General features: G+C 40.3%; 2 protein-coding genes and 1 non-coding gene across 3 annotated transcripts; 1 reads left to right on the top strand and 2 right to left on the bottom strand.

Annotated features, from left to right (window-relative positions):
- Window positions 1-18,253: 18,253 nt before the first annotated feature.
- Window positions 18,254-18,324, bottom strand: TRNAG-GCC (transfer RNA glycine (anticodon GCC)). The gene has a single exon. It is a non-coding gene; the product is annotated as a tRNA-Gly (tRNA).
- A 1,367-nt stretch (window positions 18,325-19,691) lies between these two features.
- Window positions 19,692-118,520, bottom strand: CD96 (CD96 molecule). Its single transcript, XM_052642309.1, has 14 exons — window positions 118,460-118,520; window positions 116,158-116,514; window positions 102,354-102,478; window positions 90,619-90,826; window positions 86,891-86,946; window positions 74,852-74,942; window positions 72,223-72,411; window positions 64,957-65,049; window positions 36,748-36,825; window positions 36,154-36,225; window positions 25,832-25,894; window positions 24,991-25,080; window positions 21,720-21,831; window positions 19,692-19,800 (listed from the first exon to the last, which is right to left on the bottom strand). The coding sequence occupies exons 1-14, from the start codon at window positions 118,518-118,520 to the stop codon at window positions 19,692-19,694; spliced, it is 1,704 nt and encodes a 567-aa protein (XP_052498269.1).
- ZBED2 (zinc finger BED-type containing 2) lies at window positions 79,688-80,341 on the top strand. The gene has a single exon (XM_052642318.1). It carries the CDS (start codon window positions 79,688-79,690, stop codon window positions 80,339-80,341), a length of 654 nt encoding a protein of 217 aa, XP_052498278.1.
- Window positions 118,521-132,682: the final 14,162 nt, after the last annotated feature.

Here is a 132,682-nt window from a genome sequence, read left to right as displayed (position 1 = left end):
GCGCTCCGATTGGCCCGCGCCCTCACGGGCTGCCCCTCCGAGCGGCGCCCGCCCCTCTGCTGCCAGCTCCGACCTCCACCTTCTGTTACTCCCGCCTTCCTGCGCTTATAGCCGCTGCAGAGACTGCGGGCAGGGGAACACGCACGCTTGGACGAGTCAGGGCTTGGATCGGACAGGTCTTTCCTCTGGCCTTTCACACAGTCAGCACAGAGGTTAAACGCAACCACGCGTTGCCCTCCTTCTTTCCCTTACACACACACACACACACACACACACACACACGCACAATGACAATTACACAGGGAATATATAACATTTCCAATAAACCACACAGGCAGCAGAAATATGAGAGATAAAGAGGCTAAGAGCACTATATCACATCTGAATGACAGTATCAAGGATGGTTTGTATTTGAACCATTACCTAATTAAGATTCAGGTACACACTACTTGGAGAAGGCAATGGCACCCCACTCCAGTACTCTTGCCTGGAAAATCCCATGGACGGAGGAGCCTGGTGGGCTGCAGTCCATGGGGTCGCTAAGAGTCGGACACGACTAAGCGACTTCCCTTTCACTTTTCACTTTCATGTATTGGAGAAGGAAATGGCAACCCACTCCAGTGTTCTTGCCTGGAGAATCCCAGGGACGGGGGAGCCTTCTATGGGTTCGCACAGAGTCGGACACGACTGAAGCGACTTAACAGCGGCAACACACTACTTATTCCCATTTTGCAGAAATGGAAATGATACTTTACATTTGCATTGCCTGTTGTTTGGAATCTTCTTCCAAATGTTTTGTCCCATTTGCTCTTCACAGTATCCCTAAAAGTCAGGCAGGGTTGGTGGTAGGTTGGTGATAAGACCCCCCCTTTTCATATTCGAAATGAAAAGTCCTGGAGCCTTCTGGGAACAGTTCATGTGGCTGCCCTATTTGGAAATCCCATTTTGGAATAAGACCCTTGAGCCCAGAGGCTTGTGGGCATAGAAACCCATTTTTGTGCTTTTTTCAATATTCCGTACACTCTCAAATGGTCCTTTTCCACGGTGTAAACTATAGGGCCTCTGTAATGATGAGAACTTTGTACATCGAACACCCTGGCAAATAGGCAAATGGAGAAAAACAACCAGACCTTGATGGTGGGACCCTGGAGGGTGTCAGGCCAGGCAGCTCCCCATTGACTCTGGAGGGCTTACGGGAAAAGGAAACAGCAACTTCTGCCAAAAGCAGACAGTAGGCTCCTGTACAAACAGACCTCTGGGTGAGCTGACACTTAATCACCTAGTGGCCCCACCTCTTCATCTCCAAGGTAACTACACAGCAGCAAAGCAACTTTTCTGTACACTTAACTCTTGCTGTATGGTGCCCCCTTTTGACATTTCATTAAATTTCCTCTTCTAGCCTATTAATGTTCGTTTAAACCTGCTTTTCAGCTTTTTGAGCTGTGTAATAAGACCAAAAGTTTTGTTTCCTGAAGGAGTGAGTGAAAAGTGAAAGCAAAAGTCGCTCAGACGGTCCGACTCTTTGCAACCCCATGGACTGTGTAATCCATGGAATTCTCCAGGCTTGAATACTGGAGTGGGTAGCCTTTCCCTTCTCCAGGGGATCTTCCCAACCCAGGGGTGGAACCCAGGTCTCCTGCATCGCAGGCAGATTCTTTACCAGCTGAGCCACAAGGAAGACTTGGTTAGTAAAAAGAAAGTCTACGCTATTTATCATACAGCTTCTGATTTTTAGAGAGCACTTCAGTGTAAGTGCTGTACATGTTGAGAATGACTGTCACCTAGCAGTTTTAGTCAATGAAATGCTCCCTCACCCCCACCCCATATTCTTGAAGGAGTATCCCAAGATTTACTTTTGAAATGTCACCTTTTCTGGGCTTCCTTAAACGTACAATTTAGAAAAAAAAAAAAGAGAAAACCTCAAAGGAAAGCTGCTTAAAGAAAACAGAAAGTGTTCTTTCAGCTTTACCTGGAATGTTAATTTCAATGACTTTTCCCCCTTATTTTTGAGCTCTTAATGGAAAGAAGGAGCAGAATAAAAACACATTAAACCTTAAACTGAGAGAGATCACTGTGAGAGAACAAGAGAAGTGGAACCACTTCAGAATGAGACGTTTTGCACCTCTGGCAGTTTTCAGTCAAAACTACTTAGACTGTGTAAGAAAACATTCAGAAGAAGATAGCATGCTCTCCATATATTCTTGAGTCAGTGCTGGAAGAAATTTTGCAGGTGAAGACACAGCCTCTAGTATAGTACTTGGCATGTAGCAGGTGTTCTAGAAACGTTTGTTAGAAGGAAGGTGATGCTCAGTAAACATGCCCTGCTGGGTTCCAGGCAGTACCTTAGAGCAGTGCTTTTCAACCTTTAATGTGCAAATCAGCCATACTCTGATTGAGTTGGTCTGAGACAGGCCTGAGATTCTTTGTTTCTAACCAGATTCGAGCTGCTTCTGCTGCTACTGGTTCAGACCATGCTTTGCGTAATAGGGCGTTAGGAAATAAGCTCATTTGCTAGGTGGGAATATGCACTGCATTTTCACTCTCTTTTCTGAGGTTTTATAACATTTTAATATCACTTTTATAATGAAAAAATAAACTTACATTAAAAATCCCAGCTAAGAATTTCTAAGTATTAGAGAATAATTTTTCTGTCATACTGTCTTGGAAACCAAATTACAAGCGGACTTTTTATACTATGCCACATTAGCTTTGGAAAAACTAATTTTAAAATATAGATTAATACCTAGAGTATGAATGGTTAACATTTTGTTACATACTGTATTATGAAAAAAATTAAGCAGAGAGGAGACTAAATTAATAGGAGGATTGAAGTTTAAAGCAAGTCCATTTTAATTGACAGTTACAACCAAGGGAGTGTTGATCCTGTGCAAATCATTTTGATAGGTGCTAGGAATGGAGGGAAAGTTAAAAGCTGGCATATGATGAACGTCAGATAATATATAATCCAGGAGAAAAGAGAGTCAAATATATGAATTTCAAAATGTAATGTGAGGCTGAATGAGGGGTGATAATAATAGAAGTGCATGTGGAGGACAATTACATTTTGATGGGGGAAGGGCCAAGAGATACATTAAAGAGGAGGTGGCCTTTCAAGCCAGGTCTGGAATTCCAAGAAGAGTTTCTGCAAGTGGAAAATGGGTGGAGGGCTTTGGTGCATGAAACAGATTGTATAGCTGAGAAAACATAAGCAAAGCTATGACAATGAATGCGAGATGTGAGAAACAGATAACACGTGAGGGATACATGGAGAATAGAACTCATTTATTCTCATTGGACCATCACAAGAGCTCAATGAGTTAAATACTCTTCCTAGCCCCATGTGACAAAGGACACTGAAGCTTAGAGGCTACATAACTCTGCCCTAGAGCTCCTAGCTAGTGGCAGAACTGTGACCCCAGTCTCCTGATCATTGTGCCAATGGCTTCTCATCATATGTTACCTATTATTATTGCAAACCTGGTAAAGGATGTTTAAGACCACAGTACATTAAAGAGTTTGGACTTCCTTTTTCACAGATAAAAGGGGCCATTGCAAGTTTTTGAGAAGGGGAGAAAAATGATCCATACTGTATATAGAAGATAACGCCAGCATAATGAAGAATTGTTAGAGAAATACAGTCATTTGGGTAAGTTATTGAAATCAGTTATCTAGGCAGGAAAAAAGTGAGAAAGCATGCAGAAACTCTGGTGCACAGAGCACCTTTGAAACTATGGTGCTTGCTTCTTGGTTCTCACTTCTTATCTCCAAGGACCTATAACTCAAGGCCCACAGTAGACAGCCTGACTTCCTCTGGGATTATTTTCATCACTTGAAATTCTCATCAAAATGTTCATCAATTAATCAAACCTGTCTCTGTAAATATGTCTACAACTTTTATTTTCTTTTCTGGAATTGTTTTTCTCCATTACTTGATTAAGGACCCTACTGAATTCCTGAAGAGGTGACTGCAGGCTTTGTCCTGTCTTGGAGGCTACATTATTTTGGAAATGTTAAAGATGGTTCATTTTCTTTGGAATCATTTCAGAAGTGAACACTGATGGTCCCAGAGCAAACGGCTTGTCATTTGGATATGTCTGGTTGGCAGGGCAAGATGGCCTGGGTTTTGCTTGACTGAAGGCACCTTAAGAGCTTCCGAGGAAACACGTCAACTTAATGATGCTGAGGCTGGGGCTGTTTCCGGCCCCCACATCCAAGATCCTGTGCTACCTTCTCTCCCAGGCTGTGTGCTTAATGGGAAAGAAACAGCCCGAAGAGCATTACAACCAGGCGCGTGTTTGTTCCAGGGACATGGTCTGGAGGTGAGAGTTTGTACGATGCTTTGAGTTCCACAGTGATGCCCCATTCATGACTTTTTTCCTGGCTGGAGGATGTAGTGAGGGTGGGGAATTGAAATGATGAGCCAGATAAATGAAAGATGAAATGGAGTATAAGCCTGCTTTAAGCCTCATATCAGCAGTTCATCTCTAGTCATTCTCAGCCTCATTTCCCCAATACAGGCTCCCAAAACAATGTGATAAGGATCAGAATAGAATGAAGAAATATCCCCAATATGGGCAGTGCTGGGGACACGATGACAGCAGCAACAATTACCTTCAGGAAGAGTGACATCATTGTAGCAGCTCGGGACATTCAGGAGCCTCCGTGGAAAGAGACGTCACCAAGCACACTGCCTTGTGGACATGTGTGATACACCTCAGACATTCCTGACATGAGGAATGAGTCAGGAGCGGGGGTCAGTCATTTTGTTGATCTGGGCTAGAGCCAGAGACCTCGTGGTTGTGACCCAGACCCTGATCATACCCAGGTGAGTGTCTTTAAGAACCTGAGTAAGGAGCAGCAGCAGCTTAAACAGGAATTGTCCATATATGGCTCCACTTTGTGCCTACCTGGTATTTGTGGTCAACAACCAGGATTCTGTAACAAGACAAGAGTGAGTGTATGTAGCAGTACCAGCCCTGAGATTTTTTCCTCCGGATGTGAAAGCTTGGTGATCGGGAAGAGCCTCTGAGCCTGTCTTTTTTTAAAAAGATAATTTTACTTATGTATTTATGTAGGCTGTGCTGAATCGTTCCTGCGTGAGCTCTCTCTAGTTCTCCGGCTGTGGGGAGTGAGGGTTACTCTCTAGCGCAGTGCCTGGGCTTCCCATTGCCGTGGCTTCTCTTGCTGCGGAGCGTAGGCTCTAGGACGTGTGGGCTCCGCAGCTGAGGCACACAACATGGGTTTAGTTGCTTCGTGACACGTGGGATCTTCCAGGATCAGGGTTCGAACCCGTGTCTCCTGCGTTGGCTGGCAGATTCTTCACCACTATGCCACCAGGGAAGTCTGCATCTTTGCCTTTTTTTATTTATTAGACATCAACTGTTTCTGATATGTTTAAAGATTTCCTTTAACAACACATGTTTGCTATAATACTTTTGAGAGAAGCTAAATAACAAATGATGATTGTAAAATTAGTGTAATGTCCATTTATTCCTTCTAGCACACCATATTCCTGCAGCCTCTTCCATTCTCCCTTCCCACCCACCCCTTTCACTAAAAAAAAATGTAACTGAGGGAAGCTCCACATCTTTATCTTTCCAGTTAGTTAGCTTGTTTTTGCTTAGCCAAGTCAATGCTCTTTTGTTAGCTAGTTAACTATAAAGTGCCTGATTTAATATGTTATGGAGCCACCTTCTGGTAATAAAGGCACACTTCATGCGTATAGTAAGTTCCCTTTCAGTTACCCTAAAAAAATGTCTCCACATCACCAGCACCAACAGAACAGCTGGGAACTTATGTAAATACAGACTCATGGTTCACACTCCAACCCTACTGAATCAGATCCCCTAGGGGTGGCATCTGTTTTTCTGTCTTTATAAAAAGCTCCCCGGGGGATATTTATGTCTTACATGCTTTAGATCAACACTTTGGCATATCAATCCATTTCTTAAAAAAAAAAAAAAAGTTAGGATATCTATGTTGTGTATAAGTTTAAGCGATTAGAGAAAAATATTTCAGTTTAACTGGCAGGAAAACCATCCGCTGTCTCTACTCACCCCACCCCAAGGTTCTTGGAATTATGCAAGTGACATCAGTTGTTAGCATGTGTGTGTATGCTGGTAGGCATCTTCATCGTCACTTGACCTTCCATCACAACTAGTATGACCTCTGTACATTTGTTATTCATTTAGCAAATAATGACCTGATTCCACATTTTGATTTGGTGACATCATTTGGAAATACCACGTTGCCACATCACCGGAGTAGTAAACAACGTGTTGTTTGACAGCAGATATTATCACTCCCTCCCAATCTTATTATTAAAATTATAAGTTTACAAAAACAACTTCAACCAACACAGATAAACCTTTTTTAAAACAAAGTAAATAAAATAATGAATCATTAGTATTTTCCCCTTATCCACTCTCTCAATATTAGGTTATAGTCAAAACTCTTAGTATGTTTCTTGGCTTTTTGAAGATTTGGTTTCAGAGAATTCTGATTTGCGGAAATCTCTGCAGCTAACCTCCCACCTCAGCCACGTCTTGAGGCACCCTTCCTAAACTGTGCCCACAGCTGCTTCTTCCTTTTAGTAGCAAAAATAGAGAAAGTAAAATTTACCTAGCACATTTTTCTGTTTCGTGTGTGCGTGCTAAGTCACTTCAGTCGTGTCCGACTCTTTGTGACCCTTGGACTGTAGCCAACCAGGCTCCTCTGTTCATGGGATTTTCCAGGCAAGACTACTGGAGTGGGTTGCCGTGTGCCCTCTTCCAGGGGAATCTTCCCGACCCAGGGACTGAATCCAAGGCTCTTATGTCTCCTGCATTGGCAGGGGGATTATTTATCACTAGCACCACCTGGGTAATCCCTTTCTGTTTCAGCAAAGTATAAATAAGAATGTTCTAGAAGTCAGAGTTAGGCATAATAATGAAGTAGGGAGGAAATGAGTCCCTAAGACTGGAAGCATCCAAGCCAAGTTTGTTAACAATAAGACAGGAAGGTGGTGAAACCTTCGATGGAAGATTGAACTACGTGAGCTTTATGCTCCTTCCAACCAACCATATTCTGTTTTTTCCCTTCTCTGAATATAAGGCTGTATCTTTACACACTGAAGCCATTTATCCCTCCCCTCTTTATTACACTGTTTTACTCAAATCTTTGACTTCTTTTGCTGGACCTGAGACTACTGGAACATCTTTTCTAGAAATATGAAACCAGTGTTCTAAAATCACGCTGCTACCAGGGTAAACTTGAGTTGTGATTTGGGGAGTGGTTTTATAATAAAGCCTTTATATTAGGTATACACTCTAGCCTCTGCTCAAGGCCAAAACTCAAAATTTTCTCTACTCCTTCTCCATATTCAGCACCCAGGATGAAATGCTCTGACCAGTCCTAGAAAGCCAGTCCTAGAAAATCCTTAGTGAAGTTCTCAGCATGAGGAGTATGAATGGCCAGGATGGGAGTCATCTCTAGTGTTTCCAGCACCTCCATCCTGGTGGGACTGGTGTGTGTGTGTGGTCCGAGGGCAGAACGCCTCAACTCTCCCACCAGAGGCGCCCTAACCCTAGAGAAGGGTATATTCTTACTGCCAGAGCCCCTAGGCAATCATTCATCCTTTCAATTCATTCTTTCAATTTACATAAGTAGATATTTGTCCAAGGAAGACATACAGATGGCCAATAAGCACATGAAAAGGTGCTCAACGTGGCTAATTACTAGGGAAATGCAAAATAAAACCACAATGAGGAACCACCATACACTGCTCAGACTGGCCATCATTAAAAAAATCTACAAATAACAAATGCTAGAGAGGATGTAGAGGAAAGGGAGCCCTCCTATACTGTTAGCGGGAGTGTAAATTTGTGTAGCCACTATGGAAAACAGCATGGAGATGCCTCAAAAAACTGAAAATGGAGCTGCCATGTGATCCAGCAATCCCACTCCTGGGCCTGTATTCAAAGAAAACCATAATTTGAAAATACACATGCTTCCTGGTGTTCACTGCTGCACAATTTTCAGTAACCAAGACATGAAGCAACCTAAATGTCACTAACAGATAAATAGATAAATAAGATACGGTGTGTGTGTGTGTATATATATACACAATGGAATGTGACTCAGCTATATAAAGGAATGAAATAATGCCGTGTTCAGCAGCATGAATGGACCTAGAGATTATCATACTAAGTCAGAAGGACAAATACATGATATCACTTATATGTGGCATCTGAAATATGAAACAGATGAACTTATTTATAAGACAGAAACAGATCACAGACATAAAGAACAGACTTGCAGTTGCCAAGGGGAGCGGGGGTGGTAGAGGCATGGATTGGGAGTTTAGGTTCAGCGGATATAAACTATTACAGATAGAATGGATAAACAACAGGGTCCCACTGCATAGCACAGGGAGATATATTCAAATCCTGTATTTAAACCATAATGGAAAAGAACATGAAAAAGACTATGTATATGTGTGTGTGTGTGTGTATAACTGAATAACTTTGTTATATACCCCAAACTAAGACAATATTGTAAATCTACTATATTTGAATAAAAAACAAATTTTGTTGTCCATCTATTACACTTGAATAGAACTGATGATCTAGTTTCTCCGGTGACTTTGAATCCCCCCGGGCACACATCCGTATCAACCGGGCATTCATGACCCCTAACGTGAGAGTCTCAGGTCTGAGGGAAAGGCATCGAGAATCTTGTTAGACATAGCAAAGATTCTTGGTTTCCTCATGCTCTGATCCAGTTCAGCAAGGTAGAAGAAAGTGCGTGGATTTTCCGACAAAACTGGAAATAGTATCCATCCGCCCAAACCCTGGGCAACAGGGAGCAACAGCAAGTTGAGAATCAATGACATAGGCCGAATTTCTCTGGCCATTAGAAACAGGACTATCTCCTTAAAGTAAGAGATGACCAGAAATTCCTACCTAAGACTTAACTCTTTGCTCTTGATCAGGAAAAAGCTTCACTCGCAGAATTCCCATGACTATTCTTTGACCTGCTGAGATCTGTTCAGACCATGGATCCTCACCTGGCTAATTGGTGCTCTTGGTTTTTTTCTTCTTCTTCCAGCTTTACTGAGATAATTGACATATAACATTGTGTAAGTTTAAGATGTACAGATGATACATATGGAAAATGTTCACTACAATAAGGTTAATACATCCCTTGCCTCACATAATTACTTTTTGTTGTTGTTGTTATGGTGAGAACATTTAACATCACTTTCTTTTAGCAACTTTCAAACATGAAATTGCTATATAGTACTACATAAACTGGACTTCCCAGGTAGCGCTGGTGATAGAGAATCCTCCTGCCAATGCAGGAGATGTAGACAGAAGGGTTCGATCTTTGGGTTGGGAAGATCCCCCGGAGGAGGGCGTGGCAACCCTCTCCAGTGTCCTTGCCTGGAGAATCCCATGGACAGAGGAGCCTGGTGGGCTACTGTCCATGGGATCGCAGAGTCAGACATGACTGAAATGACTTAGCACGCACTGATAGTCACCCTGCTGTACTTTAGATTCTCTAGAACTTACACCTCTTGTAGCTGGAAGTTTGTGCCCTTTGACAAATGTCTCCTCATCCACGCCCCTCCCCTCCCCCTGTATACTTATTTTTGTGTCTGTCTACTTATTTTTGTTTTCACTGGTTCCCTGGATCTGGCTTTTTCTCTGCACCTGTGGATGATCTGACTGATTACACCAAAGAGAAACTTTAAAACTGACCCAGAAACCTGTTCAATCTAAAGCATCAGCCAAACTACCCAGATTGAGGCTCTGTTCTCCTCTAATCTGACAATAAGAACGTTTGAAGAATGTATTTCTCAAGTGGATGGTGTGAGACACGGAGTAAAAAAAAAACCCATAAATCTCAGCCCACCAGATTGAGTGAGAGGCTGTCACTTGTTTTAGCTTAGTTCTCTGTTCGGCTAACATTTTTCTCTCTCCTTTTCTCTTATTTGCCACCTCCTGTCACGTACTCATACCATATGTAATTGAGCACTAACTTGTCCCAGACCTTGCCCTCGCTCTGGGGTTGCTGAGCTGTGCAAAGTAACCTCACACTCCTGAGGACATTCCAGTCTAACAGAGGCGTTCACAGCCTGCATTTCCTTGACTGTGAGTTTCCATTTGAACATGCCACCAAAGCAGCACAACAGACTAGAAAGTTTGGTCTTGGTGAGATAGAGTATCTTTAAGTATTTATTGACTAAACATACAATGATCCAGCTGTTTACTAAAAATTTGGAGACGTGAATAAAGTTTGGTAGTAGAAGAAGGGGAAGTGACTGCTGGGTCTTCTGCTTGGGGAGCCTCCAGTAGGAAGGCTGAACCAGAGCCTGCATCATCCCTCACTGCCTTGTGTGCGGCATCTTGCCACAGGAACTGCTTTGACTTTGAACTGTTCCCATGATTTCTGCTGAGGTGTCAACAGAAAACACTGCTCAAGGGTTTGAGTAGGAACCAAAGTTTCTGTCTTCAGTTGAATTCTTCAAGGTGAATTTGGGAGAGATAGCTTAGTCTCCTTTGATATAAAGTGGTTTAATGGTGAGAGGAAAAGTTTACCCTGGAGTTCTAGGGAAATCAAAGAATTCTATTCATTTCCATAAGAAAGAAAAATTGATTGAAGTTTTGGTGGGTCCCAGCCAGTGCCTAAGGCAGAGTAAGCAAGCCCAGAAATGCAGCAAAAACACTGAATTTGCAGGATGAATCCTCATTGATATTTGCCTGAACTTTGAGATTAAGCAACACTTAGGAATAGAGAAAGAAAACTCCCTCGAATAAACAGATCTTTGCATCTCATCATACTGTCTAAGGGTTGCCATGTTTGAAAAAATAGGCTGGTTTTGAGTCAAATTAAGCATTATTTATGTGTGCTAAGTCACTTCAGTCATGTCTGATTATTTAATAGGGTCTTACTTAAGCACTTTTTTCTTAAAACTTTATATTTGGAAATATATTCAAACTTCAAAAATGTTTGCAAAAATAGAAAAAGTAAAAAAAAAAAAAATCCCCACATATCCCCTTTACCTCGATTCATCTATTGTTGACATTATTATCATCTGCTTTTCTCTATCTCTGCATGTATATGTACATATGCATGCGTGTATCTATGGATATATGCATACATATGCACGTACCCACTTGGGAGTAAGTTATATATACTTTATGGCAGTTTACCCAAATACTTCAGTGTGTATTTCCTGAGAATAGGAATATTCTCTTACATAACCAGAGTAGAGTTATTGATACTTTTATCCAGTCTTCTGCCCATATTCCAGTTTTGTCAGCTGGTCTGGCAACTGTCAGCTCTGATTTGCCAGATTTCCTTTGTAGCTTTAACCCCTCCAGAAAAGGATCCAGGCTAAGTTGTGTGTGCATGCTCAGTTGCTCAGTCGTGTCCAACTCTTTGCGACCCTATGGACTGTAGCCCTCCAGGCTCCTCTGTCCATGGGATTCTCCAGGCAAGAATACTGGAGTGGGTTTCCATTCCCTTCTCCAGGGGATCTTTATCCTCCGTCCCTTATGCCTCCTGCATTGGCAGGCGGGTTCTTTACCACTAGCGCCACCTGGCGGCGATGAATTGCCATGTTTTTTAAGCTTCTGGTTTATTTTTAAAGCCCCCTTTTGGCCTTTAGACGTTTCTCAATTTCTGTCTGATGTTGCTTTGTGACTGGATTCAGCTTATTCATTCTCTGCCTTAATGCTGCAAACGGAATAGTGTGTCCCCGCCAGGGTATGAAATCTGAAGGAGCAGATGTCCATTTGTCCAGCAGATGTCCATTTTTTTTCCCTCACTGAAGTTAGTTTTGGTCACTAGTCAAATTGTTTAATTTCTCCACTACATAATTACTGTTTCTTTTTCCTCTCTTGTAACTAATAAGCATACTTCAGGGAGACCATTTTGAGACCATGCAAATACCTTGATTGTCACGAAAATATCCTCATTATTTAGTATTTGTCAATGAATCTAGCCTGATTTGATCTTTACTATAATGCTTACAAAATAATGACTTTCCAACTCCAGCACTCTGTATTTACCAATCGGTTCTCAGCATTCTACTGTAGGCAAATGCTCTCTCTTTCCCCTTCCTCCCTCCCTCCCTCCCTTCCTCCTATCTCTCTAGATCTCTCTCTTCCTATGTATCTGCAATAAGGATTTATGAATTCTTAACTTTTTTCAGTGGCTTCTAATTCATTAGTATACTTACTTATATTGGCATTCAAATTGTCCTAGATTGAACAAGTAGGAGACTTCAAGCTGACTCCTGCATCCTTCTAACGTACCCTCCAACATTTCTTTGGAATGTGTTATTTTCTGACATAAGACATTCCAACCATACATTACATCTATTTTGCCCTTATGCAAACATTTCTCTGAAAGTTCTGATTCCTTTCAGCATGAAATTACAGTGAACAAGATCTGAGTGGCAGATGTGCTACTAGAATACCTTTGCTTCTTGGTTCGTTCAGAAGACAAATGTGGGAAAGACAGGCATGCATAGCTACTTACAACACATGCACAGTCAAAATTACCACAACCAATAGGGCCAACTGGATATCATAATATTAATATACAAATTGTATACATAAACATTTATACAGACACATTTCCCCCTTATTTTTCCTTCTTTCTTACACAAAGGTAGCATATTATATACTCTTTGCTTTTTTCCCTTAATGATGTCTCTTGGAAATCACTTCATATTAGTCAACAGAGATTTTCTTTCTTGATTTTACAGCTGTACAGTTTGCATTTTTTTGGTATTTACTATCGCTTATCCTATCAATCTCCTGTTTGGACATTTAGGTAGTTTTTTAGAACTTGGCAATGACAAGTAACGCTGTCAAGAATAATCTTGTGTATATATAGTTTGATATTGTTGGAAGTTGAGCTTCAGGATAAATTCTTAAAGAGAAACTGCTAAGTCTAAGATAAATTAATATGTAGTTTGGTTTGATATCATCAATTCCTGTCCACAGTGGTTGTTCCATTTTGCTTTCCCTTCAGCAGCACAGGAGAGTGCCTGTTCCCCCACTGCCTTGACAACAGAGCATGTTGTCAACTTCTCAAATTCTTGGCAAGTGAAGGGGAAGAAATAACGCCTCAATGAAGTTTTAATTTGCATTTCTTTTAATATGAATGAATTTGAAATTTTTTTTAAAAGTGTTATTTTCATATCTTTTTTTGTGACTCATTGGTGTCATATGTTTGACCCATTTTTTCCCACAGAAATTTTCAGCTTTATTATCCTCACTATTTGTAAGTTCTTTATCATTTTGCAAATTATCATTGTTTATTTGTGATAAATGTTGTGGATATTTTCACCCAGTTTATCATTTGCCTTTTCACTCCCCTTTATTCTCTGCAAACTGTTTTTCTTTAAGCAGTCAAATTTATCGATTTTCTTCTTATTGCATGTGGAAATATATATATATTCATATACAAACATAGTTGCAGTAGTATGTATATAACAGTGATATAGGACATGTGTATATGTATATATACTATAGAATATGTATATATATTTAAATATATAGTAATTTATACTATAACTATATATATTAGTATATATACAAGTATATATACTACAGTATATGTGTGTATATATTTAACTATATAGTAATATATATTATTACTGTATTATTACTATATTTAACTATATAGTAACATTATACATTATATACATTATAACAATAGTCTATATGTGTATAATATAAATATAGATATAGTTGCATATAAATGGATAGATACAGATATGCACAGATATATTATGTATATATGGAGTTAGGAAAACATCTCATTTTCTCAAGAGTTTTAATTAGAAATAGTTGTTGAATTTTGCCAAAGACTTTTAAAGTATCTATGGAAGTTAATCCTACATCTTGCCTCCTAAGCCTTATTTATATGGTAAATTAAGAGATTTTCTATTAGTGAGCCCTCCTTGCATTCCTGGTATAATCCTTAGGTAAGGTTTCAAGTCCCATCTCTATGTCTCAGATGTCAAGGTCTGTACTGAAGTGCCTCTGTCAACACTGTCTTCTCTGAAGCCTTTAAAAAATACTTTTCACACTCTGTCCCCGAAATAATATGCTCTTCTTTATTCTTTTCTCTTCTTTGTATATACTTTTATTTTCAGACTTATCACACTATACTGTATTTATTTGTTTAGAATCTGTTTCTCCCACTAAACTCTACATTCACTGAACCACTGGAGTGGTTCTTAAGGAATTTTTTATATCAGTTACTTGAGTGTGAAATCTCCAGACCCTAAACTGGCCATCCAAAGGAGTTACTCAGGAGTGGTACTTGTCACACTTTTCCATTAACTGGCCACAGAAATAATGTCCTGTTTATAGTTATGTGATGTTCAGATCTGTTAGGCATCAAAGTATGTTCTTTTGAATCAGTACAACAGCTTTATGTATAAGAAAAACCCAATTCAACCCAATGACTTATAAGAGTGGAATTATGCTGATCCCAAACCAGTAATACAAAAATGGTTCTACCATAGATAAAACTCTCAAATTCTCATTTCTCTTCCTATTCAGTATTAACATATATTTATGTCTTCAAGACAGAAAGTACAGAACAGAGAAATTAACTTTAAAAAAAAAAATAGATTTTATGTTTTAGAGAACTCTTAAGTTCATAGCAAAATTTGAGGGAAAAATACACACTTCTCATCTTACCCCTGCCGCTCACTATCACAGTCTTCCCCCGTTATCAACATCCTACATCAGAGCAGTATATTTGTTACAATCAATGAACCTATACAGACATATAATTAGAACCCTAAGTCCAAACTTTAAGTTTCACTCTTGATGTACCTTCCGTGGGTTTTGACCAATATATTAGAACAAGAATCCACCGGTTTCATATGGTTTCACATGCCTAAGAGGTGTTAACTCTTTACACGGTTGACTGGTCCACCATCAAATTTCCCTTCACAACTCATATGCCTGTTGTTTCGTCCACTTCACTCTGCCTTCCCAACGCCTCTGAGTATTTTCTGGTGATAGGTGAATGGCTTTAACGCTACGATCAGTTTTGTTTGGTGGTATGACTTTTTTGGACCGTAAATGGGAGTCATCTGACAGAACTCTGGGCAGACCCATTCCGGGTATTTACCAAGGGCAGCTAGATGAGGCCCGACCTGTGTTCTCTTCTTGCTGTTGTCACCTTAGGTTTGTTACTCTTCCCCTTTATTTCCCTCAGTGTTGCTCCTTATAACCACAATCCCACAGAGCCTTTGAGCTAACGTGAGGGATCTGAGTGAGCAAACCAACAAAGAATGTAACCGAGGCTGCTGCTGTTGTTCAGTCGCTCAGTCGTGTCTGACTCTTTGCAGCCCGCATGGACTGCAGCATGCCAGGCTTCCACGGGGTCCCAAGGAGTCAGACATGACTGAGCAACTGAACGACCACAGCTTCGCTTCTTGCCCTTTTGGCTAAGATCAAGTGGTGGCTCAGACGGAAAGCATCTGTCTACAATGTGGGAGACCTGGGTTTGATCCCTGGGTCGGGAAGTTCCCTGGAGAAGGAAACGGCAACCCACTCCAGTACTCTCACCTAGAAAATCCCATGGATGGAGGAGCCTGGTGTCCATGGGGTTGCAAAGAGTTGGACACGACTGAGCGACTTCACTTTTCACTTTTCTTTTTCTTGGTTACAGTCTTTGTCAGTTTGCTAATTCAGGTTAGGAGAGTGTAAAGATACTGGTTGGGGAGAAAAATTTAGATTCTATTGTTCTCATTCCTTTGTTAATTTGCACCAAGCCCTAGACCCATCAGAGAAGCACTAGACAGGGGTTAAGAGTAATTTTGAAAGTGTTCCCCGGTCCTGACCTAAAGTCATGTTCCTTTCTGTCTAGTTGTCATCTTCCTGGCCGTAGCATTCAGCCTTGTTAGCAATCAGAGAAGTCAGAAAAAAAAAAGTTGAGAAATGAAGTGTTCTGTTCCCATCATTTTACCGTGTGGTTTTGGCTGGAACCTCAGCTCATTTCTGCCAGTTAATGTCTTTTTTTCCCATCGTGGTAACTTCTACTCACCATTTTAGATGTCTCTGCTGGACACTCAAGTTTCAGCTGGTGGACACAGCCATGGCTGCTGTCATCGAAAACTCAGGCTATGTCTGCCAACTCTCAAAGAACAAAGTTTCAGTGTTTCTGCAGATTCAACCTTCAAGTTCAAGCCCCAATCATTCTCCTAAATCAGAGTGCCGAGAGGGCTGCCTTCAAGAGCCTCTGCCCCTGCTCAGAGCCTCTGAAACAAGGTCCTTTCCATGATCTCCAGCCTTGGTTAGTTTCTTTAAACTTCTTTCCAGCTTCTGATCTTGATTACTTTCTTTTCTCTTTTCATCTCCTAGTCATTTCTTTCTTTCTTTCTTTTCTTTTTTTTTTTGTACACTTTTCTGGCCATCTTACCCCAGGGGCCAATTATTTCTACTTTCTTTCTTCTCTGTCAACAACTTTCAGAATATACTACCTGGGCATTAGAAAAAAATCATTATTTACTTAAGTGCACAGAAAATAGCTCTTGTCTATAGTAAAAAGAGATACCAAAGAAATTAAATATCATGATGTAACGGAGTCTCATCACATTCTGGACTGGAATTCAGAGAGCTGGCTCATCATTTTGGCTCTATCACTTTCAATTATGTGACCTTGGGAAGTTGATTTCATATACTCTGTAACTCTTTGTTTATAGTATGACGTCTAATGCCCTACATGATCATATATTTTATGATTTTAAAGATCTACACTGCAAAGTTAACTTGGTCAAGCCAACCATATGTTCATTAGCTAAAACAAAACTTATGCTGAATCAAGGAAAATGATTATTTTGACTGAATTAAGTTTCACTATATCTCTCACTCCAGCACTTGAGTAAGACTTAAAATATGCCTACTTCTGGACTTATGTGTATAGATTAACTTTTGCTATAATAATGATGTGTAACCATCACACTCTTTAATAATGCACATTTGAGTTAGGTTGGACATTGGTTGATCTCAACTGGGCTTGGTTTGAGTGTTTATGCTCTAATCTGTGAATCTCTTATCTTCTTGGAGCTAACAGCCTACCCTGAAAAATGTTCCTTTTATGATTCTGGCAGAGAACAAGACAGTGAGTCCAACCATACAAGCACCTTTCAAGTCTTGGGTTAGTCGGTCCATGATATTCCATTGTCCAAAGCAAGTCATATGGCCAAGCCCAAGGTCAAGATGTGCTCATGATGCAGGTGAGCAAAGAAATGAATATTTCTGAACAACAGTGTTATCTAACACACCATGCTTTGGGAATGAGTGATTAAAAGGCTTATGTATGGCTTCTTCTTAGTGAAAATTAACTCAATAATGAAGGCATTCAGAAATCGTAGGGATTAGGGTACAAAGTTGCTACTTCTCCAGTGAGACAGAACTAAATCCCCTCGTAGAGAGAGGAGTTGCTGATTTGAGACAGGCTTTTTGAACTTAAAAATTTTAAGGTGCAGGTGAAAGTGTCACTTTAGTCAAATGAGGGAGGTCAAGATCATAACACTGCCCGAAAAGCATCTAGAGTCCTTCTGTTTTGCAGAAAAATTCCTCTAAATCACAGAATGAATATCCCTCCATGGATAAGCAACTGTTCACTCTATTCAAGTTGGAGACGAATTTACAAATGTTGACCAGAACTTATTTATAATAAAACCAGAAGAGAATATTTCAAAGTGATGGCTAAGATAAAAACAGCATAAGACAATTGTTATATGATAGACTGAAAATTACATGACTTATGTTGTGCTGTACAACTGTCTATCCCTTTACCAAAATGATCTAAACATCCAACTCTGCCACTTTTTACCCCAATACTTCTACTACTTGTATTCATGTCTCCTAATTGAATAGTAAAAATAAAACCATAATGACTTTTATACAAATCAATGGTGATTAGGTTGTATTAAAAATAACTACTCATGAAGCAATAGTCATATATGTATATATGAAGTTAGTCTTCTTTCTTGAGAACTAATGAGAAACTGAGGGTAATTAAGCCAGGCAAACATAGTTTATTTCTCCATTTATTGGACTGTATTAGTTATCTATTATTCTGTAATACATTATGTTGTAGTTTAGTTGAAAAGTTATATCTGACTCTTTTGCAAGCCCATAGACTGTAGCCCGCTAGGCTACTCTGTCCATGGGATTTCCCAGGCAAGAATACTGGAGTGAGTTGCCATTTCCTCCTGCAGGGGATCATCCCAACCTAGGGATTGAACCTGGGTCTCCTGCTTGGCAGGCAGATTCTTTACCACTGAGCTACCTGGGAACCCAAACTTATTAAACAATAAGTATTTATTATCTCACAGTGTCTGCAGGTCAGAAATTCAGATGAGGTTTAATTGGGTAGCTCTGACTCTCGTGAGGTCCCCGCCAAAACATCAAGTGAGGTTGCAGTTACCTAAAGACTTGAGTGGGGGCTGGAGGATGGGCTTAATGACCTCGTTCAGTCAAGTCTGGCTGCCTGCTATTTGCTGCAGGTCTACGTTCCCTGATAGGTAGACCTCTTGGTAGGGCTGCTTGAGTGTCCTCAGAGCATGGCAACTGGCTTCTTCCAGAGCAAGTGATCAAGGAGAGATCAAGGCAGAAGCTACAAAGTATTTTATGACCCAACCTTAGAAGGCATACTCTAGTCTTCTTGGTTATACCAGGCCTGCGACTGGTACTCACTCACAAGATAGTACAAGTCTATGACTCTGAGTGTGAATAGCTCCTTAAATTTTATACCCCGACTGTCTTAGCTACCAGATATCTGGTTGTTGGCTGGTTATCCCTATGCTCTTTCCTCATCCTATAGGCAAGAGCCTGGGTTGAGCATGATGGGAGGAAGAGTGAAGGACGATTGGAACTGGTGTGCTTATGCAAGGTATTCTGTTTTCCTCCAGTGAAAATAAACAACTGGATTTCAGTACAGAGATGAATTGTATTTTCCCATTATATGGAACTCTCATTGAAACTTTCACATTTTCATTGTATAATTTTCCTGGGGAATGCAATACACCCCAGGTGCTTTAGTAGCTCAGTAGTGTCTGACTGTGACCCCATGTGACCTGCCAGGCTCCTCTGTGCCTTATCTGGATTTTCCAGGCAAGAATAGTGGAGTTGGTTACCATTCTCTTCTCCAGGGTACTTTCTGACCAAAGGACTGAACCCATGTCTCCTGTGTCTCCTGCATTGGCAGGCGGATTCTTTATCTCTGAGTCACCTGGGAAGCCCTCCCTCAGAGATGAACATAATTTTGGCTAATAGTTTAGAATGCTGGCAGATGCCCCAAAGAGCAGATCTGGTATGGACATAAGTTTAAAACCCTTGTCATCACCTCAGGGAATTAAAAGTGAAAAATAAAACACTACAAGCACTTTTTTTTTTTTTTTTTAATGCAGCAGCCTAATTTTACAAGAAAATCCTTATAGACTGCACCGGGTGACAGCTTCATGTCGCCTCTCAGTCTTATTTAAATTTCTGGCATATGCAGATGAAGGAGGGTGAGCTTTTGGGAAAACAGGTCAAACTTCTGATATCCATTTCAGCTGCAGAAGAGGCTTGGCTAGAGGGCGATTATATTAATAAAGCATGATATCTTCTTTTTCGACAGGATTCTAGCAGAATTTTGTTGTGTGTCAAAGCCTCAGAGGACTAGAGTGTCTCCAGCTCATGACAAGGCAGATCACTTCCAATGGACTCCTGAATGCAAGTGTACTTGATGGGAGGTGGAGGTGGCTTGAAAGGCGGAGGTCTTTCCATTCTAGGAACAAAACATCGCTCATTCAAGGCTAAGAATGTCAGGGGTGATGTATGTATGCATAATATATTTTTAGAAGGAAAAAGAGAAAGTGAAAGAGGCATGCTTCCCTGGCTTTCTCAGTTTTTTTCCCTGGCATAACCTGCTTGCTAATCCTGTTAGTATCATTAATTAATATTTTTGTGATATTTTATAATTTGTAAACCATTTTTATCATAGAGTTATATAATTTGCATTTAGGAATTGAGTATTATTGCCACCATTCCACAGATAAAACTGAGGCTCAGAGGTTTTACGCAACTTGCTTAAGAGGAGCAGACCAGCAAGCCAAGCCTTTTAAACAGAACTTACACTCTCCATGGCAACTGCCTCCTAATAGGGGAAGTGTTTCTCTTATGTGGGTTAAAGCATTCCTCCAGAGAAAAGATTTTCAAATTCTGGGACCAAAGATGGCAGTTTTTCTAAGAGTCGCTTTGCTAACCTGACCCCCAGCCCTCGCCACACACTCATTGTGTGTGAACCAGGGGGAAGGTTGGGGGTGGGACGTGAACTTGCCTGAGTCCCTGAGTTGATGGTGGATGGCACCTGCATCCTTCCTGTTTGTATCAGTGAACACTCTTAGAGTCATCTTCGTATAAAGAAAGTACTGGTCTACGTTTGCACAGTTCACCTCTTTGTCTGAAGTGCATAAGCATAAGGTGAGTGTGGGATTTAGCTGTACAAATGCTCCAGCTCTCTTGCTATCAGGAAAGAGAGGCATATTTGTGGGCAGACTCAAAAATCTCTACCCCTTGTCTATCAATCCACAGTACCTTAATTTCTCCTTAGAGGGAGAGAGAAGGAGAGATACTGAGAAAAACAGAGGCGGGTTGTTTTTCATCTCTATATAACACAGTCATTTGAATATAGAACAACAACAAAAAAATCATTTCAGATTTTCAGATTCCCATTTTCTTATTTTAATATAAAAATCCCCAACACCTATTACCTGGTTTTCTGGTGCTTTAGTGGTGACAATATATATCAAAAGGTGGATAGCATTCTAAGAAATTTGCAATTCTGTTTTTTTTTCTGGGGAATTAGGAATTTCTTAAGGTCACATGGTGGCTAAGCTGTAGTACCTGGACAAAAGTCCAGAATTTCTGACTCGTGGTTTGGTGTTTTATTCACTACAAAACATCCCCTACACGTGGCTATAGAGTCTTCAAGGATACACTAAGTAAAAGGCAGGCCACACAGTCAATATTATCTGAGACAGCAGTAGTAAGATGTGGAGGATCAACTTTATGTATTCTGAAGATCTCCTCTAAGCATGCCCTGAACCAGGCTGATCAAAAAGAGCCAAGTCAGAAAAGTGAGCCTTTACCTTCGCCGCCATTTCAGACTTCTCAGTGGAGGGAGGAAAGTTCTGGAAACCATTTCAATAAGACAAAAAGACTGCTTTCTTTTCCCCGTGGGGAGAAAGGATAAGGGTAGTAAAAGCCCATTTTGCTGAAAAGCAGCTGGAAATTTCTTAAAATTACCTTTCTTACTCAATTTCACACTTCAGTATCTAGGCTCACCTGGGCCCAGGCAGTTCAGAGATGCATGAAAATGAAAAGAATAATGAAGGTTAAAAAGAAAAATCAGTTTCAGTTTTGAGGTGATGTGAGCCACCATTCTCATTTCATGCCTACTGATATTCCATCCAGTGAGTGCTCCAGCCTGAACAGGTAGAGGGGCACCAAGTCAGAAGTTGTGCGTCTCATTCCAACTGTGTGGTACTGGGGAAGCTGGGCAGCCTCTCTGAGCGTCTCTAAGCCTCATTTCCTCAGTTACATAGGAGAGAAACACTACTATCTAGGAATGATATTTAAAGCGTTGAGTGAATATTTTCTGCTGAAAAAAGTAACTGCTCCTGCATGTCTCAGTACTGTACTCACATTTCTTTTTGGTACTGATACCATTTTCTCACTCCAAGACCAAACAATACGAGACAGGAGAAGAGCAAAGCTGCCACAACCACCGGCCAGGACATTCCATCTTTGGGCTTACCTGAAAAGGGCATAAAGAGAGATGAACTTTGATGCCAAATTTGGCAAATGGGAAGCAGGATGAATTGGGTTAGTTTGCTGACCTGCAACATGCATTTCCAAGGGCTGAGGGGTGTTCACAGTCGTGCTCTGGGATCATTTCTATGGCTGGTTCTCATATTGTTTTTGCATTTATACAATTGCATTTCTTTTTTTTTTACGTGAATACCTTTCTTATTAGAATGTTCCAGACCTAATCTTTTCTTTTCTTTCTCTTTCTCAAGGCCCTGGACAATTCCTGGCACAGGGTGGCCAATAAAATGCGATTTATAAGGGGAGAGGAGTTTGGGGGAGAGTGGACACCTGTGTGGTATGGCTGAATGTATGGCTGAATCCCTTTGCCGTCCACCTGAAACTATCACATTGTTAATTGGCTACATGCTGATATAAAATAAAAAATTTAAAAAAAATGAACACATAAAGCTGATAATCTGTAAATTTGTTTTCCAAATTCATTCCAGTAAAGTAAAAGTTTTATGTGTGAAATACTGGTGTATCTTTAAATTCTTTTTCTTTAAGGAGTCATTAAAATGCTTTATGAAATACTAGTGTGTTAGGAGGAGGAAGAAAAAGTAAAAGGCATTATAACATTCTAAAGGTCTGAAAGTACAAAGCTGAGAAGGCCAGAGGCAATATAAATACAATATTTTGGACTGTCTTACTTTTTGTGTAACATGAAGGAAAAATTAAGTAAATGAACCCTCTTAGGAAATAAGATTGTCTGGTTCTGCCTGGCAGAAAATAAAAGGGAATGCTTATAATTGTATAGTTACTTAATTTTTTCCTTTAAAAAGTGTTTTATGCTCATGTTAAAAATTCAAACGGTACAGAAACATAAACTACAATGAAAAGGAAGTATCCTTACTTCTTCAAATGCCAGCTACCCACACTAGAGGTTATAACTTTTAATAGTCAATTATGTTAACTATTTAATAGTTAATTCCCATCAGAAATTTTTAATGCAAAAAAGCAAATATAGGTGCCGTGAATATACATCCTTTCATATTACAAATGGGGGCACACTGTACATACTGCTCTGTTCTTGGCTTCTTTCTCTTAAAAAAATCTTGGAATATTTTTCACAGACGTGCATAGAAGTTTACCTCATTTGATTAAATGACTGGATGGTTCCCCAGCGTGTGGATCTACTGTGCTTTATTTAATTGGCCTTAATGTTGGATGGTTACATTGCTTCTAGGCTTTTCTTATTTCTAATAACACTACAGTGAAATTCCTTATACATTATAGATAGATCTTTAGCTCTTCAGATTACAGAAATCTTTTGGGCAAAAGTGCACTTTTGCTTTATTTTTATTATCAATAAAAGAATATTTTCATTATTTTAACTAGATTATAAACCGTGTGTAGACTTTTTAAATTTATTTGATTGCTTCAGATTTATTACACTGCTTTTCATTAAGTGAAGTCTCAAAAAAATAAAACACACACAAGCCCAAAACTCTAGATTTAAAATATTTGTTACCCAATCTTTTTTATATTTAACATAGTTTGGACAGCAGCCAGATGATTCTGTCATAACACTGATCACCAGTGCTGAAGATTTTTCCTCTTACAACAGATAACCAGGGATTGGAGGTCTTCCTGGTGCTCGTGCTACTTTAGTTTTGTCAGGGGGATGCTGACGGTACCCTGGAAGCTCACGCAGTCCTATACTAAGTAACCCTGTGGCTCACTGATGCACAGGGCTAGAGTTCACAGTAGTGCTAGAGTATCATGATCACAAAAGAAACAATTACACAGGAAATCAATTTAGGACTACACACAGTTCTCTTTCAGTGCAGTCAAGACTGACTTACTCTACACTGGCAATATGGTGGACTATAACATTTTACCTCCAGAGTTTTTGAGAAATGAAAGAACAACAGGTTTTAGATAGCTCTCCTATCAGTGCTTACTAATTTTCTCCCAATCAAATATAGAAAATGAGGCCATTGGCTTCAGCAATGTCCTGGTGGAAAAGCAGAGCTCCAATTTGCCCCAATTCCTCAAGTATGTAGTTCCTTTCCTTTTTAAATAATTTTATTTATTTATTGTGGCTGCACTGGGTCTTTGTTGCCGCACAGGCTTTTTTCTCTAGTTGCAAAGAACGTGGGCTCCTCTTCGTTGCGGTGTGCAGGCTTCTCATTGCAGTGGCTTCTCTTGCTGCAGAGCAGACTCAAGGGCTTACAGGCTGCAGTACTTGCAGCACATGGGTGATTCCACTATGGGGAATCAGGAGTTGTGATTCCACTATGGGGAATCAGGAGTTGTGATTCCCCAGCTCTAGAGCACAAGCTCAACTAATTGTGGTTCACAGGCTGTGTTGCTCTGTGGCATGTGAGATATCGGACTAGGAATGGAACCCGTGTCTCCTGCATTGGCAGGTGGATTCTTCCACTGAGCCACCAGGGAAGTTGTAGGTAGTTCTTTAGGGCACCAATAGTTAAAGATGTTGGTAGGATGTCAGTTTGCAGCTCCACTGCCATGCTGTGTGCAGGATGGATGATGCACCAGTGACTGAGGGCTATATGAACTTCAATATGAAATAAATTGAATCCCCAGGTAGAGTTCACCAGTTAAGTGAATATCTTCTGAAGTTAAAGAGTTGATTATGCCTTGAATTTACAATCAAGATCTGCATTGGGAGGGTCGTAACTTTATTGAAAACCTTGACCTCTTATGATAAAAAGCAAGGGTTATATTTAGCATTGACAAACTTTTATTAGTTGAATTATAGGGATAATTTTTGTTCCAACCATCAGACTATACTTTCATAAAGTTGAAATATTTCTCAGTACTTTTCACTTGGCTAATTCCTACTCATTCCAGATTTTATTTTAAATGTATCCCTAGAGAATCCTTTTTAGTTCCCCAATTACAATCAGATCTTTCTGTTAGACTCTGACAACATCTTGCACTATATCATACGATTTGTCACAAATAAATTTAACTGCATGATTATTTATTTACTATGTATCATCTATAATAGATTATACTCTTCAGGAAGCCAGTGTTTTCAATACTCAACAGCTGTCTTAGTGCCTGACAAATGATAGGCATGCAATAAATATTTGTAGAGCAAATAAAACATAAAATTAAAAAAAAATGGTAAATGACTCACCAGTGATATGACTGTGATTATTTTTAGTAGATACATTGGCAGTTGTGGGAACTTCTGAAGATGTTCTGGTTGTGCTGGTGAAAATGGCACCTAGGGATACAGAGGGAATATCTGAACTAATCCTAAGGATCATTTCCATCTGGTCAAAAGGTATAGAATGATGATTGGACTTCATTTGCTATTAGAAAGAGCTCATCTGAATGGCTCAAATGCTCCTAAAATACTAATATTATATGTGAAGTTTGTTAAGGACCAATTTATGCAAGGTTAGTATCCTAGGATAATAGTTACCAAAGCAGTAAAGCTTCCTATGGATTTAAAGAAAAAAAGAGAAACAGTACAGCACACACAGAAGAATAATGTCTGCGAAAGAATCTCCAGGAGGAAATGATTATGGGAAAAGGTCTGAAGCTGGGGTCATGGAGAGAAGAGGTTTATCTCTAGAGCCCCCGGTTATTAGAGGTCTTCCCATTCTAATGTGTCTGATAAGGTTATTAAAAATTCCTGTGCAACATTTGAGTAGACAAATCCATGTCGACAAATCATTCCATTTTACAATGGAAAATTAAAGCTTAAAATGCATTTTAATGGATTTCTTTGGTCCCAAAATGCATCTTGAAATAAAATAGAGGCAAATCCATGACTTTATCTCTGACCAACTTTTCTGAGTGACTGAGAAGAAGTTTGCCTTCATTCATTGTCATTTTCATCTTCACTGTCATTTCCATCAAGACGCACTTTTAAATACCTGAGATTGGCTTTGTATCAGTTCTTTTCCACCTCTTCCCGCATAGAGCAGACTAATACCTTCCCGGACCCTAAGTCTCCTCTAAGTGCTCACCAGGAAGTGTTGAACCTGTGCCTGAGGAGGGCGAACTGTTTGTTTCACTGGGCATCCATGGAGCTGCGAAAGAAAGAAGATATTGGAAAATTTATTGTCTCTTCTTGACCTTCAATTGAGTCTACTTATTATGAAAAACGGGATATTAATGAACATTTCAAGTGATATCATCAAGTGATATATCTGCAGCACACCTCCGAATGTCCCCAAACAAAGTAAGAGCTGAAGATGTGTCTGATGGGGAAGGTTTTGTTTTTTGTTTTAAAATTGGAATATAGTTGCTGTACAACGTTGTTTTATTTTCTGCTGTACAATGAAGTGAATCAGCTATATGTATACATACATTCCCTCCCTCTTGGACCTCCCTCCCACTCCATTCCTCAACCCAACTGTCTAGGTCATCACAGAGCAGCAAGCTGAGCTCTCTGCTCTGTATAGCAGGTTCCCACTAGCTATCTGATTCACACATGGCAGTGAACATACGCTAACCTCAATCTCCCAGTTCACCCCCCCCCCCACCCCCGTGTCCACACATCCATTCCTTATGTCTGGTATCTATTCCTGCCTTGCAAATAGGTTCATCTGTACCATAGGGAAGTTTTATGATTATAGCCATTTAAGGCAGGAAAAAGAAAGGGAAGGAAAACACTAGGAGCAGTTTCTCCAGCCACAGAATATGTGCTATGTCTGTTCCATAGATAAACTAAAAGAATGGGAGAGAAGGAAAGCCTAGGTGTGTTATGGCAGCCTCAGTCAAGAGAAGATGCCAACAGGACTTTGAAGCCCTTGGTGAAACTTGCAAGAGTGAACAAAGTAATTTGTACTTGTGGGTAAGACGACATTCTTGTTTGAGTATGAAAACTGAACCATATCTATAGTGAATTATCAGACTCCTGGGTTACAGTGGAGAAGGCAATGGCACCCCACTCCAGTACTCTTGCCTGGGAAATCCCATGGACGGAGGAGCCTGGAAGGCCACAGTCCATGGGGTCGCTGAGGGTTGGACATGACTGAGCGACTTCACTTTCACTTTTCACTTTTCACTTTCATGCATTAGAGAAGGAAATGGCAACCCACTCCTGTGTTCTTGCCTGGAGAATCCCAGGGATGAAGAAGCCTGGTGGGCTGCCATCTATGGGGTTGCACAGAGTCAGACATGATTGAAGTAACTTAGCAGCAGCAGTGGGTTACAGGCCTTGCTAGCTGCTGGGTGAATCCTTTTGATCCACTCAGAGGCAAACCTTCCCCTTTAAGTGGATGGTAGCAATTCCAGAAACACATATGGCTTCTGAAATAGACCTATCAATTCATTTTATTTAGTTCTCCATCTTTGGCATAAAAGTTCCACTTCTTGGCAGTGTCTACATGTCTGTATTTGATAACATGCCTATAATGTAATATAAAGTAAAATAGCTACAGTAGTATATGGTTATAATCGGTAAACAGATATTATACTCATTTATTTAAAACATTGGCATATGTGATTTTCCCAATTGAATACTTTATTACATGTCAAGACCAAAACAAGTAGACAAAGCCAAAACAAAATAAAACAAACATTAAAAACCCCCTTGGCCTGACCCTTTCTTGATTTCTCGCTAGTTGCCAATGGCAGTTGCTGGTGCAGACAAAAGCACGTCACCAGGCCTTTCAGTAGGGCTGTAAGTCAGTGCTTTCTGGGGACTGCTCCCAGGACAGTCTGCCATAGCTACTCCGCTTGGGATTTCCCCCAAGGTTACGCTATTTTGTATATAGCTATTTTGAATTTGTTTAGGTCAGGGAGCTGCTCTTGTCTTCAGTACAGTTCTATGACCCTGTGCATGTGATCTTGACTACTTTTTGTTCTAGACAAAATGCTAAGATCTATAGATGACAATGGACTGGGTACTTTTAAATACTGAGTTTTAATGTTTAAGACATTAAGCTAGGAGTTTATTGACAATGAGCAAAAATCAACTAAAAAGAAACTGGAACCAAGCCTGGGTTTAGGTAAAATTATGAAGAAGGCAGTTTGTTCTGAATAACCTTAGAATTTATTTTTTGTTTGTTGTTGTTCAATATGGAATCTCCTTTACTTCCTCCTTTTAGGGCTTGATGCCTCTATTTCTTCCTTTCTTTAACTTTTTGCTGCATGGTATGTGGGATCTTAGTTCCCTGATAAGGGAATGAACCCACACCCCTGCATTGGAAGTGCAGAGTTTTAACCATTGGACCAGCAAGGAAGTCCCAATGCCTCTATTTCTTTTCTCTTCAAAATCTGCTATCAAGAAAGGATATGATAAATTCAATTATGCTAAGATACAAATGGTTTAACAAGTTCTATTACTTTGAGAGAAATGGGTATTTAAGAAAAGATTTTCTATTTTATGTTTATTGTCAGTAAGTCAATATAGAACACTTGTCATGATCAGTGATATCTGGACAACAATAGTTTTTTAAATCAAATACAAAGTGCTAGTCCTCTCTGTAAATTCAATATTGATTTTCTCCAGACAAAAGAACCAAGCATAATACAATTTCAGGAGATGTTAGTATCATCACACGATACATTCAATTTGCAAAAATGGCAATATTTAAAATGATGTAAATTATTTGACCATTTTATAAACCTTCCTTTTGGCCTTCTGAAAACTTTGCAAGTGTAAAATGATCTCAAAAAATGTGCAATCAGATTGAACTACAGTATGTTTAAGTGGGAAAGGGCATGGGTAAACCTATGGCTGATTCATGTTGAAGTTAGGTAGAAACGAATGTAACACTGCAAAGCAATTATCTTTTAATTAAAAATAATAAATAAAAAATTGAGCTATAAAAACTACACTTTGGAAACCTAGGGAGTTATTTTTCTGATTTTGTCTTTGAGATTTTTCAAAATCTGTTAAAAAAAAAAGTGGAAGCTGTTGAAAGAGGTGGAAAAGAGGAGTTTCCAGTTGATAGATTTAACATGTCTGAAAATATACAAGTGATGTAAAGGAAAAACTTCAGGAGCAAGAATATATCATAGTTGAGTCGTTGAGCAAGATGAAGAGATAGCAGCTCTTGTATCAGCTGCTTCCACAGGAGAGAGGTCTTCCTGCAGAAAGCCTGTTTACAGAATCCTCAGTAAGACAGAGCTGGCCATCCCCAGTGATTTATCTTTCACTAAAGAATACTTTTTCCAAAAGCTCAACGAATGTATCGTTTAGACATCCAGTTTTTAGGATGTGTGAAACACTGGCTCCACTCCATCGCCATTCTTAAGTCTCCTCAGCTGTCTCTCTACTGTTGTTTTCTAACTGATTGAAATATTCTGTGTTCTCAAGGTATCATCTTGTTTGTTAAATATATAAGTTAATTCTCCTTTAAGTCCTTTGAGAACATTTTCACCTAAATCTAAGAATGAATGCTACTTTGACGTTTGGATGATAAACATGAGCTTGATGGATAACGTCCTCTCGGACATCACCATTATCAACCAAAAATATGAACATAGGGATACTGTGTTGTTAGAGTTTCTCAAATAAATTCTTATATCCTTCCTTTGGCATAGCATCAGTTTCTTCCACAATTCTTTTAAATTTAGCTTTTGATAAAATAAACATTATTTGACAAGGAGACTACGTTACTTAGCATACCATTCTACCATAAAAGGGTACTTCTCTTCTATAGTAAAAACAAGATCAACTTTGATAGTATTGTCTTTTTCTTTGAGTTGCAATAACATTTTTTGACATTCATCTGTAACCAGCTTACAGTTCTCAATAATATTATGACATGTTAGGCATCTCTCCCTTTGCGGGAAGATCTATTTAGTGTCATATCAAGGCCCAAGATTATCTGGTTTGGCAGACCCTCTTTTGACAACATCACAGATAATTTCTGTTACTCTTCTGGGGTTCTTGAGGCAACGTGAACTTCTCTAAAATTCTGGTGTAATTTTTATATGTACAGACTTTCTATTGGGTAACCAATCTTCCTTAAGACATTCTGAGTTCTGTCCTTACTTTTGTCCTTAGAGCAAAGGCATAGGGTGGCAAGCAATAGCCACAGATGCAAGGCTGTGACATAGAGACCTCATTGATCTTGGTCTTCTGCCCTATCTTTTTCTTCAAGGTACTGGATCAGCATCACCCCTTCCATCAGATGCAACTGGCACCAGCTACTTACTGTCCACTTTTGCCACGATCACTTAATCTATAAATGGGACACTTATGCTCTTCCTGACCACAAAACAAACATGATACTCACAAGCTTGGGAAGTGTGGAGCTTGTGTACTAACAGGGTAGAAATCCATGGAATCCCCATGGTATTTTAACGAAGGAGAGAATTTTAAATCAGAGGAATAAATCTATAATTTGAGGCTGACCTAATGAGGAATTAGGTGACAGAACAGGAGCAGAACAGTGTTTTAGAGAAGAGAAAATGGAAAGAGATGTGACCTGAGGCATGTAAGATTTTAGAATTTGAGGGTAAGAATGGTGAGTTTATTACTCCAGGAGTCAGCATCCTGACCAACATGGAACAGAGGGGCTGAAGAGATCCTGGTGCAGCCTGTGATAGGACCCAGCATTGTTGTAGGTCCTGGCATTGCTGGGTCCCTTCCATTGATCCTCAGCTCCTTAGTTCCAGCTTGTTTATCGCCCTCTGCCTATAAAAAGTTAGAGGGGTTCTCATAAAATTATTACCAGGAGTATGAGGAGAAATAGCCAGGACCAGGGGCAGGATAAGCAGTACACTTGTAAGAGTTAAGAAGAGCTATGGCTGATTAATATTGATGTTTGGCAGAACTAACACAATTCTGTAAAACAATTATCTTTCTATTTACAAATAAATTTAAAATAAAAAAGAGTTAAGAAGAGTATGTAAAATTTGAAGAATAAGGGATGCAAGGTCACAGAATAGAATGAAGACCTCATGTGAGATCAATAAGAGGTATCCTGAGGCTTGTATGTGCATGTGTGTGTGTGCGCACGTGCATAAATAAACTTGATGATTTTGGTAATGGGTAAATTGGAGGGTTTAAGGACCCATGGAGACTCATATCATTTTTCTGCTTGTCTGAGACAGACTGACTGATTTCAGAGTGGCTTCAGGCTCCACTGGGCCAGAGGGATGACTGGAAAATGCAGGGAAAAAAAAAAGTAATGAAGCTTCAGTTTTCTGCTCCATGGCCTGATCACCTGAGTGTCAGGATGAAAATGTGTCCCAGGACATTATTAAGGTCATACACTTTGGGTATTTAGAAGGTCAGTTTTGGTATCCCCATTTCACAGATGGTTACATTAAAATATGCATTCTTCTTCTAGACTGCAGGAACTGGGATTAAGATTCTAATACTCTTCAACTCCAGTCTAGACCTCTTCCAGTTAATAAATAACAAAATAACAACAAAAGAATATATTAAAACATGTATGAGTTTAGTGTAAATGCAATGTGCTCAGAATCTTCTAGTGACATTTAATATATATGAACTATACAAAGTGTATGTGTAAGCAAATATCTCATAGAATGTGTTCACAAAGAACAAGGGCCCTAGAAACACTGCTAGTGGGTTTATTTCACTAGAAATCGATCCATTATCATTCTTTTTCTGCCTCTGAGCATTTCATAAATCAATTGAAATAAACGAAAGAAAAAATTCCCATTACCAATGCCTGCCATGAATCTTGCCAAATGCATCATCTAATATTGGATGTCATATTACAGTCCAATCCAACGAGTAGAAACATGTTTCAAAAACAGTTTGGGAGGGAGCAATCAATATTAACTTGTTGGACCCTAATGTGTTTTTGTGAATGATTATAAATAGAGCAACTCACTGCAGGGAATTTTTTCTTTAAGCTTATAGATGAAAAATGGCAACCGGTTAACAAGATCTTCTTGCATAAGTAAGAAGAGGGTTTTTACTGCCAGGAAAAAATTGTCCGCTGAGTTTTCGAGCCCCTTCCTAGATTTCACAATTTCTAAGGCTATTTTTATGATAAGAATGATAAAGAGATATCTGAGGATAAATGAAGTTTTCAAGTGGGGAAGGACAGAAACTCTGAAGGATTACAATAGTTTATTTCATTACGAAATCTATTAAAAAGAACAAAAATATTCCTGTGTAAATTCCTGTGTAAAGATAGCACTTTCAAGTAAGACCCTTTCAATTTTCTAGTTTCTGGGGCAAAAAGTACCTTGGGTGATCTCTGTACTTTATACTGTTGTGATGCACTGGGTGAAAAGGATTTTAGTATGGGCACAGATGCTATTGTAATAATTTAAATAAAGCAAGTAAGTGAAAAGTTCAAAACCTTCAATTAAGCAGATCATTTCTTCTCACTGTAGTACCTACTGGCTATTGTTTTGTTTGGCTTCATAATATTCATTGAGTTATTTTCTCATCCTATTCCACATTCTCTTATTATTGAACATATTTGTCCTTAACAATTCCCCAACTCATACACAGATTTTGGAATTATATAAATAATATTATAAATTTTACTCCCTCTCCTATCTTTTGTATGTCCATTCAAAAGCAAACATTATCTGAATATTGTCTACATATTTTAAATTTTTGTCAAATATTAAATCTAAATCATATAGTATTTGGTTATATTAATACTTGTTTGAATCCTAAATAGTATCACACTAAGTGAAGTAAGCTAGGCAGAGAAAGACAAACATCATATTATATTACTTACATGTGGAATTAAAAGAATGATACAAATGAACTTATTTACAAAACAGAAATAGACTCACAGACATAGAAGCTTATGGTTACCAAAGGGGAGGACAGGGGAGGGATAAATTAGGAGTCTGTGATTAAAATATACATTACTATATATAAAATAGATAATCAACAAAGGACCTACTGTATAGCAGAGGGAACTATACTCAATATTTTGTAATAACCTATAATGGGAGAGAATGTAAAAAAAGAATATATATTTCAGTTCAGTTCAGTTCATTTCAGTCGCTCAGTCGTGTCTGACTCTTTGCGACCCCATGAATCGCAGCACGCCAGGCCTCCCTGTCCATCACCAACTCCCGGAATTCACTCAGACTCACGTCCATCGAGTCAGTGATGCCATCCAACCATCTCATCCTGTCTTCCCCTTCTCCTCCTGCCCCCAATCCCTCCCAGCATCAGAGTCTTTCCAATGAGTCAACTCTTCGCATGAGGTGGCCAAAGTACGGGAGTTTCAGCTTTAGCATCACTCCTTCCAAAGAAATCCCAGGGCTGATCTCCTTTAGAATGGACTGGTTGGATCTCCTTGCAGTCCAAGGGACTCTCAAGTGTCTTCTGCAACACCACAGTTCAAAAATATATATTTATATATATGTATAACTGAATCACTTTGCTGTACACCTGAAGCTAACACAACATTGTGAATCAACTATATTTCAAAACAAATTGGAAAAAAAACTTTTTAAATTTAAAAAATAAATTTTACTTGAATTTATCATTCCATATATTGTCACTTGGCATTTACTTTTTTGATTCAACATAGTGCTATTAGAATTCATTCATGCTGCCATATGTGACTGACATTCACTCATTTTTCATTGTTTCACAGTATTTTATGATTGTATTACAACTTACTTATCTACACTCCTAACTATAGATTATTTACAGTTTTATTTTTTGTTGTTATTATAAGCAGTGTTCTCCTCCCCAACATTTGTATACAAATCTCCTGGACACATGTAATAATTTATTTTGGGGGGGTATTTATATAGGAGTGGGCTTCCCTGGTGGCTCAGACAGTTAAGAATCTGCCTGCAGTGCAGTGACGCGGGTTCGATCCCTAGGTCAGGAAGATTCCCTGGAGAAGAGAATGGCTACCCACTCTAGGATTCCTGCCTGGAGAATCCCGTGGACACAGGAGCCTGGCGGGCTATGGTACGTGGGGTTGAAACATGACTGAGTGACTACTACTTGAAGTAGAAGTGTTGGATTTTCTGGCATACAACTCTTTAGCTATAAAATATAATCCCTATGTAGTGGAAAGAGATGGTAACAATTAATACTCTCACCAGCAACATATAACAAGTTGTATTGATCTGCATCTTATACAACTCTCAGCAATTTCAGACTTGTTCATTTTTCCAAATTGGTTATGTATAAAATAACTTTCTGACTTTAGTCTTCGCTGGCATGTCCTGATGGTTAAAGAGGCTTAGAATCTCTAAATGGTTTCTGGCTCCATGGATGTTGTCTTCTGTGATGTGCCTATTTGCTCATTTCCTACTGCTTTTTGTCTTTTAAAAAACATTTGTAGACATTCTTTGTATATTCTTGATTTAAAGTTTTGATCCTTTGTCAACTATATATTCCTGATCCTTTTTCAAACATGTGGCAAATATCTTCTCCCAGATTATAGCTTGCCTTTTTAAAAACTTTCTTCAAAGAGTCGTAATGAAAAGAATTTTCTTAATTTAATTTTTCAGTCATTTTTATGTCTAGTGTCTCTTCTTTCCTCTGCCCTTCTGTATCCCAAAGCCAGGAAGGAATTCACCCTGATTTTATTACATGTTTTAATATTTAGCTTTTGGATATAAATATTTTAAGCTATATGGAGTGAAGGGCACTGCCCCTCACTCTTGGTTAATTTTTGTGTAATGTACATGGTGGGGGCTGCATTTTAATGTGTTTTTCTTGTTGAAAAAATCAGCATTCCTGGGTCCACTTGCTGAATGGTGTCTGCACAGTACTCTGGACACCACCCTTGACATACATCAAGGTCACGCTGCCTGGTGATCTCTTTGTGTGCTCTTTCTCCTCTCTTCTGTGTGGTCTCTCTCTTCCTTTTCATTCTTGTATTTGGGTATTACGTCCACAGGCGTCTTGTTATATTATCAACATATTTGTTGAGAGACATATATTACATTCAGTTACAGAGGGTCATGCCTAGACTAATGATGAAAGTATCATGACCTAAAAAAGGTTATGATTAACCTAAATTTGTGAACCTGAGCTTCATCGAGCTCCAGCTCAGTCACTCAGTTGTGTCCGATGCATTGTGATCCCATGGACTATAGCCTGCCAGGCTCCTCTGTCCATTGAATTTTCCAGGCAAGAAGACTGGAGTGGGTTGCTATTTCCTACTCCAGGGGATCTTCCCAACACAGGGGTCAAACCTGTGTCTCTTTCATCTCTTGTATTAGCAGGCAGATTCTTTACCACTGAGCCACCTGGGAAGACTGAAGTCCATAAAAAAGATAAATAAATAATGCCCAAAGAGAAATATTATATCGGTTCCTTTCCCCTCTTTGATTTATTTCCTAAGGACACGTTCCCATCAGTGAGATGACTGAGTCAGTGGGTATAAAAGATGTTTGGAGGTTTTCAGTGTACAATTTAAATGCTTTTTAAAAGGCACATGCACATTTACTCTGTGGCAAAGGGCCCAGGAGCTAAATTCAGAGTCCTGAACCTGTGGTACCCAGGGGCTTCACTTCTCTTTGCTTCAGCCATGTCCTTTGCCACTTAAGACCATACTCATCTTTGTTTTGACCACTAACAAGCAGTGTATTTCCTTTTTAGACCCTGTCAATACTTGCTATGGAGAAGGCAATGGCACCCTACTCCAGTACTCTTGCCTGGAAAATCCCATGGACGAAGGAGCCTGGTAGGCTGCAGTCCATGGGGTCGCTAAGAGTTGGGCACGACTGAGCGACTTTACTTTCACTTTTCACTTTCATGCATTGGAGAAGGAAATGGCAACCCACTCCAGTGTTCTTGCCTGGAGAATCCCAGGGACGGGGGAGCCTGGTGGGCTGCCGTCCATGGGGTCGCACAGAGTCGGACACGACTGAAGCGACTTAGCAGCAGCAGCAGCAATACCTGCTAAAGCAGCATCAACAGACCCTGTTGCTACTTGGTCACATGGCAAGTAACAAACTATTTCTGTACCTCACGCTGAGCTTCCCTTTTTTCCTTTTTCTAGTGATATGCACATTCTAGCGAGTTCTCTCTTCCCCCACATCTACTCATGGTTTGCTTTTTCATCTCCACTTTATTCAGATGTCACTTTCCTCAGGAAGGTCTTCCAAGACCACCCTATTTAGAAGGGCACTGACCCTCACTCTTGGTTCTCGCTGTCCCCCTTCTCTGCTTAGTTTTCTCCATATCACTTTTCATTATTTGTCTGTCTCTTGTCCACCTGATTGTGGAACTTAGACCTGTTTTGCTTATAGGTATCCCCAGCAACCACAACAATGTTTTAAACATGGTCGATGCCTTGTAAATATTTGTTAATGTGATCATAAACAAAGCACACAGTAGTTGTTCAGTATATGTGTTGGATAAATGAGTGAGGCCCGGAGGAATCCAGGAGACTCACATTTCACTTACAGTGTTTGGCATCTTTCCCACTGGAGGTCCAGGAGTAATTGAATCCTTGGGTAGGCACATCGGAATTACTGGCTGAAAGACAAAAATTTCAGAATTCTATTTTCTGATAAAGTTGTAATTTAATTTTACTTTGATGTGCTGAAGTTTTAGTCTGTATGACTTTGGGGAAGTCTGAAATTGAAAATATGCTTCCTGACACAGAGAACACTAGCTGGCTTGTGTTAAGCTAAAGTCTGAAGTTTATGTTTAATGCCCAAAGAAAGCAGATATTTTCTTTTTTTTTTTTCTCTTCTTGTGACCAAGTCAGATCACTGGGAGTACTCTCAAAATTACTTTAATATTACTCTAAAAATCCCACGACAAATGACAGGTACAACAATAAAAAGTCACCAATCCATATTTTTAAGATTATAGTAATTGTCACATCAATATATAGTTGCTGGATTACAATTTGCCACAGAGTAACTCAAAACCAAAATATCAACATAAAATGAAAAATACAGTTTTTCCCCAAACCTCAATAATATTATAGCTGCAATAAAACTTGTGGTTGTATTGTCTCTTTGGAGTCACATGAGGAGTCTTGCTACTCACTTTGAACACTTGGAGGGGTGACGTTTGAAGTTGATGTGCTCACATCTACATGGGCTGTTGATGATGGAGTTCGATAACCTATTTTGAAAACAAAATTTCCAAACTGTCATAGGAATTTTCTTTCATATGTTTAAATGTGCCACTATACTTAACAACGGAGAAGGCAATGGCACCCCACTCCAGTACTCTTGCCTGGAAAATCCCATGGATGGAGGAGCCTGGTGGGCTGTAGTCCATGGGGTCGCTAAGAGTCGGACACGACTGAGTGACTTCACTTTCACGCATTGGAGAAGGAAATGGCGACCCACTCCAGTGTTCTTGCCTGGAGAATCCCAGGGACGGGGGAGCCTGGTGGGCTGCCATCTACGGGGTCGCACAGAGTCGGATACGACTGAAGCGACTTAGCAGCAGCAGCAGCATACTTAACAAAGGTGACATATAGAACATGGAGTATTGGATTTGGAAAGAATCTTAGTGCATACATAGTCTGATGGCTTCATTTTATATATTATAAAACAGAGTCCAAAAGTTCTATGCTTGCGGTTGCACAACCAATCTCAATATTATTTACTTTATATTAACCCAGTTCTCCTTAGTGCAAGTGTATTACATTTACACTTTCAAAATATATTATTTTAGTGTCTACTATATGCAAGATGATTCAACATGCAGTTTGAACAATGAAGACAAGATCTTCACCCTTATGGAATTTATCTTGTAGTGAATTTTCACAATTATATATAATATTTTCACATATGAAATATGGTTTAACATTTACTTTAATTCCTAGCTTTCTAAATCATCTTAATCTTCATAAGCCATAATTTCCCATTTTCCTCCTTCTTCCTTTCCCCTCAAAATGAAAGACTAATTCATATTCATTTGAAAATACCTCTAGAGATAAAGCAAGGTAGATTGAAATACAAAAATACTCAACTATAGCCACTGATTTGGAAAACTCAGCAGTGGCCACAGGACTGGAAAAGGTCAGTTTTCATTTCGGTCCCAAAGAAAGGCAATGCCAAAGAATGCTCAAACTACCACACAATTGCACTTATCTCACATGCTAGTGAAGTAATGCTCAAAATTCTCCAAGCCAGGCTTCAGCAATACATGAACCGTGAACTTTCAGATGTTCAAGCTGGTTTTAGAAAAGGCAGAGGAACCAGAGATCAAATTGCCAACATCCACTGGATCATGGAAAAAGCAAGAGAGTTCCAGAAAAACATCTATGTCTGCTTTATTGACTATGCCAAAGCCTTTGACTCTGTGGATCACAATAAACTGTGGAAAATTCCGAAAGAGATGGGAATACCAGACCATCTAACCTGCCTCTTGAGAAATCTGTATGCAGGCCAGGAAGCAACAGTTAGAACTGGACATGGAACAACAGACTGGTTCCAAATAGGAAAGGAGTACGTCAAGGCTGTATATTGTCACCCTGCTTATTTAACTTATATGCAGAGTACATCATGAGAAACGCTGGACTGGAAGAAACACAAGCTGGAATCCAGATTGCTGGGAGAAATATCAATAACCTCAGATATGCACATGACACCACCCTTATGGCAGAAAGTGAAGAGGAACTAAAAGGCCTCTTGATGAAAGTGAAAGAGGAGAGTGAAAAAGTTGGCTTAAATCTCAACATTCAGAAAACGAAGATCATGGCATCCGGTTCCATCACTCCATGGGAAATGGATGGGGAAATGGTGAAAACAGTGTCAGAATTTATTTTTTGGGGCTCCAAAATCACTGCAGATGGTGACTGCAGCCATGAAATTAAAAGACACTTACTCCTTGGAAGAAAAGTTATGACCAACCTAGGTAGCATATTCAAAAGCAGAGACATTACTTTGCCGACTAATGTCCATCTAGTCAAGGCTATGGTTTTTCCTGTGGTCATGTATGGATGTGAGAGTTGAACTGTGAAGAAGGCTGAGCACCAAAGAATTGATGCTTTTGAACTGTGGTGTTGGAGAAGACTCTTGAGAGTCCCTTAGACTGCAAGGAGATCCAACCAGTCCATTCTGAAGGAGATCAGCCCTGGGATTTCTTTGGAAGGAATGATGCTAAAGCTGAAACTCCAGTACTTTGGCCACCTCATGCGAAGAGTTGACTCATTGGAAAGACTCTGATGCTGGGAGGGATTGGGGGCAGGAGGAGAAGGGGACGACCGAGGATGAGATGGTTGGATGGCATCACTGACTCGATGGACGTGAGTCTGAGTGAACTCTGGGAGATGGTGATGGATAGGGAGGCTGGGCGTGCTGCAATTCTTGGGGTCACAGAGAGTCGGACACGACTGAGCGACTGAACTGAACTCAATAGCCACTGAAACATGTTACGTCTCTTGGGAAGATAAATGTTTAATAGATTTTATTTCTATGTATTTCTCCTTTGCTCCAAACATGTTCATGGTGGCTTACATAAATATGCAAATACAAGAAGATAAAAGCAGTGGATAGAAAGGGAAAGCAAGGGTAGGAAAAATAACATTAGATAAAGAATGTTGAGTGTTGTTAAAACTTAGCTGGGGATATCACATAATGTATTTCTCGATGTAATATCCTCTTAGATATAGACTGCACATTTGGTCAGAATGTTCTAGTAACAATGTTAAGAAATAAACAGCATTTGTTACACCACTGATGAACATTATAAGATAAAAAAGTCAAATTTTAAGAAAATTACCACTATTCTTTTTATTATGATTAGAAAGAATTTTCTCCCCAGTTTCTGTAAAAAGGGTACTGTAAAATGTGCACAATATTCTCAATAATATCTGTACAGTATGGCAGCCAATATATTCTTTCACTCTCAAGCTTTAATTAGTAGTGAATAGCCTGGCAACTTTCCAGGTATCTCAGTTCCTGGAAAGGGCATGCCTTAAATAGAAAACAAGGGTGACTGAATCTCTGAAAGAAATATATATAAGATAAATAAATAAATTGGCATCGTGGCTCATGTGTGTGTGTGTGTGTGTGTGAAGTCACTTCAGTTGTGCCTGACTCTATGCAACCTATGGACTGTAGCCCGCCAGGCTCCTCGGCCTATGGGATTCTCCAAGTAAGAATACTGGAGTGGGTTGCCATATTCTTCTCCAGGGGATCTTCCTGACTCAGGAATTGAACCCGCGTCTCCTAGGTCTCCTACACTGGCAGATGATTTCTTTACCATTAGCACCAGTTGTAGGTCACAGAAGATGATCAACAAGCATCATTTTGCAACACAGCCTACCAATAAACACCAAAGACATACTATACCCCAGCTCCACGAATCAGTCAGACATGTTAGATGCTGCTTCAGATGATGCTATTTGAGGGAAAAAATGTGCAGCCAGCATCAGGATGGGCAGAAAAAGTCTTTTAAAGACAGGACATACACAGTTTCGTTTATTCAACAAATACTTAGCGAGTTCCCACTGTGTACTAGCATTGAGGATAAAGTACAGAAAAAGAGAATTTTTGCCCCTGCCCTCATGGAGTATATAATTTAGTGAGAATAAAGGTCACTGTGGCAGATTACTGGTTGATGACCAAACCCAGTCCTCTTCTTTCTGGCACAGAGAAACTAGACTTCCCAGCCTCCTGTGCAGTTGGATGTGGTGGCCAAGTCCCAGGCAATGGACTGTGAGTAGGAGTGATGGCTGTTGCTTCATGGCTTGTCGTATAAAAACATCCCACACATGGTCCTCCATGATCTTTCTTCATGTGCTATCCAGATGTTATGATGCAGAGTGGTTTCGAAGTCAGCATTACATGTGACAAAGCTGGAAGCCTGGGGTGTCAAATAACTAAGCAGAGCACTCAGCTACTAGCTCGGCCTTATATTGAATCTGTTAGGATAAATACATTTATATCAAGTATAAATGAAGAAATGAAATTTTGGAATTTGTTGTTATTACAGGTGGGTTCCTTTCCCTCATAAAGAGTGCAAACAGAACTGTAGTATAAGACGGGAAGTACTATGGTGGAGAAAAGACACGGTGCTGTGAGATTCCAGAGGAGAAACACATAACCAAGGCACGGGAGCTCAGGGAAGGTTTTCTGGAGGAAGTGACTTAACAACTAGGCTTGAAGAATGACAAGAATTAGGAAGACACATCAGAGAAAGACAGCAATCAAGGAGCAGAACGTTCAGTGTGGAAGACAACTGAAGTCTGGTGAGAATGTTGAAGGCACTCTGTGAGCAGTAAAGAGATAAGCATGAAGTAAGAAGTTACATCTTTAAAATTCCACAGGGGAATACTATCCAGCTGGTCCTTACAAGGTGCTATGCCCCAGGGTAAGTGACAGGTGGCCTGGACTATAGGGTGAAGGCTATAGGGAAGAAAAGAAGTGGGAAGGTTTCAAGTGTGGGGCCAACAGGATTGGTACATAGCTGAATGTAGGAAATAAATAAAAGAGAGAAGTCAGAATAACTCCCAGTTTTCCAGTTTGGGCAGGTGTTTGGATCAGGGTGTCGTTATCTGAGAAAATAAACAGAAAAAATATCCCTGGAAGGCCCAGAGGTACAAAAATGAAATAAAATTTGGACAGATTGATTTTGACTGCATACAAGATATCAACTTCCAGCAGAGGGCTGGTCATATGAGTCTGAATCTTAGGAGTAAAATTAGGTTGCAAATTAATATTTGTGAGACATCAGTATGTAGACAGTAATCAGAGTAACTGAGAGCCCCAAGGAGGATGGGTCCTGGGAGAAGACAGAGCCTAGGATGGAATGATGGGGAAAACTTTCATGTGACATATTGGCAGGAGAAAAGGAGATTGAGAAGGAGGAGCCAGAGAGGCAGCGACAAAGTCAGGGGCTATGTTATTAGAGAGGCCAAGGTGACGGAGGGTTTCCAAAAGCAGGGCCAGTCAGCCCAACTCAGCAAATATTTGTGAGGGAAGGCTGTGTGCCAGATGTTGGGTCAGTGCAGTCAAATGATGCCAAGAAAACAGATTTCCATCTGGCTCTTAACTGCTAGGAAGCCATTGCATTAGACACATCATACTGCATCCAGAGTCTACAAGACAGTTTTGCAAATCATTTGGAGAGTTGTAGCTTAGCTATTAAAAGCATCAATTCCAGAACCAGATACCATGAACTGAAGCCTGCCTTAGTTCAAAGTTAGATGTGTGATCTTGGTAGAATCTATTGACCTTTCTCTCTCTCTCAAATTCCTCACATGTAAAATAACAGTACTTTTCTACAGGGTGAGTGTATAAAGTACTTAGAAGTATGCCTGGCATGAGGTAAGGGCTAAAAAGTAATCTTAGAAGCTATACAACAGCTCGTCTGCAGTTTAGCTCAGGTGTTGAAAACACAAGCACATCGTAACAATAGATGACTTGAATCTCCTGATGCGTTCTACCATTGCTCCCATTTCCCCAGTCCTTCTAGAAGGGGGCTGATGTGAGGTAACCAATCCTTCCTTCCCTAGGCTGGCCCAAGTCAAGAACTACATTCCAAAAGGCTGTACCAGAAAACGGTTACCTGTGCGGGGAGAAGAGAACGGCAGCCTTCTGGGCACTAGTTCTATGATGGAGTAGTCATTTCTCCTGGCAGAGTCACCTGCAACTCTCCTTTCACCTCACTGAGCCCCTAGTGGTTCACATACCTGTGCAGTCATTGTAACTTCTACCTCATTGCCTTCCACCACTCATCAAGTGATGGGAAAAAAACACACCAAAAGACTGCTTACAGGATACATGAAGTATTTGCAGAGTAAGCTCAGATTGTCTCAAACTGAGTATTGGGATCACATTTCTGGATGTATAGGGAATTGAGCGCTGGCATTCACCCACTGGCCCATCCTGACAAGGTTGCTGGGGAGGTCAGTCACTCTTCACTCCCCATGAGCTTTCTGCTGACTGTGCTCCACTGCGCCTTCTAGTGGACTTATTAGGAAGTCTCTGCGTGAAGAGCAGCTATGCGTCTCCTCCACAACTTGTTCAGTCACCTGAGTTGTGTGCGAATCTGTAACCTCGCGGATGGCAGCACGTCAGGCTTTCCTGTCCATCACCAACTTCCAGAGCTTACTCAAAGTCATGTCCATTGACTCGGTGATGCCATCCAACCATCTCATCCTCTGTCGTCCCCTTCTCCTCCTTCCTTTAATTTTTCCCAGCATCAGGGTCTTTTCAAATGAGTCAGCTCTTTGCATCAGGTGGCCAAAGTATTAGAGTTTCAGCTTCAGCATCAGTCCTTCCAATGAATAGTCAGGGTTCATTTCCTTGAGGACTGACTGGTTTGATCTCCTTGCATTCCACGGGACTCGCAAGAGTTTCTCCACCACCACAGTTCAAAAGCATCAATTCTTCAGTACTCAGCTTTCTTTATGGTCCAACTCTCATATCCATACATGACTACTGTAAAGCCATAGCTGTGACTATGCAGAACTTTGTTGGCAAAGTGATGTCTCTACTTTTTAATACGCTGTCTAGGTTTGTCACAGCGTTTCTTCCAAGGAGCAAGCATCTTTTAATTTCATGGCTCCGCAACTGGTTCATTATGATTTTATGAACCTATGGATCAAAGAGTGAATTTGAATTTCTCTCTCATCAAGATGGCTTTATCTTTGTCCCTCTTTGCAGTAATTTCTTCAGTTATCTATTTTTTTAAATTTTGTGTGATTATGTGTTTTCCTTGGTGGCTCAGTGACAAAGAATCTGCCTGCCAATGCAGGAGACCTGGGTTTAGGGAAAAGACACTAGAGAAGGAAATGGCAACCCACTCCAGTATTCTTGCCTGGGAAATCCCATGGGCAGAGGAGCCTGGCGTGCTACAGTCCATAGGGTCACAAAAAGTCAGATGCAACTTAGAAACAGACTTTTTTTTTTTCATAACCATACAAAACAAGGTAAAAAATACAGAGAAGTAAATAACTAGCTATAGGTAATCATTGGATACTGTGGAATACTGAAAGATACGATGTGCTTCTGCTCCTCCTAATTACTATAGGAAGAAAAGGTGAGAGAGGAAATGGGGAGGGGAAAGGAAAAACAAGAAAGACTATCCATGTTTTAGACAATTCTCAGAAGGATGAGAAAAGAATGATCCCTTTACCCTGGGACTCTGTTCCTTGCATGGGAGAATACACGGCTTTCGTTGTCAGTCAGCAGTCTCTTATCTCCCCTCCCCTGGACCAGCATCTTTTATTCATTCATGTATCCACTCTTCCTCCCTCCCTCATTCTCTCGCCCTCGTTCTGAGAGCTGACCTTCACAGTATTCACCAAGTGACTTAGTAAGTGAAGGCCGAAAGAAATGGCTTAAACACTGGTGATACGATCATCCTGTTGGGTAGGTAGAACAGGGAAAAGGAGTCCAAAATGGTGGTGGCTGCAAGACAAGCAAGGGAAAAGCCCAGGAAAATAAAACAAAAAAAGGTCCGAGGACCGGAGTGAGGACCTCAGGTAAAACAAACAACACTCCTGGCTGGCCCAATTTACATAGGACAGGCCCAGGGAGAGATAAACATATAAATAGAGGAGCCAAAGCCAGCTCTCTCTCTCCTGCGCGCTGGGGTGCTTTTCTCCTCGTGTCTTGAGATCGACGTGCCCTCACGCCTCGAAGATGGGTTTTCCTGCTATCTTCTAAATAAAATAGAGCTGTTACACTGAGCTGTAACACTGATTTGTCTAAGAGCTATAACATGGCCCATTTGAGACCTGAGAGCTATAACACGGTCTATCCAAGACCTGAGAGCTGTGACACGCCGAGGGGGTTTTAATGTCCGTCACTCCAAATCTTTGCTGTGACGAGACAAAGAATCGAAAAACACACACTCGCATGCCACCTATGGTGCCGTGACTTGGATATAAACTGGATGAGACAACCTCCCTGTGGAAGAGGCCAAGCACAGCCGGAGCCCAACTCAGCGAAGCTCCCGCGGTAGAGGCGGAACGCGAAGAAAATCCAGCGCAAGGGAAGGCCCATCGTGCGGGAAACCGGGACAGCGGAAAGCCCACGCGGCCCAGTCTCAGATCTCAGAAGACCTCCAGTTAAGGTAAGAGGTCCTCGCTCCTCTGGCTGGAGGGACATGCCTAACGAAATCCTAATCCCTGTACAATCTCTCATTCCTTGTTTCCTCGAACCTCCCGCGAACAGGCGGGCGGCAGGGGGCACAATTGAGGGACTCTGGAGAGCCTACTCCTCAGCATGTCCCAAAGGCGCTGTCTGCTGAGCCCCAGTAGCTGTTACACAAGCCGGTGGGGGTTCTTCTGTCCTTTCTCTTCTGTGCCAAGGATCAGACCAAAGAAATGGTGAGCACCGGTCAGATATTTAGCAAATTTTCCGGCGGGCTATGAAGGGGATTCCTTGGTACATTTTTCCCACTGCCTTTTCCTCCTGTCCTTCAGCTCTTTCCCGGGACTCAAGCCCGGCCAAAACTAATGAAGCTCAGACTCTGAGGTCTCATTACAAAAATCCATTGAGAGTCAAAGAGGTAGACTTGTTAAAATTCAAAAAAAAGCGCTGCACTTTACAAGATACTGGCCATGGAATGCGGCCTGGCTAGGTTTTGTTTTGTTTTTTTTTTTTTTTTTTGGCTAGGTTTTGTGATCAGGGTGAATTCATATGCTAACGAGTGAGAAGATCATCCCAGCTATTGGGGAACCACCCACTCCTTCATCTTTTTCACAGTGCCTTGGAGCTGTCCTGCCACCTCTGGGTGTGTCTGTTGGTTTATAGATTGGGGATTAAGGTTTACTTGAATGTGACTTGTCAGCTTGGACCCAATTGATTTTAATTGGTTTACATTATATCCTTGTGCTATGTCATTCTTTCAAAGGTTGTGCTCTGCCCTCTTCCCTCCTGTTTCATGCTCTTTTCCTGAGCCCCATCCAGACCCACAAGGTTGCCTCTACAATCTTCTGGAGAGACAACCAGAAAATAGCTGGCCTTGGGAGGGAAATACACTATAATATCTAACCCCCTAATCCTACCCAGTACTGGTCACACTGGAGATCTTGGGGATTTCCAACTCCAGTCCGGGGGTCCCAGGAGGTCATCACGCCTTGACCTGCCTAGGGATCTGGTCCTCGAAAGGTTGTCACACCTCAGCCTGCCTGGGGATATGCACACTGACCCGGGGATGCCTGGCTCTCAGATTGTAACAGTACTAGGTAGGATGAGCTTACATCATATCTATTCCCATCCACAGTGGGCAAACTAGCAATGAGTTACAAACCCCTTAATTTTACCCTGTACCCAGCACTGGTCACGCTGGAGACCTTGGGGATGCCCAAACTCCAGTCCGGGGGGTCCCAGGAGGTCATCACGCCTTGACCTGCCTAGGGATCTGGTCCTCGAAAGGTTGTCACACTTCAACCTGCTTGGGGATCCGCCAGTCCCAGGGGTCCCAGGAAGTCGTCAAGCCTCGACCTGCCTGGGGATTCGATCTCTAGGAGGCTGTCACGCTTCAGCCTGCCTGGGGATCTGCACCCTGACCAGGGGACGCCTGGCTCTCAGGTTGCAACAGTTCTGGATAGGATAAGCTTCAAAAAGATTCACCTCTAAGGAAGTCCACCCATAAAAATAAAAAAAATACACTCGCGTGACAATAACAATAGTAATGGCGATGAAGAAAAAGAAGGAGGAAGCAATAATCAGAGAACTTTGTATTTTTTTGTGAGGGCTTCCCTTGTGGCTTAGCTGGTAAAGAATCCACCTGCAATGTGGGAGACCTGGGTTTGATCCCTGGGTTGGGAAGATCCCCTGGAGAAGGGAAAGGCTACCCACTCCAGTATTCTGGCCTGGAGAATTCCATGGACTGCATAGGCCATGGGGTTGCCTATGTCCAACACGACTGAGCGACTTTCACTTCTTTTTCACCACCATCATATAGAAATCTCAGGCTGATAAGCAACTGCCAGCCATCTCTGAAAATACTTCTTACTTACAATGAACAGACATTTTCTGATTGCCCACACTGGGTGCTGGCACTGATTGGTAACATATGATTTAATTCTGGCAGGAGTCACTGGGTATGATAACTGGGAATTTCATTTGTATTAAAACGACTGATTAAATGTTCTTTTCAGGAGGTCAAAAAATAATGTGACATAAATCCTTGCTTACCGCAGATTTACTGCAGGGGAAGAATTCATTCGATTCCATCTAACAAGTGTTTGTGGACCACTGGAAAGGGGAACACTGCCAAGGCATGCATGCTGCCTTGATCCTTGCTTCACTGTGTCTCTTGCCTGGTTTAGACAACAGCTCTATGCGTCCTCTCATGAGCAGGCCTGTAGAGTTTGTTGAAGGCCGAATACATGCCAATACGCTTCTGGGAACAAAAGGATCAATGGCACCTATCACTTTCTTGAAGGGGCCCAAGATCATTTCAGTCTTACTTATCTCCAGCTGAATTTTGTTCTGATCTTGGCCTAAGGATCTGTATCAAATTGCATAGGTTATGGAAAGAGTGACCCCTTTACTCTGGGACTTTGTCTATCGTGCAGAAGTCAGAGCTGAAGCCATCCAGAGATGGCTTTACACAATGGTTCAAGGTTAAGGCCCCTTGGCATTACATGACCCAGCTTCAACAATCTCAGCACTGGTATCTCTTTCTATTCCCTGTCCACGTTCTTTCATTTACTCACCCAGAATTTGGAGCGTCTGTTTTCCAGGCATTTTGCTCAGCACTGGGGGCACAATGATCAGTTTCTCTGGAGTTTAGCTTTACAGAGGATATGGCTATTAACCAGAGACTCACATAAATCGATCCAAATATGAGAACACTGAAGGAGGGAAGGACTAGTCAGAGTCTCAGGAAGGCTGCCCCAGGAATGTAGAGGGAGAATGGATGCAGGGGAAGAGCTGTGGGAGCTTTCAGGCCAAGGACACAGCAAGTGCAAAGACCCTGTGATGGTCTCACATGCAGTGGTTTAGTAATAGCAATGGGTGGTGCCTTTCTGTTCCAGGGCTGGGCCTTTACAAGCCCTCAGTGTTCTCTGTGTCGAACTGAACTGAGTGTTGTTACCATGCACACTCGTGGCCTCAGCATCAGTAGGACAGTGATCAAACTGTGGCACATTGGTGGTGGCCAGCATGGCTTGTTTTTCAGTTGTTTTATTTTAACTCTGTTTCTGAAAGCAATCGCTTTCTAGAGCCTGACCTGGAGATTTTGTAACTTTAAGGGGACATGTGTATCTGACAATCTTTTGACATCAAGTACAGCATTTTAAGACTTGTCTTCATAGTTCTTTCAGTCAAATCTTAATAAAAGATAGGTATTATATAGTCTGGCATGTGAATAAGTCATACTTGCTTTTTGTCTTTTCTGTTTCAAGGTTATGTTTGCTCTCACAACATGGCAAATCCTCTTCAACATTCAATAGCTGGCCTTATACTATGACATACTTTGTAGGTAAGTAATACAGCAAGTATTACCCCATGATAGACAGTTATTTGCTTTGCTTAGATAGCTAGATATTGTTTGCTGGTTGTTTATTTTTTCTTCAGTTTGAATGTTTACTGTTATTTAACCTTGTACATGTCCAGAGATACATAACCATGATCCTTGGTTACTAGGAAAGAAGGGGTTTAGAAGAAAACATGGCTTTATAGAAATATGTCTTGCTATATTAATTCATGAACTGCTATGAGGTTAGATGAGATTTGAAACTTTTTGAAGCCCATTTCTATTAAAACTTAAAATGTTTTTTCACTGAGGTTAAAAATTACCCTTTATGTTAGCACTAGAAATTCAATTAAGTCAGAAGTCATCTCTAGTCAGTTCTGAGTTGAATGGAGGAGACAGATCATGTTCTGTAAGAGCCAATTTGGTTGGCTGTTTGTGACATTAGAAAGCAAAACCCAGCCTCTTAACCTGGACTCTAGCCATCTTCCCAGTGATTGTCCCTCTCACTGCCAGAGAGGGAAGGGCAGGGAAATGCTAGAGGCCTTATGGCGAATTAATTTGGGAAAAGTCTGAAATATTTTCCAAGCAATTTAAATTAATTATTTAACATGGATGACTATGTGCCATATAAAAGACAGGTGAGCAGTTGTGATGTGAGGTAAGTGGAGGATAAAGGATAAAATGGCAATGATCACAACAAAAAGGAATATTGATTTGGTCATTGCTTTCTTCTTCAAGGAATTGAAAAATACAAGTAAAGGTGTTGATTGGAGATTAATTTTGCTTACTGGACTCTTATGGTCACAGTATCCTTCTTGGCCTGGAATGTGTAAGCCTTAGCTTTAGACTTGCTCTTTATGCATTTTCACATTTCATACTCTTAGTAACTATGTGATAATATGACTTCGTTTTTTAATATAAGGAAACAGTATTAGATAAGTGAAATAACTTTCCCTGGGTTACAGAGCTAGTAGGTGGCAGAGATAAGAATTGAATCCAAGCCTGTCTGACACCAAAGATCACATTCATTCCTTTCTGGTGGCTTTGTAGTGCAGAGATCCTTGTTGCAGCTCACGTTGTCAGAACCAGGGCTTAGTCATGGACATGTTTGGTCATGGTCCCTAACACACAACCACCCAGAACGGAAACCTCTGTAGCCTCGGCTTCCCTCCTCTCTCTCATCATCACTTCTTAGTTTCCTGTCATAAGACTACTCCGTTTTCAGGTCCTGACCAGGTCCTTTTCCTTCAGAGAGCCTTCTTCTTCCCTTTCTAAAACCCTTCCTTTGTTAATCACTTTCTCCTTCACACTTTAGAAAATACCCTTAACTCCTCCTTCCCCCCAGTCTTCATTGAGTCACCAATACTTACTGATGACCATGCATTACCATTGTTCTAGGTGATGGAGATTTATCAGAGACAAATCAGACCCAAAAATCCAGTCATGGGATTTACTTTCTTGCGGGGAAAAGCCAGACAAGTAAATTATATAAGATGTGAAAAGACACTCAGGAGAAAAAATAAAACAGGGAAAGAGGACAGGAAGTGAGAGAGGGTACTGCGGTTTGAAATGAGTTGGTCGTGGAAAGCCACATTGAGAAGGTGACATTTGAACAAAGATTGGGAAAAGACGATGTGTAAGCCATGTAGATTTTCAGGGGAAGAATTTCTAGGCAGAGGAAACAGGTGAAAAGACCCTGATGTGGGAGTGACCAGGGCATGATGGGGGGACAGCAAGGAGGCCGAACTTTGTGAAGTAGTGAGTGAGGGGGAAAGCAGAGTAGTGAGAATATAATAAACATGCGACCGTTCAGGCCAGCTTTACAGATATCTGCCTTTTCTCACTGCCCACTTCGCTCCTTCACTCATGAGAACATGATCTTGGTGATCTTCATTGACATCCAAATCTATCTCACACATAATTCTAGATTTTTTTTTTTTTTATTAAAACACACACACACACTTTAGACAAAGACAGGCTGGTTAACTAACCAACCACTCTATTTCCTACCTTGGGTTCCTATCATGTTCCCAAAAGGAGTTATTGTTGTTGTTGTTTAGTTGCTAAGTTCTGTCTGAATTTTTTGCAACCCCACAGGACTGTATAGCCCTCCAGGCTGCACTGTCCATGGGATTTTCCAGGCAAGAAGACTGGAGTGGGTTGCCATTTCCTTCTCCAGGGGATCTTCCAGACCCAGGGATCTAAACCACATCTCCTGCTTGGCAGGTGGATTCTTTATCACTGAGCCACCTGGGAAGCCCTCAAAGAGATTTAAGGGAACTAACAATAAAATGTAACATTTTGATGCTATGAACCAGGTATTTTAATTGTTTTCCATGCAAGTCTCCTCTGTTGCTTTTAGTAACCCACTGAGAAAGGCAAGGCTATGGTTTTCCCAGTGGTCATGTATGCATGTGAGAGTTGGACTGTGAAGAAGGTTGAGTGCTGAAGAATTGATGCTTTTGAACTGTGGTGTTGGAGAAGACTCTTGAGAGTCCCTTGAACTGCGAGGAGATCCAACCAGTCCATTCTGAAAGAGATCAGCCCTGGGATTTCTTTGGAAGGAATGATGCTAAAGCTGAAACTCCAGTACTTCGGCCACCTCATGCGAAGAGTTGACTCATTGGAAAAGACTCTGATGCTGGGAGGGATTAGGGGCAGGAGGAGAAGGGGACGACAGAGGATGAGATGGCTGGATGGCATCACTGACTCGATGGACGTGAGTCTGAGTGAACTCCGGGAGTTGGTAATGGACAGGGAGGCCTGGCATGCTGCGATTCATGGGGTCACAGAGAGTCGGACACGACTGAGCCACTGAACTGAACTGAGAAAGGCACTACCCATGCTAACACTCTTCCTTTTCTTCTTTATCTCTCTTTCTCCATTTTCTTCAAGCATCCTCATCATGGCTATGCTTTTCAGAATTCTGTTTATTACTTGTCAATCCATCACACTGTGGCCAAGACTACAGCTTTCTGTGGACCATCTCAGTAGTAAATCATAACGTCATCATGCTTGCTTCATTTTCACTGAATTTACTGTACTTACTCATTCTTTAATTTTTAAATAAAATTGTATGTACTTAATGTGTACACAGGATGATTTGATATATATATATACATAGTGACATGACTTCTACACTCAGCACATTAATATGTCATTTCTTTTCACAGTTACTTTTGTGTATATGTGATGAGAATGCGTGAAATCTACTCTCAGTAAATTTCCAACATTCATTACAGTATAATTAGCTATACTCATCATGCTATACATTAGATCTCCAGACTTATTAAACCTTCTTAACTCCAACTTTGTACACTTTGACCAGTAATGCCCCATTTTCCCTATCTCTTCACCCCTGGTAACTGCCATTCTACTCTGCTTCCATGCATCTTGACTCTTTTTAGATTTCACATGTAAGTGAGATCATGCAGTCTTTTTGCTTTTTGTGTACGGCTTATGTCACTTAGCATAATGCACACCATGTTCACCCATGTTGCACATCAGGATCTCCTTTTTTTAAGGTCAAACTATATATATATACACACACATACATATACACACACACACACATATATATATATTAATCAATGGGAACCTAGACTGTTTTCATATCTTGGCTATCGTGAATAATGCAGTGAATATGGGGGCACAAATATCTCTTAAAGGTGGCTTATTTCATTTCCTCTCTGTATATACCAAAAAGAGATTCCTGGATCAAATAGTAGTTCTACTTTTAAATTTTTGAGGAACTTCAGAAACCATTTTCCATGTTTTTTTATACTATTTTCAGTTAAAGTCTGTGTGTTCAGTTCAGTTCAGTTCAGTCACTCAGTCGTGTCCGACTCTTTGCGACCCCATGGACTGCAGCACACCGGGCCTCCCTGTCCATCATCAACTCCCAGAGTATACCCAAACTCATAGCCATCGAGTCGGTGATGCCATCCAACCATCTCATCCTGTCGTTCCCTTTTTCTCCTGCCCCTAATCCCTCCCAGCATCAGGGTCTTTTCCAATGAGTCAACTCATCGCATGAGGTGGCCAAAGTATTGGAGTTTCAGCTTCAACATCAGTCCTTCCAATGAACACCCAGGACTGCTTTCTTTTAGGATGGACTGGTTGGATCTCCTTGTAGTCCAAGGGACTCTCAAGAGTCTTCTCCAACACCACAGTTCAAAAGCATTAATTCTTCAGCGCTCAGCTTTCTTCACAGTCCAACTCTCATCCATACATGACCACTGTCTGTGTCTTGAAAAGTGAAAGTGAAGTCACTCAGTCATGTCTGACTCTTTGTGACCCCATAGACTGTAGCCTATCAGGCTCCTCTGTCCATGGGATTTTCCAGGCTATAGTACTGGAGTGGATTGCCATTTCCTTCTTCAGGGGATCTTCCCAACCCAGGGATTGAACCCAGGTCTTCCGCATTATAGACAGACGCTTTACCATCTGAGCCACCAGGGAAGTCTGTGTCTTATACTCCCATTAACAGTGTACAGGGTTCTCTTTTCTCTATATCATTGCCAACACAAAGATACCTTTAATTTTTTGGATAACAGGTAAGAGGTGATATTTCATTGAGGTTTTGATTTTAATTTCTCTAATGATTCGCAACATTGAGCAGCTTTTCATATACTTTTTGGCCATTTGTATATCTCCTTTTGAAAAGTGTCCATTCGGGTCTTTTGTTTATTTTTTACCAGGTTGTTTCTTGTTTTGCTATTGAATTGAAGAAGTTCTTAATATATTTTGGATATTAACCCCTTATCAGATATATGATTTACAAATATTTTCTCCCAACCCATAGATTGCTTTTGCATGTTTTTGTTTCCTTTGCTGTGCAAGAGGTTTTTAGTTTGTTATTTTTCTCTAAGTTTGATGTAGGACACTTGTTTATTTTTGTTTTTGTTGCCTGAACTTTTGGTGTCATATCAAAGAAGTCATAGATGAGGTCAACGGATGTCAAGGAGCTTCTCCCCTAAGTTTTCTTCTAGGATTTTTATAGTTTCAGGTCTTATATTTAAATTTTAATCGATTTTGAGATGATTTTGGTATATGGTATAAGAAAAGGGTCCAATTTAATTCTTTTGCTGGTGAATATCCAGTTTCCTAGGCACCATTTATTGATGAGACTATCCTTATTCAGTGTGTACTCTTGGTACTTCTGTTGAAAATTAGTTTGGGTATATTTCTAGGCTCTCTATTCTGTTCCACTGGCCTACATGTCTGTTTATGCATATACCACACGGCTTTGATTACTGCATCTTTGTAGTATTCGAGAACTCTGTATTCTCAGCAATGAAACAGTTCTGTGTTTCCAACTCTGTTCTTCTTTCTCAAGATTGCTTTGGCTATTTGGTGTCTTTTGTGAATATGAATTTTAGGGTTTTTTTTCTATTTCTTTGAAAAATACTGTTGGAATTTTGATAGAGACTGAATAAATTTTTGAGTCTGTATATTTTGAGTAGTGTGGACAATTTAACAATATTAACTATTCCAATCCATGAACATTAGATGTCTTTTCATGTGCTTGCATATTTCATCAGTGTTTTATAATTATCAGTATACAGATATTTTACTTTCTTACTCAAATTTATTCCTAAGTATTTTGCTCTATTTTGATGCTATTGTGAATAGGACTGTTTTCTTGATTTTTTTGTTGTTGTTGTTGTTGGTGTCACTGAATTTCTTTTAATTTTAATGTATAACGCAGAGCAGAATTTTCAAATGGAACTCTTTGTACCCCTGTTTGAGGAGAGGTCCCAAAGGCTAAGAATGATATTACATGGCAAGTCACCTTCACTTCTAAAGTAGAGCTCTAGACCAGCCGTGAAGGATATGTGAAGTTAGAGCAGAATGGGCTCTGTCAGCCCCGTCATGCACCCCAAGGCCATGTAAGCATATGGAAGCAGTCCTGGTGAGCCTATCTTTGGAGAGAGTTGTCAGGGAGCTGTGAATGAAGTCCCTTTTTATGGAGGAAGGGAAGCAGAATATGCTTCCTTACCTTAGCCAAATGAAGTGTGGGTTCAAGAGACCACTCAGAGTTCTTGAGCTGCGTGTGTTGCTGTGTGGGACAAAGAAGACTGGTGCCAGGCTAAAGAGGCTGCGCTGGGAGCCCATGCTTGGTTGACAGTGCTAAACGGGCATGGAGACGAGAGATACAGCCATACTGGGGAAGACGAGCACTTCCCCCAGACAGAAGCTGAGGTACAGGCTTTCCCAAACAAAACAGGATGCAACACAGAGAAATCTCACCCAAGAAAAATCCTGAGAGGAACAAAAAAGTCCCCAAGTAGAAACTAACTGATTGTGGGGAGGAGGGCAGGCGGTGCTGGGGGCAGGAAGCAGGAGACTGAATTTTTAAATTATGGATACAAATCTGTTCTTGTGACTGAAAGGGATCAGATAATTATTATACAAAAATCACCAAAAAATCCAAGGAAAAATTTACCTAAAATTTCTTTGAGAAGCTAGGCAGAAACTCTACAGTGCTCATTCGAACAGGGAATGATAGGAAAAAAGAAAATTATTTTTTTTGCTAAGCTACTCAGTTTACCTTATTTATTCAACCAAAAACAAAGGTAAAATTTATTTGTAAGTTTAGGCTGCTACTGTCATAGTGATATGGTTCATTAAGCTCAATTGTCCATGACTTTGCCTAATTTTATGTAGACTTAAACCTAAAAATCTGACTTATTTTCTCAAATAGTAATATTTTCACTTGACCTTCCACTCTATTGACATAGCATTTATTGACATAGTTACCCAGTCTCCTTGACAAATGTGTAATTTTATATTCCATCAATTCACCTGCAGCATAAAAATAGAGCTTTTAAACACACAATGGCATTAGCTGGACAATTGAACTTAAAAGAATATAGGTCAGCAAATACATCTAGATACATCTGAGTCAGCCTCATCAACTGCTGATATCAGGATAAGGTGGATACTGAGCCTCAGGTCAACAAAAAGATGTGTGGTGTGAAATCTTAATTTTTACATACAACTGTTTTCCATGGAAGGCAGATAGTTAGGGGGAACATGTGCTCACTGAAGGACTGAAGGCAGTGTGTATTGCTGGATTACTGGTCCAGAAAGAATTTTCCCCCTATGGGGGAAGATGCCAGTAGGCAGGACAGAGCTCATCACACATCATGTGGTGCATTCACAGACACTCAATAATTAGTAAATGAACTGAAGAATTTCCAATAGCTTTTCCCCAGAGGTAGCTCACTCCAAGGGGGAAAACTGAATAAACAAATACCCAAGATAAATCAGTCATCAAGGAGGCTACCCTTGACTTATGTGCAATAGCTATGGAAAGAATTGAGAAATTATTTAATGAACTGTAATGCGTGTCCCAGGTGAATGATGGTAACAAACAGGGAATGTCCAGAATTTCCTAAAATTCAATGGAAAGCATTGAAGTTTTATTTGGATTCGGTACATATCTCTGGGCAATAAGAATTACAGTATAATGATGTCGAGAGGAAAATGGAAAATGAATGGAGGAGGTTTCTCTCCGATTTATTTCCAACTAAGGAAATATTAGCCCCACTTCTGGAGGCTGCATTTCTCCGAAAGCACTGGTCTAGAGAAGGGAAAGATTACTATAGGCATAGCTGTCATATTGACCTTTTCATAGTAACAATACCAACATCATAATAGAAGGGATTTACTCAATGTCCAGTGACATTTATTGAGCACCCATCAGGTACTCTCAGAGGCAGTAAGACTCAGGCTTTCAAGCTAACTGTCTAGGTTCCATCTTGGCTCTTTCACTTTCTGCGCAATTTTGGGTAAGCTAATTAACCTCTTTGTATCTTCATCTGTAAAATGGGGATAATGATAGTACCTATACCATTGCTTTTTGGGGAGGAGTCAGTCAGACAGTAAAGAATCTGTCTGCAATGAAGGAGACCTGGGTTTGATCCCTGGAGGAGGACATAGCAACCCACTCCAGCATCCTTGCCTGGGAAATCCTATCGACAGTGGAGCCTGGCAGGCTACGGTTCATGGCATCACAAAAAAGTTGGATATGATTCAGGGACTAAACAACAACAACAACAAATGAAATAATACAATAACTAGTTTATAATAGTGCCAGGCGCATCAGAGTCACTCAAATATTAACAAACACTATTAAAATTGTTGCTTAGTAGTGCAATACAATCATGGGGGTTGGTCAAAATTGGGGAAAAATTAGTAGAAAAAAGCCTGGAAGACCTTTGTACAATAGTTTTACTAAAAACGTTTAATTCATTCTCCCACATTTAGGCAGACAACCCTGCTGAGACATCTGTCACACACATTACTCTCCATGCATCCATTCTAGTTTAGACCATTATCACTTTCAATCTACATCATTTGGTCTTCTGTTTTACTTACATTTTTCATATACTCAAAAAGCCATAGTGGCTGTTTGTTAATGATCAGATCACAGCCCAGATACATATCCCATTAACCTAAGCTGCCCTGGAGGAGGAAAGTGGAAAGCCACTCCAGTATTCTTGCCTGGAGAATTCCATGGACAGAGGAGGATGGTGGGCTAGATCCATGGGATCGCAAAAGAGTTGGACACGACTTAGCACCTAAGCAACCTAAGTTCATTCCCACCTGGTTCCACCTCACCTGAGTAACTTGCAGCCCCCTCCCCAACAAGAGTTGTCAGCACTCATCCTGCTTGTCTTCCCATGTCCTGTATGCATTTTATGTCTTTGCTCAAGACTATTGTCTGAAGACCTCTCTCATCTTTCTTCCACATGCGTCTGTATTTCTTTCCAGATCCCCTGGGCAACTTTCGTGATTCTACTCTTCCTGCTCCCAGAACTCATTTCTTTTTCTTAATTTTTGGTGCTTGGATACATATGATAAAACTCTCAGACAGCAACAGAGGTGTCCTGATCGTTGAAGCCAGGTACGTCATGGCCACAGAAGGTGTCAGAAGTTGCTATTACAAACAAATCACAGAGGCTTCTCACTGCCTTGCAGTGTCTGTCCGGGATCCTCCTCTCTTAACTTTAGAATCCAATATCCAGACCACAGCTGATCTGATCTGCTTCCATTGTATTTGTGTTAGACTAATCTTATCTGATTCCTGTTTGACCCCATCCATTTCTGACATGCCTTCTCATAAATTAGCAGTTTCATTGCATCCTCCGGGTAATGCTTCCTTCAGTCTGTACCCTTCATGTCTGACTCTCCGCTCACCAAGGATCAGGTGTGCTCACACACAGAGCTGGCCAATGGTTAGAAACAGACTGGATTTAGTATTTCCTGCAAAACTTCTAAGAGTAGAAAGATGCAGACTGTAAGAATTAGCTAAAATTTTAGAGAGGGCTTAATATCAAAAATTAATGCCATCAGATCAAGAGTTGTGCACAAACATAAAAATAGGGGGCAGTGGCAAAAGGTCTATGACCTAGTGGTCAATGAAATGGGAGGCTAAGCAAGTGTTCTGGCTAGACTGTGAGTTCTGTGGAGCTGGGGGCTGCCTGTCTCATTCATTATACCCCAGTTCAGTTCAGTTCAGTCTTTCAGTCGTGTCTGCAACCCCATGGACTGCAGCATGCCAGACTTCTCTGTCCATCACCAACTCCTGGCGCTTACTCAAACTCATGTCCATTGAGTCGGTGATGCCATCCAACCGTCTCATTTTCGGTCATCCCCTTCTCCTCCCACCTTCGATTTTTCCCAGCATCAGGGTCTTTTCAAATGAGTCAGTTCTTTACATCAGGTAGCCAAAGTATTGGAATTTCAGCTTCAGCATCAGTCCTTCCAAAGAATATTCAGGACTGATTTCCTTCAGGATGGACTGGCTGTATCTTCTTGCAGTCCAAGGGACTTTCAAGAGCCTCCTCCAACACCACAGTTCACATCCATACATGACTAATGGAAAAACCATAGCTTTGACTAGATGGACCTTTGTTGAAAAAGTAATGTCTCTGCTTTTGAATATGCTATCTAGATTGGTCATAACTTTCCTTCCAAGGAGTAAGCGTCTTTTAATTTCATGGTGGAAGTCACCATCTGCAGTGATTTTGGAGCCCCCCAAAATAAAGTCTGACACTGTTTCCCCATCTATTTGCAATAAAGTGATGGGACCAGATGCCATGATCTTAGGTTTCTGAATGTTGAGTTTTAAGCCAACTTTTTCACTGTCCTCTTTCACTTTCATCAAGAGGCTCTTTAGTTCTTTGCTTTCTGCCATAAGGGTGGTGTCATCTGCATATCTGATGGATGGGTCATGGTGGAGAGGTCTGACAGAATGTGGTCCACTGGAGAAGGGAATGGCAAACCACTTCAGTATTCTTGCCTTGAGAACCCCATGAACAGTACGAAAAGGCAAAATGATAGGATACTGAAAGAGAAACTCCCCAGGTTGGTAAGTGTCCAATATGCTACTGGAGATCAGTAGAGAAATAACTCCAGAAAGAATGAAGGGATGGAGCCAAAGCAAAAACAATACCCATTTGTGAATTTGACTGGTGATAGAAGCAAGGTCCGATGCTGTAAAGAGCAATATTGCATAGGAACCTGGAATGTTAGGTCCATGAATCAAGGCAAATTGGAAGTGGTCAAACAGGAGATGGTAAGAGTGAATGTCAACATTCTAGGAATCAGTGAACTAAAATGGACTGGAATGCGTGAATTTAACTCAGATGACCATTATATTTACTACTGTGGGCAGGAATCCCTCAGAAGAAATGGAGTAGCCATCATGGTCAACAAAAGAGTCCGAAATGCATAACCTGGATGTAATCTTAAAAACGACAGAATGATCTCTGTTCATTTCCAAGGCAAACCATTCAATATGACGGTAACCCAAGCCTACACCCCAACCAGTAACGCTGAAGAAGCTGAAGTTGAACGGTTCTATGAAGACCTACAAAACCTTTTAGAACTAACACCCAAAAAAGATGTCTTTTTCCAGGGAGCAAGTATCTTTTAATTTCATGGCTACAATCACCATCTGCAGTGATTTTGGAGCCCCCTAAAATGAAGTCTGCCACTGTTTCCACTGTTTCCCCATCTATTTGCCATGAAGTGATGGGACTGGATGCCATGACCTTAGTTTTCTGAATGCTGAATTTTCAGCCAACTTTTTCACTGTCCTCTTTCACTTTCATTAAGAGGCTCTTTAGTTCTTTGCTTTCTGCCATAAGCGTGTCATCTGCATATCTGAGGTTATTGATATTTCTAGCGGCAATCTTGATACCAGCTTGTGCTCATCCAGTCCAGCATTTCTCATGACATACTCTGCATATCAGTTAAATAAGCAGGGTGACAATATACAGCCTTGACATATTCCTTTCCTGATTTGGAACCAGTCTGTTGTTCCATGTCCAGTGCTAACTGTTGCTTCCTGACCTGCATACCGATTTCTCAGGAGTCAGATAAGGTGGTCTGTTTTTCCCATCTCTTTAAGAATTTTCCTCAGTTTTGTGATCCACACAGTCAAAGGCTTTGGCATAGTCAATAAAGCAGAAGTAGATATTTTTCTGGAACTCTCTTGCTTTTTCAGTGATGTTGGCAATTCGATCTCTGGTTCCTCTGCCTTTTCTAAGTCCAGCTGGAACATCTGTATCCCAGCACCTCAAAAATTCCTGGCTCATTGTCAGCACTCAGTGTTTTCTTGTTGAGTGAAGGAAGGTCTTGGATGATTTTCAGTGTCAGAGGTGGCATTTCTGAGGTCTGCTCTCTGAGGCTATGTATGCATGTGCTAAGTTGCTTCAGCCATGTCTGACTCTTTGAGACCCTATGGACGATAGCCCACCTGGCTCCTCCATCCACGGGATTCTCCAGGCATGAAGACTGGAGTGGGTTGCTATTTCCTTCTCCTCCTTCCTCCTCGACCCAGGGATCAAAATCACATCTCTTATGTCTCCTACACTGGCAAGCAGTTTCTTTACCATTAGCAGCTCAGATGGTAAAGAATCTGCCTGCAATGTAGGAGAGCTGAGTTCAGTCTCTGGGTTGGAAAGATCCCCTAGAGAAGGGAATGGCAACCCACTCTAGTATTCTTGTCTGGAAGACCTGGATTTATGCCAGTACTGTCTCATCCTAAATTTGTCTGGGGTCTTCTATGGTTCCACGCAGGCGTGTGCCTATTTTACCACTCAGCTTTTCAGCCTGTTGGGTTTCCCTAGGACAGTACTGAGAAAGCAGCTGGGACTCAGAGAACACGTTAATTCAGGCTGAATTGAGCTGGGCTTTCCTGAATCTTGCCGTTGGCTATGAAGTTCCACTGTTTTCATTACTTTCTACATTTGTTTAAAGAATATAATTTCATTAGGGAGAAAAAGACTATGAATTGGATGTTTGCAGCAAGATCTGTAGCTTAATAATTATGACTGATTATACAGTTCACTAGATCTTAGAATTTGTAATGAAACCACAGCCTTTTGAAGTTGGTTTTCATGACATGTTCCATCCCGTTTCCTTTCTTAAAAGAGGACAAAAGTGAACCTTACCAGCTTCTGAGACAGCCAGTCATCATGTGACTTCATAATCACCCTCTGGGTAGCCAAAATGAAATTTAGATTTTTCAGTTATAATTCAATGTTTATTCTAAGCAAGTTAGTTTCATTTAGATATAAGCATTCATGTTACATCATGTTTTTTTTGACATATAAAAATCACTTATGTTTGAAAATATATCAGACATAACCTTGTTACTGTCTTGACAGAGGTCTAGATTTTGTAAAGTGAGAAATAGCTACTCTTATTACACTTGAGCTACTTGAGTCTGGAAGTAAAACAGGGTTTCTCAGTCTTGGCTCTATTGACATTTTGGACCCTATTAATTCTTTGTCCTGTGTTGTAGCATCATTGGCCTCTACATAAGAGATGGCAGGAGCACCATTCCTTCCCTCACTGGGGCAGCCAAAACTGTCCCCAGATACTGCATGTGTCCCTGGAGCAGGGGCACAGAGAACAAAATCACTCTGGTGAGAACCACTGATTTGAAAGAGTCCTGAGGTCCATTGTGGCGGGACCTTATTTTTAAGGAGATTTTTTTATTTTCCGGGAATTTCCCAACTACATCTCCTTAGTACGATTGTAGATGAGGTAGCATTTTTCTGCTTTAAACAAATATGTTTCTTTGACTGTGCTCTTTCAAATTCTCTAATACTAGAGCTATATTAGATTGTAGACCCCTTAAGGATAAGAAATGTCCTTTTCTTTTCCTTGAAATTCTTCACAGAAGTAAGAATGATATTTGAACTGATGGAACAGTTTAGTAGTGTATGTCACATAGAAAACTGAGCTAGAAGAAATTCACTTATGCCTTCAATTGGCAAACTGTATATACCATGACATATCATCATGATTCTTGTTCTTTTGAAAAAGAGAAAAAGTCACCGGAGAAGAGTATCTGGTACATCAGTTCAGTTCAGTCGCTCAGTCGTGTCCGACTCTTTGCGACCCCATGAATCGCAGCACGCCAGGCCTCCCTGTTCATCACCATCTCCTGGAGTTCACTCAGACTCACGTCCATTGAGTCAGTGATGCCATCCAGCCATCTCATCCTCGGTCGTCCCCTTCTTCTCCTGCCCCCAATCCCTCCCAGCATCAGAGTCTTTCCCAATGAGTCAACTCTTCGCATGAGGTGGCCAAAGTACTGGAGTTTCAGCTTTAGCATCATTTCTTCCAAAGAAATCCCAGTGCCCATTTCCTTCAGAATGGACTGGTTGGATCTCCTTGCAGTTCAAGGGACTCTCAAGAGTCTTCTCCAACACCACAGTTCAAAAGGATCAATTCTTTGGTGCTCAGCTTTCTTTATAGTCCAACTCTCAACATCCATACATGACCACTGGAAAAACCATATCCTTGACTAGACAGACTTTTGTTGGCAAAGTAATATCTCTGCTTTTCAGTATGCTGTCTAGGTCGGTCATAACTTTCCCTCCAAGGAGTAAGCGTCTTTTAATTTCATGGCTGCAATCACCATCTGCAGTGATTTTGGAGCCCAGAAAAATAAAGTCTGACATTGTTTCCACTGTTTCCCGATGTATTTCCCATGAAGTGATGGGACCAGATGCCATGATCTTCATTTTCTGAATGTTGAGCTTTAAGCCAACTTTTTCACTCTCCACTTTCACTTTCATCAAGAGGCTTTTTAGTTCCTCTTCACTTTCTGCCATAAGGGTGGTGTCATCTGCATATCTGAGGTTATTGATATTTCTCCTGGCAATCTTGATTCCAGCTTGTGCTTCTTCCAACCCAGCATTTTTTGTGATGTACTCGGCATATAAGTTAAATAAGCAGGGTGACAATATACAGCCTTCACATACTCCTTTTCCTATTTGGAACCAGTCTGTTGTTCCATGTACCATTCTAGCTGTTGCTTCCTGACCTGCATATAGGTTTCTCAAGAGGCAGGTCAGGTGGTCTGGTATTTCCATCTCTTTCAGAATTTTCCACAGTTTATTGTGATCCACACAGTCAAAGACTTTGGCATAGTCAATGAAGGAGAAATACATACTTAAGGTCAGCTTATTTCATCTCTCTTTGTAACATTTCCTGAATTCATGAACTCATAGACACCCTTCCATACTCCAAGATAAAGCAACCCACTCCAGTATTCTTGCCTGAAAAATTCCATGGACAGAGGAGCCTGGCTGACTATAGTCCTAATGGTCTTAAAGAGTCGGACACAACTGAGTGACCAAGCACGACAACAATGACACGACCTCTCCTTCAGTATTGTAATTCTATAAAACACGGCACTTTCCACCTTACTATTTGGACTTACTATTTTCATATGTGCATGTCATCTCTCTCCAAGCACACAACAATCTTTCTGAAGGCAGAAACAAATTATTATCTCTTTTGATGCCACAGAATCTATTACATGATATCTACATAGTGAAGGAACATTATTCTCATTTATTCTTTTTCATTCACTTATTCAACTAATGTTTTTGCATTCCAATTCTGTGCTAGGCATGTGTGAGGAAGCAAAACAAATATGATCCCTGTCCTCATGAAGTTTTTAGACCAATTGGAAAAAACATGTCATTTAATGTATTGAGAACTAGATTTATATTGAGAAGGATTTGGTGTGAATACTAACTTTGCCACTTATTAGTCATGTGGTCACTTATGCTCTCAGTATCTCAGTATCCCCATCTGGAAAATGGGAATGGGAATGGGGATGCTTACTCCATCTATCTCTCATTATGAGTGTGTGCCTGCTTAGTCACTTCAGTCATGTCTGACTCTTTGCAACCCCATAGACTGTAACCTGCCAGGCTCCTCTGTCTATGGGATCCTCTCATTATAAAAAAGATCAAACCACATTGAGTTTTAGGTGCAAACATTTTCTAAGTGATAAAATGTGGTTGCTTTACTTTGTACACAAATTCTTTGACACTTTTTCCTTCAAGAGGTGGAGCTCAATTCTCTTCCTCAAATATAAGCTGGACAAAGTGACTTGTTTTTAACAGATAGAATATAGCAATAATAATGGTGTACAGTTTTGTAGACTGGGTCATAAGGAGGCAGAGGGGTTTTAACTTGGTGACTCTATTTCTTACATTAGTTGGTCTGGGGGATTACAGCTCCCATAGAGAGAGGCAGCCCTGTAGAGAGGTCCATGTGGTGAGTGGCTGAGACCTGCCGACGTGTCCAAGTTTGGAAGCAGAGCCCTCAGCTTCAGTCAAGCCTTCAGACGTCAGGAGCCCAACAGCCTGACTCCACCCTCATGAAAGAACCTGAGCCACACGCCAGCTAAGCTGCTCCTGTCTCATGTAAAACCACATGAGACAATATATATGTTAAACCTAGTTTATTTTTGTTTCAGTAATTTGTTATACAGCGATGGATAACTAATACATAGAGTACTAGACAGATTTAAGGTATTACTGTTGAATATGCTAATGTTTGTTGAATGAAGAATATCATACTTTACTATGGCTTATTGCTGAATGATGAGTTAGAAGTGGAAGAAAAAGAAGCCTAAAAGAGAGAAAATTACAAAGTCTTAAGAACTAGGTAAAAATAGATGGATGCAAAACTTCTATTGGGTGATTTGCAGGCAGGCATTTCTCACCCTGCCATGCTTCATTCTCTGAGTGCTATCAACCTGTGACAGTGACTGCAGGCTATCTGTCAAAGACTACAGGCTAAATGAATTGTTCATTTGTAGTGACTGCTTTGTTTCATTGCATTTTCAGTTCTTGTTTTGAGCTAAAATTCATAGTTTTAATTAAAGAAGAAATAAAAAGCATACTTCTGCTTTATGTAGAATATACTTTTCTGTGCTAGAGAAAGTCACCTTGGTTCTTTATTAAACATAAAGGCCACAGACATGGAAATTTATTATTTGTTTGCATGAATGCCAGCTTCTGAAAGTCACTGCTATCCCTTTGCCATTGTAACACTGACCCAGCCTGAACTCCATTATTAATAATGCCATTGGAAGGCTGAATTCAAGTCCTCACCCCAGTCAGTTTTGTCAAAATTAATTTGAACCAGAACAGATTTAAATTTAAAACTATCTACCTACCTATGGCCCACAGGATCCCTATTTACAACAATTTCTTAAACACCCCACTGAGAGCACAGTTGTAGAGGAGCACTGTCAATTTATTAACCTCTTTAATAATAAATACAGAATTTAAATTTCTCATTGAATATTTATTGACCCTGGTTTTGCCAGGTCTTAAAGTGAAAGACTTTGGAAGTTGTGCTAATTCTTTTAATCCATGAAAATAGTACTTAATATACTTATTTAAAATCTCCATAGATAAGAATGGGGCAGGAATCATACAAATTTTCTGAAATTTTTTCTTATTAATCTACTTAAAGGATTAATAGTTCATGGGAAGTAAAAGAGTATGAAAACATTCTTACCTGTAGGAGATATGCTGTTGGCTAGAGAAGGTCGTGTGCCAAGGGTAGATTCTGTAGGATTGAGTGGAGAATCTATTGGAGGGTTCACTGAGCCTGGAAGGATGAAACAGACATTGCTAATGAACAAAATACTGTGGCAGGAAGATAAAATATTAACTTAGTTCCCACCAAACCTTTATTCATCTAACAAATTATTATTGATTAAAAGTCATCATAGGGCTAGGCAGTGGAGTAAAATGGTGAAAGGCAAACACATAGGACTGTCTTTAAAGAGCATACAGCCTAGAATATAGGTAGGTAGCCAGGCACTGTGCTGAGTGCTAGAATAACAGAAGTGCGAGATGCCAGGAGAATGCATGGAGGGGCACCAACCAATGTTGAGAGGTTGGGAAAGCTTCCTGGAGAACACCGCATTTAACTAAGGCCTGGTAAAACAATTATAGCGGCAATGTTTTGAGGCATTTGGCAAGTAACCATACAGTTTACAAATCCATAGACCCACAAAAATATTTTTTATCAGTAAGAATACAATGATACAGCCCTCCAAAAGGACATGACATCAATGGACATAAGATCGATGGTATTATTGTGCTCTTACTAAAATTTCTATTTTTTTTCATAAATTTTTTATTTGGCTACAACTTTTTTTCCTCTCTTTCTCTCTCTCATGTGTGTGTGGGGGGGCGGTTTCTGGGATGAAAGAGAAGCTGATATATGTTTTTTCACTTATCATTATACATTCATGTCAGTTCCTTAAAGTTCATTGTTGTACTGTAAAATAATTCTACCAGCAGTTTAAAACAATTTACAAATGTCAGAAGGACCTATTGACTTTAGGACTATGTGGATTAATATAATTAATATTTAGTTATTAAATATAATTATTTAATTATATTTAAATTAATTTTATTTAAATAAAGTTATTTTTATTTAAGACTAGCAGATTTTGTGATTTTTCTATATATAATGGCATTGAGTATAGTATTACACATCTGATGGTCTGAATCAATTATTTGGACATTTAATTAGAAATGATATCATTTTTTCTACTCTTTAAGGAATAAGTATATATAATTTATGTCACTTGATAGCACATAGCACATTGGAAGGAATTTGCTCTTGTAATCTAAAAGCATCTGTGCTTTATTTTCATTGGTAATTTGTTATTGCTATTGACTATAGGTTGTGCTCACAGTTGGCTGTGACTTGCTATCATAAATGACCACTTGCTATTAAGTATTCTGAGGGGTAGTTATATGAAGAGTATGTGAATATGTCAGTAGGGTGACTATCCTCTTCCTCTCATGCTATCAGGAGCAAGTATGAACTCCTCAGTATGACACACAAATCTGATTCTGATCTAATCCCACGTTAAATTTCCATCTTCATTTCCTGATGTTGCCTATTATCTTTTGACAGTGTTAGTCGCTCAGTCATATCTGACTCTTGGCAACTGCATGCACTATAGCCAGCCAGGCTCCTCTGTTCATAGAATTCTCCAGGCAAGAATATTGAAGTAGGTAGTCATTCCCTTCTCCAGGGGATTTTCCTGACCCAGAGATTGAATTTGGGTCTCCTGCATTGCAGGCAAATTCTTTACTGACTGCACCACCAGGGAATCTTTATCTTTTACATCTCTTTAAAATCACACCCTCAATCCAATCCAATTTACCAAACATAATATGTTCTCCGTGACTTCTTGATCTTTGTGTTTGCTGTTTCCTAAGACTTGCCCATTCCAAACTTTCTACTACATGCCTCTCAAACTTGAAGTAGGGTTCTTTGTGATGTGCTCATAGTACTTAATGTTTACCCTAGCAAAGGCCTCATTATTTCATTGCTATGTCTCTCAAGAGAAGTAATTGTTTTGTTTCTCACTGTATTCCTAGTTCCTGGCAAATGTAAGTAGATGAATATATATATATTCCCTCTTAAAAGAAGATCAATTTTAAATATGTATCTGACTGCTGTTGTGTCATAAGCCTCATTTTCCAAACTATTGGGCTGGCCAAAAAGTTTGTTTGGGACCTTACAGAAATAGCAGCCTTAATGAGATGGAACATTGGTATGGAAAAATAATGCACAGGTGTTTTTGTCTGTAGATTGATTAGAATAGAGACTGGCAAACTATGGCTAAGGTGAAATTCCATTCACTGTCTATATTTGCAAATAAAGTTTTATTAAAATACATCCATGCCTATTTGTTTATGTATTGTCTATGGCTGCTCTTGTACTACAATAGCAGAGCTGAATAACCATGATAGAGACCACACGGTCCACAAAACAACATATTTACTATTCGGCAGGTTAAAAACAGAAAATATTCACCAACTGGAACAAAAGCTGTTAATAGGTTATGCTCAATCCTAGGTTTCCGAATTAGGAAAGAAGCATTTAATTTTTATTTGTTGACTATTTCTATTTTAAGGTATTATTTTGCCAGATTTCATCACTAAATATCTTTGTAAGCTGCAGGGTCCTTAGCTTCACAGTGCATTATGATGTTACTGCAAGATTTGCATTTTGAGATGAGCTCTTTGCTCTATGACAAAAATGATGCACAGCTTTGCTGAGGCTGTCAAGAGTTTCTAGTTTCAGACTGGCCTATGAAGTAGAAGTTCTGTCCTGGTGAAAACAAAACTAAGCGGGTATAAAAAGGAGGGGCTAAAACCTAACAAAGAAAATGTATTTCCCAAAATCAAATACAGAATTTAACAGAAACATGTCAGCTAGTTTTCAGACCACTACATTCACCATAATGTTGTAAAGGGCTGGGCTGCTGAACACTTCATCCATTTCTGAGTGTGTCCACTCTGCACAGGCCTAGCACCGCTCTTGGAACCACCCGCATGGGCAGCAGTGGCCATGTGTGTCCCACAAGGGCAGCGGGGTCAATTCTAGAGCTTCCTCAGAGTTTGACTCAGCCATTCGCTGGTTCACTCAGAAAAGAACTGAACCTCAGGGTTTGGGTAGATCCTTGCTTCTCAAAATGTGGTCCATAGTAACTTTTAGGATCTTATTAGAAATGCAGACTCTCAGGCCCCTTCCCAATCCCTCAACTTACTGAATCAAAATCTGCTTTTCAAGAAGATCATTAGGTGATCTGTATGTATAGTAAAGTCCTTTCTTGATATTCTCAACATTCCTGGGATCAGTCACAGGTATGTGGGAAACCATGAAACCAGAGAATTTGGCTGGCGTATGTCACCCTCATATTCACTAGTCCTCTCATCCCGCTATTGAGCCATCCCTTTTGAATCTTCTTCCCACATCCTCAGACACATATGGACACTATCCCTTACACACAGTGAAGCACTCATCAATTCTTAACTCTTGTATCCCAAGGGTCTGGATCTCAGCTGTTACAGTTGGAAATCAATTTAATCAACAAATCTCTGTTGAGGCTGATGATAGCCAGAGTATTGCCCACCCTGGGGAGGTATCTGCACTTAACTTTTGAATTGAGACAATATAAGATAGTCCCTCTACTGCCCCCAAACAAAATAACTCCTTGCATATACCAAAACATTGATTCTGCAGCACTACAATATTAGACATTCTCATAGACTAGGTTGACATGCTAGAATATTTTTAGAAAGAGTCTTTTTTTTTTTTTTAAACTACTGTCGAATCATGACAATTCTTTAGGCCTTAGTATTCAAATAGCTGCCTGACAAGTCACCTTCACTTTGATCCCTTCCCTTTCCTGAGTTTTCTAGAGTAAGAATCACTAAGCAGTTGAATGTCCTGGAAGATAGGGGTAGGTGGGGAAGGAAGCACCTCAGAGGGCTGTTACCTTTTAGCCTTCCAACATTATTACTCTTTTCTGGGAACAAAAGAGAGCAAAATCTCCTCCCCTTCTCTCTCTAAATCTCCTTTCTGTTATATAATGGTCTCAGAATTTCTCTATTTTAGCACTAAGAGACAGATTTATCTCCTGCATTTTCATCTCAATATCTGTCTACTGACTTCCACAAGGCAATGATCCTTGCGCGAGGCATCAGAACTTTGCTCCAGAGTTTGTGAAGCATCCAGCAGTACTATTGCAGGCAGAAAGCATGTTTGCAAGTAAACGTTTAAGAACTTTTAACAAATGGGAAAATATGATATTGCAATGACAGTGCTTTGTGGAGCCTCAACTGTATCTTCTAAATCATTCATGAAGATAGATATCAGAATATGAGCAGAATACAAGCTATAATTTTGGGAAATTGAACTGTTTAAGATTTATTATCTTTAATATTTGATTGTAAAGGATGAAAACTCATTTGACAATTTAAAATTAATCATCTTCTCAGAGCCTAAAATTATACTAGAGCAGGGCTATCCTGTAAAATTGAAATTATGGTATGCTTTGAGTACCAGAATCAGTGCTCTTCCTTATTACCTTAAAAATATTCACTATTTTCTGATATTAAAGTCAAGTACAGTTCAAGAGAATGAGAAGGCAAGCTTGGAAGAAAATATTTGTGAAAGACACATCTGATAAAGAACCATTATCAAAATATTCAAAGAATTCTTAAATATCAACAATAAGAAAACAGATAACCTGATTTAAAAATGGGCAAGAGTTAGACATCTCACCACAGAAAATATACATTTGGCAAATAAGCATATGAAAATGTGCTTCACATCATATATCATCAGAAAATGCAAATTGAAACAATGCTGAATTATTGCTACACCTGTTAGAATGGCTGAAATTTAGAATACTGACAATACAAAATGCTGGCAGGGATGTGGAGCAATAGTAACTCTCCTTCATTGCTGGTTGGTGGGTATGCAAAATGATATAGTCAGTTTCGAAGACAATTTGGTGATTTCTTATATTAAACATACTCTTAGAATACAATCTAGCAATTGTGCCCCTTGGTATTTACTCAAAGGATTTGCAAGCACATGACCCACACAAACTTGCACATGAATGTTTATTGAAGCTTTACTTTTTAAAAATTTTTATTTGAGTATAGTTGATTTATAATGTGTGTTCATTTCAGGTGTATAGTAAAGTGAATGGCCTATATGGGAAAAGAATATAAAGGCTTTATTTTTTATTGCCCAAACTCAGAAGCAAACAAGATGTCCTTCAGTAGATGAATGGATATATAGACTGTGGTGTACTCATTGAAAGGAATACTATTCAGTGCTAAAAAGACACTCTCAAGCCATGAAAAGACATGGAGGAATCCTAAATGCATACTGTTAAGTGAAAGCAGTCTGTATTAGGACAGTGAAGACTTAGGGCTCTATGACACCATAATGATGAGAACATCATTTGTCCAAATCTATAGTATGCACATCACTGAGAGGAAGCCCTAGAGTAAACTAAGGCCTTTGGGCAGTTGTCTTGTGTTGGCGTAGGTTCATCAGTGGTGACAAAGGCACCATTCTGGTGGGTGATGTGGATAACGAGGGAGAAGATGCACATGTGGGGAAGGGGCATATGGGAAATCTCTGTACCTTCCTCTTAATTTTGCTGTGAAGTTAAAACTGCTCTAAAAAAATAGTCTTTAAACAATAACAAAAAGCCAAGAGGCAGTCTTAACATCATAAAATATTTTTGAAATGTGATGCTTCGCTGGTGGCTCAGTGGTGAAGAATCTGCCGGCCAATGCAGATGTGGGTTCAGTCCCCGGGTCAGGAAGATCCCCTGGAGAAGGAAATGGCAGCCCACTCCAGGATTCTTGTCTGGGAAATCCCATTGACAGAGGAGCCTGGTGGGCTATAGTCCATTGGGTTGCAAAGAGTCGGACACGACTGAGTACTAAACAAGAACAACAAAATCTGTCTACGATGATTCAGGATTCTGCCAAAGCTACTGGGAAATCGATGTGAGAACCAGCTACTTTTACCCTCTTCCAAGATTGTAGCGCTAACCTCGTACAGTGTTCTGGAAAGGAGGAGCACTTATTTCCAAGGGAATTAGGTCACGTTGAGTACGAATATTTCATGACCATTCCTGAATAATTAATTCAAAGTTCAGAGTGAGGTGAATGGGCAGGGATGCAGCGACGATGCTACTGTCCTGGTGTCTGAGTGGCACCTCTTTCTGCAGGGTCGGTGGTGGGGGTGGACTTACAGAGCCACATACCCGGTCCAAGGCTCACAGGAACCAACCACTGGCACTGGTGTCAGGGTTGGGAAGCACCCAATATGCAGACTGTAGCCTTGAAACAAAGGGAAATTTTTCCCTCATAAATTATTCTGGTTTTTATAAGTTATATACTATAGCGTCTCTGAAAATAGGAAGGTGGTAAGAGATGTCAGTGATTCTGTGGAGTTGTAATAATGACTTGCAAAATTAAGTTTTATAGGTACTACTTTGTTGTTACATAAGAATAGTTGACAGCTGTCACTTCATACTTCAGTTTTTTATGGGCAATCTGTTTTCACTATATTTGTAGAGACATTTGTTCACATCTCTTTTGTAGTAAATCTTTATTACTTGATCCGGTTCAGAGTAATGTATTCTGGTTAATCAAATGTTGCAATAAGTAGAATGATCCCACATATCAACTTTGAAGTCATAAAAATCCTCTGTATGAGATTTTGTGCTTCAAATATAGGTATACTAAAATCATGATATGGCTTTTCCAGGCTTCTTTGGTGGCAGAGTGGTAAAGAATCTGCCTATCAATGCAGGAGACACAAGGGGCATGGGTTCGATCCCTGGGTTGGGAAGATCCTCTGGAGGAGGAAATGGCAACCTGCTCCAGTATTCTTCCCTGTAAAATTCCGTGGACAGAGGAGCCTGTTGGGCTACAGTCCATGGGGTAGCGAAGAGCGGACAAGACTAAGCAAACACACATACACAACATGGCTTATCCATTCCTAAGTATTAGAATGAAATATGCTATATGTAAATGGATGCTTTTATAGACTCAGAAGTAATTTTAGGATTTTAAAAACTCTCTTGATTATAAATATATTAGTGTTAAATTTCATTATATGGTAGATTAACAAAAATGCTAGTTAATTGAGTCATTATTAATTGAATCTGAACAAAAAGTTCACTGTACTCACCAGAAATTCTTGGAAACAGGAATTAGCTACTTTTTATTTGAAGAAATTCTTTCAGTAGAGTCCCTTTAGTCAAAAAATGTTTGATACTTTGAAATTGAATAATTTTGAATAGTGTAGAGAGAGTTTTCAGAGATTAAAATATCATGGAAATAATCAGTATTCTATTTGTTTTAGTTAGAAATGTTCTGAACTTATGGCAGTCTTGGCCACCCCCTTGTTGACCTCATTAAATAGATAACTCACCCAAGGAAAATGTGATCTTTTCAGATGAGCTATTCCACACTTTGTGTCCAGGGGCCGGAGACAGAGCCATACACCAGATGGTTAGGTTGTCTGAGCGGGCTGGTTTATTATCATATACACTTGTCAAAACAGACTTCAGTTCCCAAAATCCATCTTTGTTTTTTCTTTTTTCGCTAGTGGTATACATTTCTACAAGACAGATAAGAACAAAGTTCGTCACCAACATTTCCCATATGAGCTGTAAAATGATGCCAGGGCATGGCTGGAGACAGTTCAGCTTACAGTGGTGTAGTCTACAGGTGGTCAAACTGAAGCTCTTGTCCATTTCTCTGGCAGGCCTGGAATTAAACTGAACTGTTTTGTTCAAGCTCCTACATGGCATTGATCCATGGTCAAGGTATGGAATATATTGGTTAAAGGTGTTGCTTTATTTATAACCAGGGGTCTAGTGGGTCTGGGGGCAAGTTTCCCCAGCTCATCAGCATTGCTGATAACAGTGAGACTGATGATTTGTCCCTGGCCTGAGTGAGATCCTGGGAGGTCTCTTCTGTGGAGAGTGAGTAGTAGCAAGAATACACCTAAGTGACCAGAAAAATATAAAACAACCTCAGCTGAGACTCCATTTCGGGTCCTCCACTTTGAGGTGCTGCGAATGTGTACATGGGATGGATGGTGGCTCAGATGGTAAAGAAAGTGAAAGTGAAGTTGCTCAGTCGTGTCTGACTCTTTGCAACCCCGTGGACTGTAGCCCACCAGGCTCCTCTGTCCATGGGATTCTCCAGGCAAGAATACTGGAGTGGGTTGCCATTTCCTTCTCCAGGGGGTCTTCCTGACCCAGGGATAGAACCTGGGTCCCCTGCATTGCAGGCAGACGCTTTACCCTCTGAGCCACCGGGGAAGCCCAAATGGTAAAGAATGTGCCTGCAATGCAGGAGACCCGGTTCGGTCCCTAGATTGGAAAGATCCCCTGGAGAAGGGAATGGCCCCATTCCAGTATTCTTGCCTGGAGAATTCCATGGACAGAGGAACCTGGCCAGCAATGGTCCATAGTGTCCCAAAGAGTCGGACATGACCAAGCGACTAACACTTTCACTTCACTTTCACATGTGTACATGGGATTCATACCCTTGCTGCTGCTGCTGCTGCTGCTAAGTCTCTTCAGTCGTGTCCGACTCTGTGCAACCCCATAGACGGCAGCCCACCAGGCTCCCCCGTCCCTGGGATTCTCCAGGCGAAAATACTGGAGTGGGTTGCCATTTCCTTCTCCAATGCATGAAAGTGAAAGTGAAGTTGCTCAGTCGTGTCCGACTCTTAGTGACCCCATGGACTGCAGCCTGCCAGGCTCCTCCACCCATGGGATTTTCCAGGCAAGAGTACTGGAGTGGGGGTGCCATTGCCTTCTCCATCCATATCCTTACTTTAAGGATATTGTTGCTAGACTATCTTTTTCCTGAAATAAGCTGTTACTTATTTATAACAATGTCTGTTATCTATAACGCTGTCATTTGGGGTCCTGTGAGTCTTCTTTAGAAATAGAATCCTGTTTAACTGCCACTGTTGGTACCACCTCCAAGTAGCATACATGGCAGCAGGACATGAATGTAGAACTCTGTCCCTATAGGTCAGAACTTTTGTTTCACAGCTTCTTGACACTGAAGGTTCTAAATGCTAATTCTAAAGTTAGCACTTGCCAAAGTAGTAACTACATGCAGTTGTGTGCTGGTAAAATTCTGGCCACAGTGCCTGGCCTCACAGGTGTAAGGATAATGACCCTTCTAACATCTATGATGAACAAATCTATAATGACCCTTAACAGATATTTGCAGGATTGCATCCTACCATTATTGTGGGAGAATTGTTTTTAAAGTGATCCAGTAACAAAGCCAGTAATTCAACATGAGTCAAATAGATCAATAAAATCATTCATCAACAAAGACTGAAAACTTTATCAATTAAAGATAATGCAGCAAGAAATATGTGACTGCTACTATTGAGCTTTGAGGAAAAATGACTCTGGAGAAAGAAGGCCCATTGTCCCAGGCAGGAGATGGCCCAGATTGTTCTGGCAGTGTCTATCGTGTTTACCATGAAAACATGGCTTTGTACATTCTCACCTGAGCTTGTCTCCATGTATGTCCTGCTCCAGGAACTTTTAATCCTCCCGATGAACATGTTCCTTGTTATGGAGCTAAGTTATTTACATATACTTCCTTCAATCCTCCACCCCACCCTACCCAGATCCTTGCAAGGAAAAATAGAAATCGTTTGTTGATTTAAGGTAGTGATGCTAAGTTAATTGGAACTAAATGACACGATTAATACATGTACATTGAATTAAACTTGCTTGCTCTCATAGAAGACATCTGCATTTATGAACAGTTAAATAATAACAGTACTGTTCATATGTGAGTGGACCAAGTCAACTGTATTTCTTGTATTCTGGGAAATACCTCCCTGCTCCTTGGAGGAGCCAGATGAGGTGTCAGAAAATGGCATTTGGTAGGCAAGATGATGTTTTTCTTGGAATAAGAATTGCTCTTAAATGCCAAGATAGACCTGGGCAGTGGCAACTTCTATTTGTTTTCTTTCTTTCTTTGCCAAACCCACTTCCATTGACTGATTTCCTTACCTTCTCTTTCACCTTGAGGGAAGCTCCTCTGAATAAACCAGGTGAGGTTTGCTGTGGGAAATACTTTCCTCAGTGAGCAGGTAAAAATTCTCTGGGGTTAGAGACAGAATATGGAAAGAATTATTTGCCAATTCAGAAGAAACTGGTGCCCCATACATCTCCACTGGGCCTCAGATGAGGCAAATCGGCACAAAATTACTTTTCCCATTTTTATTATTTTATTTATTTATTTATTGGTGGAACTTCCCGGACCAGGGATTAAAGCTGCACCCCCTGCAGTTAAAGCATAAAGTCTTAACCACTGGACCATCAGGGAAGTCCTTTCCACTTTTAACAAGGCAGTGTTTACCTTTAAGAGGTTGCTTAAAATGTGAACTATAAATAGGCAATCGCCTATAGATAAGTTACAAATTAACAGCTAGAATTCAAGGTCAATTTAAGAAGAATCTAGAACTATACTAATGTTGCAAATCTGGATTCTGAGTTAGGAAAAGGAAGATTACATCTCTATATAGGCAGAATAAAATAGCATAAATGGAAACCAAAGAATAGGAAGAAGTTATAACAGGCAGAGGCCAGGGAAGCATATTCTGTCAGACCAAAAGCTACAAGAGACTCAGGCTTTTGTTCCTCAAATAATGTAAAGTACTGTTTGTAGCAACAACTACAGAAACCATTTAATATAAATATTTCACTTTTGACTTGTAAAGAGTTTACCTAATTAATTGTTTGTCATCTTAACAATGCTATAGGCTAGGTAGGACCCACTTTATCTGCCATTTGACAGATAGGGAAGTCAGGGCACAGAATCACTGAATGGTTACAGGGAGTGGAATGTAGCTGATGGTAAAACTGGTGTTACCTTAATCTCAGTAAAAGGTATTTCCTGGTAAAACACGTTGCATTAAAATAAGAAACAAGTAGAAGAGCAGATAGCTTATGTTACAAAACCAGGGAGCTTAGCAGTTTGGTTAGTTTATTATTATTATTTTTTCTCTCAACACTGTGGTTGTTTTGTGAGATGGTGGTTTCTTCAAGATCCTGGTGAAAATATGCAGTAAGGTATTATCTGATCTTCATTATTTTATCTGAGACAGTAGAGAATTATAATCCTTTTTATAGTTTTGTTTTCTTGTCAAGAGACATGTGTATTTTACATGTGGCCAGCCCTAAAATTTTAATTCTCAGATATTTTTCACAGTTGATGAATATGCTAGTTAATTAGTAAAGAACTGTTACCTATATGTAATGCTTGGTGTGCCAATTCCTCTGCAGACTAGTTATGCCCAAAGACTCTGGTTTTGAGCAGAGCTGAGAAACCAAATCTAAGAATAATACTAAGTCCCATCTTTCTGGTGAGATCCCACCAAGGTGCAAATGAACATCCCTCAGAACATCACTATAAAACCCCCAAGGAAATACTGAGACTTTCAGAGGAGGTTATTTGTTGCATCCAAAATGGTAGATAGCAAACACTATAAAGCCCCAGATTTCCCACTCATTCAGCACTTAATGGGGATGCAGGCACATGGCAGGAATGCAGATCCATGAAATTCTGTCTCTTTCTGTCTTAAAAGCAAATGTAGGTCTCCTGAAATATATTCTTAAGTAAAAGAAAGAGAATTCAGTTTATTTAATCCAATAAAAAGCCAAAGACAGACTTTATCTAGGTGATTTGTGTAGGATCTATAGTGAAAAAAATGTTTTAAAAATGTTAAAAGGTTTGTATTAATGTCAATACCTTTAGCCCCTCTCACGATTCATTTTCTCTATGTTCATCTAATCTACCAAAAGATGATGATATGGTAATATCAGGAATGAAAAGGAGTTCCATTATTTTATAAAGGCAACGGGCTCACTGAAGAAATCTCTTGTTCAGTTCAGTTCAGTCGCTTAGTCTTGTTAACTCAATAAAAATATTAAAAAGATTTAATGCCTATAGATTTTCTAAATTCAGATTTCATGGAATGATTCAGGTTTCAAATATTCTATACCATCTCCAGACAGTGTTCTAAGATTTTGCTTAGGAATATGGTTCTTGTCCTGAAACTCCTCTGGTCTCTAAAATTGAAAAACTTCAGACTAAACTAGTTCAAACTGAAGTCAAACATGTTATGAAATGTCAAGCATATGTGATTTCGCTGAGCAAGCCAAGTTGTATTTCTTTGTTAACTTTCAAAGGATTAAGAAGAAAAACATGTCAGATTAGAAAAAAATGTGAAATAAATATGAACAAGAGTTTATGTACACATGCATACAAACACATGCACACACACACACACACACACACACACACACTCCTTTCTCTGCTGAGGAGTCAAAATCATTCACTCACTCAGTGTGAGTCTGTTTATGAAGTATTCACGAAACAAGCAAATTATTGGTTTCTCCAGCACATTATTCTAAGCACATATGGTATAAGTGAGTAATACCACAAAGAATTCTGTAGAAAGAGCCAAAAAGCATTTGGAGAGTTCTGTGGGAGTGCAGAGAAGGATGAAATCTGGGAACAACTTGGCACAATTATATTTTGTGGACAGGGAAGTGTCAGGCCTGGAACCCACAGGTGGAAAGTAGTGGGAAATTCACAAAAGATGGGCAATGGATTGGTTCATGGACTTGGGTGTGAGTTGGGGATGCTGGATGCAGAGGTTGGAGCAAGATGAGATTGACGAGTCAGGAAAAATGAATCCAAATCTAGCTGTAACACTGATCATTCCTTTATTTCCACAGATGAAATACTAAAATGGTGACCATTTGTAAATGATCCTATATTCAGTTTGGTTAAGTTTGGACAGGACCTTTTCCAAAGGACTTTTCACAGAATCAGTTTGAAAATGTTTAACTTATTAGTCTAGAAAGAAAAATCCTTAAAAAAAGTTCCCCTATTTGTTTACCAACTCTTCATTTCTATTTGGAGTCTCTCCAGGCCCCACACATTTACTTTTCACTTGAAATTTAACTTTTAGTCTCTACATGTTTTCTATTCTACCATTTCTGTATTTTCTTCCTGTAACTCAAGGTTTTTCCTCCCATGGATATCTTTAAAATGTGCTTGTCTCCTCTTAGTAGGTTTTCCTTCTAAAATCTATCTATCTGTAAATTTATATTTTTTGCTTAAGTTGTGATTATCCCTTTATTTCACTTCAGCTGAAAGTAGAAGCCAACAGATTTCAGCTTTCCCAATTCTAGTTACATAATATAATATAAATCAACCCCAAATTTGCTATATTTCTCTAAATTGCGGGAGAAGTGTCCTTTTATTTAATCTTCCCCTTTTGCAAGTTCTCTGACTTTTCTACTGACTTTATTTATAATACCAATAGTTTCCAACCAACAATGGAGACTTCACGGCCTGACAACTGGACAAAATATTTGAAACCACAGGTATCCTCAAGGCATGTGGTTTGCCCATTTTTCACCCTTCCCATGTCTTAAATCTTCTTTGTTTGAGATGAGAGGCCAGATGATCTAGTCTTCTGGAAACAACTAAGACTTGTAGGTGCTTGATTTATTGTTTTACTTCACAACATTTGCCAGGGACAACTTTTTTTGGTGGAAGGAGGAGGAGAAAAAGTCTGCATTTATTGCAGAAAAACCCTACAGGTAGGGTCACACCCATGTAGAAACAAGGCTTCCCTGGAAGTGGGAGGGGACAGGAAGTGGAGGTGCCTTCCTCTTGGTGGCAGCAGGCAGCTAACAACCTTCCAACGTGGTAGGAGCACTCCCTGCATAGGAACCCTCAGAGACCAGTCCCAAGCCTTGCTTGCCGGTAAGTACCCACTTGGGGCTGGATGGTGCTTCCGAATTGCTCAGGGTGGCAAAGCTTGATGGATAAGGTTCTCAATCATTTAAAAAATGATCTAAGAGAGAGCAGTCAGGCTCTTTTTAAAATGTACCATAACTTTCCATGTGTTAGTTTATCCTTAAAATGGGGGTCCCTACACCAAATATCTGGAGGAAGTTGCCATCAGGAAGATTTCATCTACTGTTGGCTTTGCAGGTGATGGTGCTGGGGAAGGCGGAGTGTGGTGAGCTGCTTGCTGAGGTCACCCCGACACAACCAGGCTATGGAGAGGAACTCCCCTGCTTTTTGCTCCAGGTATGCCAGCTCCTCCTGCTGAAAACAGCTAAGCCTGCTCTTTGGAGTTCTTAGAATCCCAGCCCCCAAGGAACCTCTCTAGGGGCAAGCTGACTTTACACTGGGAACTGTATTTCCCAGACCCTGGCAGGCTTTGTAGCTTCTGGACTGACTTCTGCATCTGTTCAGAGGAACAGCAAGTCTCTCCTACATTAGCATCAGTCTCTGTTCGCTTCTACCCACACTGAGGGAGACCCAGTGAGGCCCTCGCTCTGCCATCCTGGACAGCCTGAACCCTGAGGCTGCTCCTCCTCCCTCCAAAGTGCATCACACAGGTCTCCGGGAGCACCGAAGCAGTGAAAGCAGCCAGGAAAAGAATCAAGAGAATACCTGAAATTCTCAGTATTCAAAAACACATGTGGTGCTGGTTGAGGTACTGAACACCGAGCTCACTGGAAAGCTTTGTATTAATAATTGCTTCACCGAGTTATCCTGTCTTCTGGCCCAGCCAAGGAGGGATCAGCACGTATCCGGGTCATGGAGGGAAGGTACAGGAGAGCCTCAAAGGCCATTTTGCTTGGCTCTGACTCATCCTGACTCTCCAGTGAAGCAGAAAGGAGGAAACCTCACACCACCCAGGTGTGGCCAGCCTTTGACCACTATTGCAAATCCCTGAGAGTCGCCCAGTCCCTTCCCAAGTACACTTTTAGCTTTAGAGACTTCTGGCTCAAGGAAAGCTGTAAAGAAGAGACAGGATGAGGCGGGAAGAGGAGGAAGAGGACGGAAACAGGATGAAGGCAAAAGGGCCCTTGGAAGTGAAGGAGGGGGAGGAGATCAGTGAGACGCGAGAACCGGCAGCCCCTTTTGCCGGTGCCACGCCCACCCCGATGCCGCACAACAAGGGGACTCGGTTTTCTGAGGCCTGGGAATATTTCCACTTGGCCCCTGCCCGTGCCGGGCACCACCCCAACCAGTATGCCACCTGCCGGCTGTGTGGCAGGCAGGTGAGCCGGGGCCCTGGGGTTAACGTGGGCACCACAGCCCTATGGAAGCATCTGAAAAGCATGCACAAAGACGAGCTGGAGAAGAGCGGCCACGGTCAAGCTGGGCAGCGTCAGGACCCCAGGCCTCAGGGGTCGCCGCTCCCCACGGGTATTGAGGGCGACTGGGCCAGGCTCCTGGAGCAGGTGGGGTCCCTGGCTTTATGGGCCAGCCAAAGAGAAAAGGAACTTCTGAGGAGGGAGAGGGTGGTGGAATGGCGGGAGCGGGCTGTGGAGAGGCGAGAACGAGCCCTGGAGGAGGTGGAAAGGGCCATCCTGGAGATGAGGCGGAAGGTGAGGGCTGAGAAGGAGGCCTGCCAGAGAGAGAAAGATCAGCCCGGGACAGCTCACCCCTTTCATTTTGTTTAAACGGGGGCTTGGGAGAAATTTATTCTGAAAACACTGACTTTAGACCCATAGCAAAAAAGTTCTTTTAGTTCCAGCTTACATATACAGCAAAGTAGCTTGGTAGGGTTTTTGTTTTTAAGAGAAAGAATAGTATGGGTTAATCTCAGCAGGTCTGAATTGGCCAAATGCTTATCTTATCTTAGGTTCCTTAGAACAGTACTCAACAAAACTTTAAAATATACTAACCACGGGTCTGTGAGTTATTTGGGGGCAGAATGTACCAGCCTGTCAGCCTCAATGAGTGAAAATAATGGGATTTATGCCTAGCACTTGGTTTTGGTGGAGCTGAAGGTTTTGATGGTTGAGATTGGATGGGTGGCTGGAATATGCCTATGTGGCCAGCTCATTCTGGAGACCCCACAATGAGCAGAGCTCAGACTTCCTGGGACAGAGGTGTTTGTACACATTCTGGTGTTGATTTAAGAACTGGATGTAAAGCTGATTCTGTGGGACCCAGCAGTGGAAGAAAGAATAAACGTGGGCCTGAGATCTCCAGACTCTTTCAATGTATATCTTTGTCCCATTATTACAGTCTTATATTAAAACTGTTTTATCAGAATAACCCATCTTAATCCTGTAAGTCTTTCCAGCAATCTAACAGATAAGTGATTAATGGATAATTAGCACAGAGAATTAAAGACTTTCCAACTCACTTGAATTAAACATTAAGAATAGAGCATATAAAAATTTGTTCATAAATATTTTAAAAACGTAATTTGATTTCATATTAAGCTTTGTTAAAGGAGGAGTTTGTGAGGAGGAGGTGAAAGAAACTCAGAAAGAAAAAGAAAAAGGTGGAGAGATGGGCTATATAAGGAGAAAGAACGAAGAGAGGCAGAAAACTGAAAAAGGGACAGAGAAGTAATGTGAAGATGAGAGAGACAGCTCCCCAGAGAAAGTTCACCATGCAAAGGTAAGAGGCCTTGACTGGGAGAATGAAGGACAGAGAACATTGTCTTCACTTCTGAGGTCAGTTTTAATGAGTAAAGTTGCTTTTGTTTTGTATCCACAGAGCACACAGATCACTCATTCATTCAAGCAGTAGGTTTCAGATTATATGCCTCAGATTATTGGCATTACACCTACATGCCAATGCTTTGTTTTCCAATTTTTAAAAAAAACTGTCCATCTTTAAGTGTTCAGAGATGCTTTGAAAAAAAGGAATCCAGCAGTCCATAAGGAGAGGTAAATTCCCTGGGCTGCTGCGAACATGTTTAAAATGTTAACACAGGATTTGAGTAAGATCAGATTGGAAACCACTCTGGCCTTTGTGCTGAAGCTGACTTGTTTTGGATGATTCCTATTAAACCTTATTATCTACATATATTTAAAACTGGGTTGGGAGTGGGAAGGAGGGTACGGTGAGAGATTCAGAAGACGAGTGGAGACTAAGCCAGTATCTCATCTTGTAGACAGCGTGGGTGCTTTCAGTCACTCAGCTCCCTAAAGCAGATAAGATGTTGGTATAATAATGGCATCTTGCCTCATTCGGTCCTTACCTATGTAGTTCTTTTCTACTGCTTGTTCTTAGACTTGTCAGCAGCTCAAACAGCCATATCTTATCTTCCTTGTGAGCTGTTTGTGGAAAAGACACAAGTCCAAACACCAGACTTGTGAAAACCCCACCCTGTATTGTAGTCTTGTAATTCCCTCTTTTTCTAGAAACGTGCCTGATATTAAAGCTTTCACTTCCCATGTGGTTTCCCCCCCAAAAGTGTGTTGCCCCTTTGAGGACTGTCTCCACCTGTGGTGAAAGTTCAGGGCTCACTGCTGCAAATGATGGTGGCGGCTGGTCATCACCTGGCTGGAGATACGGACTCAGGAGCCTTATTATGCCACAAAGAGCTAGGAGGAAAAAGAGGCTGCAATGTCTAAAACACACACACACAAGAATAGAGTTTAAGAAGGCCAAGAAATCCACAGAAACTCAAGTTTTGTAAAATCAAAATTAAATAAACACAAACAAGCAAATTCTGTAAATAGCTAACGGAGCTCACCTGCTAAACTCTGATGTTTGGTTTTAAGATTACAGTGTCTTTTTCCCATGAGTCTTATTATTTAAACCTCTCTTCCTTTTTAAGGCATTTTAATCCCATTTGCTTTTGCTTCCTGTTTCATGTGAAGTAGTTTTTTATTTGTTTTTTAGTTTTTTTGCTAAATTTTATAAAACATGATAGAGAGCGACAAGGAGAGGACCCCATGGAGATGGTCAAGTAAAAGCACAGGCAGCAAAGAGAGACCCATGTGGAAAGAGACATTGTGGAAGACTGCCCTGTTGAGTAGTTTTCCTGTATCTCTCCTGTGTCTTCTTTTGCTGCATTATCAGAGTGGATATAGGGCTGTGGGCTGTGTTGACAGGCTCTTCAGCCCAGTATCTTCTGCTCTAGAGCAAAAATCTGCTACATGGGTAGGGGGTAGGGGTAGGTGTTAAAGTTTAGGCTAAAGACTCCCTTTCTTTCCGTGGAGCTGTGGCAGCAAGGCTGTGCGCCATATTGGGGGCCCTGGCAAAGCCAAGCCCTTGGAAACATCCAAGAACACGACATCCATAGGGGATGTGACAATGTCACTGTCACTCTCTAGCATGTCTAAGCCTGAAAGGCTTCAGTGTTAGACTAATCAGAGGACTTTTCTCTTCTACAGGAAAACTAAATTAACCGTACAGTTCATAACTTTAACTGGTGACACTGGAAGACATAGTTCAAATCCCTGTTGCTCTAACACAAGGCTGCTGGTGTAGTGAATGTGTAGTACCTAGTAAGGCATTCCATAGGTGCATGATAATTTCTAAGAGATGAAGGAATGGGATAGCAAATTACCATTACTGAGCACTTGTGGTTGCCAGATGGTAGATACTTTGCATATGGTTCTCTCACTTGGTCCTTATGTCACCATTGTGAGGTTGGAATCATTGTCCCTGTTCACTGATGAGGAACCTAAGAATCTGAGGTCTAAGGCCTGGAATTAATAGTGATGAAGGAGAATTCAGACCAAGATCTATTAAATTCCACAATCTATATTCTGCCATTTCATTATTTCCCACTGTCTCTGAGAATCAGTCACACAGATTTATAAATATGCACGCAATGAGTGAGTGAATGCGTGAAGTCCCTCAGTCGTGTCCGACTCTTTGCGACCCCATGGACTGTAGTCCACCAAGCTCCTCTGTCCATGGGATTCTCCAAGCAAGAGTACTGGAGTGGGTTGCCATTTCCTTCTCCAGGGGATCTTCCCGACCCAGGGATTGAACCCAGGTCTCCCGCATTGCAGGCAGACGCTTTACCTCTGAGCCACCAGGGAAGCATGTAGAGGAAGGAATAAGTGAGAGTGAGTGCCTGATAAATAGTGGCAGGGAAAAAAGATATTTCTGAGACATTGACTCTGTGCTATTTACTCGTTACTGTAGATAAATCTAATGTACCTAAGAAGCCAATATAATATTTATTATGATCCTGGCTTTAGAAATGAGTTAGTTGAGACACATAGAGCTTAACTACTTGATGAGACTATCTTGCTGGTAAGTGGTTGAATCAGGATTTGACTTGATTTCTGTGGCCCCTGAAGCATGATCTCCTTGCTATGCAGTCCTGCCTGGGCATGGGCATGCTAAATTCTCATCCTAGTTCTGCCTTTTGTTAGTGGCTTAGCCAGTGGTTTAGACTCTCCAGGCCCAGTTTCTCATCTGTGATTTGACAGATCTCTACCTATTTCAGAGGCTTATTGGGAGTATCACATGGTAAAAGTATGTCAAAGGGCTTTGAAGAGTTAATATGCTATTGAAAATACAATGGGGATTATAAGAATATCAGAGTGAGAAATTACTAATGTTTGGCAAGGTCTTAAAAGATCCATAAACAAGCTGTGTCCTGCAGCTGATTATGTGGAGTTGTGAGAGATTATTCACTAATTCCCCAGGAAGGAACATTCTCTGGTTTTTCTTGTTAGTGCCTAGAGAAGTATGGGTACAGAAGAGAAAATCTGATGACACATAAGACAAAGTCCTTTTCTTAAAAACGGAAATTCTTGGATCCAATCTTGTGATTGGAAAGTTGGGAAAGCTGGTGTAGGAAATGAATTGGGACAATAAATGGACTGAGTCCACATTACCTGTAAACATGGGCCCAAGAAACTACAGAAAATTCCTCATAAGAAACAAAAACACCTACCAAAAATTACATCATGCGATTATGTCTTTCATTTAAACTACTGAAATGAAGTACGCTAATAAACTTGAAAATTAATTGTGGCAGAACCAGAAAATGGAAACCTTTTCTATGTACTCAGGATTACAATAACAAACTAAGAGACCCATCCATAAAACCAACAAAAGATACAAAGTCTTGGATAATACACTCATCTAAAATACCACAGAGCCTGAGTTATGATTTATATGCAGCTGTCAAATTACACGACTGATATTCAGTGAAAATATGACAAGATATCATAAGTTATTTAATATTCTTGGGGCTAGAAGAAACTAGGAGTATAATTTTCTCTAATCCCATTTAATAGGACATGTTTGAAAATTAATGGAGAATATTCATTTTACTTGGGGTTTTGAAAAGTTTGAATGAAGTCATAATGTCACAAGACAGCTGAGTAACAAAACATAACAGTCAGTGAAAATGCTTATTAAGCACTCTATATCAAACAATGAACTAAGAACTTTTCACACATTATTTTGTTCCATTCTTAAAACAACATGCTGTTAAGACACTTGAGGCATGTCCGACTCTGTGACCCTATGGACCGTAGCCTGCGAGGTTCCTCTGTCCATGGGATTCTCCAGGCAAGAATACTGGAGTGGGTTGCCATTCCCTTCTCCAGAGGACCTTCCTGACCCAGAGATCGAACCCGTGTCTCTTGCATCACCTGCATTACCAGTCAGGTTCTTTACCACTAATGCCACCTGGGAAGCCATCTTAAAAACAACAGCAATATGCAAGAACTCTCCTCATCTCCTTCATCTAGATGGGAAACCTGACTACAAAGATATAATAATGAATTAGCACAAGGTCACAGCCAATAGGAGGAAGAGCTGAGAAGTGAGACCAGATCCCAAAGACTAGAGGCTGGGAAATACCTACAAGAAATTAAAGTCAGATTCCAGTTTCCTTTTCCTCCTGCCCTTCCTACATTGCCTAAAAATAACCAGAATTATGAAAAAGTTCAGATGGGCACATTTCCTCTTATTTTAAAAACACTGGGAAAGCTGATATAGGAAATGAATTAGAACAAATTAATGTCAGCTGAGCAAAACCTCATTCTTACACCAGTATTCACACTGCTTTCCACCCTACTTCACGATCTACTTTAATTTTTAGTCAACAGAAATTTAAACAACTGAGACAATTTTTCTGGGAAATTTAAGGACTAAGGATCACAAGATCATATGTTCTGACAGCCCTACGGCAGAAAATAAGGGTTCCCTTTTGGTTTCTAGAATCAACTTCAGTTCAGCTCAGTTCAGTTCAGTCGCTCAGTCATGTCTGACTCTTTGCGACCCCATGAACCACAGCATGCCAGGCCTCCCTGTCCATTACCAACTCCTGGAGTTTACCCAAACTCATGTCCATTGAGTCAGTGATGCCATCCAACCATCTCATCCTCTGTCATCCCCTTCTCCTCCTAACCTCAATCTTTCCCAGCATCAAGGTCTTTTCCAGTGAGTCAGTTCTTCGCATGAGGTGGCCAGAGTACTGGAGTTTCAGCTTCAGCATCAGTCCTTCCAAAGAATATTCAGGACTGATTTCCTTTAGGATTGACTGGTTGGATGTCCTTGCAGTCCAAGGGACTCTCAGGAGTCTTCTCCAACACCACAGTTCAAAAGCATCAATTCTTCAGCACTTGCTTTCTTTATTGTCCAACTCTCACATCCATACGTGACTACTGGAAAAGCCATAGCCTTGACTAGACGGACGTCCCTTTGTTCCCCAAGTAATGTCTCTGCTTTAGAATATGCTGTCTAGGTTGGTCATAACTTTCCTTCCAAGGAGTAAGTGTCTTTTAATTTCATGGCTGCAGTCACCATCTGCAGTGATTTTGGAGCCCCCCAAAATAAAGTCTGACACTGTTTCCACTGTTTCCCCATCTATTTCCCATGAAGTGATGGGACCAGATGCCATGATCTCAGTTTTCTGAATGTTGAGCTTTAAGCCAACTTTTTCACTATCCGCTTTCACTTTCATCAAGAGGATCTTTAGTTCTTCTTCACTTTCTGCAATATGGGTGGTGTCATCTGCATATCTGAGGTTATTGATATTTCTCCTGGCAATCTTGATTCCAGCTTGTGCTTCTTCTAGCCCAGCAGTTCTCACGATACTCTGCATATAAGTTAAATAAGCAGGGTGACAATATACAGCCTTGACGAGTCAAATTAGCTTACCTTTATTCCTATCAGAAATTAATTGGATTAAGAGCAGGTCCTTTGAGAAAACATTCTGAGCAATGAGGCAAATGAACACACCTTGACATATTACACTGTCAATTTTCAAAGGCTTTAATGTGACTCACCTCTCCAGTGACATCCATGGAGTTATTTTCCACAATCCTGGGGATTTCCAGCTTAGCTTAAAGGCAAATAAAACAGTTAGTGGTCCTGAATGATACCCTGCCTGGTCACTAGTGTGTGTGTGTGTGTGTGTGTGTGTGTGTGTGTGTGTGTCCACGCACGTGTGCGTGCATGTGTGAAAAATTAATAACTCATCAGATATTTATTAAACTCCCACTGTGTTCCAGCAGTATATTAGATGCCAAGGAAACAAAGGTGGACACATCATATTCATTGAGAAATTTATATTTACATGGAAAATGCATATACAAAAACTAGAAATTAGAATTGATATAAGAACTATTATTAGGGACATGTAGGATTTGAAGAAAGCTTTTAAGAGAAGCTTCTAACCCAATCTTGGGGAATAAGGAGGCTTTTGGAAGAGGGAACATTGATGCTTTAAAGATGATTATGGGTGAGTCAGGTGAAAAGGGCCTTCCCAGGTGCCTTAGTGGTAAAGAATCCACCTGTCAATGCAAGAGATGAGGATTTGATCCCTGAGTCAGGAAGATTTCCTGGAGAAGGAAACAGCAATCCACGCCAGTATCCTTGCCTGAGAAATCCCACAGACAGGAACCTGGTAGGCTACAGTCCATGGGGCTGCAAAACGGTTGGGCATGACTCAGCAACTAAACTGCAACAGGAAGAGCAGGTTAAAGTAGGAATGTAAGGGAGGGGAGGGAACAGGCAGTGGGCAAAGAAAAGAGAGGAACAGTCTATGTACCCACAGGTCTAGAAATAAAGCATAAGTTAAGGGCCCTGAAGGGAACTGGAAAAACACCTGGTTCTTATTTAGTTGCTTGGCATCAGAAAAGATCAGGGACTATTTCACTGATTTTGTTCTGCTAAACTGTAAGTTCTTAAAGCCAGAATGCTTCATTCATCTCTCTAGCATTGATAGTGCACAGCATAAAACAGACATTGAGAACATCATGCTGAACTGAAGTGGCCTCAAGATAAGGTGACTATAACAGACATAGTCCTCTATGAACCAGTGGATAAAATATTAAGACCCTTGTCACAGGTACCATCAGTGTCTGCTATGTCCACTTAGCCTCTGCTGCATCCATACAGTCTCTTGCTGGGCACACCAGTGACTCTCCTGAAGACTTACTGGGGTTATGGACACACACCCAGTCCACAAACATGGCAGACTGGAAGTCCCAGAGGGTTAATGGTGCTAACAGGTGGGGAGTTGTGGATAATGCCACAGCTTCCTCGCCTTTTCCGCGGATAACTCTGATGCGTGTTCTTCCACGATTTCACAGTGGGAGTGAGCTCTAAGCCCACATCGCTAACTGGCTTGATCATGTACATTTTATTATCTTCCTTCCCTTTCCTGACATATTTTTCTCGCTCCGATATTTCCTAGGATTATCTCTCTAATAAATTAATTCAAATCCATTAATTCAAATCCTTTTCTCAAAGTTTTCTTTCAGGGCAACACAAACCAAGATACAATAGTAAGGGGAGGAGGCCTATTTCTCACCTCTTATTAGCAACAAATGCTGGTAGAACGAAGGGCCTGAAAGCTGGAACAAGTGTACTAAAAGTTGCAGGGGTGATAGATAGAGACAGATTATTTGGGGTGAATCAAGATCGTGGGAGAACAAGCTTGTGATGGCAGGGGACTCCCCATAAGGAAAGTCAGGTCATAGGAGACGATCAAGGGGGATCCAGGAAGTGGCAGAGGGGAAGCTTCCAGTTTTTGGTCTGGTAGAGAACAAAGGTGTTCAGGAAGAAGAAATAAACCGGATGAAGGGCATATAGAATGGCTCAGTGACACATATCAGTGTTTATTTCAAGGTTTTCGTGTTTTTATTTTTGGCTTATTCTATTTGAGGAATCACCTGGGGACACGGAGTGGGTCCTGAATAAGATATGCAGTATAATTCTGTGCCAGGATCACTACGATATACACTCGGGTGACACCCCAAATAGATTAAAGACTGGATAAGACTGTCCAAACACAACCTATCTGGCTCATTTGCTAAAGGAGAAAATCAGAAAGCAGAAAAGTCTAGTTATTTTAACAAGTAGGCAGTGTCTTGTATTTTTAAGCATCCACTGAAGAGTTCAAAGAAGAAGCAAACAAAAATATAGAGGCAGAGAGATGTGGAGGGGCATAAGGACGAGATGGAAAAGAGGGAAAAGCATTCTCGACCAAGATGAAGATACTTTAATGCAGCAAAGAGATACGGGACATGGTTTAAATGTTGACAAGGCAATTAGATCGAGTTATGGTACAAAAATCCTTGGTCAAATGGGACACAGTTTGCCTAACACAGAATTATTTCTTTTCACATCCTGGATGACTGCCTCCATTGATTTGCCAATAGTGAGGCCAGATGAATCAGTCTCGTGTTTGGGCTAAGACAGTCACACCCCATAAATGAGAGAATGGTGTTATCAATCAAAGAGATGAACATTCTTTCCAACTCATCACAGGACACTGTCTAGGCCCCATAAGGAACCTGATCACGGGGGGCAATTGATTCTTCCCTAACCCATCCCAGAGGAGAGACAGAGAGAGGTAAGGAAGGAGCAAGGGAAGGAAGGCAAGAGAAAGACAGAGTCAAAGAAAGACATATAGGAAAAGCTATCGGCAAGAGACTTCAAACTAAATACATTTTGGCTGCAGCTATTTCCTTATTTATGAACTAAAGGGTTTGCATTTCCTTTAAAATACTGGACTGTGTGATCTCTAGTAATAATTCAGTAAGATTCTAGATAAAAACAAAGATTTTTCACTTATCCTATCATTTAGTTAACCGAGAAAAAAAATCTACCAGTCCATGCTTTTAGGTTTTGTGAATTATTTTCTCTTTTACCTCATTTTCAAAAACAATGAATTGCTCATCCACATCACTGCTTTCCTCTTGGCCTTCATTTAAAAATGATGTTTTAATAAAAAATAAATTCAAAAAATAAAAATAACAGAAAAATGATGTTTTGAAAAACACAGTTCTTGGTCACAAAAATGAAAAATATCTAAAGCCAACAAGTTTCTATTCATTAATATTTCCTTGCATCACTGAACAAAACAGAATTTTCCCATTTCCCTTAAATTTGCAACCTGCAGAGTCTCTGCAGTCTGACTGAGGCCACAGTGGATATTTCAGCTAAGCCCCTCTCTCCTGCAGATGCAAGGTCAGAGGGCCAGCCTTACAGGTCCCTTTGCTGGAGGAGCTGGACAGTCTCTCACCCCAGCTGGCCTTGGTGGGGCCGAGGGGACTCCTGCAGAGTTTCTTAGGAGCTGTGTTTGTCATCTACCTTTTCTCACACTGGCCTTACTCCACCTTGCTCCAGCAAGCAACTTTTATACAACTAGACAACTAAGCAATTAGATTTTGGCAGTTATAATGAAAGAGACTTCCCATATTCTCAGGAGACATTAAAACCATAAAGTAGTGGTCATATGGAAAACCATATGGTAGCTCACGTAAGGTAGCGGTTAGTGGTCACCAGGAAACTGATGATCTATGGCAGCTGAATCATCATTCTTTAGCTTTCTTCCCTCGTCCCCACCCCCAACATGAATCACAAGTGTCAAGACAAACAGAACTCCAGAATAGCGACCCTTGAGTGGCTGCTCTCTAGCTAACAGAGTGTTTCATCTTTGGCGGGGGAAGAATCTGGGGACAGTAACAGGAGCATGGCAGGGACTCCAGAGAACAGAAACTCTTACCAAAAACCTTGACCGTGGTGGAGCTCCTCAAGACAATGCCAGGCCTGACTACAAGGTGGCAAGTGAACTTCCGGCCATCATCGTGGATTTGGACTGGAGAGAGGTAGAGCCCGTAGTCTGTACCTATCCGGACTCTGTCTTTAAATAACGCGGAATTGCTGATGGGGTGACCTCGAGTGGTAAGTGTTTCCTGAGTTCCGTTATCCTCCTGATGAGACAAAATGGTTACCAGCTTTGAGCCTCAATCATGCCAGCTCTGGACTAGGCATTCCACACGGAGTAATCCAGTTGTTCTTTGTGACAATGGAGATGATGAATGAAGAATTGAAATTAAGAGATATTGAGTATGTTACTAGAGAAAGTATCATTACACTCAACTTTTCAATTTAAAATATACTGTCATTCTCTGCTAACACGAATAGAAATTGCTGCTCTTCTGATTAAAACTTCTCCTTCATCACCTTCTATGAGCTGCATATTGACAGTGGGATTTGGGGGAGGGTACAGCCCTGGGAATTAATGTCAGGTCATAATTCTCATTTCAACTTCTGAAATCGTAATGCTAGGATATGTTCAGGGGGCTGTATCTGTTTTACTCATTAAATTTTCACTGAACTGAATGATTACAATCATCCTTTCTTCCCAACATTCCTTTAGAAAAGCTCTCATTTTAGCTCCACTTGGAATGAGGACTAGGATGAGGTAAAGAAAGACTCCTAAAATGCAAAGGTTAAGGAGGCACTCACTCTCAGGGTCTTGTAAGTGCAGGAAAGGCACTGAAAGGGGTTCCTCCTTAAATATTGTGCCCTTTGGCATCTTCTAGCCTCTGCTCTTATTTCTGTGTCTGTGACCTTCAAAGAGGACATGTAAAGATTAGGCTGTAAATGCTAATCTGAATTTGGAGATCAGAGTTTAACTGGAGTACTTGGTTCCTCTAGTCCATACTCTTTTTTAGGTCTATGAAAAATGCTCCCACCATTCTTGCCTTATCCTGAATTTCATGGACAAGGAGTCACAGTGTTGGTCAGTGTCAGTACATGCTCTGACCAAGGGTCTAGTGAGGAGGGGACTCTTGAGGGGCATAAATGTAGAGGAAGGTTATGACCTTATATTTATACTCCTTTATAACTCAGCATTTTCACCTGAGTGCTTTGAACACAATCTGATGCATAGCTTCTTCTCTGGAGATTCTTGTGCAGTTGTTTTGGGATAAGCCTCATCCCAGGCCACGTTTTTAAAAAGGTCCTCGGAGAAGCCAGGGCTGAGAACCACTGGTCTAATGCCAAACAATAGATGAATCATTATTTGTAGGGGCTGGGGGAAAATGCAAGAAACTGAAAAGGAGAAGGCTGAACAGGGAAAGAAGTCACGAAACAATGAAAACGAAGGTCTGTGACTTGGAATCTCTAGTTCAAAAAATTAGATTCTGCATAGAAGAAAATAAGCTAGGTGAGGGAGAGAATTCAAGTATGAGCTGGGAGCAGAACAGGAAGTGTAAACAGGAAGACAGACTTCTTTTATGGTTTATATAGGTATTTCCGGAATACACTTAGTAGAAACTCTTACATAAGACACCATTTTTATTGGTAACAGCTTTACCTGCAAATAGATAGTACTGCCTGCAAAGAATCACAGACTTACTCCTGAAGCGAGGTACATACCCACATAAAGAGGGACCTAATGCTCTGGGTTGCTGTATTCCTAACAAGAAAGAGTACAGAAAATTAAAGGGAGACAGGGGCCTCAGATTATGTTCTGGAGAAGGGGCCCCAAAAGGGGCCCTAAGTATTGGGTGGTGACAGCAGAAGAAACAGGAAGGCATTTCATTCAGCCTTGTGATCTGGAGGCCAGTGCATAAATCCTCGATATACAAACATTTGTGCTGTGAACGTTCAAAGATGGGAACATGTGTTTGCATGTTTAATCATGTAAATTAGTTCACGTGTCTGGTGTACATTGTCATGTGCATGCATTCTCTACAAGGGGTTGTGCTTTTTGCACTTAACTTTGTGTAACTTACTAATGAAGACCTGATGGAACTGGAGGCCCCGAGAGAGAACAAAGAGACCAGAGGAAGAAGAAGAAACCAAAGAACCAAAGAGGTTCATGACGTGGGACACGGCAAGGGGACGTTCTTTATTTGAGGTGGCACTGTTAGCTCTTGAGGCACGGGACCCAAGTGTAGAACAGCACGCAAAGGCTGCAGCAGTCATTTAGAATGCATTCCAGGCCTGCCGTGTCATCTATGACCGGAAAAAAGAGCTGCTACCCAGACATCCCTGGATCACTTTTTCAAGAGGGTAGATAATTGAATCCAGCCAAGAACGAGAAACTGTGCCATCGTCAGGCGTGAGTGAAACTGCAGCTTTCTCTCCATCTCCTATTGCTGACAATCCTTCAGGTCTATCATCTCCCCCCTCTACTCCCTTCTCCAGTCAGTAACTCTTCTTGCCTGTTCACTTGATGCCAGCCCCTGTGTGCCAGCTGTTGTACTGTACTACTGTACTTTTCAAGGTACTGTCCTGTAAGATTGAAAATGGTTTTTTTTAAAAATGTGTGTGAAAAGTTATAGTACGGTACTGTATAGCTGATTGTGTTAGTTGGCTACCTAGGTTAACTTTGTCGGACTCACAAATTGGACTTATGAACACACTCTCAGAATGGAACTCGTTCATATGTAGGGAACTTACTATAATTAAGGAAGCAGGCTCACCCTGCTGGTCCTTCAGTACAAGCTGTTTCACTGCTCTTGTTTTATGCAAGGGACTGTTTTTGTGAGAATCCAGAAGTTCAGAATGCTTGATCTTTTAGTAAATGCCTTGCCATTTGGAATGTTTCCATCTGTCACTTTGTTGTGGGAAGATAGGCAGTCAGAGGCTGAGGTTGGAGACTGGTGAGAATATGGCTTTTTCTTTATTCTGTATCTGGGAGTGACTGGCCAAAGTAGTTTAACTGATGGAGAAAAGATATTTTTTAAAGAAATCAGGCTTAGGTTTTCTGCTTGTTTGGGGGGAGTTTGACTGTTATAGAGGAGGGATTTGTCCCTTCGTTGGGAAGGATGGATTCGGTTGCAAAACGTCCCTGTAACCTATAACATCAGGAGATCCTGAGAGATTGTAGAGGCCCCAGATATAAAGGGGATGGGGCAAGAACCTGCATGTGAGCACCTGCTCTCATGGAGCAAATGGGAAGAGAGGTGACAAAAGGCAGGCAAACAATGAAATGTCTAGTGCTGGGAGAGGGAGAAGCAATACTATTATTGCGACTACAACTAATTACTATTAAATTATTATTACTAATACTATTACTATTTAGTATTACTACTAAATATTGTTACTACTTCTATGACCACAACTAAATCTTTACATTATTAGTCATAGCTTAAGTTTATTTAGCACCTACTTTTAGGTGCTGTGCCAAGTTCTTTCAAGTCTTATTTAGTCCTTAAAACAATCTGAAATAAACCAAGGTTAGGTAACTTGCTCAAAGGTCATAGAGAGAAGGTACTTAAGTCACAGCACCAAGAAAGGGACAAAAATATCTCTGAGACATTACATCTTAATAAAACCAAACCATCACAAAACAAATAAAACAATTTTGTGGATTATCTAGAGTGAAAAATTTAGAAGAAACTCCAGGAAGCCAGAGGTTTTTATATAAATGGGAGATCTTAGAGGTGTGGACAGTTTGTTGATTGAAAGGAGCCTTTTATGATATGTTGAGCTACCATTAGCTATTTCAAATCCTAAAAGATGATGCTGTGAAAGTGCTGTACTCAATATGCCAGCAAATTTGGAAAACTCAGTAGTGGCCACAGGACTGGTAAAGGTCAGTTTTCATTCCAATCCCAAAGAAAGGCAATGCCAAAGAATGTTCAAACTACCACACAATTGCACTTATCTCACACACTAGCAAAGTAATGCTCAAAATTCTCCAAGCCAGGCTTCAACAGCATGTGAACCATGAACTTCCAGATGTTCAAGCTGGATTTAGAAAAGGCAGATGAATCAGAAATCAAATTGCCAACATCTGCTGGATCATCGAAAAGAAAGAGAATTCCATAAAAACATCTGCTGCTGCTGCTGCTAAGTCGCTTCTGTCGTGTCCGACTCTGTGCGACCCCATAGACGGCAGCCCACCAGGCTCCCCCATCCCTGGGATTCTCTAGGCAAGAACACTGGAGTGGGTTGCCATTTCCTTCTCCAATGAAAGTGAAAAGTGAAAGTGAAGTTGCTCAGTCGTGTCCGACTCTTAGCGACCTCATGGACCGCAGCCTACCAAGCTCCTCTGTCCATGGGATTTTCCAGGCAAGGGTACTGGAGTGGGGTGCCATTGCCTTCTCCGATAAAAACATCTACTTCTCCTTTATTGACTATGCCAAAGCCTTTGATTGTGTGGATCACAACAAACTGGAAAATTCTGAAAGAGGTGGGAATACCAGACCACCTGACCTGCCTCCTGAGAAATCTGTATGCAGGTCAAGAAGCAACAGTTAGAACTGGACATGGAACAACAGACTGGTTCCAAATCGGAAAAGGAGCCAGTCAAGGCTGTATATTGTCATCTTGCTTATTTAACTTATATGCAGAGTACATCATGAGAAATGCAGGACTGGATGAAGCACACACAAGCTGGAATCAAGATTACCGGAAGAAATATCAATAACCTCAGATATGCAGATGACACCACCCTTATGGCAGAAAGTGAAGAAATAAAGAGCCTCTTGATGAAAGGGAAAGAGGACAGTGAAAAACTCAACATTCAGAAACCTAAGATCATGGCATCTGGTCCCATCACTTCATGGCAAATAGATGGGGAAACAATGGAAACAGTGGCAGACTTTATTTTGGGAGGCTCCAAAATCACTACAGATGCTGACTGTAGCCATGAAATTAAAAGAGCCTTGCTCCTTGGAAGAAAAGCTATGACCAACCTAGACAGCATACATTACTTTGCAACAAAGGTCCATCTAGTCAAAGCTGTGGTTTTCCAGTAGTCATGTATGGATATGAGAGTTGGACTATAAAGAAAGCTGAGCACTGAAGAATTGATGCTTTTGAACTATGGTGTTGGAGAAGACTCTTTAGAGTCCCCTTGGACTGCAAGGACATGCAACCAGTCCATCCTGAAGGAAATCAGTCCTGAATATTCATTGGAAGGACTGATGCTGAGGCTGAAACTCCAATACTTTGGCCCCCTGATGTGAAGAACTGACTGATTTGAAAAGACCCTGATGCTGGGAAAGATTGAAAGCGGTAGGAGAAGAGGACGACAGAGGATGAGATGGTTGGATGGCATCATCAACTCGATGGACATGAGTTTGAGTAAGCTCCGGGAGCTGGTGATGGACAGGGAAGCCTGATGTGCTGTAGTTCATGGGGTCACAAAGAGTCGGACACAAAACTGAACTGAACTGACCTACCTTTGGTGACAGGTGTCACAGAATACACATCAACTCTCACCTGATAAGAATGATTCTAGGGCATTTGTTCTGCAAGAAACACTGGTAGGGGATCTTGCACAGAATCTTTGTTCTTGGCTGTTTTTCCTTTCTTCTTTTGATAATTTTAAAAACACTGATGTGTGTGAGCACTCAGTCATGTCTGACTCATGTGCGTGAGCGCTCAGTGATGTCTGACTCATGTGCGTGAGCGCTCAGTGATGTCTGACTCATGTGCGTGAGCGCTCAGTGATGTCTGACTCATGTGCGTGAGCGCTCAGTCATGTCTGACTCATGTGCGTGAGCGCTCAGTCATGTCTGACTCTTTGTGACCTACGGTCGACTCTTTACAGTCTATAACCCTCCAGGCTCCCCTGTCCACGGGATTTTCCAGGCAAGAATACTGGAATGGGTTGCCATTTTCTCCTCTAGGGGACCTTCCTGACCCAGGATTCGAACTCCTGTCTCCTTCATTGGCAGGTGGATTCTTTACCACTTAGCCACCTGGGAATCCCTAAAATATTAATAAATATTTCTAAAACTTCATGAAATTTACGACTTGCTGCACCCTTAGAACAGAATGAGGAATGTAGATGGAATTGGCTAGTGTATAGGATACACCTACATGAGTCCTAACACTCCACAAATGTTCAATTAATACTAAATCACTGTCTTACAACCTGAACTGGATCAGCTTGCTGTGAATTCATGAGTATTTACTCTCTCCATGGTTAAATTAAAGAATTATGGAGAGTACTAAAATGAACTCATTAAAAATTACTTTTTAATATGTATTGAACATAGGTACTGTGTTAAGTTAATCACCACCTCACAATACCACCATGGGGCTGGTACTATAATTATATAATTATGATAAAATTATAATTGTGTTATATAATTATCCCTTTTTGTGGATGACAGAACTAAAATCAGGCTGGGCAACATATCCAAGGCTGTATAGAATTCTGATACAAAAGGAAAAATGTGTGTCCTTATGGGCACTTAGCAAAATATCCTCCCATATTTTGACATATTTAACAGTGGAAACAGTTAATAAAAACTCTACAGTTTAACATTTGAAAACTGATTTCATAAAGTCATGCACTGTTCAATTTTTTCTCCTGTCCTTGTCAACCTTCATGCCTGTGGCCCTAAGGGGGCGCCATGCCACAAAGACCCAGGAACCACAGGCTGATTGTGAAAATCTTGTTCCTTGAAGAGCATAGCAGGATCTCATAACAAACAGAAGACACCTTGCCTTTATTTAAAAATTTGGCATTTTGTTTATCATGGATTTTCCGTAAATTTTGATACTTGAAAGTATTGTGATTACTGGTTTCTTGGGGGAACTTCCTTAAATTTTGCAGCCAAGGTGAAGGCCCTACTCACTTCACCCTAATCCTAGCTCTTAGGTCACACTGCTAGCAAATGCAGATTTGGAAACAGGATTTGAATGCGACAGTCTCCCTCTAAAAGCCATACTGTTAATGACTTCGCTTCATAGAGCCTCAAAAAGGCAGTAGAACCGACAGTCTTTGACATTTCTGCTGAGAGTCTGTTTGAGGAGAAGAACAAATTCACAAGAAAAAAACCCAGAAAATCAGTACCCATAGAAGGAAAATAAATGCATAAGGAAATGATAAACAGGAGTTGGATAAAATAATTAGCATGATGAGGGCTGGGAGGGGCCATATTGAATCATGGAAAACTTCTCCTGAATGTCTCTTAATGACCTGATAAACCCTAGGATAATTTGCAGAAGGGTTCCTATTTTAGTACTGGACTCAGAATTTTCAGTGCAGAAAAGAGACCATGGTACTATTTGATTTAATGAGGCTACCTCACCTCTGGGCTGCCCTGAGCTCCATGTCAGAGCAGGCAGTAGTGGCCATAGCACAAGGCAGGTGCTAAGTGTATAGAGCCCATTCAATAAATTCTGTGAACTGCATCAATTGATACTTCTTTATCTCCTAACTGCTTCTTATCTTCACTTTGCTCTATTTATTCCCCATCCACTCAGTGCTATCAAAGCAGGCTGCTTGCAAAGCTCCCCATGTCCATTTTATAGAAATCCACAACAATATTTTTTTCCAATCAACACAATTGGTTGTCAACATTTTGTAAGTTGGCTAACACTTCATTTTTGATTATGGTGAAGGTAGCTAGGGTCAGCTGCCATCAGATAGAAGGTGACAGCTTTCTTTTCTGAATAGCTAGGCTTGGAGGAGCCTGGTGGGCTACAGTCCATGGGGTTGCTAAGAGTTGGACACAACTGAGCGACTTCACTTTCACTTTTCACTCTCATGCATTGGAGAAGGAAATGGCAACCCACTCCAGTGTTCTCGCCTTGAGAATCCCAGGGATGGGGAAGCCTGGTGGGCTGCCATCTATGGGGTCGCACTGAGTCAGACATGACTGAAGCGACTTAGCAGCAGCGGCTGCAGCAGGCTTCCCATAGGCATGGAAAACCAATAATGTTTACAGTGTGTGTGTACTGTCGCTTCAGTCATGTCCAACTCTTGTGACCTCATGGACTGTAGCCTGCCAGGCTCCTCTGTCCAAGGGATTCTCCAGGCAAGAATACTGGAGTGGGTTGCCATGCCCTCCTCCAGGGGATCTTCCTGACCCAGGGATTGAACCCACATCTCTTATGTTTCCTGCATTGGCGGGTGGGTTCTTCACTACTAGTGCCACCTGGGAAGCCCATTTTGATTTTCATTTACATGTAAAATATTACAAACAGTAAAGAAGAGAGTACAGAAAAGATATATTTATAGAGAAAAATTTAAAGAAACAAGCCTCTAGATTCTAATTGTATGCCTTTATCATTAGTATTGAACTGTTTGATATGTTTCTCACTTTCTATTCCTGATTTTAAAGAGAAAAGTCATGGGTTTCTCTTTATCCATCAAGTTTGGGAACAACCATCCCTCAACATCTCTTCCACCCTGACAAAGGGGGTGCTGCCAACGTGTGCTCACAGGTCCCAGGGTCTTGGTGAAACACATGTCTGCTGTTTGTTGGCTTTAATTATCCAGCTCAAAAATAACCTAAGAGGTTTTTCCAGGTCCATTTAGTCAGTATCAAATCATTTTCCCTCCATGTTGCTATTTTACATTTTTATTGAAGTTGTATTTCATGGTAAGAAACATGTCCAATACAGTTTTCTATCCCTGTAGGACCCAGCACTTAAAACAGATTCACATGTTTGTTAGACTGAACTGAAATTTATACTGTGGGAAATCAGGACGATAGTTTGGAATGAACACAGAACATTAGAGGGAATTGAGAAGCTCCCAGAATAACCCTGCAGAATTTCCCTGATGACTGAAGGCTCACGCCCCAGGACATAAACTGGGAAGAATATCATTTGTCCTCTACAAACTGCATTCCATCTAAAAACACACATTCTATTACTTTTTCATCATCACATCATGCACACGGACCCTCAACAGACAGCCTCTGTGCTTACTTAGTTACCTCTTGTCCTACAGAAATGTCAGATACACAGTTTGCACCAGATGCCTTTCTACTTCAGTGTAGTCATGATCCTGGAATGTAAAATTCCAGAATGCAAGGGATCTGGTCCATGGACACATTTAACACAGTCTCAGCATGGGATCAGGGAAGCACAGTCACTATTTTTATGATAACTGAAAATCCCAATAATTAACCTTTCCCGTGAAGGTCATTAACTGAATTAGATTTTATAAAATTCCACATACAGAACATGGCTTTTGTTTTCCAGTGACTTAGATTAAACTAATTTAGTCTGTCAAATTGTTTCCAGGGTTTAACGCAGCTCTTGAAGGGAACATTCTGCAGCTCCAGAGTTACTGAGTTCGATATACCCTTATACTGGGTATATCTACCCTCCTGAGCTCATCTTCATCATCTCTTTGTAACCTTTTCTAAAAGTCACATTATATCATATCTGCAAGAATGATTGGTTATCATTATGATTATTACTGCTGGCTTAACAAGAGACTGAAGTACTAAAATATGGATTGAGGGGATATTTATATCCTCTGCAGACTTATAACAGTCATGACATAAAGAGCTGTGGTTTATTCCTTAATCATGGAAGCTTAGATGATTTCATCTCAGACTTGCTGAATCCCACAGAGCTGGCAGGGTGGAGGACAAATGTAAATCAAAGGAGCAAAAAGATTTCAACATTTAAAAGGGAAATGCACAGTTGGAATTTAATCAGCATATTTGCCAATACAATGTTCTCTTTGAAAAGAAGTTTCTTTCAAAAAGATTCCTCAGGTTGTCTCAGTTATGATGCATTCTTTAAAGTGAGAGCACGGCCTGAGGTTTCAGTAGAAGTTTAGGACTCACTCTCACTATGACCTTAGATGCAATCTCTCCATCCCTTATTTATCTCAAATGTCTTGGCAGGATTCAAAGATAATGTTTACAGAGCCTTCTTAGTTTCTTTGAAGACAATTGTTAGAGGATGTCTTATTAGTTATCTAGTCATTGATACTTCATGAGCTTCTCACTAACTAATCACACAGCCAGCATGAGGTTTAGTGATCACCCATTTAACAGGAAGCCAACAAATACCATTCAATTATTTATTAGATATTTACTGAGTGCCTATAGTCAAGGCAATATACTAGATCTAGGGATTTTTAAAATGACTGATGCAGCTTTTTGCCCTGGAGAAGTTCAGTGTCACAGAAAAGATACAAGCTGACTGAAAACTTTAACAGTTTCTTGGAAAAACAGATTAGACTCTCTTCAGATAAGACAAGGATACTACAGATCAACTTAATAGCCAGCAAAAATCTCTAAGTAAAGCTTTATTAAATCTTAGTCTTTTTGATTACTATAAAATATTACTACCCCTATTGATAGTGAATTAGTGATAATTAGGGTGGAAAATTTTTGCCTATTGGTGGAAATATTAATAATGTAAACTAGGTATAGATACTGTATTTCCATTACAGTAATGTTTAGTACAGCAGGCTTCTGTCTTCTTGAGAAGATCTCTATTCTTAATTTTTTTTTCTAAGAACCACCTTGTATCACATTAGTTAAGAAAAACTGACTTTTTAATGATGGGCATAATGTCAGGCAGGAAGTCTCACATTTCAGCAACCAAACCATAAAAAGGGGGAGCATACATTTTTCGACATGATAAACAGACACTGTAGCTTTTAGAACAATTTGAGAAAGGCATTTTATAATGTCTTTTGATCATACTAACTATCCAAAAAACATCTAGACAATAAAAAATTATTAGTAGGTTATATTTTAAAGCCTCCTTGAAAGTCAGTTATCTTGGATTTGGCACATCCTCAGAGAAATCTTTTTACATGAAGGGTCAGTTTCCAAGACGGTCCACAAAAGTCTACTAATTTGTAATATAAATGATCAACCATGCAAGTACAGTATTTTGCAGATGGTATCAGCTGCTATACTCATGGACATCTATTAGTTATGTAAGAATTTTAAAATCTTGTGTTTTCATTTTGATGAAGACCTGAAAAATTAATATAGTCATATTCTGGATCATTAACCCCACCCATTTCATGATTCTCAAAATTGTGTTTATGGTCATCATAATTGTGTAAGGCTTGTGTTATCAACTGATTTAACAGTAGTATTAGAAGTCCACTCTATATATTGGTTAATAGCTGGATGCCATTTGGTTGACTTGCCTTGGAAAATTTCACATAAAAATCCATATTTGTTTTGTTTTATTCTTGTAAGTCGGAAAACATAGCTACCATAGGCCTGTCATTACCAGTGACGGTGATGCAGCTGGGCAGTGGCTGTTTCGTATAGACATACTGCTTCTCTCATGGGAGTTTTCTATTTGTGTTTGATATGCATTAAGAGTTTGTGTTTCCCGGTCCAAGCAATGCTGTGTATTTTCCAGGATGTGGTAGTAGGGTTCGGGGAAAAAAAGGGAGTCTATGCCCCTGCACGTGTTGTGTGTAAACAAGTAAGTATGAGTAGGGGCTTCTGCTGGATGTGGCTCCTCTCCAGGGCACCATCACACTTCTTTCTTTCTGTTATCATTGTTGAGTATACAGCTTGAAATACAAACTAACCTTTAGGAACTATTTTCTAAGTCACTGCATTCAAAGACCCAGGGGCTCGCTGAGTTGGAAGGAATCCTGGTGGCCTCCCTTCCCTCCTCCAGACATTAACTTAACCTTCACATAATGCTTGTCTCTTATCCAGTGTGCTTCCTTCCCTATTATTACTTGTTATTCATCTTCACTTCATTAATATTTAAAGATCATGGCCATTATTCACTGAAAAGGGCAACACTTACCACCAGCCATGCAAAGGTGAGCACAGATGAAATTTCTAAGGAGGTGTTTTGAAAGCATGGTATTTCCAGAGTCCCATTTATCTCTATTTCTATTGTATGGTTGTTTCTGCATTCTTCTTGTGCCACTGTAACAAAACATAAAGAGGGAAAGACATGGATCTATGATTGGTCTGTAAAGTATTTTTAATCCAAGAAATGAGAACAGTCTTAGTATAGAGATTCAGCTATCTTCAGGGTACACCGATGAAGAGGACCCCACCACGTACAGTCCTCATTGTATAAATGGCATAACAGGGTCACTGAGAAGCACAGGGTTGTCTATCACTGAATAACTACAGGGAAACTGCCCTAACAGAATCCAGCTCACAGTTCAGTACATTCTTCTGCTTTAACCTCAAGTTGGTGCATTAGTCTTTAGATCATATTTCCTGGATCAGGTAGAATATAAAACATTATAATCTGGCGTCCATTGTCTTTTAAAATTTTTAATAGACAATTTTTTTTTAGAGAAGATTTAGGTACATAGCAAAATTGAGTGGGAAGTACAGAGTTTCCGTATACACCCTGCCCTCACGCATGCACAATCTCCCCCATTATTAACATCCCTAACCACAGTGATGCCTTTATTACAATCAGTGAAACTAGATCAAACACATCATCATCCAAAGTCCATATTTTATTTATATAAGGCTCACTTTTGGTGTTGTACATTCCATGAATTTTGACCAAAGTCTGATATGTATCCACTCTTGCAATATCATATAGAATAGTTTCATTGACCTAAAAATCCTTTGTGCTCTGCCTTTTCATCCCTTCCTTTCACCAAACTTCTGACATATGCTGATCTTTTCACTGCTTTTATACCTGATTATCTTTTTAGAGCTTACAGATATTTCTCCAAAGAAAAAAATCACACAGGAAAACACATCAGGAAACTCCAAGGAAACATGTTTAATGAATTATTTTCATTTTTAAAGTGATATGAGATAAATAGGTTTATAGTCTCTCTTTTGGGGAAAGTTATATACACATATATATACATTTGTGAGTAAACTATAATATCAGAAAATAATTTATAAATGACAACAATTCTATCATCTTAATATCCTGAAAATCTTATTCTTGTTTTTCCTATATGTATACAAATCTTGTTTGTATGCAAATTTTTTTCATACTTTGCAATTTTATTTACCAGCAAATGTTACCTATAGCTTAAAAGGTTTTGCATGATTCTTAAGCTACCTGTGTTTGAAATTTCTATTATATCACATACATACACCATAATTTGTTTATCAATTTTCAAGTATTGAATCATATGCTTTTTCAGTTTTTAGCTTATTTAAACTATTACAATCTTTATAGAAAGGTTCGTCCTTAAACTAATAGTTTTCTTCTGACCATTTAGCTACTTAAGATACATTCCCAGAAGTATAATTAATAGGTCATGAGGTGTGAACATTCTCATTATCAACAGCACATTTTTAAAAAACATGGGAATATTTCAAATGTTGTATTTTGCCTTTAAAGCTTTGCTGCATTTCAAGCTCTTGTCAATATCAGTTGTCCTCTTTAATGATAACTCTCTCCTCCTGCTTTCTTAATTGAAGCCAGGCCTTCCCATTAGGGCCCAACTTCCCGGCATCATTCTCAGATAATGGTTGTTTATTTTCTTATATCCTTATTGCCTCAAGATTAGGAGGATTGGATCAGGGCCTTTCTTGCTCTCTATTGCTGCCTCCATATATTACTCCAACCTCAGAATTTAAAAACCAAAACAAAACAACAATAACAAAATTCCTGCCTTTTATGGTTAAAAGCATTTACTATAAGAGCACTCCCAAATGGAGTTACATGTGTATCACCACCAAATTTTTTGGCCATATTTGCATACCACCATTAATACTATTTAATTTTATTCTTGAGATTATAATTGTTCTGCTTACATCAGTTTATTTTAAACAGAGACTGACCAAGGCACATATTTGTATAGTTTATGAAGTCTACTTGATATGCAAATTCTATTTAAATGTGCATTACCCAAACACATAAGTAGTAAATGTTTGTAAAGTTTGTCCAGATTCTGAGAAGTTGGTAATACAAGTGGCATAACTCTAATATCCCTGAGATTCTTAGTAAAAGCAGACCAACTAGCATAGTAAAACTATAGGCAATATCTATGGGGACACTAAATAACAATATAACATCATTAATAGTTGGGGACAGATCGACAAACCACTGTGGTGTAAGCAACTGTGCAAAAAGAAACAGGAAAATCAGTGGCCCGTAGAACTAAGAACTTACCCCTCCTACCTTCTAGAAAAAAGTCAACAATCACTGGAAAGAAAGGCAAACTAATCTGAGAATAGCAGCAGAAACAGAGAAAGAAGTTTGTAGGCACCAAATTACCAGAGCCTTCAAGGGAAAAATGAAAAGGCTTGTCATTGCTAGAGTAGAGGGGACTTTTCAGAGAAATCCCACTCTGAGATGAAATCCCTGGGAGTAGAATCCAAATTACACCAGAGAGGCCCAACAGGAGAAAGCAAAGAGGCAATTTAGATAAAAGTGAGGGATAGGAGGAATAGAAGTGCATCTTACAAAGTACAATGGCATATAATTTATTTTGAAAATAACAGAAGAGAGAGCTCTAGAGACACTGAAGATTCTAGAAAAGATAGCCTGGTGTACTCCTCCATGATAAAAGTAAAAATCTATTTAACAAACATTTAGAGCAATAGAAAAAAGTGGGTTGGAATCACATATAAAGATACCATAAGAAAAAAAGAGAATAGAGAGCAAAGTAATATTCCTACAATAATAACAGCATATTAGAAAGACATGACTTAAAAATAAATAAAAACTAAAACCCAATTATTCAAAATGAACTAAAAGAAATAAAATGATATAAGGTATGATAAGTTTTAGAAAGACTGCTAAATGAGTCATCTGGAGAGAAGAAATTCTATAGAAGATAAGTGAGAAAATTCAGGAAAGGGTTGGAAATAAGTTTTTAAAATCATTTCAGAAATTAAGAGCAAACTAGAAAAAAAACCAAGAATGTATTAATACAAAAGTTAATGCATTAAAAGAAACTTTAAAAATAGAATGAAAGAAATTTTTAAGTGAAATATTAATAAATAATGGATTTTATAAGCAAAAAGAGGTAAAAGAGATTCAAAGAAAGAGATAGTCAAGAAGATGGAGAATAAACAATACTCAAAGAAATAAACAATAGAAAAACACTGGAAATTATAACTCTAGTACAATTTCTTAAAATGACTAGAAAATATATATTAAAAGGTTATACTGCAAAAGTAGGAAAATACAGAATAGATACTAGGCATATTTTTATAAAAATGTTAAACAAAATTAGTTCTGGGGAAAGAAAATCAAATTGTTATTAATTTTTGGACAGCAATTCTTTATGCCAGAAAATAATATTGTAACATTTAATGGGCTTCCCTGGTGGCTCAGATGGTAAAGAATCTCCCTGCAATGCTAGAGACCCAGGTTCTGTCCCTCAGTCAGGAAGATTCCCTGGAGAAAGGAATGGCAACCCACTCCAGTATTCTTGCCTAGAGAAGTCAGTGGACAGAGAGGTGTGGCAGGCTATAGTCCATGGGCTTGCAAAGAGCTGGACATGACTAAGCAACAACTTACACACAACATATGTAATATACTCAAGGAAAGAATATGTGAGTTAAGGACATTATATTCAATCTTTAACATGAAGAGTATAAAAATAAAACTTATTAAGAGCTCACACAAGAGCTCAGGGAATACTGCACCATGAGCATTTCCGGAATATTCTCCAACAGAATATACTTCAAACTGAAGAGATATTTGCATAAAGACTGAGGGTAAGTGTTGAATATGTATTTACCTCTAGCAGGAAGAATAAATAATTGTTATAAGTGAGTAGTAATGAATATATATTTTTAAATGAAGATACAATATAAGTGTCAAAAACAGGGTTGGGTGGGTATTGAGGGACTCCTTGTTTCGGGAGCATGAAGAGGTCAGTGAAAAAAAGATACACATGAAACTAAGCAAATGTGTTAAAAATCACCATTTTCAGGGCCCTGGAAATTGACCAAAGACAAACAGTTAATTGATAAACATTTCTTCTTGACAAGCCACCAGAGCTTCAGTAAGAACAGTAGGAGTCTTCAGCCTGCTTGCTTTGAGATCCTTCCATCACCTTTCTCTGGAGAAGGCAATGAGAACCCACTCCAGTACTCTTGTCTAGAAAATCCCATGGATGGAGGAGCCTGGTGGGCTGTAGTCCATGGGGTCATGAAGAGTCGGACACGAATGAGTGACTTCACTTTCACTTTTCACTTTCATGCACTGGAGAAGGAAATGGCAACCCACTCCAGTGTTCTTGCCTGGAGAATCCCAGGGACAGAGGAGCCAGGTGGTCTGCCGTCTATGGGGTCACACAGAGTTGAACATGACTGAGGCGATGGTGTGATCACTCATCTAGAGCCAGACATCCTGGAATGTGAAGTCAAGTGGGCCTTAGAAAGCATCAGTATGAACAAAGCTAGTGGAGGTGATGGAATTCCAGTGGAGCTATTTCAAATCCTGAAAGGTGATGCTGTAAAAGTGCTGCACTCAATATGCCAGCAAATTTGGAAAACTCAGCAGTGGTCACAGGACTGGAAAAGGTGAGTTTTCATTCCAATCCCAAAGAAAGGCAATGCCAAAGAATGTTCAAACTACCAAACAATTGCACTCATTCACATGCTAGTAAAGTAATGCTCAAAATTCTCCAAGCCAGGCTTCAACAATAGGTGAACTGTGAACTTCCTGGTGTTTAAGCTGGTTTTAGAAAAGGCAGAGGAACCAGAGATCAAATTGCCAACATCCGCTGGATCATGGAAAAAGCAAGAGAGTTCCAGAAAAACATCTATTTCTGCTTTATTGACTATGCCAATGCCTTTGACTGTGTGGATCACAATAAACTGTGGAAAATTCTAAGAGAGATGGGAATACCAGACCACCTGACCTGCCTCTTGAGAAATCTGTAGGCAGGTCAGGAAGTAACAGTTAGAACTGGACATGGAACAACAGACTGGTTCCAAATAGGAAAAGGAGTACGTCAAGGCTGTATATTGTCACCCTGCTTATTTAACTTATATGCAGAGTACATCATGAGAAATGCTGGGCTGTAAAAAGCACAAGCTGGAATCAAGATTACCGGAAGAAATATCAATAACCTCAGATATGCAGATGACACCACTCTTATGGCAGAAAGTGAAGAGGAACTAAAAAGTCTCTTGATGAAAGTGAAAGTGGAGAGTGAAAAAGTTGGCTTAAAGCTCAACATTCATAAAACGAAGATCATGGCATCTGGTCCCATCACTTCATGGGAAATAGATGGGGAAACAGTGGAAATAGATGGGGAAACAGTGGAAACAGTGTCAGACTTTATTTTTCTGGGCTCTCTAATCACTGCAGATGGTGACTGCAGCCATGAAATTAAAAGACGAGCTTCCCTGGTGGCTCAGAGGTTAAAGCATCTGCCTGGAATGCTGGAGACCTGAGTTTGATCCCTGGGTTGGGAAGATCCCCTGGAGAAGGAAATGGCAACCCACTCCAGTATTCTCGCCTGGAGAATCCCATGGAGGGAGGAGCTTGGTAGGCTACAGTCCATGGGGTCGCAAACAGTCGGACACGACTGAGTGACTTTACTTTCACTTTCACTCCTTAGAAGAAAAGTTATGACCAACCTAGATAGCATATTCAAAAGCAGAGACATTACTTTGCTGACTAAGGTCCGTCTAGTCAAGGCTATGGTTTTTCCAGTGATCATGTATGGATGTGAGAGTTGGACTGTGAAGAAGGCTGAGCGCCGAAGAATTGATGCTTTTGAAATGTGGTGTTGGAGAAGACAGCAAGGAGATCCAACCAGTCCATTCTGAAGGAGATTAGCCCTGGGATTTCTTTGGAAGGAATGATGCTAAAGCTGAAACTCCAGTACTTTGGCCACCTCATGCGAATAGTTGACTCATTGGAAAAGACTCTGATGCTGGGAGGCATTGGGGGCAGGAGGAGAAGGGGACGACAGAGGATGAGATGGCTGGATGGCATCACTGACTCAATGGATGTGAGTCTGAGTGAACTCCAGGAGTTGGTGATGGACAGGGAGGCCTGGCGTGCTGCAATTCATGGGGTCGCAAAGAGTCAGACACCACTGAGCGACTGAACTGAACTGAACTGAGGTGACTTAACAGCAGCAGCAGCATCACTTTTCTCAACTAGGTCGGGGAGAAAGGTCATTTCACCATCTTAGAATTGGCTACAAAACCCAGCAGCTTTACTTCCAAAAGGGACAGACTTAAGTTAAGTATGAGCATGAAAATCTTTCACTTTGTCAGCTAGCAAGGATAAACTTGGTAGGCAACAGAAAAAAACTGAGGCTTGGTTAGTCTGGGTGTGCAGTCCCAGTGGGGTGAGTGGCAGACCAGACAGACAGTTAACAGAGATTCTAGAAATCAGAGAGTCATAAAAGTGCTGACATAAATTCTTTACACATCCCAGGTTGACTGGGAAAAATATACATGAGTAAGGGGATCTGAGAGAGCTCAGTGAAAAGTGAAGGCCAAGGGAGGTATTACTGTCGCAACTTTGAACACAGTCTCCAACTCCCTTTCATACAGACGTCTATGTGTAGAGGGTGGAAGCCTATTGGGCTTGAGGTATTTGAGCAAAATTTTTTGCCAAATTCATTTGTGGACCAACAAAGGGAATTTGACAATGTACGGGCAATTCCTTGGAAGTAAAACTAAAGACATGAGAATTATAGTAAAAAGCTAAGCAGAGGTATCAATGGCCATAAGTGTACGGTCAAAAGAGGTAGATTTTGCAATTTAAATATGAGCAAGTTACTGAAAATTTTAAAAACCCAGAGAATCTAGAGTTGTCACGTTATGTTTTTTTTTAAAATGTTTAGCTTTCAACAACAACAAAATGATGATGTATGAGGGAAACAAGAAAGTGTGACCCATACTGAAAAAAAAAGTGGTTCATTGAAATTCATTCTGAGTAGACCATACATTAAATTTAACAGACTTCAAAGCAGCTATTAAAAGTATGTTCAAAGGATTAAAGCAAAATATGGTGACAATGATTCAATACATAGGGAATTTTAGTGAAGATAAAAAGAAACAAATGATTATTCTAGAGTTTAAAAGTCTATAATAAAAATTAAAAAATTCACTGGAGATTCTCAACAGCCAATTTGAGATGGCAGAAGAAAGAATAAAAGCATACCTAAATAATGATTAATATAAACTACCTAATCTGAAGAAGAGAGAGAAAGAAGATTGAAGGAAAACAGAGTTTCAGAACCATATTGTAATTGATTGTGAAGTCACTCAGTCATGTCCGACTCTTTGTCACCCCATGGACTGTAGCCTACCAAGCTCCTCCGTCCTTGGGATTTTCTAGGCAATAGTACTGGAGTGGGTTGCCATTTCCTTCTCCGTGGGATCTTCCCAACCCAGGGATCGAACCCTGGTCTCCTGCATTGCAGAGAGACGCTTTACCCTCTGAGCCATCAGGGAAGTCTCAGAACCATACAGGACAAATCAAATGTTCTAACATACATGTAATTAGAGTCATAGAAGGAGAGATGAAACAGAGGAGGACAGAACAAATATTTGAAGAAACAAAAGCCAAAAACTGTATATTTGATTTTTAAAAAATTTCTCCAAATTAATCTAAACATTCAAGAACTTTAAAACCTAAGTAACATAAATATAACCAAATACCCACCTAAGCATATCATAATCAAAAGCCAAAACAAAGAGAAAATTATGAAAGCAATCAGCAAGGAAAAAATCTCAAATTTATCACATGCAGGGACCAATAACAGAATCAATGGTTCACGTCTCACTGGAAACAATGAAGATCAGAGACATGTTCAAAATATTGAAAGAAAAAACAGTCCACTAAGAATTTTGCACTCAGTGAAACTAACGTTCAAAAATAAAAATGAGGAAGAAAAGACAAAACAATTCATGGCAAGTAGATTTTTCTTATATGAAATTCTAAACTATGTCCCTCAGGCTGAAAGGAAATGATACCAGATAGTAACTTCTCTCCATGGGATGAAATGAAGAGAATATGAAATGGTAAATATATGGGTCTATATAAGGTTTTGTATATATTTTCTTTTTTTCTTCTCAGTTTTTTTTAAGAACATGAAATTCTTCAAATCATTAATTATAGCACTGTTCTTTGGGTCTATTATATGAGGTCGTTCATCTTTCTGTTTTTTCTCTACTTTTTCTCTTTTTTTCACAACTTACTCCAGCACATCCCTTCCTTTTGTTATTATTGTCATTAACAACACAATATGTCTTCTTTATTTATGTAATACATATAACAAACTGCATACATAGAAAAATAGAAACATTGGAGTTAACAATAAGGATATTAAAATAACTTTTTAACATATTCAAGAATAGAGAAAAAGATGAAGGGAATCGATGAAAAGATGAACAAGTTCATCAAATAATTAAAACTCTATCAAAGACAATAATTTTAAATATAACATCAGAAATTAAGAATGAATTTGATGAGACTGAAAAATTACTGTATATCAAGAAAACCACTATTTGTTAATTGGAAAATAGGTCAATAGAAAATTTCCAAACTGAACCCCAGAGAGGAGAAAAAGTAGGAAATACCAGAAAGGTACTAGAAATAATAAAAATATATTTTGATATATTTAATACTAGAAACTTAACATCGAAAGTTTAAATACTAATTTAAAAAACATGGAAGTGTTAGAAATAAAGAGTGAATTTCTGTATAATCTAGGAATGGGGAAAATTTTTCTTAAGTATGACTCAAAGTTAGAACCATTAAGGCAAAGTGATAGATTTTATTTCAAAAGGTAAGAATTATGCTGCACTGGAAACATACCATAAGAAGGTATGGATAGATGAAAAACTGAGAAAATATTTGCAATTTATATCACAAAGCGTTAACAGATTTTATATATAGTATATTTTCAGCCTAATAAAGATAATAACTATAATGAATTAAAATTCACTAATATGCTTAAGTTCATATAGATTCTTGATACTGAACATGAATACTTGTCACCTAAGAATGCTAGTGAACAAACTCATTTTTAAAACTGGTAAGTAAAGGGAAAGAATCAAGTGTCTATTCTGTGGTGTTTTTCTTTTTTAAACAAATCGTATATCTAATAAACAATTGGTTCATGAGAGGAAGTTCCTCTTTATAAGAACATTTCAGCTGATAAATGAAGGAATGAAAAATCAGAACTTCACTGTCTGGCGGCCAATAAAAAATGAGTGGATCTAAGGCAATACCCATCAGTGCTGTTAACATCACACAACCGGACATCATGTAGTGCTGATGTAACTACACAACATCACCTATGAAATATTCTTACCAGAAGATAAAAATAAATGTGGTCAAATATGTATACCTAACTAAAAGGTGAAAGAAGAACATGGAGATACCATGAGATGTAAAAGCAAAATCCAGGCTGTGGGTAATTATCCAAGACAAATAATCAAATGTGCTCAACAGATGCATTGGCAAAGAAAAATAAGAAATGTCGGACAGCCTTCAGATTAAAACAGAATAGACTGGTCAGAGGCAGGGGGTGGGAAGTGGGCAAAACGAATGAAGATGATAAAAAGGTATAAAGTTCCAGTTATAAGATAGATAAATTCTGCAGATATTATGTAGAGCATAGTGATTAAAGTGAAACACCATACTTCATGTTTAAAAGTTGCTAAAGAAAGTACATCTTAAAGGTCCTCATCATAAAAAAAAAGAAAATTGTAACTGTGTGAGGTGATGGATGTTAACTGAACTTACTGTGATGATTACTTCACACACACACACACAAGATCATCATGTTGTATACCTAAAGTGAATACGATGTTATATGTCAATTATATCTCAATGAAACTGGGGAGAAAAGGTCGAAGAATGAATCATGCGTTTAGGCAGGGTAACAGCATGCAGTTAGACTAAGATTTTCAAGATTATATTATCAAGATTATTGCTTTCTATTACCAGTACTACCCCTCTGTTATTACAGTCTATACTACTTTATTCCCACACCTCCTCCTCCTTCTACCATTCCTCCTTTTTCTCCTACTAATGCTTCTAAAAATATGAACACTGCTCCCCACCCCCCAACCCCGCTGCCAAGGCTTTGGCTGTAATCTGGGAAATTAAAGCCACATGTGTATGTTTTATAACTAGTCCTAATGACAACATATTTTAAACGCATTAAAGTCTTAATAGTGTGAAGCACTGTGTGATCCAGTAGCATCAAATGAAGGAAACCTGGATTACAATCACCCAAGGCTTGACTCAAAGAACTGTGTTTCTTGGAATAAATCAAATGCTAATCTATGAGGAAATTCTGTCAAATGAAAATGAAAAAAGAAGCAAATGTCAAACTGTGTGTAAAATTTCTGCCTTCTTCCACAGCCTCGGAGCACTAGTTCATACAAAGGAACAAGGTACAGTTAGAAGAGGCCCTTCTCAGCTTTTCCCTCAAAGCATTTTCCCTCAAAGGCTCCAGGAACGTGCGAAGGTGGGCAGGCTTTACATTGTTTTGTGAACAGACGGGGGAGAGACTGACCCCGCAAAATGACAGAGAGGAAACAGAAAGAGGTCACAATCACCTCTGGTCCCTCAGCATTTTCATATTTAGATTCTTACACACCACTTCAATTTGTATTTGTTCACCTACTGCACAGACTTGTACTCGTGTGCTTGCCGACCCAACCAACCTTTTGAAGATCTCCCAGGGATGTGAGAGGGAAGTGGTACAAGTGAGAGGAGAAGTGAGCGAAAATCAAAAGAATTAAGGGGAAAAAGATACCATTGGGGGAACTTGACAGGGCTTTTGAATGACAAGAGGCCCCATCTAAGTATCTATCCCTTAGGTTTATACCAGGCTCACATCTTTGATCAGGTGGCACTAGTGGTAAAAAGCCTCGCCAACGCAGGAGATGTAAGAGACAACTGCTTCAATCCCTGGGTTGGGGAGATCCCCTGGAGGAGGAAATGGCAACCCACTCTAGTATTTTTGCCTGGGAAATCCCATGGACAGAGGAGCCTGGTGGGCTATAGTCCATGGAGTTGAAAAGAGTCAGACACAACTGAGGGACTGAACACATGCATCTTTGATCACTGCATGGTGAAAGAGTTCTTTCTCTTTCTCTTTTTCTTTTTTCTTTTCTATTTTTCTCCCTTTATACCCAAATATATAGCACCAGAACATTTCTTTAACACTGATGGCATTTTTCTCTCCTCTGGTCCAGCTGATGAACAGCAAAGTTATAATCAGACGATTGGGAACTGACAAGCACAAAGCATGTATACATGACTTCTGTCTCCCCAGTGATTTGCTGCTGTTAGCAGCTAGAAGCTTGGCTGTTTAAGAAATACATTTTCCCTCAAAGGCAACACCACTCTCCTTTCTGAATGACACAGTATCTCTTCTCCATTGGCTGCCTTTATGTTGAGCCATTCCTACCTCCGATTTCCTATCTGTGTTGTCAGTTCTCCATGGAATAAACATTAGGCTATCAGATACGTAGCAGCATAGTTTACAGTTTTAAGAAGATAAAAAAATCTTTGTCTAAAGTGAAGTTCAACATGTACTTGTGGTAAAGTGTGGCAAATGTTCTGTTGGGCTCCATATTAAAGAAAAGAAAGAAAGAAAGTGAAGTTGTTCAGTCCTGTCTGACTCTTTGTGACCCCATGGACTGTAGCCTATCAGGCTCCTCTGTCCATGGAATTTTCTAGGCAAGAGTGCTGGAGTGGGTTGCCATTTCCTTCTCCAGAGGATCTTCCCAACCCAGGGATCGAACCCAGGTATCCTGCATTGCAGGCAAACGCTTTACCATCTGAGCTACCCATATTAGGCAAATACAAACAGAGAGGGGGATGGACTCATTTTTTAATAAGACTTGAGAAATAGAGTTCACTCGTTATGATTATATTTACTATTCACAATGAAAACTACCACGTTCCAAACTCGTACTCTTTGGCAGGAACTATGCTAAGTGCTTTATAGCGATTACCTCATCTAATCATCAAAATCATGGTACCTATGAAGGAGGTCCTATAATTATCTGTATTGGTTACATCAGGAAACAGAAACTTAGGGACTTAGAATAATATGATAAAGATGAAATATATAATGAATGACAGAGCCAACATTCAAATCCAGACTGACTCCAAAATATATATTATGCAGGTAAACTCTATACAGGTCTTCTCATTTCTCTTCATTCTACCTCATCACCCCAATCCATCCCCAAATGAAGTATTTTTCCTGGAAAACAGCAACGGGAATGGGGGCACTGTTAAGGCAGAGGTAGAGGAGGTCCTGCTCTGTAGCTGGACTGCCAACACCATGGTCCTATCTCCTGATGAGAAGTGGAGAGGAGATAATAAATCCATATGTGTTGTTTGGCCTGGGCAGCTCCTTGCCTTCTTTAAGCACGGCCTTTGTGAGTTAGTTTTTGTTGTTGTTTTTTTCTTATACTACCAGTTCACTTTGCCCCTAAGTTAAAATCATTCCATTTCATATGCATTTTCCATTTGTTGATTTTCATTTTCATTTTTTCCACTAGTATAGAGATCATTTACTTTAGGACCAACTAATTTAGGGTAGCCATTATTATCATCATTTTCCAGATGGGCTCAGAGAATGTACATGCCAATCCCCAGGTGAAATTCAGTTCCAGCCAGAAAGGAATTAGAACTTCAACCTAGGAATCCTGCTCCAAAGGTGGCCCTATAAAGCAAGTATGAGTGAATGCTACACATTCAGCAGCCTCTTGGTACTTTCCCCTGCCTTGTAAGAAATATATCCAAAGCCACTTTGATAAATTCCCCCACAAATCTGCTCTGATTCCTTAGTCTCCCATCTCAGTGAATGGCACCACCATTCAGGTGTACATGCCAGACACACACATGTTTTCTCTCTCCTTCACGCACACTGCCATTGTCCTAGATCCACTCTATGACCAAGTCCTACCTGTTTAATGCCCAAAGTATCAAATTTGTCATCGTCTTTCTATATCTATCCAAACAACCACTCTGTCTCCTCTGCATTACTGGGGATGTTCCCTAAGTTCTCTCCACCTTTTCTTCTCATCCCCTTTCACTTCATTGTCATACTGGTGCTGGTGAAGCCAGCACCATCTTTTCATAACACAAATTCAATCAGGCTTTAAATGTCATGTCATCCTTTGGATGAAACTACTTCGATGTCTTCCCAAGGTGCTTAGATAAATACCAAAGCCTTGAACACGGTTGACAAGGTTCAGTATGATCTGTCCTTACTGTATCTCCCACTTCATCCCTTAATTCTGCACTGCAGTCCTACTGTCATTTCCCCATGTCCTCAAACACTGCACAGCCCTTCACAAGAGCAGTTTCCTGCCTCTGGGTCCATCATAAATCTCCTACCTCCCAAATAGTGTTAATATCCACACAGTCTTCAGACCTCGGCTCAGGTGCCACTTTCTCCCATTTCCCTGGCTTCTGTCACATACTCTCACAAAACCACTGTAGCCTTTATGACTTATCACTGCTTCAATTTAACATTTATTCATGGCATTATTTGATCAATTTCTGTCTTCATTTCCAGGCAATACTTCTTTCCACTCAACCTTTCTGTACTTAGACACTATGCCTGGCACATGGCTGGCTCAAAATACATGTTTGTTGAAAGCTGAATGCTTTTAACACATGCTTCCTTCCCACTTGCAGTCATACTTACCATTTGTCTGGATCTTTAGGCTGTAGATTTTTGTCTGAATGCCCTCTGGATACAGAGTGAAGCTACACTCATACTTCCCGGTGATTGAGGAGGAAACATTCCTCAAGTACAGAGTCCACTCAAACACATTTCCAGGAGGTTCTCTGAAAGCCACCAGTGACCTACAGGGATTCTCGCTACCACAGTGGAAGCCATATTGGGGATGATAAACTGCCAGCAAGTCCACCTTATCAGTGACCTTGGACCACTGCATCTGTACCAACAAGCCTTTCTTCTGTGCTTGGCAGGTCAGGTTGACATCAGAGCCAGGTAAAGCGTAAACGTGTTCTTCTGCACCGAATGTTTCTTCCACTACTCCTGAAAAGGAAGGGTGTGAGCCATCAGTTTGCATGATTCACAGAGAGGGATTCTTTGGTGAAAGACCTTGGTTCCTCTGGTGAATTGAGGGAGCAGCTGGAACTTTCTTTCCTGGCTGCCTTAGCATTTGGAGGGAACTTGTACCAGATTCAGAGAGAGAAGCATAAAACTCAAACACAAATGGAAGACATTTGCTTAAAGACACTAGAGGAAATTAGTAAATTTTGAATATCTCTTGGTCTATTGGTCTGTCCAAAACACAACTTCAGGTCTCTGAATACCTGTGAAAAAAATTAAGCTTATTTAAAGATTGAAGCCCGCTAGTAAATTTATTATGACAGCTATTCCTGCAATGAATATAACTGGCTTTTTTGTTTATGAGTTAACAGCACATAACACACAATAACACCAAATATTATTTTCTGAAGCTGAAAAGTAACTAATGAGCATACAACAATTAAAAAATACATGTTTACAGGTGGCTTTTACATATAGGTTATCTTGTTTAATTCTCCACACACATCAAAGCGTCATGCTGTTAACACTATTCATCAAAGAGGAAACCAAGGCACAGATAAATTAAGTGATTTACTTACAGTCACACTTCAGTGAAAGAACATGAATTCGGCTGTCTAGGGTCTGTGCTCTTTCTATAACCTTCAGGACCTCCAAACTCCCTTCCAAATCGGTTGAGAAGAGTAAGAAATTTGACATTCAATACAAGAGAGTCAAAAGGGCCATCATTTCCCTATAGTTAGGATTTCTGAGGTAAAAAGGGGAAAAACAGTGGTAGAGGTTTCCACTAAAAATAAACCATTGAGCAGCATCATCTATAATCAACACTGAGTTACTAGACATGAAAGATTCCCTCTCATCAGTTCTTTGACCAAATGGTACAAGACACTTCAGATATGCTAAGCCTTTGACATGCCTTCCATAGTGTAGGTCTCAGTTTTAGAATTAACATGGAATACTGTTTCAGGAATGATATATTATTGTGACAAGTACCACTGAACCTCACAAAGGAAAAAGATAAAAAGATGACAAGCAACTGAGAAAAAACCAGGCTCTCAAAGGTACTTGACAAATGGGAATTACTACACTTTTATGGATGCAGAAGTTTGGGTAGGCAGAGGTTAGTGCGGTTTAATGTAGCTGCCCGTGAGCTCGGCTTTGCCTAATAATACACCTCTTATCCTATCTAAAGCATTATATTCCAGTGTCTCCTTTGATTTATAAATCCTCTTTAAAATCTTTGTAGCTGTATCTGAAAAGCACAGTTAATTCTTAAGACACTCAGGCTCACAGTAATACCCTCATGTTATGGATTGCAGAATGAATCTTTCTTCCTGCTGTTTTAAACAGGCCCTTTAGGCACCGGTCCCCGCTGTCACAAGGAGTCTACTTTGTCTTCCAGATCCATACCTATACATGCCTCATTAAAATTCAGCATATGTTCAACTCCCAAAGATCTGAGTATTTGGAGGAGAAATGCTTGCTAAATCCAAAAGAGAAAGTATTTGAGAGAGAGAAAAAGTTGAGCAAGAAGCTCTGAGCCTTGATGGCATTGTGATTTTTTTCTTTTTCTTTTTTTTTAGTATTCCGGAGTTCTTCTGACAACCACTTGGACAGCATTTCATTTTCAAGAAGCATAGTTTTCCAGTTACTCCAGAGACCCTTTTAGGAAGGAAATGGGTGAAAATGTCTCAGAGCAGTGGCACACACCACCCATTCCTTTCTTGTTTTTAGTGCTCATTTGTAATCATTTCTAGATCCTTACATCTCTCTGAGAGCTGCCACTTAAGTACATAACTGAAAACTTTAGTAACAATCTGCCTTTGGTGATCAATTCCAGCAGTAGTCACAAAGCATTTTCAATGAACAGAGGCCCCGTTCCCTCCCTAAAGCAGCCAGTGTGACAAGAAAGGACAACCAGAAGCCTTACCCCTGACCACGTGCATCTGGATGATGGAATAGACAGCACAGTATGCCCATTTTTTCTCCATTGTCTCCTGGAGGCCTCACATGAGCATTTTCATAATGATCACGGAAGTCAATAGACACCTTTAACTGAGAAAACTCCAGCCACCCTATTCGTGCTGAAAAAACCCCACACCCACCACACGCCTGTGTCTGTTTATCACTTGGCAAGACCCCAGGAAATGAAACGTCAACAGGAAAGTAATGTGGTTCACAGCTAAGTATAGCCTTCAATAGAACAATGTTGAAACTGTTCTCTGAAGTCTTGTGCATCACTTCGTTAAAAGCATTTTCAGTATCCAGAGATTCTCTCCTTCAGGATCTCTGTGTCAGTCAAACTGCTTCCAAAATCCAAACAAAGGAAATCGGGCAGAGCAGTTCGTAATGCGCTTTTCATGCATTTCTTTGCAAGAGCACAAAGTCGTTTAACAAATGTGAGCTCACTGTCTTTCATAATAGTCTTTCTGTTCAATTTTAAAATATGTTTTCTTTCCAGAATTACTTCAGGGTGAAAGGACAAAGAATTAGCACATTTAATTTTAATAAAATCTGAAAAGTAACAGAGGTCAGCTCGTGCTAGGAAATGGAATTTTAACATCTCCTTTCATTCAGGGAAACCCACATTCCCTGAAGGTGTAGAAGTGAAGGCTCCTTTTCCACTCCATCCAGATTAGGCTGGTGGTCAGGGAGGAAAGTCTCTCACCATGAGGGCAGGAGGTCTGCTTTGATGATAACAGAAAAGCATGTCTGTGCTTCAGCAAACACCATACAGAAACAGAGAAAACAATCAGAATCTAAAGGCCGAGTATCTTCCACCTCAGCTGGCTCCCAGGCCTGTTAACATCCACTCACTAACTTCCATTTACAGAGGACGGAGACTAGATTTCAGGGAAATGACTCCTTGGTAAAGATGTCTGGTTATTCACAGAAGGACATGATGACTGTTCCCTGCCGGATACAACTGTACTGGGTTTCTAGCTTGGGGTAAAATAGGATGTCTTTACCTTCCAACATTCAGAAATGTTAGGCTGGAATTACAGAATAAGTTTAGTGAACCTAGAATAAAAATAAATATATACCATCTTATGAACAATTGGTGAAATATTCTGTGACCCCAATCTGATTACTGAAATATAGGAAACACCCAGCAAGCCTAAAGACAAATGAGGGGGCTGAGTTGTGTTCTTAAGATGGTTTCTCTTTTGAGGTCAGGTGGAGATAATTCTGACCAGGTTGTCATCAAGTACTGATCTGTCCCACACAAGGATTTAGGGGTATACGGATGATGCTAAGATATAAAGCATCACTCCTGCCATTCAGGAATTACCTGGGAGAAGAGATTTTTCACATGATGAAATAGGGCTACTGTCTTCCTGGACGTCCAAGCTACCCTCTACAGCACCACTACAAACATTTGCTATGACAACTGTCATACTTACTTATTACTACTCAGCCAATGATGTTTCCTGCAAAGGCCAGACAATAGTAACTGATTTCCTAGTCCAGGACTCCCAGACTTTTTTCTTACTCCCCACTCTCAACTCCTCAGTAAGTCTCAGGTCCCTGGAGCTGTTGGGTCAAGTGGGGCTGACAGGTATTTTCAGGGAGGGATAGGGAGTTCAAAGTCTTTGAATGAAAGGCAGGAAGAAATATCACTGATCTTGATGCCTTCATCTCTGCCCCTTTTCTCCTAGAAATTCCAGTAAATCACAGTGATGGAGTATAGTAGCAAAAACAGGCCAGAAGATACAGTACGAAGACCCTGATCTGTAGGTTAGTGTCCCTATTAAACTGAGACACATTACAAGCCTGGGGAGGGATGTCAGCTACCTACTCTACTTTTCATATTAAGAGAAATCTACCTAACTGGATGCCAATAAGAATGTAAATTTATTGAATTCTCTAAGAAAGATATCCTCCCCTTAAAGTTTCTAGAGGTCTCCTATCTCTTAATGTTGTAAAGTGAAGGAACTGTTCAAAAAAAAAATCCCTCAGATTCAGAAAAAGGGGAATTCTCACTTATTTTCCAGAGCTACAGACTCACTTTTACTGAAATCTTTGCCTCTCACTGGGGTTGGGATGCCCAGGGTCCCCATATAGTGGCTACAGGGCAAAGCTCCCTCCTGGGTGGTGTTTTATACTTCTGTGGCCCAGAGTCAACAGATAGGACAGGTTTTTCTTTGAGACTCAACCAGGCTCTAAGAGAAGACAAATTTCGGACGCCCACAGAACATTAACTGTGCACACCTGGCATCCTGCAGTTGCCAGCCCCTGACCGGCCCCTCCATGGCTGTTTGCATGCAGCAGGTGGCAGCAACGCCCCGCAGACCAACACCGCTAGTCCGGTGATGGGAACTGCCCCCACCCTGCTTTTCAATCCCAGGAATATTTTCTAAAGGCCCTTTCAGCATAAGGATAGGCATTCTCTCCACTTAAAAATAACTCTTCTGTGAAGTCATGTCAATCTCTTCTATTATCGTCCCTGCTCACAAATCCCCACTGCAGTGTTTCTTCTGCCTTAGATTTGGGTCTGCTGCATATACAGAGAAAACAGAAGCAGCCAGTTTTACACACAAAAGGAAATCTTGAACTTCTTGAACTTCAGAGGCAAATTCAGTTATTGACAGAGAGAAGTGGGGGCACCCATTATTTCTGCTAGAGGCAAGCCATAATTTTGTGTTTTGGACAAAGTTTTTAAATGCTCCGTCTAAACACTAACCCTCAACGAGATAAGGACATTTTCAGAAATAGGAAGCTGAGCAAAAGTAATCTTACTCTTGTGGTTTTCACTGAGGTTAACTCAAAATATGACTGATTGATTAGTCTTAGATTTCATCCTTTAACTACTTACATAAAAAAACAGGAATGTGGAGTGTTCCACTGTTGTACATTTCTTTACCAAAATGCTTAGAAAACATTCTAGTTAATGTTTCAGTTCATCAAAAAAACATATATTTAGTGCCAACTCTTAAGGGATTACTACTGAAGAGGCATAGTTCTAGGTGATTTAAAAATACAGATGATAAAATGCAGCCCACGTCTTTAAGACAACTAATCATTTTGCTGGGGAGAAAACTTCCACATGCACCAAAGAAGTCAAGTAACATAAAGCACAGAAGTGAATGAGTACATGGCACAGGTCTTTAGAAAAGGTGGTGATCTCTTAGAGATCAGTGGGCTAGGAACATAGCAAGTGTGAATCTTAACTTGGCTTTATATTGTAGAAGTGAATGTGGGGGAAAGCATGCGGTAAGTCATTCCAGAGAGAGAAAACAGGAAGAGCCAATACTTGGGAGTACTGAATTTCAAGGTCAGTGCAGTGAGTTAGCTGTTATCATGAAGCAAAGGCTTTCTTGGGGGTGTTGAGACAAAGTCATGGCTAGGATGAGTTTAAGTTCTGGAGAGCTTTGAATTCTAGGTTATAGATTTTTTTCTTCATGTCAGAGAGAGTTACTGGATTTTCAACAAAAGAGTATTGTACTTAAGAGCAACATTTTAGTAGGATAAATCAGGTGAATTAGTAGGTAGACATGTGTAGACTGAAAAAAAGAAGGCAAGAAAAAGAAGCAGGAGATCTCTTAGGAATTTTGTACTTCCTTAGGCACCTGAGGATGAGCGCCTTCCTCGCAGTTGCCTTACTTCACTGTGATGGGGGCGTGGAGATTACAAAGAAAGAGGAGGCAAGGCTTGGTATCCAATTGCACATGGAATCAAATCTCCTCTGAATTTTCTTTTGTTTTTTCCTCTGAATTTTCATGCACCCAAATACAAAGAAAGAAAACCCACCTACAGTTGGATTCCTGATGGAAGAATGGGTCCTGCTCCCTCGCCCTCCCCAGGAGTAATCATCAAGGGGTCACTGGACTTCCAACTGGAAGTGAACCTATTAGGTACAGGTAGTGGCCCTGCCTCCATGAGAATGAAGGTCCTCCTTTTGGTTTTCACTCAAATTTTTTGAATCTTGAGAATTATCATCTAATAGAAGAGAAAGAATTTCATGAGAATTTTCACACAACAATCTGTTTTATCACCATCATTTCCATCATGCTCAATCCATCTGTTGAGGGCTGGTTTTAATGTAATCCATTTTTCTAATGACGACTGCTCATTACAAGAAAACACTTTAAAAGGATAAAAATAAATCAATAAAAATCAGTTGGCATTCTAAGCACCCAAAGAGAAGTGAAGTTCTTATATTTTGTCTTATATTCTTCTAGACATTCACATAAATATGCATATATGAAGAAAATGGACGCTGTCTGTGCCCTTTACCACATGCACTCTAACCTGTGCTTTTTTACATCATACTATATTGCAGACATAGATATATGTTATACAAGAAAAATAAACTTATTCCTTTTAAAATAGTTGCATGATATATTATTCTACAGAAGTCCAGAAAACTGTTTTTAAGTAAAAATTAAAATATTTTTCATTTTGGGAAACAGAATTACAAAATTCACTTGAATAATTATAATAAGTAACCTTTGGATATTTCTTTTCAGTGGCAAGTTGAAATAAAGAGAGGGAGAGAGAAAGAGAGAGAGAGAGAGAAATAGTTCCTGATTTTTCCAAAGCCCTGGGAAGCTAATGATTCAATAACACAAAATTTTGACTTTTGCAGAGGTACACCTGAAAAACCATTAACATTTCTAGGGTTAAGTTGGCATAAACAGAAATTAGAACAAATATTTTAAATTCTACATTCTATCTGGTTTCAAAGCAATGAAATTTATTTCAAATGTCTCTTCACATTCAATGGAGAAATTTTAAAACACCTTGAAAAATTGAGAAGTGTTCAGTTGATCTTGGAGCTTAAAAAAAAAAAACACCGTGGAACAAAATCACACTCCCTGATCCTTTTGTTGTTGTTCAGTCGCTCAGTAACATCCAGCTCTTTGCAACCCCGTGGACCGCAGCATGCTAGGCTTCCCTGTCCTTCACCATCTCTTGGAGTTTGCTCAAACTCATGTCCATTGAGTTGGTGATGCCATCCAACCATCTCATCCTCTGTCATCCCCTTCTCCTCTTGCCTACAATCTTTTCTAGCATCAGGGTCTTTTTCAATGAGTCAGCTCTTGTAGACTGCTGAAAACAAACTCTTAGAGCCAAATTACCTTTTTACAAACTACAGATTCATATAGAGATACTGTGCTACTACACTCTGTGAAAACAACAGGCTAGGGAAAGTTGGCCAAGCACTGGATCTGACGTTTGTCAGTAATTCCCCTCTAATTTGCTTTAATTGAAGCTCCACGTTTGAGAGTAAGTGAGAAAGGTAAAGAGAGAAAAAGAAACCATGTCAGTTTTTTTTTTTTTCTTTTTCTTCCTTCCTTCTCTCTTTGTTGTAATGACCCTAATGCAAAGTTAATTAAATAATGCTATCAGGAAATTGGAGATGTGATTAATAGATTTCTAGGGTAACTGAGAGCTAAATCAATTTTTTTTTCTTTTTCCCCTGGAGGAGGAAGGATTGTAAGGAGGAGAGGAAATGGTCAAAGAGAAAGTCCTCATTGCTGAACATCTTTTTAAAAGGCATTGCTTCTCATTTCTGGATCAATAAAAACCTTGTAATGAACATTATTTCATTTTATTTGGTGACTCAGGTTCTTACAGAGACCAGGGATATTGTTCTAAACCTCAGACCCCAGAGTGGAACAAAAGAACATAGAGGATAGTTGTGAATAAAAACATACTCCCCATTTCCAGAAAAGTCTAACTTTTCAAAGATTTGTCTTTTGTGGAAGGGTCAAAAATAGAGGCACAAATGTGTTTGCACACAAAACATGAATATTTTTTGCCAAGATCTAGAGAATGTTGGAGCTAGAAGCAATTGTATGATTACCTGGTATAGACAGAACATTTCATCTTACAGATAAAAAAAATTGAGGCACAAAAGATTGTCTTGCCCAAGGTAAAAAATTTTTTATAAAGAATTCTATACTACTTGCTATACTGAGTTGCTTCAGTTGTGTCTGATTCTTTGTGACCCTATGAACTGTAGCCTGCCAGCCTCCTCTGTCCATGGGATTCTTCAGGCAAGAATAATGGAGTGGATTGCTATTTCCTCCTGCAGGGGATCTTTCCAACCCAGGGATCACACCTGCATCTCTTAGGTCTGGTGCATTGGTAGGCAGGTTCTTCCTGGGTCTTATCTCAACACTATTAAAAAATTCAGTTTTATGTTTTCAACAGTTGAAAACAACCATTCTTCAAGTTAATATGCAAATTGCCTTCAGTATTTGACAATGAAGCAACAATCTAGAAAACATAGGTTTTAAAAAAATTCCTATGACATTTTTCTCTACTAACCTGCAGTTATATGTTACAGAGGAAACAACAGTGAGTGATTTATATGTATATATTTGTATATATTGCTGCTGCTACTGCTAAGTCACTTCAGTCATGTCCAACTCTGTGCGACCCCATAGATGGCAGCCCACCAGGCTCCCCCGTCCCTGGGATTCTCCAGGCAAGAACACCAGGGTGGGTTGCCATTTCCTTCTCCAATGCATGAAAGTGAAAAGTGAAAGGGAAGTCGCTCAGTCGTATCCGACTCTTAGCGACCCCATGGACTGCAGCTTACCAGGCTCCTTTGTTCACAGGATTTTCCAGGCAAGAGTACTGGAGTGGGGTGCATATATATTTATATAGCCATACTCAACATATATAAACACATGCATATATACTTGTTAAAAAGTTTCTTTTTGTGCATTTGCTTGCTTGCTTTTCAAGTTAATTTCCTGGAGGAATTCTGACTATTTCTTTGGGTGAAACCAGGCATGTTATATCTTAATGGAAGTTATCGAATTAACCTCACCCTGGTGTTTATAACTCAGCATCAATTTTATCCTATTTTCACTGTTCTTTAGTCATTTATCTTTTTTTCCCTCTGGTTTTGCTCAGAGAAGGCATCATAGGTCTCTTATTTACAATTCCAAGCAATTCTTTTTCTCTTTTCAGTCTCCCCTTTATCCCCAGTACCCACAGTTAGAGCTGAGTGGGGAACCCAGCACCTGCCTAGGAAGGCACTTCTCTGGGAGCATGAGATGTTGGTGTAAACAAAACGACAAAGAAAATGCTGTGTGTGGAGAGTCTTCTGAAGCAAGCTGAAAATCCTCAAGGCTTTTTTTTTTTCCCTAAAACAAAATCATGTTTTGTCATTTTTGAGAATGTTAGAAAAGCTTCTTTCCCCCTAAAAGAGAATCATGGCTCACTGCTTCTGAGAAAGTTAGAGTCTACTTGGAATTAGAAGTATTTGTATCAATTTCACACTCTAAGCACAGTTATAGAACCAAGAAACCTCTGAAGAATCAGCTCCCTTATTTTAAAGACAAGGACTCCGGCATCCGGGGAAGGGAAATGATGAACATGAAGTCACAAGAGTTATTTATACTGTAAATATTGAACTCAAGGGTTTGGCTTTACATTGGGCTACTTTATTTTCTCCACAGAAGGAAGGATCAATCATATCACAGATGTTTCTATGTATGAGGCCAGGAGTGAAGGACAACAGAAGCAGGCTGAAATGTGGGTGCTCGGTTGTCAACCAAATTCAGTCCCCAACAAAGCAACTCACCCCCTGCCATATCAGCCTCACAGCACACATATCTCAGATGCGTGCCTTTGTGACAGAAAACTGCTCAGAGACTCTGAGAGATACTTGAGAGAGATGCAGAACTCAACTGTCAGCTCTGTGAATGTCCAAGGTCCTTTCTGCATACACCCTAGGTCAGATACACAGCAGCTCACCAAGGCTCCCACCACCAACTCCACACTTCCTCTCTCACCACAGTCCTGCACACTCTTTCCTTTCTGTCCCTCAGGCTCTCCATGTTCACTGAGCCCCAGGGTATTTGTACTTGCCATTTTCTCTGCTTTGAACACCCTTCCATGAGATCCTTACATGACTGGATTTCTGGGGCTGTTCAAGTGCCCTTTCCTCCTTGAGGCCTTTCCTGACCTCTGTGACTAAGCCTCCCCCACCTCCTCCCACTGTGGGTCTCGGCCACACCAAAAGTTGAATTTCCTTTGTCATGCCCATCACTGTAAGTGAAGTCTCTGACTTTCTTATTGGTATAATACACCGTCACTTTGCATTAGTATGTGAAAGCTCTGTGAGTACAGGAACTCTGTGCCTTGTCAAACATCCTTTCTCTCCACCTTTGACCTCCAGCTGTTGTGGAGGCAACCAGCAGCTACCATCTGCAGCCTGAAGGCACCCTTCCCCAGCCGCCCTGAACACTTCTTACTTTCTTGGGCATCTCTGGGGAAGAGATACAGGGTCTCATCCCCTCTGACACATGCGCAATGTTGAAAGTACCAGGAGTTAATGCCCCATGGCAGGGGGTGGGGAGACACGACCAGGGCGAGCAGGAGCTGCTACATAAATCCCTCCTCTTCTGATGCTCATATGGGTGATTCTCACATGAGAATGTTCTGCCCGACTCTTCAGAAGGCAGCCAGAGGGACGCAGACACATTTATCCACCATGTTAGTTGTTCAATAATACGCCCTTGAACTGCCTTTTCCTTCTTCTTTACAATACTTATTTCAGTCCCCAATTCCTGTTCCAGAGAATGTCATCCTCAGGTAACTAAGAAGGCCCCAATCTCAGTTGTGCTTTTGGAGACAAAGTCTGTCTCCCTACTCCCTGCTCTTTCTTCAGCCCCCATGGAAACTATATGAATGCTTCTAGGTAGGTGAAACTCTCTTGACTAAGAAACACCATTTCCCATCAATGAGAACAATATTGCATACTCATTTCACAATGTGCACAAAACTGAAACGAGCTAGTAAAGGTGTCCTAAAAATAAGATATAGCCTTCACTCTGATTAGCGTCTCATCAAATATTGGGCTCCAGCTCTGTCTGGCACTAGGGTTGATCTGCAGAACAAAGATATAGAACCTTTTCTCTTCTCTGATGTGTCTTCAGCTTTACCATGGAGAGTGGTGACTACCGTAAGGACCCCCACCAGATCTATCACCACTTATGACCTTTAAGTTCCCTGTGAAGTCTATTAGACTAAGGAAATTAGCAGTTCATAAAAGAGCTGACAATATATACCTTGATGAAGTAAATATAAATTTAAAAACATTTCATGGCTGACTTGCCAAATGCTCAGATCAACTATAGAAAACACATAAATCCTTGTCACATGCATCACGGAATTCAACAGCAGCCCATAAGATTAAAATAAGGGTGAGAAACTTACCTCTACCAATGACAAAATTCTCTCTCCGATTTCGTTGTTGTTCAGTCACCAAGTCATGTCCTACTCTTCACAACCCCACGGATTGCCGCACACCAGGCTTCCCTTCTGTCACCATCTCACGGAAGTTTGGCCAAGTTCATGTCCATAGTTTCTCTGACAGTCAGAGTTAAATGATATAAAGCTGTAACTATGAGCAAATCAATGTGGTAAAATCTAGATCTCTTACATATAGGCACATGATATTTTAGAAACATCAGAAAAGCCATAATGTGACTTGTGCTGTCACTAGTGGCTTAGCAATTCGTTGAAGCAATAGCTCCCTGGGAAGTGCACCACCCCAGAGTTGATCACCTAACCTTTTCCCAGCAGAAAACAGAAGGCACACTCAAAAGTGATAACTGAATAGAGTTTAATCTAGAGTTTATTTATAACGGTGCGGTAGGGTATAGGGGAAACAACAAGGGATGGCAGAGTTCTCAGAACTAGCAACACTGAGAAGCAACTTTCTTTCTCAGGACTGAAGGAAAACAGAAGAGCATCACCAGAGAGTGTCTGTAGGGAGAGGAGCTCCTGATAGGAAGTGCGTCCTCAGTGTGGAAGTGCAGCCATGCCAGGGCAACCTCTCAGGTAGGGACCTGGGGGATATACATATGTTAGCCTTACTCTTTCCCCTCCATCTTGTCAAGTGAGGCTTCCCTGGTGGCTTAGACAGTAAAGAATCTGCCTGCAGTGCAGGAAATCTGGGTTTGATCCCTGGGTTGGAAAGATCCCCTGGAGAAGGGAATGGCAATCCATTCCAGTATCTTGCCCAGAAAATCCCGTGGACAGAGGAGCCTGGCAGGCTACAGTTCCTGGGTCAAAAAGAGTCAGAAGTACATTTTGTCAAGTAGTTTTGACAAATACAGAATTTCTTTCATCAGATAGAGGGAAGAAGGAGAATGAAGAAGAGATATTTATGTGTACCCATTGGCTGGACCAGAGGTCAAGGGAGCTCATTTACATATCCACATAGCTTAGGTTACCAGGACTATGAGTATGATGGATCCAGAGGGACAAACAGATAACATCCAGCACAGAAGCTGAACAGTGCTCAAGTATTGTAACAGGAAAAGCTGCAGGCTTTCTTTACTAGTCCATTTGGACGAGGATAGGGCTTTATAGGGAGTGCCTAGTCTACTGGCAAGGAGGTACCTCAGAACCACCCACAGTGTGATGGATGAAAGTCAGGTGAGGATGTTTTTTCTCCCTTGAGAAGGGCTTGAGAAGATGTCACTCACTTTAGTCTTGTGCGATGAGGTGTGCTCTGTCACAGGGAGGAGCTCCCCCCCATTGGCACTGCCTTCAAGAGGATCCCAGATTTCATGGAAGAAAGCAATGGAAATCAGGAGAGCGTCATTATGTTCTGTGTATAGAGTGACTAAGACATTCTTCTGAGACTCTAACCATGATAGAATAGCATCTAGTTCTTGTTTTTAAAGACAAGTGAAGAATCAACACCCTTCAGATTCATCACTTCTGTCACCTCCATGTACATCGAGAGTGTGCCTTGGGGACACCAAGTGTTACCATTTAAAAGACTTCTTTTTTCCATGAGGTCTTAACATTCTAGGTAGGATCAAGTTCCCCTGAGAGCTTGAGAGTGAGCATAGGCATCAATATGAAATTCCTGTTTAGGAAGACCTTTGGATTTTTCCAGTGGATTCTTTACCTTTATAACATGGAAATGAAGACTGAATATGGGGCAGGAAAATACTCCCATGATCTAATAGGATGTCACAGTGAAAATGAATACTTGAGAATGAGCAAAATAACTAGAAACTGACTGGTTTTAACGTGGGGGGCAGGGCCCAGTCACAAACTGTGAACTAAGACTTTTCTTTCATGAATATCTATCGAGACATTCTATACCACCATCTGAAGCCATGCATTCCTGGGTCTGGATGTGTTGTCATGGCCACTAAATTCACTGGATAGAGATTTTGGAGACTATGGGTTTTAAAAATATAATTTGTTATGTAGAGATTAAAGGTATAACATGCTGTATTAGGTTTCTGGGGCTGCTATCACAAATTACCAGCAATGTGGTGGCTTTGAACAACAGAAATTTATTCTGCAACAGTTCTGGGGACAAGAAGTCCCAAACCGAGGTGTCAGTAGGGCCTCCCCACCACCCAAAGCTCTAGGGAACAACCTGTTCTGTGGCTCCTGAGCCTCTGGGCTCTGCCGGCATCACTCCACTGTGATGCCTCAGCCTTCACAGGGCCTCCTCCTCACTGCCCTCTCCTCTTCTGTTTCCAGTAGGAGCACTAGTCACTGAAATTAGGGCCCACCCTGTTAATCCAGGATGATCTCTTCTCAGGATCTTTAACTTAATGACATTTGCAAAGACCTTTTTCAAATTAGGTCATATTTATAGATACTGGGGATTAAGACTTGCATATATTTTGCCAGGTGTGGGGGGGATACCATTCAAACCACTAAAGATGTGATAAAAAAAAATCATCTTTATATTCTCCAATCTTTAAGATAATTCCTCTTACTCATACTCAGTACTACTAATCATCCACTTAGCCTTCTAATTTCTGAAAAGTATTACTTCTATTAATTTTTTTTCATTCTTTCCAACTTTGTGTATTTAACACTCTACCTCATGTTTTTAATCACAAGGATTATCACACCAAAACCTGTATATAGATATAAAGATAAACACCTTCATCAATCTTGAATAATGAGTGTTGAATGTGGGCTCTGTAGTTAGATCTGCTTCAGTTCTTGGCTCTGCCATTTCCCATTTCCCATCTGTGACCTTAAACAAGATGCTTAGCCTCTCTCAGCTGCCATGTCTGTAAAATAGCGTGGGTGTGAGAAGTGATGACATGTAAAACACCTGGAACCATGGTGACTGCAGCCATGAAATTAAAAGATGCTTACTCCTTGGAAGAAAAGTTATGATCAACCTAGACAGCATATTCAAAAGCAGAGACATTACTTTGCCAACTAAGGTCCATCTAGTCAAGGCTATGGTTTTTCCTGTGGTCATGTATGGATGTGAGAGTTGGACTGTGAAGAAGGCTGAGCGCCGAAGAATTGATGCTTTTGAACTGTGGTGTTGGAGAAGACTCTTGAGAGTCCCTTGGACTGTAAGGAGATCCAACCAGTCCATTCTGAAGGAGATCAGCCCTGGGGTTTCTTTGGAAGGAATGATGCTAAAGCTGAAACTCCAATACTTTGGCCACCTCATGCGAACAGTTGACTCATTGGAAAAGACTCTGATGCTGGGAGGGATTGGGGGCAGGAGGAGAAGGGGACGACAGAGGATGAGATGGCTGGATGGCATCACTGACTCAATGGACGTGAGTCTGAGTGAACTCCGGGAGTTGGTGATGGACAGGGAGGCCTGGCGTGCTGCGATTCATGGAGTTGCAAAGAGTCGGACATGACTGAGTGACTGAACTGAACTGAACACAAAATGCACAGTACCTTTTACATTTTGTTTTTCTTATGATAGCAATAACCTTTTGCCAAAATGTTAATTTGCACTTATTGCCTAATTCTTTCCTCGATGAAAACCATTTGTATTTATTTTTCTCTACTTGTATCAACTGTAGATTCAAAAGACCTGGAGACATGTGACTGATGCTTGGGTTAGTGCCATTATTGTTAACTCAAGTTCCCAGCAAGTTCTGAATCTCTAACAGACAGTGACATAATGGAACAAATGTGATCCAAGGATTTGAGCTCCGACCATGGGAATTTAGAAAGTCATGTGATAGACCTTGGGAAAGGGAGAAAAGCCCATGAGAGCCTTGCAGTATCATTTCTAAGCAATGTTATGTATAGGGTATGGTTAACAACTGAGGGTTTGGTTTGAAACAAACTGTAGTTTAACATCTAGGATCCACTAGCTATTAGTCAAATGCCATTGGTGAAGTCATTTAACTTCTTTGAGTGTCAGTTTTTTTACATACAAAATAAAGATAGTGACAATACTCAAACTCCAGGGTCGCTGTGAGAATTCAGTGAGATCACATACATGAAACCACATACATGAAAGGTACAAAGCCTGGCCTCTATTGTACCTACAGAATATTGTTAATAAAAATAAGACCCAAAGGAGAGAAGTCAAGAGAAGGAAGACAGTTTCTGGACATAACTCTCTCCAAATCAGTGTGGTTGGACAGACAGGTCATTTAATTTTCCTCATTAGTAAAACAGTAAACTGCTAAAAATTAAACAAATGGAAGTTGCTTTCTAGTTTATTGATTCAAGATGAGTTTAATGATCATCACTAAATGACTTTTAGAGAGCCAACCAAGTAATCTGTATGGCTTGCCATTATGTTATAAAATAAAAGATTTCCATGAAATATATAGATGATAGGCCATATAAATCACAAAAATTACAATAAATTATATGGATGAATATCTTCTGGCAGATGCAGCCTGTAATCCCTAATACCTCTCCCCACACCCCCATGCCCACCTGAGGCTTTTCCTGTGATCCTTAAACAATCAGTGCTACAGTAGATCAGTCATAGCTTGTTGTAGTGACTGGTTTAATAGGAAGATTTTGCTAGGTCTTATATCAAAGCCTAAAGTAAACAGCCACCCAATATACAGATTGTACTGGTTAGGGCATACAGCCACTATAAAAGATATATAAATTGAATTAATAAATCTATCTACTTAAAAAAACATTAAATTGGAAGAGTTTGAGGTCTCAGGTTCTCTATCCTTTTATTTCCTTAGCAATTTTTTTCAAATCAAATTATAATTTTTAATAAAACTATGGATTCCATGGAAATCATAGGCAAGTTAGCGAATATAGTTGCTTCCTGGAGTGGTGTTGGTTGAAGGCGACTTACTCTAGATCAGATGAATAGAATCTACACTTCTATTCAATTCATTTGTGAATTTAAATTAGTCCCAGATCATCCAACAGTCAAGTTGTTTAAGCTAGCCCTGAGGGAGCC

This window comes from Budorcas taxicolor, chromosome 1, assembly GCF_023091745.1.
Source record: "Budorcas taxicolor isolate Tak-1 chromosome 1, Takin1.1, whole genome shotgun sequence".
Lineage (NCBI taxonomy): Eukaryota > Metazoa > Chordata > Mammalia > Artiodactyla > Bovidae > Budorcas > Budorcas taxicolor.
Note: the sequence above shows the minus strand (reverse complement) of the source record. Positions and strands in the feature narration are given on the sequence as shown.

What these genes read in the sequence shown, in the direction of transcription:
- CD96 (XM_052642309.1), bottom strand. Translation starts at nt 118,520, where the DNA reads ATGGAGAAAAAATGGGCATACTGTGCTGTCTATTCCATCATCCAGATG. An exon ending in CCTAAAGATCCAGACAAATG is followed by an intron (nt 102,479 to 116,157) that starts GTAAGTATGACT and finishes GTTTTGTTACAG; the next exon opens with TGGCACAAGAAGAATGCAGA. An exon ending in TCACCTTTGCATGGCTGGTG is followed by an intron (nt 90,827 to 102,353) that starts GTAAGTGTTGCC and finishes TTGTCTCATCAG; the next exon opens with GAGGATAACGGAACTCAGGA.
- ZBED2 (XM_052642318.1), top strand. Translation starts at nt 79,688, where the DNA reads ATGAGGCGGGAAGAGGAGGAAGAGGACGGAAACAGGATGAAGGCAAAA.